Source organism: Hyperolius riggenbachi, chromosome 6 (genome assembly GCF_040937935.1).
Source record: "Hyperolius riggenbachi isolate aHypRig1 chromosome 6, aHypRig1.pri, whole genome shotgun sequence".
NCBI lineage: Eukaryota > Metazoa > Chordata > Amphibia > Anura > Hyperoliidae > Hyperolius > Hyperolius riggenbachi.
The window spans coordinates 123,068,773-123,212,951 of record NC_090651.1 but is presented as its reverse complement, the minus strand read 5'-3'; the positions used below and the strand labels follow the sequence as shown (position 1 = coordinate 123,212,951).

The following is a 144,179-nucleotide window of genomic DNA, read 5'->3' as shown; positions in this document are numbered from 1 at the left end:
AGACTCCGGTAGGCCTCTGATTCGCAGATTATTACGCCTATGACGATTCTCTTGGTCGTCCATTTTCATGAGTATGTTGTGGATCTGCGTAGTGTGCTGCGCTATTACAGTGGTCTCCAGATTCTCTATATCCTTCTCAATCTTCTCCACTCTATTGCCTATGTGGCGAATTTCTTGTTTCACCACCTCCAGCTCCCTCTTTAGGTTTCTTCTATACGGCTCACGTACCTCTCAAGATCATCTTTAGTGGGGAGTGTACGGATGTACTCATGGAGATCCACTTCTATATAGGATTCTGCATCCTCCTATCGGGCCGGAGATGAGTGGGTGCTAGCCGGTCTCTGCGGGGATGGAACCACCGGGTCATCCGGCCGAGCCACAGAGGAGTGGCTACTGAGGGCTCTCGGAGGAGAGGATGCAGTCGAGGTCGGAGATGTGGCCTTATCGCGGAGCTCGGTGTCGGACGCCATCTTAGGTATGTCTGATGTGCTGGCCGCGCGGGTTAACGGCTTCAGGAATCGCTGTATGTGGTCTTTAGAAGCCGTAGATCCTTTAGCCGGGGTCTTGCCTTCTTTCTCCTTCTTTTTATTCCCCATTTGGCAGGTTGTGGGTTGCTAATGCAGGCTAATTATTAAGTCCGAAGGGAGATGGAGCTGGAGCTCAGAGAAGAAACGTCTTCAGTGCGCCATGAGCAAGTCACGCCCCCCCCGTCATTTTTTTTTAATTACAAAAAAAAATAAAAAATTGGGGAGTGTGGAAGGTAATGAGTTAATTTTTAATGTAAAACGAATGTATTTGTATATGAAAAATGCTTTAGGGTGTAATTTTACTATTTGGCCACAAGATGGCCACAGTAACTTTATGTTTATGCGACCTGTAAGCTTAGGAAGTACGCTTGCAGGAAGTGTTATGAGGCTGGAATTTTTTTTTTCCACAATGATTGTGCTGCTTCTCATAGAAGCAACCGATCATTGCGGGGGCTTAGATCAACGAATGGGAACGTTTTTCCCGTTTATTGTTCTCCGGACGAGCAGGCGGCGGCGTGCACGAGCGCGCGGGAGTGCGGAGAGCGGCAGTAGGTGCGGATATCTCCGTCCCTGGTGTTGACAGGGTGGAAAAAGGGACGGAGATATCCACACCTGTGGGGGTAAAGTGGTTAATCACCTTTACCCAGCTGGAGACCTACCTACTCTAGTTAAAGGGGTTCTTTCGCGAAAAAAGTAGGCAGTTAAAAAATGTGACAGATGACAGGTTTTGGGCCAGTCCATCTCCTCATGGGGGATTCTCGGGGCTCTCTTTGTTTTCAACAGCATTTCCTGAACAACAGTTTAACTGCCAAAATAGCAAGATACCAGCCGGCCTCCCTAATCACTTGCACACTATTATGTCAGTTAAATTTTGCAACTGTTGTTCAGGAAATGCTGTTGAAAACAAAGAAAGCCCTGAGAATCCCCCTTAAAAAGATGGACTGGCCCAAAACCTGACATCTGTCACATTTTTCAACTGCCTACTTTTTTCACGAAAGAACTCCTTTAATGCATTTGCATCCTCCCACCTGGAATACTGCAAAGCCCTATTCACAGTACTCCCAGGTAAAGTTCTGCACCCCTTACAACTAGTACAGAATGCAGCTGGCTGCCTGCCTCCTAGCCAATGCTTTTTAAAGGGAACCAGAGGCCCCAGCAAAAAAGATTCTAAACATACATGGGGCTTCCTCCAGCCCCATACACACAGATCGCTCCCACGCCGCTGTCCTTTGCTGCCTAGATCCGCCGGTACCGGGTCCCGTCATGGCCGCCAGTCGGCCAGTCGGCCGGCAGACGCGGCCAATTGTCCGCATCACACGGGGCTCCCTCCATATACGTACGCGTGAGGCTGCTTACTGCGCAGCCGCATGCGTACGGGTATAGAGGGAGCCCCTGTGATGCGGACAATTGGCCGCGTCCACTGGAAGTGACGGGACCCGGTACCACCGATCCAGGAAGCGGAGGATGGCGGCGTGGGAGCGATCCAGGCTTATGGGGCTGGAAGAAGCCCCAGGTATGTATAAAAGCTTTTTCTTTTTTTTTTTTACGTTCCTCTCTGGTTCCCTTTAAGATCTGCTTGCTGACATTCAAGGCTCTAAATCACAAGGGACCCAAGTACATAGCAGATCTATTGGAACTATATGCCCCTCCATGCACCCTCCCACTCTGCAATCAAGATGGATTTGGTTATTCCCAGGATCCACTTTTGGTGGCACACTGGCCTTTTGCCATGCAGCTATAAAACTCACTTCCACAATTAATGTGAGAGAACCCATCTCTGGACAGCTTTAAAGAGACTCTGTAACAAATTTTTCAGCCTTAGTTCTTCTATCCTATAAGTTCCTATGCCTGTTCTAATGTGCTCTGGCTTACTGCAGCCTTTCCTAATTGCACTGTCTCTGTAATAAATCTTATCTCCTTTCCTCTGTCGTGTCTGTCGGGCTAAGGCTTGAATGTGTGGAATGTGCAGGGCTGCTTGTGATTGGATAGAAGCGATACACACCCTCTGCAGGCCCCCTGCACACTCTGTATTACTCACACACTCTGTTTATGTGAGCCTATCACAAGCTGTTTAGTTTGTTTGTAAACACTGCCTAAAACTGTTAATTACAAGCCAGGATTGCAGCAGAGAGTGGCAGAAACAGCACAGAGTGGCACAGGAGAAAATAAGGAATAGAATGGTATGCTTTTTAGTGTTAGAATATTAGAGTACAGATTCTCTTGAAGAAAAGGCTAAAAACACACCTCTTTTCATGAGCCTTGAAGACTGCAGAATGCAGGATTACAGTGCTTTGAGTCCCCAGGGAGTAAAGTGCTATTAAAAAACAATAATTACAGTATAACTATCAGTCATATGCTCATGTGCTAGCCTGCATTAGTGTCACGTACCTGGGATGCATGAATCCTCTGTGTGGCCTGATGGGCGCAGCCCTGGAGTCCAGGTGGGTGCGCCCGAAGGCAACTGCTGGATAATCCGATGTGAGGTACAGGTACAACAGACAGTAAACGTAGTCAGGGTTTAAAGCCAGGAGTCCGTTAACAGGAAATCAGTCCGAAACAGGTGCGGTACAGGAAGATGAAGTTAAACGGGTAGTCAAAGGAATGCCAAGGATGAAAAGCCACGATATCGGTACATAAGGGAAAGTCTCTTAGGACACAGGAACACAGGGAACAGGGACTCAGGAAACCTGATGCTCAGGCTACCAGCCTGAGACCAGGAAGTACTTATAAAACATCATGGCCTCAATTCTGGTAGGGTTATCAAACAAATTACCTCATGTGAGGTAATTTACCTCATGAGGTAAGGACATTTAGCAATTCTGGTAAGTTTTAGTCATGTTTTACCTCATGAGGTAAATTGTGAGGTAATTCATGAGGTAATTTACCGATAATAGCTATTCTCATGGAAATTAGAGGGCATGTTAGCACATAATTTACCGATCAGTTTAAGACCTGCCTATACCTGGAGGTAAAGTCAATTTGTATGCATTTTGCAGTTTATAGTGGAGTTCCTATTGCTGTTTTAGTGTCGCTCCTATTCAGGCTGTGTAATATAAAAGAATAACAACAACAACAACAACAAATAACATTTTTAAAGCGCTTTTCTCATGTAGGACTCAAAGCGCATAAGCATGGCTCAGACCATCGTGGTACAGAGGAAGATGCCAGGCTAGACAGGTGGCTTTTCAGTCTGGATTTGAATAGCTCCAGGGATGGTGCTGTCTTTACTGGGTGTGGCAGGGAGTTCCAAAGAGTACGGGCAGCATGACAGAAGGCTCTATCTCCAGATTGCTTTGAGGTGCACTCTGGGAGTGACCAAGTTTATAGAACTTGCTGATCTGAAGCTGTGAGAGGTGTGGTGCAGCTTCAGCAAGTCCTTCATGTATCCAGGGCCCAGATTGTGCAGGGATTTGAATGTCAGCAGTCCAATCTTGAAGAGTATTCTCCATTCTACTGGTAGCCAGTGCAGTGAGCGAAGGATCGGTGTAATGTGACAGTGGCGAGGCTGGTTTATTAGCAATCTGGCAGTAGCATTCTGCACTAATTGCAGGCGACGCAATTTTTTTGGGGGGAGGCAAGCATAAAGGGCATTGCAGTAGTCCAGCCGTGATGTGATGAAGGCGTGAACTAGGGTTGGAAGATCCTCTGGGGGAATCAGATGTTTAATCTTTGCAATGTTCTTCAGATGAAAGTAGGAAGATTTAACTACAGATGAAATTTGGTTTCTGAAACTCAATTCCCCATCGATTAGTATGCCAAGGCTGCGCACAAGGTTGGAGCTGTTTATGTCTGAATTCCCAATCCTGATTGGTGTTGCTTTAGGATAGAGCTGTTTTGATGGCGAGTGCTGGCTTTGGACAAAAAGGACCTCAGTTTTGTCAGCATTCAGTTTCAACCAGTTATCATTCATCCATGCCTGTAGCTCAGCTAAGCAAGAGTTTATTTTTGGGACTAGGATCTGTTCCACCAGGTTTGAAGGACAGGTATAGCAGTGTGTCATCGGCGTAGCAGTGGTACGTCAGGCCATGTCGTTGGATAAGTGTACCAAGTGGCAACATGTAGAATGCAAACAACAGAGGGGATAGGATTGATCTTTGTGGCACTCCGAATTGTAGAGGTTCAGGTTTGGACATTATAGGTCCTAGGGATACTCTGTGTTCTGTCAGTCAGGAATGATCTGAACCACTGGGGGACTGATCCACACTGATGCCACAGTACTCCTGCAGTCTGTTAAGCAGGATTTCATGGTCAACTGTATCAAAAGCCGCTGAGAGATCCAACAGGATTAGGATGGAGCATTCCCAACTGTCCCTTGCCATGAGCAGATCGTTGCAGACTTGGATGAGGGCTGTTTCACAGCTGTGGTGTTTCTTAAAGCCAGATTGTAGAGGGTTCAGGATGTTGTTTACTGACAGCCTGGTTTCAAGTTGCAGATAGACAACCTTTTCAATAACTTTACCTGAGAAGGGGAGGTTGGAGACAGGTCTGTAGCTGCTCATTGCATCTGGATCCATGGAAGGTTTTTTAAGAACAATAGTAGAAATAAAACTCCAAATATTTACTGTATTTTTTTTTATAAGGGATGCCTATAATTATACTTTTCATAGGTTGCTACATAATCAAATAACCCCCCCCCCCCCTAAAAAAAAAACATCTTCCAAAGACTATCCTAACTTATGAAAGACAATTAAATACTACTATTATTTATTTACTGCATGCTTACTGCTGAAATACCTCATGATTTACCTCACTTTATGCATTTACCTCATGTCTTACCTCATGTTTTATCTCATGTTCGGAAATGGAGAAAAATCTTTCAGAATTGCTAAAAAAAGAGAAAAATACCTCATGAGGTATTTTACCTACAAAAAAATATTTACCTCACATAGCTACCAGAATTGAGGCCAATGCAGGAAGTGAGCTCACCTGCTCACACGCAAACAGGGATACATAGTAAATTCCAGCCACTAGATGGCGCGGGAATGTCTAAAGGTCCTGGAAGGGAAAACATTTCTGTAGTCAAAGTCCTGGGTGGGTGGGTTGCCATGGGCAACCACTTGCTGAGGCGTGACAATTAGGATGGTAGGTGCTAATGATACCAGCAAAAAAAAAAATCCCTGAAGTTCCCTAGGTCCCTGCTTAAGGCTTAATATGTCTGTGGAGTACTTGGGTATTAATCTTCTTTATTGTGACAGTACTAGCAATAGGGGAGGTTGCAACTGCACTGGGTCTTTGGACCAGATGGGCCCACCAGGGGCCCCTCTTCAACTGCTATATTAGCTCTTTATGGGCGAGGATCTTCCATGAGGTCAGCTGGCAAGTATGGATTGAGCTCACCACAGCAAACGCATTTCAGAACACATTCATGTCCGTAAACAATGTTTTGTGAATGCCGCTGACGTCAGTTCAGAGGTCATACTAGGCATTAAGGGATGGAAGTTTGCTGCTAATTCCATCCATATTGATAATAGTTTTGGTAACATCTTCCAAGACATCATAGTTTTTGCAGTGATATATTTATGTTCCATTGTTCAATGTGGATTCAGAAGCATCTAGTATTAGTCCACTGTCCAACAGGTTAGGAAGGTTATTGTGGCAGTGATATTAATGATAGTGTTAAGTTAATGCAGTATACAATTGCTTCAGTATGTTTTTTTTTTGTTAATTATCATTATTTTATTTATTTACTTTCTGGTTGGACTTGATGGACAGACGTATTTTTCCAACCAAACTAATTATGTAACTATCTCTAAGGATTCAAAGTTTACTGCAAAGTTAAGAGTGGAGGTTAGAGGGCTCTTGATGGAAACTTTCAACCCAAGTTTCCTAAAATTATCATTTGTGAATGTTTCACTTGCCTTTCCAAAGTGTGTACAGGAACTGGGCATATTTTCACTTTGAGTGGAATGGTTGCTTTGGTACAATAATGAAAACCACTCCAAATATATACGGGCAGGGCCGAGGCATAGGCTGGAGAGGCTCCAGCCTCAGGGCGCAGTGTAGGAGGGGGCGCACAATTCATTCAGCTGTCATCACTAATTGTGTATTAAGCAGAAAGAAATAAGAAAAGGGGATACATAGCAGTGACTGCAAGCCAGATAACTAGATATTAACCACTTAAGGACCGCCCCCAGCCGATGGGCGGCGGCAAAGTCCGGGCCCAAACGACCGCAATACGCCCATCGGCGGGGGCGGCTGCGGGAGTGGCTATGCGGCGATTGCGTCATTTGTGACGCGATCAGCCGCCGGGGACTGGCTCCGCCCACCGCTCGCTGTAACCCGCCGGCCGTTCGGAAGCGCCGGCGGGTTACTAGCTGCCCGATCGCCGCACGGAAAGTGTATAATAGGCTTTGTAATGTATACAAAGCCTATTATACTGGCTGCCTCCTGCCCTGGTGGTCCCAGTGTCCGAGGGACCACCAGGGCAGGCTGCAGCCACCCTAGTCTGCACCCAAGCACACTGATTCCCCCCCCCTGCCCCCTGATCGCCCACAGCACCCCTCAGACCCCCCCCCTGCCCACCCCCCAGACCACTGTTTGCACCCAATCACCCCCCTAATCACCCATCAATCACTCCCTGTCACTATCTGTCAACGCTATTTTTTTTTTTAGTCCCTAATCTGCCCCCTACTCCCTCCTGATCACCCCCCCACCCCTCAGATTCTCCCCAGACCCCCACCCAGACCCCCCCCCCCCCGTGTACTGTATGCATCTATCCCCCCTGATCACCTGTCAATCACCTGTCAATCACCTGTCAATCACCCGTCAATCACCCGTCAATCACCCGTCAATCACCCCCTGTCACTGCCACCCATCAATCAGCCCCTAACCTGCCCCTTGCGGGCAATCTGATCACCCACCCACACCAATAGATCGCCCGCAGATCCGACATCAGATCACCTCCCAAATGCAGTGTTTACATCTCTTCTCTCCTCTAAACACCCACTAATTACCCATCAATCACCCATCAATCACCCCCTATCACCACCTGTCACTGTTACCCATCAGATTAGACCCTAATCTGCCCCTTGCGGGCACCCAATCACCCGCCCACACGCTCAGATTGCCCTCAGACCCCCCCTTATCAATTCGCCAGTGCAATATTTACATCTGTTATTCCCTGTAATAACCCACTGATCACCTGTCAATCACCCATCAATCACCCCCTGTCACTGCCACCCATCAATCACCCCCTGGCACTGCCACCCATCAATCAGCCCCTAACCTGCCCCTTGCGGGCAATCTGATCACCCACCCACACCAATAGATCGCCCGCAGGTCCGACATCAGATCACCTCCCAAGTGCAGTGTTTACATCTCTTCTCTCCTCTAAACACCCACTAATCACCCATCAATCACCCCCTATCACCACCTGTCACTGTTACCCATCAGATTAGACCCTAATCTGCCCCTAGGGCACCCAATCACCCGCCCACACCTCAGAACGCCCTCAGACCCCAGCCCTGATCACCTCGCCAGTGCATTGCTTGCATCTATTTCCCCCCTCTAATCACACCTTGAGACACCCATCAATCACCTCCTGTCACCCCCTAGCACACCTACCCATCAGATCAGGCCCTAATTTGCCCCGTGTGGGCTCCTGATCACTCGGCCAAACCCTCAGATCCCCCTCAGACCCCCTTCCGATCACCTCCCCAGTGCATTGATTGCATCTATTTTCCCCTCTAACCGCCCCCTGAGACACCCATCAATCACCTCCTGTCACCCCCCTAGCACTCCTATCCATCAGAACAGGCCCAATACATCCTGTCATCTAAGAGGCCACCCTGCTTATGACCGGTTCCACAAAATTTGCCCCCTCATAGACCATCTGTCATCAAAATTTGCAGATGCTTATACCCCTGAACAGTCATTTTGAGGCATTTGTTTTCTAGACTACTCCTCGCGGTTTAGGGCCCCTAAAATGCCAGGGCAGTATAGGAACTCCACAAGTGACCCCATTTTAGAAAGAAGACACCCCAAGGTATTTTGTTAGGTGTATGATGAGTTCATAGAAGATTTTATTTTTTGTCAAAAGTTAGCGGAAATTGGATTTTTATTGTTTTTTTCACAAAGTGTCATTTTTCACTAACTTGTGACAAAAAATAAAATCTTCTACGAACTCACCATACCCCTAACGGAATACCTTGGGGTGTCTACTTTCTAAAATGGGGTCACTTGTGGGGTTCCTATACTGCCCTGGCATTTTAGGGGCCCTAAACCGTGAGAAGTAGTCTAGAAAACAAATGCCTCAAAATGACCTGTGAATAGGACGTTGGGCCCCTTAGCGCACCTAGGCTGCAAAAAAGTGTCACACATGTGGTATCGCCGTACTCAGAAGAAGTAGTATAATGTGTTTTGGGGTGTATTTTTATACATACCCATGCTGGGTGGGAGAAATCTCTCTGTAAATGGACAATTGTGTGTAAAAAAAATCAAATAATTGTCATTTACAGAGATATTTCTCCCACCCAGCATGGGTATGTGTAAAAATACACCCCAAAACACATTATAATACTTCTCCCGAGTACGGCGATACCACATGTGTGGCACTTTTTTGCACCCTAACTGCGCTAAGGGGCCCAAAGTCCAATGAGTACCTTTAGGATTTCACAGGTCATTTTGCGACATTTGGTTTCAAGACTACTCCTCACGGTTTAGGGCCCCTAAAATGCCAGGGCAGTATAGGAATCCCACAAATGACCCCATTTTAGAAAGAAGACACCCCAAGGTATTCCGTTAGGAGTACGGTGAGTTCATAGAAGATTTTATTTTTTGTCACAAGTTAGCGGAAAATGACACTTTGTGAAAAAAAAAATTAAAATCAATTTCTGCTAACTTGTGACAAAAAAAAAATCTTCTATGAACTCACCATACTCCTAACGGAATACCTTGGGGTGTCTTCTTTCTAAAATTGGGTCATTTGTGGGGTTCCTATACTGTCCTGGCATTTTAGGGGCCCTAAACCGTGAGAAGTAGTCTTGAAACCAAATTTCTCAAAATGACCTGTGAAATCCTAAAGGTACTCATTGGACTTTGGGCCCCTTAGCGCAGTTAGGGTGCAAAAAAGTGCCACACATGTGGTATCGCCGTACTCAGGAGAAGTAGTATAATGTGTTTTGGGGTGTATTTTTCCACATACCCATGCTGAGTGGGAGAAATATCTCTATAAATAGACAATTGTGTGTAAAAAAAAATAAAAAAATTGTCATTTACAGAGAAATTTCTCCCACCCAGCATGGGTATGTGTAAAAATACACCCCAAAAAACATTATACTACTTCTCCTGAGTACGGCAATACCACATGTGTGGCAATTTTTTGAAGCCTAACTGCGCTAAGGGGCCCAAAGTCCAATGAGCATCTTTAGGCTTTACAGGGGTGCTTACAATTAGGCACCCCCCAAAATGCCAGGACAGTGAACACACCCCACAAATGACCCCATTTTGGAAAGTAGACACTTCAAGGTATTCAGAGAGGAGCATAGTGAGTCCGTGGCAGATTTCATTTTTTTTTGTCGCAAGTTAGAAGAAATGGAAACTTTTTTTTTTTTTCTTTTTCGTCAGAAAGTGTCATTTTCCGCTAACTTGTGACAAAAAATAAAATCTTCTATGAACGCACCATGCCTCTCACTGAATACTTTGGGATGTCTTCTTTCCAAAATGGGGTCATTTGGGGGGTATTTGTACTTTCCTGGAATTTTAGCCCCTCATGAAACCTGACAGGTGCGCAGAAAAGTCAGAGATGCTTGAAAATGGGAAAATTCACTTTTGGCACCATAGTGTGTAAACGCTATAACTTTTACCCAATCCAATAAATATACACTGAATGGTTTTTTTTTTATCAAAGACATGTAGCAGAATAACTTTCGCGCTCAAATGTATAGGAAATTTTACTTTATTTGAAAAATGTCAGCACAGAAAGTAAAAAAAAAACATTTTTTTGCCAAAATTCATGTCTTTTTTGCTGAATATAATAAAAAGTAAAAATCGCAGGAGCAATCAAATAGCACCAAAAGAAAGCTGTATTAGTGACAAGAAAAGGAGGTAAAATTCATTTAGGTGGTAGGTTGTATGAGCGAGCAATAAACCGTGAAAGCTGCAGTGGTCTGAATGGAGAAAAAGGCTCTGGTCCTTAAAGAGGAACTCCAGTGAAAATAATGTAATAAAAAAAGTGCTTCATTTTTACAATAATTATGTATAAATGATTTAGTCAGTGTTTGTTCATTGTAAAATCTTTCCTCTCCCAGATTCACATTCTGACATGTATTACATGGTGACATTGTTACTGTGGGCAGGTTATTTAGCTGTTTCTAGCTGTTAGACAGCTGTAAACAGCCATTTCCTGTCTGTGAACATTGTTACATTGTGGCAGTTTGCCAGGAGTACCGCGGTATTCAGAGCCTCTTGTAGGAGGGGTTTCAGCACAAAATTAGTCACACAGCGCCCCCTGATGGTCTGTTTGTGAAAATCATTCTATTTCTCATGTAAAAGGGGGTATCAGCTACTGATTGGGATAAAGTTCAATTCTTGGTTGGAGTTTCTCTTTAAGGGGCGAAAAGACTGTGGTCCTGAAGTGGTTAAGGTGTTGGGGAGGTTGTGGGCCCTGTGGCCCTCTTAGTCTAATAGCAATCAGTGTGTAACAGCTGGGGTGGGAGGGATGGAGGGGCGCACTTTGGTGTCTCAGCCTTGGGTGCTGGAGGACCTTGTCCCTGCTCTGTATACGGGAACCATCAAGTTATATACCCCATCTCTGTTTCACTCTTGAATGAATGTTACAGCCCTAGTTCAGTTACCCTGATTTTTCTTTGTTACTGAATGGTGAATATGGGTCTATATCATTATTTAATACAGTTCTCTTATTTGATGCAGTCGTTCCAAAGAAAACAACTTTGGAAAAATCAGTCCTGTGACCCAGGATCCACTGAGAAAAATGGCATCTTCCAGAAGAGTGAGCATTCTCCAACCGTGGAACATTCTTCAGTACACAGTTGATCCCCAAATTCCACCCACCTATTCCCCCTGCTGCTTAGAGATGAACACGTTGTAGACAGTGTTGCAGCTCGGTATTCTTATCACTAACCATCCCAGCACTTTCCTGCCCAGTATGTAATAAAGCATGTATCCCTTCCAACTCCTTCTACAGTAAAAACTTTATTACACACTGACAGTGAGCATGAAGGAACTAGACAGGAACTGATAAGACTCTGCAGAGCTGTAGCCAGCCTGTAGCTGTAGTGCTGACTACAAAGAATTATTATCTCAGTAGCATAGGGCAGAGATTGGAGGGGGCAGGTCAGCTCTGTTTTTACAGTAAAAGACTAACTCACTAGAGATGGCCCGAACCTCCAATTTTCGGTTCGCAAACTTCTGCGGAAGGCGAACCGCAATAGACTTCAATGGGGAGGTGAACTTTGAAAACTAGAAAAAGTTATGCTGCCCACAAAAGTGATGGAAAAGATGTTTGAAGGGGTCTAACACCTGGAGGGGGGCATGGATGAATGAGATACACGCCAAAAGTCCCGGGGAAAAAAATCTGGATTTGACGCAAAGCAGCGTTTTAAGGGCAGAAATCACATTGAATGCTAAATTGCAGGCCTAAAGTGCTTTAAAACATCTTATATGTGTATACATCAATCAGGGAGTGTAATTAGAGTACTGCTTCACACTGACACACCAAACTCACTGTGTAATGCACCGCAAACAGCTGTTTGCATAGTGATCACCATGGCGAGATTGCTCTTCCTCACTCAGTGATGTCAGGTAATGCCTGACTGCCTTATCAACTTTCAATAGTTATTTCTCTACCATTGTTAAAGCTTACATCAATTTTTTTAAATACTTGTTCTGCTTGCTGTTCAGTACCTGCAACGAGAATCTTATGGAGGGCAAGTCTGCCTTTGCGAGTGACCACGGGTAATGGCCTGGTTTGATTCTGGTCCGGAGTGGGAGCCTAAGTAATGACTATCACCCCCGCACATCCAAGGAAGGCAGCAGGCATGGCATGCACGTCCCGAGGTAGTGACCAAAAATAACAATACAGGAGGACTTTCGAGGCCCTGCTGTATATGTGAAATGAATCAACTTTAAATCCTTTAACGAGAATCTGTTATGGAGGGCAAGTCTGATGGTGCCTTCACTGCGACTCACCAGGTTGGTCACCTCCTCAAGGAGGCAAGAATCTGTTATGGAGGGCAAGTCTGCCATTGTGAGTGACCACGGGTAATGGCCGGGGAATCCTGGTTTGATTCCGGTCCAGAGTGGGAGCCTAAGAAACGGCTACCACCCCCGCACATCCAAGGAAGGCAGCAGGCATGACGTGCACGAACAAAAATAACAATAGAGGAGGACTTTCGAGGCCCTGCTGTATATGTGAAATGAATCAGCTTTAAATCCTTTAACGAGAATCTGTTATGGAGGGCAAGTCTGATGGTGCCTTCACTGCAACTCACCAGGTTGGTCACCTCCTCAAACGGCCACATGAGCCTGCATGCATTTCGCATCAGTGTCCAGTTGTTGGGCCACAACATCCCCATCTCCCCAGATTGTGTCCTTCTACTTTAATTATACAGGTACTGGGTGACAGCTTTCTCCTGTTCTAGCAGGTGAGAGAACATGACCAGGGTCGAATTCCAGCGAGTCGGGCTATCACATATCAAGCGTCTCACCGGCAAGTTGTTTCTCCACTGAATGTCCGCAAAGCGTGCCACTGAACACAACAGGTAGGTATATGCAGTGATGAGGTGGGTGCACTGAACACAACAGGTAGGTATATCCAGTGATGAGGTGGGTGCACTGAACACAACAGGTAGGTATATGCAGTGATGAGGTGGGTTCACTGAACACAACAGGTAGGCATATGCAGAGATGAGGTGGATGCACTGAACACAACAGGTAGGTATATGCAGTGATGAGGTGGGTTCACTGAACACAACAGGTAGGTATATGCAGTGACAGGGTGGGTTCACTGAACACAACATGTAGGTATATGCAGTGATGGGGTGGGTTCACTGAACACAACAGGTAGGTATATGCAGTGATGAGGTGGGTTTACTGAACACAACAGGTAGGTATATGCAGTGATGAGGTGGGTTTACTGAACACAACAGGTAGGTATATGCAGTGATGAGGTGGGTTTACTGAACACAACAGGTAGGTATATGCAGTGATGAGGTGGGTGCACTGAACACAACAGGTAGGTATATGCAGTGATGAGGTGGGTTCACTGAACACAACAGGTAGGTATATGCAGTGATGAGGTGGGTGCACTGAACAAAACAGGTAGGTATATGCAGTGATGAGGTGGGTGCACTGAACACAACAGGTAGGTATATGCAGTGATGAGGTGGGTGCACTGAACACAACAGGTAGGTATATGCAGTGATGAGGTGGGTTCACTGAACAAAACAAGTAGGTATATGCAGTACTGGGTATTACAATGTGCACATGTCACACACACAGGTAGTCACTGAATGTGCTGGGCCTGGCTGGCAGTGGCACACACACAGTATGAATTAGCTAGGCTGTCTATGCAACACAAGTGTCAGTGGGACACACAGAAAAAAAAAAGATCACAAGAACAATATTAACTCTCAAAATAGCTGTTGTGGGTGCTATTTTAGCAATAAGAATCAGCAAGGAGCAAGCTAAACAAGCCTACAACAGCCTAACTAATCTTTCCCTATGAGAGAGTCTGATGCAGCTGTCCCTTCTCTAATTAATGCAGGCACACGAGTGAGTGTAATGGCTGGTGGAGCCTGCCTTTTATAAGGGGGGGGGGGGGAGGGGGAGTGGCTCCACGAGGAAGAGTAGCCTGATTGGCTACAATGTGCCTGCTGACTGTGATGTAGAGGGTCAAAGTTGACCCTAATGGTGCACTATGGGGGCGAACCGAACTTCCGGGAAAGTTCGCCTTACATGGAGAACGCGAACCACCGGAAGTTCGACTGGAACCGTTCGAGCCATCTCTATTGCCCACTTCCAGGCCACTCTCAGCTCCTCCTTGACTGCCTCGTGCCAAAAATGATGGGATGGGGAGCAGTTTGGTTGAAATACAGACTCTGAGTATCAGGTGCTGCTAGCCTTTTTTATTTTTTTGTATTGCAAATTAGGATCTATTCTATACAATATATATCATAGAAAACACCTCACAAATCTGAACTTTTACTTTAAATGACACTATACATGCATATTTGATGCTATGTAACAGGGCCATCACACTGCTACGCTGATGCTTTTACAGAAGGTGTATGCACACATTTTAGACTTGCACTTAGTGGTACTAATCATTTCTGAAAAGGCCACATAGGCAAGGATCTAAGTAGCTGGCTACACAAAAGGGGGAGAACCGAGAGCCCAATATATTGTAGTAAGTGGGTACTGATGTATAGTTTTATTGACATTTATGAAGAGTGATACTCACAAAAGTGGGTTACTTAAAAGGTAAACATTGTCCACAATTTGCTAAGCTCTCGTCCTCTCTTTAATAATGATTCTGTACTGTTTTTATTGTTATCACCATAGTGATAAAGCATTTAGTATTTACTAAGCAATTTACATCCAGCAAACCTTAAAATAAGGATTCTGTCTTTAAGTTAAGGAGTGATTTTTAAAGTAAAGGGTTCAATCCTTAAATTAACCACAACATTCAAAGTTAAAGTCAGGATGTTAATTCACAGAGAGGAATGTAAGTGATAATAACTGTTAAGGAATTATCACCTGGCCTGAGCTGTGGAGTGTTACTACAGAATGCACTGTAAAGTGAAGTATTCTAAACTGTCTGCTTTATTTTTTACTAGTTTATGCAGAAGGGGGCTCTGTATAGAGAGAAATATACACAGCAGGCACACAGAGAGGAAGGGAAAGAGATACAACACACACACACACACACACACACACACACACACACACACACACACACACACACACACACACACACACACACACACACACACACACACACACACACACACACACACACACACACACACACACACACACACACACACTCTCTCTCTCTCTCTCTCTCTCTCTCTCTCTCTCTCTCTCTCTCTTCTCTTCTCTTCCTTGGCTGCCCTATACAGGCTAGCTGTAACCATCCTGGCAGCAGGAGAGTGGAGCTACATCCTGCCTGTGTGTGCACCTCCCCTCCCTATCTACTGCATGTGAGAATAACTACAGAGGTGCTAAGGACTTGAGTGATGAGACAACACTCTCACTGAGAAAACGTATCACTACATGCTATTAAAGTGGATCCGAGATAAACTTTTACTCATTACATAATTGTGTTCCTTTCATATAGTTTATAGGGCATTCCTCAAGCCAAATACTGTTTTTGTTTTGTTTTAATACTCTAATCCCCTATAAACTAAACAAGCCTCGCCCACAGCTTTTTCACAGTGCCTTGGCACTCAGTCCCATGTAGCAAGGGCTTATGGGAGCTCAGTCTGGGCAGGAGGAGAAGGAGGTTACTAGCCAGAGATTTCAGAGGCAGAGAGGAGGAGGGAGGAGGAGAGGGGAGTGAAATTGTCACAGGCTGAAGGCTGGAGATGCAGATCAGCTTGCCTGTGTAATGTGACAAACAGAACATGGCTGCCCTCATTGTATCACAGGAATAAATAATCATAAACTGTTGAAGCTTTTTGCAGCTAGATTTGCTGTGTAAACTATCTAAACTTTAGAAAAGATATATAGACAAGTTATTTGTTATAGTTAGTTTTTCATCTCGGATCCGTTTTAAGTAAGCTTCTTTAGTGACTTAACACTTAAAATACCGATCGATGTGTGGTGATAACTTTTCACCTGCCTTATTATAACTATTATGATCTTAGTGAATTGTGGCCATTGTATAGGCAGGTAAGGAGTACAACCCAACTTCATTTGGGTTAAGAAGTTGCTCTCTGCAGGATCAGGAAAAAGGGGTAACGCCCCACTACTAAGAGTGGAAGAAATACAATGCAATGCAATGATATGTAGTTCAACAGAAGCAGCAACAAAATAAAATACACTAAAATCCATTTAAAAGAAAGGTAGTGGTGGAATTGCCTCCAGGTATAACACACAAATATTCTATTTCAAGAATAGCAGTGCACAAATACCCCCACAATTGTATGCCTGAAGAGGCAGAAGATTCCTGTGAAGTGCAAGTGGAGGTGTTGATGTCTGATTTAAGCAGTTTTAGAAATAGACTATTTGTGTCTTTTACCTGGAGGTAAGTCCACGACTACCTCCCTTTTAAATTGATTTTAGTGCATTTTATCTAGTTGGCAACTCTGTTGTCCTACGTAACATTGCATTGCTACACAAAAGGGGTCGATAGCTATACATGAAACAGGAAAACTACAAATGGAATATGAAGAGTGCATATGGGGGTACTGCGCATGGAAGAGAGCAACTGCTAAGGGGCAAAGGGAGGTACTGCTAGATATAAAATGGTGGCTACACATGTCATCCACTAAAAATGGGAGGAGCTGTACATGGAAGTGTCTGTGGGCCCTGACCTGGAAGGGGGGGGGGGGGTCGTTATGATTATATTAAATCTATCCTTGTTATGAACAGGATTTAATTATGGCATACTTTGAAGCTGAACATTTTTTATAAATAACATATAAGAGTTCCGTTGTAAGAAATTGCTTTAAATAAAGCTTGCCTTGTATTCTTTCATGCCAGAAATGATCCAACAGAAAGGCTCTTATAGCCCAGTTTCTGTAAAACACTGTAGTCAGGGGCGTAGCAATAGGGGGTGCAGAGGTAGCCACCGCATCGGGACCCTTGGGCCAGAAGGGCCCTCCCTTAACTACAGTATTAGCTTCCTATTGGTCCTGTGCTCATAATAATCACTTCTATAGATACTTTGAATAGTGGTAATCATTAACAAACTGTTCCCCATCACCTGCTTGCACCTCTGACACTGTAGTTGCCATTGGCAGGTTTTGATGCGCCGTATCAATTGTTATGTATAGAGTGCTTGGGGGGCCCCATTGTAAAACTTGCATCGGGGCCCACAGATCCTTAGCTACGCCACTGACTGTAGTCTTATAATTGATTGCCAGGCACATGTATGAATGTGTGTGTGTGTGGGGGGGGGGGGTCTGGGTGCCCAAGCACCCCCTCTTTATTTAAATTCCCATTAAAAGGCCCCTTTGGCTGTAAAAACGAAGCTCCACCTTCGGTTGCAACAAGCCCTGCCCTTTCCGGCAAGAAGCCCCGCCCACACCCGCAAGAAACTCCTCCCCATCTGGGACACTTTGGAGTAAAGAGGTGCCATACATGAATCCTAGTGTAACCATCCCCACAGCTGTGTGGGTGCAGGTAAGATAGTGTCTCTCTGACAACAGTGACCTCTCCTTCCCCCAGCATCTACAGTGTCCTCTCCCTCAACCTTGCACCCACAGGGACATCTCCCTCCACCTAGGACCCATACTGACTTTTCCCTCCCCAGCATTAGCACTGCAGTGATCCTGCCTCCCCCAGCACCCACACTGACCCCTCCCTCCCCCAGCACCCACACTGACCCCTCCCTCCCCCAGCACCTACATTGACTTTTCCCTCCCCCAGCAGCACCCTTCCTGTCCCCAGCAGCACCCATAGTGACCTCCTCCAGCACCTAAACTGACCTCTCCCTCCCCCAGCACCCCCAAGGACTTCCCCTTCCTGCAGCACCCACACTGACCTCTACTTCTCCCAACATCCACCCCTTCCCCCGATAGCTGGCACCCAGTACTTACGCTCACATAACCTCAAGTACCTGCACCCAGGCCTGACATTGCACCCAGTACTCACACCTGCACACAGCCTCCTCCACATGGCCCCCACTATCTGCACCAAACACCCACGTCACCAATACCTGCACCCAAAGTATCTGCATTCAAAACCCATGTGATGCCCAAAGCCCACCCATAGCCAGCACCCAGTACAGGCATGGGGCCAAGTATTCGCACCCATGTCGCACCCAATACCTGCACCCAGCACCCACATGACATCCAGTACATGCACGCAGATCTCACATGGCACTAAGTACTTGCAATCAACCTCCGCATGACACTCGATACCCACCCATAGCCAGAACCCACATGACACTCTGTACTCACACCCTGAACCCACATAGCACCCAGCATCTGCATTCAAAACCCACATGACAACCAATACCCCCTAGCCAGAAACAAGAAGGGTGGGGGGGGGGGGCAGTATTGTGATACATTTGAGCACCCCCCACTTAAAGAGACACTGAAACGAAAAAAAAAATGATGATATAATGAATTGGTTGTGTAGTATGGATAATTTCTAGAACATCAGTAGCAAAGAAAATATTTTCATAATTATTTTCGGTTATACAGTGTTTTTTTTTATAACATTGCATCATTCTCTAATATTTGCAGTTTACACACTACTCAGCATTCTAAATTGTTTTTTTTACAAAGCAGGCAAGTGAACAATTGACCTGTCCTCTGGAGAGAAAAAGAAAACACAGTGACTGACAGTTAAGATAACAAACTTCAGAAGACAGAGCTCTCTGCGACTTTGAAAGTCGTGGAGCTCAATGGCTCTTTTACATACCGTATATACTCGGATATAAGTCGACCCCGTATATAAGTCGACCCCAATATTTGACCTTCTTAAGCTGGAATTTGTTGATTTCTCAAGTATAAGTCATCCCACTGTTCAACTCCCCACACATATAGTAGTCGTCCTTTTCTTCAATATATTTTATATATTTTTTAAATATATTTTATAATAATCCTTTAAGGAAATTACTGTACATTTTTATATGTTGTTTTTACATATATGAAGCAAGATACCTGGAGCAAATGACCCTGCATGATCTCCATGCATCTTCCCCACACTGTGCTGCTGTTAATGTGTTAATACATAACATTAACAGCAGCTCAGTGTTATATGCTTGTAGATGATAAGGGTTACTTGTTCCAGGTATCTTGCCTCAGATCTGGCTGGGATGGATACCTGCTGACTGTAGGGTCAATAACGCTGCTCTCTCCCTGGCGCTGCACAGTGACGCTATAATCACTGTATCAGCAGCGCTGACACTTCAGGGGGGAGCAGCAATTAGACGGGCTGGGTATGGGACAGTGATGCGGTGGGCGGAGCTTAAATCGCCGGTGTCCTGCTGAGAATGTTACCTAGGCTGCGGGGGTAGGAGCTGCTCACTGTGCCTCATCTAGCTGGCTAAGAGGACTAACGCAGCTCTCTCCCCGGCACTTGCTGTATAAACAGCGCTGACACTTCAGGGGGGGAAGCAGCAATTAGACAGGCTGGGCATGGGAAAGTGATGTGGCTGGCGGGGGGCGGAGCTTAAATCGCCGCTGTCCTGTCAAGAAAAGCTGCTTGTATCAGGGACAGGCAGGCGAGGACAGTGATCGGTGGGTGGATCAGAGGGATTTAGAGCAGCTCCTACCCCTGCAGCGGTTATAGGAGCAGCTTTAAATCCCTCCGTTCCAGCCACCGATCACTGTCCTCGCCTGCCTGTCCCTGATACAAGCAGCTTTTCTTGACAGGACACCGGCGATTTAAGCTCTGCCCCCCGCCAGCCACATCACTTTCCCATGCCCAGCCTGTCTAATTGCTGCTCCCCCCCCCCCCCCCTGAAGTGTCAGCGCTGTTTATACAGCGAGTGCCGGGGAGAGAGCTGCGTTAGTCCTCTTAGCCAGCTAGATGAGGCACAGTGAGCAGCTCCTACCCCCGCAGCCTAGGTAACATTCTCAGCTGCCGCTCAAGGGCATAAGTAATGAGCGGGGGTTAGTCCATTCTCCTGCTTGCAGGGGGAGCAGCATTGTGGCACCTAGGAATCAGCAGAGCAGGGGGGCACAATCTGGCTAGCTGGCAGCACTACAGTGGCAGAATTCAGCAAATGCAGATCAGAGGGGTGGCTTGATACTCGGCTACAAGTCAGAAATTTAGGTCTGATGCGAGTATAAGTCGACCCCCCTACTTTACAAAAGTAGATCAGACCTAAATTTCTCGACTTGTAGTCGAGTATATACGGTAGATAACAACTAGAGTTTCTTACCTCTTCCTGTACTGGAAACAATATTAGACTTATGTCTCTGCTCCTAATGTTTCATTTCTTAGCTGTACTACACATACAAATCATTATATCATCATTTTTTTTATCGCTACAGTGTCTCTTTTTAAAGACCCTCTGCATGGCCCTGTTGATTGTTATTGTGTTTTCCACTAGAGTGAGTACTCTTTTGCCTATTTATTACATAAGCTGTTCTGTAAGGTTACAGTATTCTTATTTGCCTCTTGTATCTCCAAACATACCAAGTTTTCTCATGTTTGCCAAAAAAAATAGAACTTTTTGCAGCAGAAAAGAAAGTACAGTATGTGAAAAATTTAGAATCAGTGGCAGCCAATGAGCACAGAGCTGCCTTGCTGAGTAAACAGTGATGGCTTGTTCACTCTAGTCCTGCTGGTATTGGTGGGTAGACAATACGGGGTGCATGTGCAGCACAGTGGCATAGTGGTTAGCATGCTTGCCTTGCAGCACTGGGTCCCCGGCTCAAATCCCAGCCAGGGCACTATCTGCATGGAGTTTGTATGTTCTCCCCGTGTCTGTCTGGGTTTCCTCCGGGTACTCCGGTTTCCTCCCACATCCCAAAAACATACAGATAAGTTAATTGGCTTCCCCCTAAATTGGCCCTAGACTATGATACATACACTGCATGATACATACATAGACGTATGAGCCCCTCTGAGGGACAGTTAGTGACAAGTCTATATACTCTGTACAGCGCTGCAGAAGATGTTGGCGCTATATAAATCCTAAATAATAAAAAAAATGATAATATCAATACATAGAATGAAACACAGACTTCTCTTTTAATAAACTGAAAAAATATATTTATTTTACTATTTTGCAACAGTGATTTTGGGAGGGAAAAACATGACAGTCGAAGCAAAATAAAACAAATTACCCAATCATTCCATATACAGAATAGTATGTCTAGCTGCCCAGCGCATACATGGACATTACATTCATATAATACGTTTTTTTATTGCCCATTATTTATCACATTTACTTCCTTCTGTATTGCACTTCAGGGATAGACATGTATGGCTTCTGGTGACAAAATTGACTATTTTGACATTTTGTGGTAGTAGTGAACTTGTTACTTTGTATCCACTTACCACTAACTAAACCCAGGTGCGTTTTACATTTGTCTGATGCATGGGATTCATGTTATGGAGAGCCAAAAACCCCTAGCATCATCTGCAAGCCTTAAAGCCCTCTGCTGGAAAAGCACAGAAAGGCATTTGCAAATAATAACTATCACTTCATGATAGTTATAACTCAATGGAGTTATTGATATCATTGTGTGGCAAATTCTTTTAAGAACCTAGCTGCAAAAACAACTCTAAGTACATTATTTATGATTAGCTGAAGTTTAATATTCCTTTTTCTTCCCTAAGGCTGCTTTTACACTACATCCGCTGCGTTTCAAAACAGCCGACAATATAATTATATCACAATGCAATGCAATTATATTTCTATGGTATGTTCACATTGGCACATCAGTGAAGTGGTGGTTTCCTTCAAAATAATACGCAGCAGGATGTGTGTTTAGCGGACATTGTGTGCATTTACCAGTATTTTACCAATAATCTACTAGCGACTATCAGAGGAACAGTTTTTACTGGGCACCTTTTTTTTACATGTACGGATACAATGAGGTGGGGGATCAGCTTTGCATATGGGCTACATGATTAAGTGTAAACAAAGTCACAGTGGGCCCAATCCAATTACATTTTTCTCTTAAGTTTTTTTCCTAGGAGATCATTTTTCATCTTCTCTTTAAAGCGGAATATAACCCTGCATTTCAACTTTGCTCTAAAACATTATTTACAGCATATTATATGCAACCAGCATTTTTTTTTACTAGGCCAGCATTGGAAGGGTTACACACAGAGCTTTAAAGTTCCGTGGAGAGAACTGCTCCCCGCAGCCGAAGTTTAGATAGATACATTTAAGTCAACAGAATGTAACAAGTGAGGAATGTTCCACACTCTTTGGCTGTCCTCCAGCTCCTGCACAGTCAGAGAGAGAGTGAGTCACATTTCCACACTTGTTGCATTTAAGTAAACAGAATGTATCTATATCTAAACTTCGGATGCGTCTGCAGTTCTCTCCAGGAACTTTAAAGCTCTGTGTGTAACCCTTCCAATGCTAGTCTAGTAAAAAAAAAATGCTGGTTGCATATAATATGCTGAAAATAATGTTTTAGAGCAAAGTTGAAATGCAGGGTTATATTCCGCTTTACAAGGGACCCCTAGTGGTGCTTAAAAATCTTTAAGTCTTTTGAGAAATGCGCAGGAAGCTCACATCGATGGACATGTGATTGAGGTGGGTGCGCGGACAGGCTGTGCATGCACATTTGCTCACGACTGGGCTAACGGAGCGCCAGCGGGGCCACAGAGGGGACCCAGAGGACGCAGAGGGACCTTGCGGGCTACGGGGGGCTGGAGGAAACCCCAGGTAAGGGCAGATTTTCATTTTTAAGCTCTGCTCAGGGTCCCTTTAAATAACTTTTCAGCACTCTGCAATTTAAAAAGTACCAACAAGTAGGTAAAAAAGTAACGTCAAAATTATTCTGAGTTTATTCTGGCTTGCTGATGTCTTAAAATGCATTTTATTGATAAAGTGTGAAAATATCACTCGGAGAAAACTTAGGAGAAAAAATGAATTGCATCAGGCAATTCCTTGATGTATGTAAACTATTCATGCAAGAATTCAGGGTCACTGGAAGACTCCAGTATAAGGGCCTGTTTACACGAGCTGTGGTACAGAAAGGTACATGTTGCTATGCAGTGCTCTTCTGCACCAGTGCACAGGTTTCTCCCTTCACTGAGACTGTACCATTCACACTGCAGGTCATGCAACGCAGTCGGGCCACCCTCATGCGGTGGCTTTGGGCCACGCCATTTTCTTCTGCTGAATGCTGTATGCCATGCTGTACTCTACTGAAGCCAGCAATAGTGTCATGTGTACAACACATGGCTCCACTGCAAGTACAAATAGGTCGTAAGAACTCCCTATTTTGATATGTTTTACTGATTATTGGTGCTAGTGATTAAATAAAATGTTATTGTTAGGGTTAGGTGAAAGATAGGAGTTAGTGTTAAGGCTTCGGTAGGGTATGGTGGGGTGGAAGCATGGTTACAGATGTTAAGGAGAAATGGGACACCCAGGGGCGTAGCAATAGGGGGTGCAGAGGTAGCGACCGCATCGGGGCCCTTGGGCCAGAGGGGCCCCGAAGGGCCCTCCCTCAACTACAGTATTAGCTCTCTATTGGTCCTATGCTCAGAATAATCACTTCTATAGATACTTTGAATAGTGGTAATCATTAACAAGCTGCTCCCCATCCCCTTCTTGTACCTCTGACACTGTAGTTGTCATTGGCAGGGTTTGGTGCGCCGTATCATTTGTTATGTATAGAGTGTTTGGGGGGCCTCACTGTAAAACTTGCATCGGGGCCCACAGCTCCTTAGCTACGCCACTGGGGACACCCCACTATCCGGTGCCAAATGGATGGGAAAGCAGTGCAAGGCAGCTATGCCCCAGCACACAGACTGCCACAGTAAAAGTGTTCAGTGCTGACACAAGACACATATGCATGACATTGTGTCTGCAACTGTCAAAGGTATTAAAAGCTGCAACAGGAAGTCACAACAGCCACCAACAGTGAAGTATCTGAAAAATTCCAAGACAAGACATCATGGCATGCTTCCAGTCACAAACATTGCCCAGTGAGAAGTTCAGTAGTATGTCAGAGCCCACCTACTCTGACAGACGAGACTAGCACTGGATATCTCAGTACCACCTCATACCTGTAGGGAAGTAGGTGGAACAGCAGGTAAAACATGACCAGGTTTATTTGTGTTTATGTGTCTATGACTCCTGCAACGTTGGTGAACTGTTAGCTGTACTTGACTGGAAAGATCTGGCACTTTCATACATGGAGCTGGGTGTAATGTAATCTCTCACCAATGTTCCCAAAATGTGGAGCAATATAGTATTTAAGTAGCATAGCATTTTCTATTTTTTGTCTAGCGCCAACACCCTTACAAATATGCAATGATAGCCACATTTTAGAACAGTAGTAACAATCTAGAGATATATGTTTAGCCTTAGAAAGTTTTAAAGTATGTACATGTTCCATCTCATGAAATGGGGAGGGGGGGGGGTAGGATGTGCATTTTACTGACATTACATTTACTTCCACCATTGTCTTTTGTTCACATTAAGAACTCACAAACTACTTGTTATGTATTCTGTATGGTTACACTGCTAATTTCAGCACAAGCAGATACGAGAGGCACAATTTACAACAAAGGAGAAGGAAAGGGAGATGGACATATTATTCAAACAGGCATCAGCTGACATTACAGTAAAATGTTATTTTGTGCTGTGCCTAAAACATATACATAATTTGCTTCACATACTGGACATGACATGCCAGTGTTATAAAGTGGATTTAAATTGAATGATGCCAGTATATTGCATGGCTGAAAAAGATCTTAAAATGATTCATGTGTCGCAATGTCACATGATTCTCAATAGGTTCTCCTTTAGATTTAGAGAATTTCTGTTGGTGGAGAAACAAATCATCTCTAGGAATGTGTTAAACTAAAGAGGACTGAATTTGTATGCATCAGCCATGTACAGCAATTCTCTCTGCTCATCTGTACATGGTATTAAAGCTTAATTCTAGTTAAAACTTTTGTTAGCATTGGAAAGAGTTTGAATGTTAGAACCTCTGCAGGTCATAACTGCTGCCTGTCCCTTACTGGGGAGAACTGTCCTTACTTCTTGTCCTAGACTCCTAGTGATGACTAGAGACCTAATGTGAAACCTGCTGGTGATGGGAACAGAAACTTTAGCAGAGCAATAAATACCTGACCAAAGCTGTAACTTCCCCACTTTCTGTCTTTGTCTCTGCTGGAGAGAGTTATTGATAACTGACACCACCAAGACAGGAAGTAAGAAAAATGCTCAAATGAACAATACAAACCTAACAGAAGCTTTAACCATTTCGCAAGTTAAAATACAATACAAAATGTGGCTGAAGTTCTAAAGTACAGTGCAGAAGACTTACAAAAATCTATTGAAACTACCATCAAAAAACATTTCCCCCCCCCCCCCCAATGAATTACAATGGCACATTTTCTCTGTACTGGTGCTCTATTTAGTCATTGTATGCACAAGAGAATCCAAGAGACATTTTTGGCCATTTAGTAAAAAATTGAGCAGGCCAAAGTTATCCAAATAACTTAATAAAGGTGATATGTGAGAAGAGTCTTCATTCAGGTCATACTACAGAATATAATTTTATATTTTATATATATATTTGGAAAGTGTATGGGGTGGTTGCCTTAAAAAGTCTTGTAAACTGCAAATGTATAGGTTATTTATTGTCCATTGGAGATTTCCTTCCAAGACGTTATAGAGCAGATAATGGTTGGCGAAGGCTGCAGGTGTTTATATCCTTGTTGTGCCAACCCACTGCCTATAATGTGTCACTTTGGCAGCGGCTGAGATCCGGTTTGATAAATCTATGTAGATGACAGTAACATAGCAATGGAAGGACTGGTTGGCTTTGCTGTATCATATTTTTTCAGGGAGTATTGGAAAGTTAGTTTGCCATGACTAATCCATCATCTGAATGTTCAGGGATCCGTAGAACAAACATTCCAGCAGATTCTCAGTCTTGTCATTTCATTCATATCTATTGTTTCTTTTACGCAGTGTAGCTTGACTAGGTCCCCCCCCCCCCCCCCCCCTCCTGAGGCAGATTCACATTAGTGAGCTAATTAAAGGAAAACTAAAGTCCTTTAAAGAAGCATATAATAAAAATGCAACAGTAGCAGTTCCAAATCTTTGAGTTCCAGAGTTCCAAAGCTTTTAACGGACATTATTTCTATAAAACATCTGTGTAGCAATCGTACTGTAATCATCATTTCCTGCTGTTGCACTCTCTATGTATCCTTTGGTATGCTCCTTTATAGCCTGAGGAATGTGGTCCCTGGGAGAATCCTCAACCATGGACAGAGTACCTGTTGTCTTCTTTGGAGTGTATGCGCAACCGTTGCTTACATAGTCCCCTGTTCTACTTCCCCCCACAACCATCTTTTATTGAAGTTTCATGTAAGAGAAACTAAAGTGAGAGGACTATATAAACAATCATTGCTATTCCCTTTTTAAAAAGTCACTTTCCTGTCATAATGATCTTTGGGCTTAAATAGTGTCCACGTCACCCTCCTGCATGAAACAAAGAGCCCAGTGTATCCTGGGTGAATCAGAAATTCAAAACAGCTGATCTATATACCTGTTCTGACTTAGGGACTCAGAATGTATCATAGACAGAGCTGTATAACAGGTGGGTCAGATGCATTTTTAAAGGGGAACTGAAGTGAGAATAATATGGAGGCTGCCATATTGATTTCCTTTTAAACAATACACATTACCTGGCAGCCCTGCTGATCTATTTGGCTGCTGAAGTGTCTGAATCACACCATAAACAAGCATGCAGCTAATCGTCACATCTGACAATAATGTCAGAAACACCTGATCTGCTGCATAGTTGTTCAGGGTCTATGGCTAAAAGTATTAGAGGCAGAGGATCAGCGAGAAGCCAGGCAATGTGTATTGTTAAAAAGGAAATAAATATGTCAGCCTCCATATCCCTCTTGCTTCAGTTGCCCTTTAAGAGCTGCCCAGAAATGGCACCTTCCGTATTCCTCTCCCATCGGGTATCTTTATTATAAATGGGCAATGGAAAGTTCTGGATGTAGTATTTTGGCTGCAAAGCTTCTGACTAGAATCTATTTTTACATTCTGTCTTTCAAAGGTACCCAAAAGAACATGCTACTGCAATAAAGCAGTGGGGAATATGGATACATATAAGCTCTCTCACTAATTATTTTCATTAGAGATTATAGTAAAGTACGTCAAATAGAGGCATCATTCATGCTCTCTCAAAAAGAGGGACCATGAATGGAGAAGACCAGCGGTCACAGAACCCGCTATGTCCACTAATAAAAATAAACCTTTTATGATAAAAGTAAAAAAACACAAACCTGCTGTGCAAAAAAATAGCACAGTACATTTTTGGAGTCTTTTTTTACATGCATAATTAAAGTTAGATTTATATTACCGATTAGATCTGTGACTAGTTCTCTGCCCCATTAACCTCTATTGTCTCAATTTACAAATACATGTACGGGTGTGTGGGAAAACAAGGACTTTAAATGTTGTCAGTCTTTGAGGCTGCATGTAAGTCACATTTCCCCCATTCCTTTGTTGCATAATTCTGAAAAGCAAAAGAGTAAAAAAAAAAAATTATAGTGTAACCCTTTGCTCATTTGACTTTTTATTTAAGTGGACTGACTGGAGCCTTTAAAGCACGTAAACTAAAAACTACTTCAAATTTGGATTAACTTATTCCCCAATGACCACACCATGGCACATCCTGCATAGTATAATGCTGGTTGTGCACTTATAGAGTTCATGTACAGTTTATGAAGACATTTCCTGCTTGTTGTATGCAGGCTCCATCAATGTGGCGCTTGGTGCCTGATTTTCCAATAGCCAGTAGAAATGTCTGAGTGTTATTACATGGACCCAGGAACCGCATACACGTAATTAAGGCACCTGGAAAATTGGGCAAAGGGCAAAGTAAAAAAACGTCTCCCCCTGCTCCTGGATAAGTCTCAGCGGTGTTAATTATTATTCCCCCTCCAAGCCTCCATGGACTCAGGAGTAAGATGTAATTTGGCTGACATCTATTGGTGGCAACCAAATTATGCTGTTTTATAGTAATATGGGCTCCGTCTTTTCACAGCGCCCAAATTACTATCTGAACAGCGCTATAGCCATCATTCACATTATGGCCTATGTTGGCACATTTTGCAGCCAGTTTTCCTGCACTATTTCTGCCTGTCTTGCCAGGAACCATATGGCATACCATGCCATATGCAGTTAAAGTGTATTGCCACCTGTAGTGCATAATACACTGATAAAATAATAAAGGTCCTAAAATTATTACCTCCTTTGGTTGCTGTCACACAATGGAGTACTTGGGAATAAGGTGCTCCCCACTTCCTGCCCTCAAATCTGTGCTGAATGCGCTGGAATATGTCACTCCCCCTGCGACTACATCTAGATGCATAAATATTAAGCTCCAGAAGTTGGGTATGGGCATATATACGCTGCCCACATTGCTGCTGGAGGCTGGGATTCCCAGGCATTCCATAGGCTGCACAGGTCCACTTGGGTCAAAACCAGGAAAGACGGTAACCAATTCAGGACATTTATGACAACATTTGAGAAGGGGAATTTAATAGTATTTTTCGACTATAAGAGAAGCAGCAGTAAGGGCATGTATCACAGCAGTACCTCTAAGTACCAGCTGTCTGATGATAAAGTTGGATTAAAAAAAAAATCAGATACACTTACAAATTCAAATTGAAGGAATTTGCACTGACTAATGTATTTTCTGCCGCATTTGGGTGCCTGAACCTTTGTGAAATAGAGGAGTATGTCTGACGTGGGTTCTTGGATAAAAGTTCAGCCATTCTCAGGCTTTGAGTGCACAAAAGTCCTTCTTGAAAATCGCTAGTTTGTACCCTTTACTGATTGACATCAGCAGCAGGGTGAATGCAATATTTGTTCAGAATGATTTCCCAAGTAATTCAGTACATGCAACATTCAGTGCCTCCTTTCATATGTGGTGCAGTTTCATATCTGTAGAGCAGCCATCTTTGCCACAAGGGTGAAAATCACCAGACTTACAGCTCCTGTAACCCCTGCTGCAGAATTTCCCGGTGGTTTGGTTGGTGGCGGTAGGAAAAAAGCTGCTTTTGCTATATTAGATGGATCGGATCTTTGATTTGCCTTGTCAATAGCAACTATCCTGAAGTAAAGTACAGTCCCGTTTCTTATAGTAACATTTTGAGGGGTAAAACTGAAATACTCAATAGAGCCGGCTGGCTTTGGCATCAGACTGATGTTTACAGCTGTGCCATTTTCAAAGTTGATTGACAATTCCTCAGTGCTGAAACTCATTCGTAAATCATAGCTGGTAGCTGAAACAGAAAGAAAAGTAATGATGAGAAAATGCAATTCAAAATAAGTATTTTTCTAATGTTCTTGTGGCTTAACACATAACTTTAAGCCCTATTTCAGATATGTAGTCATAGGCAAGTTTGGGGGGGTGGGATTACTGGTGCCCCAAACCTCCCTCTCAGACTGGGGCTAGTGCAGTGTCTGAGGATAGGCACAGGTTGAGACACCAGAATGTCTGCAGGCATCCTACAGGTTACGGTGTCATACTGCTGCCTGCACTATGTTATGCCCTGCCCCCTTTCTTTCCTGGCTACAGTTGACTTTAGCTGTTGTAGCAGCATGTGTATAGGGGCATCTCTAGGGAACTTAATGCACTACAGTGCCAAGTATGAGCACAGCCCTGTGCCCCTGCTGTGTGCTAGTAAATAAGGAAGTAAGGACTTTGTAGAAGGCTTCACTTCTTTCTTCATTACAGATGTCGGCTGTCCTTATTATTATCAGCATTCATTGGCTCCTGTAACCACAAACTGAATATGCTGCAGAGGCTAGTGGATACAGATAAAAATGCTTACAAACAGCTAACTTCCGTAGTGATAGGCAAAGAAGCACCGAGAGAGGTCTGGATGGATAATGCAGGTGACTACTTCCTGGTCTCGAGCTGCTCATGTGATAGCCCTCTTTAATCCAATTACTTCTCTTTCTCACTGCAGTGTGCCTCAATCTCCGCATGTCTTTCTCACCCTTTCTCCCTGTTATATCCTCTCTCCCCTTTACCTCTCTCCTCCACAGTGTGACTGTGTATTATCTCAGAATGGCCATGCAAAATAGAATATTGCAATCCTGGTCAGGTATTTTAATCTTGTTTTTGTGTTGCCCCCCATTCCCTTTCTACTGTGCCTCTCTTTCTCTTACTCTCCTGTGTGTGTGTCTCAGTCTCCCCCATTCCTGTGTCTCACTTTTCCCTTCTCCCCACTCAACCTTTCACCCACTCTCTTCAATCTCTTTCTCCCATTCTCCTGTCTCTGGCTCCTCATTTCTCTCCCACCTAACCCCCCCTCCCCCCTAAAAAATACAAAATTCAATACTGTCTCATTCTAACTACTAATTACATGTCTATATAGTACTGACATCTTCTGAATCACTGTACAGGATACATAGTCATGTCACTGACTGTCCTCACAGGACCTCACAAACAAATCCCTACCATAATCATACTCTAATGCCCTACCATATTATTATATTGTGCGTGGCTGAGAGAGACCTTTCAGGAATCCCCTCTTGAAAATACTGGATTTGCCCCTGACGGTGATAGTTTGGTTAACTAAGTATCCAGCGCTACCCATTTCTGTCAAACCGTACTTCTGCAGCGAACAATCCAGTTTTAAAGGTGGTGATTACGTGACCTGATGCAGGTCCTCCGAAGGACTACAGAGCAGGATCTGACTACTGCTTGGCCAGGGGCGTAACTAGAAATCCCTGGGCCCTCTGCAAAAGAAAAGTGCCCGCTCAGGGACTTTTGGGGGGCAGGAGGGGTCGCAACATAAGAGAAGAGCATGGCCGCAGATCGGTGGGGAGGCCCCGGGCCTCCGCGTGGGCAGGGGTCGCATCCCCTATTGTTACGCCGGTGTGCTTGGCTCAGCATCAGGCTGTTCAGCGTGAAAGGGGGAGGAGCACAGAAAACTTTGAGAAGATTAGGATAAACCTACAGAGCTGCACGTTGCATATTAAATGGCTTGACAATGGGACCCTAACCAGGAATTGTAAATGTGATTTGATATAAATCCAGAATGTTATAAGCAAGGAAAAAGAGTGCTTAATCAGGTCTAAATAGTTTGAACCTGGAGTTGATCTTTTAAGTAAAATCTATAACAATAAGGTCATGATGCACAATAAAGAAAGTTATAGTTAAGAAGAACATACCGTTTCCTTTATCCAAGTCATCACCAGTAGCTGTCCATGTCAGATTGACCATTTGGGCTTCAATTCTTGCTGATAGGTCAAAGATTTTGCTTGGTTTGTATACATCAGGAAGTGGACCTGATGGCACATTTGTTACCACAAAAGCTCCACCTGAAGACGTTCGGATGAAATTTTGTACGGTCACATTTGCATCCGTATTATTAGGCTTTTTGGGATTGACAATCAGGGTTCCTGTCAAATACAAAAAGTGACAAAGCATTTGATGAATCCTGGTCTTAATTTTGCAGAAAATTGACAGTACCCTAAAGTAACTTTTGCTGTGAGACAGACAATTAGGGGTGGATTCATGAATTCACTCTCTGTATTGCCCTATAAAGGCAACATAGTGGCTGCCTGGCTCACACGCAGCAGAAGCAGTGGAAATGACTTCTATTTTGTGCTGCTTGGCCCGATTCCTATATGAATACTAGGGATAATTAATGCGATGCAAATAATTTATCCTTGCATTCAAATTATTGCAATTCATATGCAGCCTGAGATTGAACCAATCAGAATAACTTCCTGTCAATTTTTATTGGTCCAAGTTTAAAGACACCCTGAGCACAGGCTAAAATTGCAATTTGCTTACCTGGGGCTTCCTTCAGCCCCCAGTAGCCCACAAGGGCCCCCGGCGTCCTCCTGACTCTTCTCCTGGTCCCGTTGGTGATTAATAGAGCCTATTAATCGGCGACTTCGGCCTGAAGTCACCCATGCGCACCCCTACTGTGTACGCTATGCGTCATCACGCTGGCCGGTGTGAGAGCCCTGTGCATGCCCGGTTCAGTCTTAGAGAACCTCAGGCGTGATGACGTGTAGCGTGCATGGTGGTGGCATGCATGGACGACTTCAGGCCGAAGTTGCTGATTAACAGAGCCGCCAGAGGGACCGGGAGAGGAGCCGGGAGGACGGCGGAGGACCTTGTGGGCTACTGGGGGCTGAAGGAAGCCCCAGGTAAGTCCAAATTGCGGTTTTAGCCTGAGCTCAGGGTCCTTTTAAACTGCATAAAATGTATATGAAATTTGATTGCAAGGAGATATTATTTGTACCTCATTGATCATCCCTAATAAAAACTGTTTATTTTTAAAAGTCAGATACTCACCTAAGGAGAGGGAAGGCTCTGAGTCCTAATCTTCCCCCGCGGCGGGGGATTGGAACGGGGGAGCCAGCGCAGCACGGAGGACACCGGGAGAGGAGAGGGAAGGCTCATTAGGACCAGAGCCTTCCCTCTCCTTAGGTGAGTATCTGACTTTTGTTTTTTTAGATCGGGTAACAATGGCTTTAAAGGGCCAGAGACTGCTGGTATGCAAGTGGTTAATAAACATAAACACTTACTGGAAACAAAGTTTACTACTGGTTTCTAGTAAGTGTTTATGTTTAATGTGTGTTAATTCACTAAAACTTTGTTACACTATGGATCGCTCCTCTTTTGCTTTGTTTTCCTCTCTCAGGTAGCAAATCAACTGGAAAAAAAATACTTATATGTTTGCCTGTTTACAGGTGTAAGACTATTGGCAATATGAACAATGTTGTACTGTGTATCTACACCCCTGTGGACTTCACTTCAGCAATGAGGGCATAGATACACATATGTTTACAGCAGCGCTCGCCTGTGCTCATGCCCATGACCCCCTCCCGTGGCACGGAGTACTGATCGGGGTACAGGAACATGTGTTTCCAATTACCGAGCGAGTGGGTACTCAGAGTGCCCGTAGTGAATGATCATCAATCATGAATGAGATGCCGATGCTCATTCACTAAACGAAAGTAAATACAGTTTTACTTTTACTCCACTACCTGTGTACTGTTCAGTACACTGGATTCGTACATTCGCTTTCGGCCTCCTTTTTATTTGGCGCAGGGTGAGTTGAATGACAGCTCACTCTGCTGACGCTGAAATTCCAGGCGGCGTTAATTACTATTCCCCCTCTGATTCGTAGCAACTCAGAGGGAGAAGTATTTTGGGGTCCACCAAACGCCAGATCCCCGAATTACCCGTATGCAGGGCATGGACTGTAGCATTGCTACTATAGGTGCGCCAAACTCAGGCGCTAGGCAGCGCGCTGTGCGTGCCAAGAAGCTCTGCCTCGCACAGGATATTTTGGGGACATCTAGTGGCCAAAAAATAAAATTACACACACATACACATGCTAAAATAAATAAAAATGTTTCCCATTATTTTAACCCCTTATTTCCCCCTCTGCTATAGTTACCAAAATAAAACACTTGTTATAAAAAAAAAGTGAAGGCAAAAAAAAAAAAAATCCTATACAATAAAACCTAACTGTTCCTGCTTCATCCACTTTCCCTGTCTGTCCGTCAGTGGTTTTATTGTACTGCGCATGTGCGCAGTACAGACAGAAGTTGGGCCCAGAGGTTGGGCCAGGCAGCAGGGCAGCCGTGCGCACGCGCGTGGTGGGTGCACGCGCGCACTGACTGGCAGCGGTGGCGTGGTAATTTCACTACCTAGAGCCTATTTTTAAATGGGCTTAGGTAGACTGGTCATAAATAATTCCCTTAGAGACTTAGCTTTTTTAATATGTATGTCATAAGGGTATAATGTAATTATTGATATACGATAAAGAAACACAAAACGGAAAAGTATATCTTTATTTCCAAATAAAATGTAGTCGCCATACATTGTACTAGGGACATAATTTAAATGTTGTAATAACCAGGACAAATGGGCAAATAAAATGTGTGGGTTTTATCTATCGTAGCACATTTTATTTTAAAACTATAATAGCTGAAAACAGAAATAACGATTTTCATTTTTTTTTCTTATTCCCTTTAAAATGTGTATGAAATAAAATAATTCTTAGCAAAAAGTACCTCCCAAAGAAAGCCTAATTTGTGGTGAAAAAAATGTATAGATAATTTTGGTGTGATAAGTAGCGATAAAGTTATTGGCGAATGAATGGGAGGAGTTTGATGTGTGAAAGTTGCTCTGGTTTTTAAGGGCAAATAACCTGTGGTGGGGAAGAGGTGTGGTGCAAGTTTTAGGCTTCTTTCCCACTAAGACATTGCGTTAGATGCCACGTTAAGGTCGCATAACGTGCCCCTAACGCAACGCATAGTGGGGTTGAAGTTGGATGTCAGATTGAGCTGCATTATGCGGCTCTTCATGCATCCGTGATGCCGGGATGCGTACTTTTAGACGCATGTGGCATCACGTGGTCCCGCCAGCCAATCGCCGCACAAAGCGGCCGCTCCAGGAAGTAAACACTGCACGCCACACAGTGCAGTGAATATTAATTAGCCATGTGGCTGGCCACGGAGGAGGAGGTGAGACCTCCTCCAACATTATTGAGCATGTGCAAACAGTCTAACGCGGCTTAGCCGCGGATAACGTACAGCATGCAGCACTTTGTTTAAACGTGCTGCGTTACAATGTAACGCAACGTGGGCACTGTGAACAGCCCATTTAGTTTTCATTGCTGTGAGTAAGGCTGCGTTACAGGCTGCACTAACGTGCGCCTGTAACGTCTTACTGTGAAAGCAGCCTTAAAGAGAATCTGTATTGTTAAAATCGCACAAAAGTAAACATACCAGTGCGTTAGGGGACATCTCCTATTACCCTCTGTCACAATTTCGCCGCTCCCCGCCGCATTAAACGTAGGCAAAAACAGTTTTAAAAAGTTTGTTTATAAACAAACAAAATGGCCACCAAAACAGGAAGTAGGTTGATGTACAGTATGTCCACACATAGAAAATACATCCATACACAAGCAGGCTGTATACAGCCTTCCTTTTGAATCTCAAGAGATCATTTGTGTGTTTACCTTCTGTCCCCTGCAGCTCTCATGCACTGAATACTAGTGACAGGCTGTGAGGCTGATCAGTTCTTCCTGCAGAGTGCAGACAGCTCTGCCCGTGTCTGTGTAATTCCTCAGTATGTGTCAGCCAGCTCCTTTCACAGCCTAACAGAGGACTATTTTTAACCAGCTCTCTTTTACTGATAAGCTTATGTAAATAACACACACACACTGGAGTGTGCATGGAGGGGCCTGGAGAGGGGTGTGCTGATTAACAGATCAGCACGGAAGAGTTGGCAGCCTTCCAGACACAGGGCGACAAGTCCGATAGGGGAAAGATACATTGATTTATTACAGAGAGGGTAATAGTAGAAAGTGTTGCAGTAAGCCAGAGCACATTAGAATAGGTTTAGGAACTTGTAGGAAGGTAAAAAAAAGGTTGACATTTTTGTTACAGAGTCTCTTTAAAGTACCCCTGAACTCAGTGGCGTATCTGGGTAAAATAGCGCCTATGGCAAACACTTAAATTGCGCCCCCCTCACATCCCCAGCCCCGCCCCCAAAAAGAGTCTCATTCATTCCCCCATAATAAAAGCAGCCAGGTGCCTCAAGATAAGAAATTAAATAGCCAGGTGCGTCAAGATATTTCAGTAGCAGTGTCCCCTATATACATAGAGTAGATATGTTCCACAGACAATAGAATTAAGAAGACTCGTGCTTCTAGATATCAGTATAAGGTAGTTATATGTGCACCCCACATTTGAAAAGTGCTCATCTAAGGACAGTTATTGGCATGACTATGTATTCTGTACAGTGCTGCAGAAGATGTCAGAGCTATATAAATACATACTAATAATAATATGATTGGACATTAGACTATGAGTATGGTAGGATTAGATTGTGAGCTCTAAAGACAGTTATTGACATGACCATGTACTCTGTAAAGTGCTGCAGAAGATGTCAGAGCTATATGAATTCATACTAATAATAATATCATTGGACATTAGACTGTGACTATGGTAGGATTAGAGTGTGAGCTCCTCTCTGAGGACAGTCAGTGACATGACTATGTACTCTGTAATGTGCTGCAGGAGATGTCAGTGCTATATAAATACATAATAATAATATGGGAGGTCATTAGGCTATGACTATGGTAGGATTAGAGTGTGAGCTCCTCTGAGGACAGTCAGTGACCTGACTATGTACTCCGTAAAGTGCTGCAGACGATGTCAGTGCTATATAAATACATAATAATATTATGGTAGGACATTAGACTATGGCTATGGTAGGATTAGATTGTGAGCTTCTCTGAGGACAGTGAGTGACATGACTATGTACTCTGTAAAGTGCTGCAGAAGATGTCAATGCTATATAAATACATAATAATAATATGGTAGGACATTAGACTATGACTATGGCGGGATTAGATTGTGAGCTCCTTGGAGGACATTCAGTGGCATGCCTAGGTGCTCTATAAAGTGCTGCAGAAGCAGTGTGTGCCTGTCCGTCTCCTGAATCGGACGTTCCTCCATTAGCAGTATACACGCCGCCAGCACATGACGTCACACTCACGCCAGCGTGCTATAGAACTAATGGAAGAGTGGCAGATTCAGGAGATGGACAGGCACAGCGACACAGGACAGGTAATGTATAAATGCACACATCATGTACATTTATATACTGGGGGGGAACAGCGCAGGGAGTTTCAACACATTTGTCCCAATATTGCTCGCCGTTTCCATCATGCACCTGATCGTGAAAGTCGGTCCTACTGACTCCTACATCTTACAGTATATCCATCTTATACATGCAGCCAATTTTAGCCTGAAATTGGTTGCTTGATCGATCGGACGTGCACTTGGTGTCACCAATTTTCATCCGATTCGATTATAATAATCAAATCAGATGGTCATTGGCCGCCAAGTCACCTGATGTATGGCAACCTTAAGACCTTCTTAACAGAAAATGATAAACAGCAACTATACTTTATAAAATTAGGATGCAGAGAGCTCAAGAAGTTAGGACCAGCAGTGAAAGGGTTATTGAAAGAAAAATGCAGGCTAGAGTGAAGAGCAGACCATAGTACAGGTCAGGTCAGTGAGAGTGAATAGTGAAAGGAAGGGGGGATGAGCAGCTTACACAGTGTGTCTGGTTGTTGTCTGTAGACTGTCCCTCCTACCTGAACCAGTGTTAGAAAAGCTGCAGATAAGAGCTAGGGAATAAAGAGAAAGAAGCACAGCCTGCCCACCAATTATCACAGTAAAGTGGATGCAAGTGCATCAGGTCACTAGGAGAGGTCAGGTGACTCGTACTCTACACTGAACAGTCCGTCCATCCATAGCTGTAAGCTGCATCAGTACACAGGCACAGTCTGACGTAGGCTGAGTCCTGTGTGTGCAAGAAGCAAAGCTGGGCTGCTGGCACTGGAGACAGGTAGTAACTTGCCTCTTTCTTACTTTGCACATGTCTCCTCAGCACCCATCTTTGCTCTAGTAGTCTCACCCTGCCCAGTACCTTTAGGAGCAGCAACGTTCTATCCCCGCATACAGTCAAAAGCGGCGCCGGGGAAAAAATGGCGCATGGTCACGAACGATAAACTTATTAAAACGTTATTTTTCGTTTTAACCCTCAGAAACGTAATGTATTTAAAACGATGTTTATCGTTTTAACTGTATTGTGTTTATCTTCAAACGCCATTCCCTGTTCTGTTTTTGATCGTAAAATGAATGTTATCTTTGATCTTTTTTTTCTAAAAAACTTTAGTTTAGAAGTCCTTCCCGAATTCTCGTTCTGTCCTGAGCAAAACATCAGCTGTCACAAGCACTCACGCCGCAGGCACACTTGCGATGACACTGCTTTTCTGTCATTAAGTAATCAATTACTAAATGTGTAATCCTTTTTTTATGTATAAATAAATAATTGTAAGTGTATTTTTAAAAACGTATAAAAATTTCGGCAAAGTTATGTATTCCCAAAAATTGTGTAGCATAAGCGAAATCGAACCCACGACCCGTAATATGTTAAACCGAATCCTTACCATTACTCTATCTGTGCACTACCGCTGGAGATGATGAGTTGTTAATTGTATTATTTTGTCGGAAGCCAAGTTATGACGAAATACATGTATATGTGTGTGTGTGTGTGAAAATTCGAGTGCCATCTAGTGGTCATTTTTGTAACTTCTGTTAAGATGCAAATTTTGTAATGTTTTGCTCATGTAAAATAGTTTAGGACTGTATATTTTTGTATTAGTTGTTGTAGATTGAGGGATTGGATGGGAGAGAGTTTCAGGGAGTGGTTGGTACAGCGGTAGGCAGTGGTGAGGAAGAGTGTTTGTGAGTGAGTGGTGGAGGAGAGTGTGAGGCAGTGTTGGGGACAGTGTTAGCGATAGGTGGTGGAGAGTGTGAGGGAGTGGTGGGGGAGAGTGTGAGGGAGTGGTGGGGGAGAGTGGGAGGGAGTGGTGGGGGAGAGTGTGAGGGAGTGGTGGGGGAGAGTGGGAGGGAGTGGTGGTGGAAAGTGTGAGGGAGTGGGGGTGGAGAGAGTGAGGAAGTGGGGGTGGAGAGAGTGAGGGAGTGGGGGTGGAGAGAGTGAGGGAGTGGGGGTGGAGTGTGTGAGGGAGTGGTGGAGGAGTGTGTGAGGGAGTGGTGGAGGAGACTGTGAGGGAGTGGTGGGGGAGACTGTGAGGGAGTGGTGGTGGTGGAGAGTGTGAGGGAGTGGTGGTGGTGGAGAGTGTGAGGGAGTGGTGGTGGTGGAGAGTGTGAGGGAGTGGTGGTGGTGGAGAGTTTGAGGGAGTGGTGTGGGAGACTGTCAGGGAGTGGTGGTGGAGTGAGGGTGGAGAGAGTGAGGGAGTGGTGGTGGAGAGTGTGAGGGTGTGGTGGTGGAGAGTGTGAGACTAGTTGTGTGGGAAGACTGTGATGGAGTGGTGGGGGAGAGTGTGAGGGAGTGCTGGGGGAGTGGTGGTGGAGAGTGTGAGGGAGTGGTGGTGGAGAGTGTGAGGGAGTGGTGGTGGAGAGTGTGAGGGAGTGGTGGTGGAGAGTGTGAGGGAGTGGTGGTGGAGAGTGTGAGGGAGTGGTGGTGGAGAGTGTGAGGGAGTGGTGGTGGAGAGTGTGAGGGTGTGGTGGTGGAGAGTGTGAGGCTAGTGGTGTGGCAAGACTGTGAGGGAGTGGTGGTGGAGAGTGTGAGGGAGTGGTGGTGGAGAGTGTGAGGGAGTGGTGGTGGAAAGTGTGAGGGAGTGTTGGAGGAGAATGTGAGGGAGTGGTGTGGTAGACTGTGAGGGAGTTGTGGGGGATAGTGTAATGGATTTATGGAGAGACTGTGATAGATTGATGGGTAGAGTGTAAGGGATTGATGGGGAGAGTGGTGGTGGAGAGTGTGAGGTTGTGTTGCGGGAGAGCGTGTGAGGAAGTGGCGTAGGAGAGCGTGAGGGAGTGGTGTGGTAAAGTGTGAGGGAGTGGTGGGTAGAGTGTAAGGGATTGATGGGGAGAGTGTAAGGGAGTATTGAGGGGGAGAGTGTGAGGCTGTGGTGTGGGAGAGTGTGAGTGAGTAGTGTGGGAGAGTGTGAGGGACTGTTTTGGTAGAGAATGTGATATTGTGGTGTGGGAGATTGTTAGTGAGTGGTGTGGGAGAGTTTGAGGGATTGATGGGGTAGAGGTTAGGGTAGTGTTGGGGTAGAGTTTGATGGAGTGTTGTTTGAGAGTGTGATGGAGTGTTGTGGTAGAGAGTATAAGGTAGTGGTCTTGTCGACTTTTATGGAGTGTTGGGGGAGTAGTGTCGTAGAGTGTGATCGATTTGGGCGGTGGTTGTAGTTTGATGGAGTGTTGGTGTGTAGTGTTAGGGAGTGGTTGGTGATAGAGAGAGTGCTGGGAGATAGTGTCAGGGAGTGGTGGGGAGAGTGTGATGTAGTGTTGTGTGAGAGTGAGAGGAAGTGTTGTTGTATAATTTGAGCGTGTGGTGTGGAGAGTGTGATGGAGTGTTGTGGGTGAGTGTGAGGAAGTCTTGTTGTATAATTTGAGGTAGTGGTGGGGTAGAGTGTGAGGTAGTTGTGGTGGAGATTGTAATGGAGTGTTGTTGTAGAGTTTGAAGTACCTCAGAGAGTGTGAGGGATCGGTGGGGGATAGAGATGGGCCGAATGGTTCCCAGCGAACTTCGGTGGTTCGCGTTCGCCTCCCGCAGGCGAACGTTTCCGGAAGTTCGGTTCGCCCCACAATGCACTATGAGGGTCAACTTTGACCCTCTACATCACAGTCAGCAGGCCCAGTGTAGCCAATTAGGCTACACTAGCCCCTGGAGCCCCAACCCCCCCTTATATAAGGCAGGCAGCGGCGGCCATTACGGTCACTCGTGTGCCTGCATTAGTGAGAGTAGGGCGAGCTGCTGCAGACTCTCTCTCATAGGGAAAGATTAGTTAGGCTTAGCTTGTCTCCCTGGCTGCATACATGTTCTGTGAACCCAAAACTGCATACCTGTTCAGTGAACCCACCACTGCATACCTGTTCAGTGAACCCACCACTGCATACCTGTTCAGTGAACCCACCACTGCATACCTGTTCTGTGAACCCACCACTGCATACCTGTTCTGTGAACCCACCACTGCATACCTGTTCTGTGAACCCACCACTGCATACCTGTTCAGTGAACCCACCACTGCATACCTGTTGTGTTCAGTGAACCCGCCACTGTATACCTGTTCTGTTCAGTGAACCCGCCACTGTATACCTGTTCTGTTCAGTGAACCCGCCACTGCATACCTGTACTGTTCAGTGAACCTGCCACTGCATACCTGTTGTGTTCAGTGAACCCAACACTGCATACCTGTACTGTTCAGTGAACCTGCCACTGCATACCTGTTGTGTTCAGTGAACCCGCCACTGTATACCTGTACTGTTCAGTGAACCCGCCACTGCATACCTGTACTGTTCAGTGAACCCGCCACTGCATCCCTGTTGTGTTCAGTGAGTAGTGTTCAGTGAGTAGTGTGTTCAGTGTGTAGCAGCGGCCGCTGTAATAATTTTTCTGGTGCGTGTACATGACTGCCTAATTTTTCTGGCTGCACTGCGGGCAGCTGCAACAACAAAAGAAAAGGCATGTACATGCGCCCATTCCCCTTCGTGATCATTACCTTGCCGTGGTGAAGGGGCTTGCGTATCACAATGAAGCAATGACCGGCGCCTAGATGAGTGTCTCGGGGGGCACACAAAAGATAATAAGGTCGTTGCTTCATTGTGGTCAGACCAAATTTGATCAGCTGGACAGTCACTGTTGTGTCATTCAGCTACATCAGCCAGGCGACCATATGGGCTGTAAAGCCACCAAAACCTGCACTCTCGCCATGGTGCGCACCAGTCCAGCACGGCCGTCACTACACAAACAGCTGTTTGCGGTGCGTTACACGGTGAGTTTGGTGTGTCAGTGTGAAGCAGTACCTTAATTACACTACCTGATTGATGTATACACATGCAAGATGTTTTAAAGCACTTTAGGCCTGTCATTTAGCATTCAATGTAATTTCTGCCCTTAAAACGCTGCTTTGCGTCAAATCCAGATTTTTCCTGGGGACTTTTGGCGTGTATCCCACTCCGCCATGCCCCCCTCCAGGTGTTAGACCCCTTGAAACATCTTTTCCATCACTTTTGTGGCCAGCATAATTTTTTTTTTTCTTCAAAGTTCGCATCCCCATTGAAGTCTATTGCGGTTCGCGAACTTTACCGCGAACCGAACCTTCCGCGGAAGTTCGCGAACCCGGTTCGCGAACCTAAAATCGGAGGTTTGGCCCATCTCTAGTGGGGGAGAATGTGGGGGAGTTGGATGGAGTGGCGTGTGAGAGGAGAGTGTGTGGGTGTTGTGTGTAGAAGTGTCATGGTGTTGTGTGCGAGAAGACAGTGTGAGTGTGTGGTTTGTTGTAGAGGCGAGTGGGATGTTGTGGTTTGTCTGACAGTGTAAGTGGTGTGTTGGCTGAAATGTTTGTGTATTTAATCTATATATACACACACACACACACACACACACACACACACACACACACACACACACACACACACACACACACACACACACACACTCCCCACCACTCCCTCTCGTTCACAACCGACACTCACCCACAAATCCCTCACACTCTCCCCGCCACTCCCTCACACTCACAACCAACACTCTCGCCCACCAATCCCTCACACTGTCCCCACCACTGCCGCACACTCTTTGCCACCAATCCCTCACAATGTACCCACCACTGACGCACACTCACAGCCACCAATCCCTCACACTGTCCCCACCACTCCCTCACACTAACAACCAACACTCTCGCCCACCAATCCCTCACACTCTCCCCACCACTGCCGCACACTCTTTGCCACCAATCCCTCACAATGTACCCACCACTGACGCACACTCACAGCCACCAATCCCTCACACTGTCCCCACCACTCCCTCACACTAACAACCAACACTCTCACCCATCAATCCCTCACACTCTCCCCACCACTGCCGCACACTCACAGCCACCAATCCCTCACAATGTACCCACCACTGACGCACACTCACAGCCACCAATCCCTCACACTGTCCCCACCACTCCCTCACACTAACAACCAACACTCTCGCCCATCAATCCCTCACACTCTCCCCACCACTGCCGCACACTCACAGCCACCAATCCCTCACAATGTACCCACCACTGACGCATACTCACAGCCACCAATCCCTCACACTGTCCCCACCACTCCCTTACACTAACAACCAACACTCTCGCCCACCAATCCCTCACACTGTCCCCACCACTCCCTCACACTAACAACCAACACTCTCGCCCACCAATCCCTCACACTCTCCCCACCACTGCCGCACACTCACAGCCACCAATCCCTCACACTGTACCCACCACTGCCGCACACTCACAGCCACCAATCCCTCACACTGTCTCCACCACTGCCGCACACTCTTAGACACCAATCCCTCACAATCCATCACACTCTAAAAACAACACTGTCAATCATTTCAATCATCTTAACATTCTGACCCTCAATAACAACAGGTAAAAGAATATCACCCTGACAAATGAAAATAATTCAAATAAATATATAACAGATATATATAACATATATTACAAAATTAATTCACAAATTCATTATTAATACGATCATATGAGGAAAAGTTAAAACAAATGAACACTAGATGGCGGTGGAGGTCGACTCCTGCATACAGAAAATAAATACAAGGAAGAAAACACAGAAAATTGCAGTGAAGTAATGGAGCAACGGCAAGGAATCGGTTTGGTGAGCAATAGGTCGTGAGTTCGAATCCGTTGATGGTTTCTATTTTGGTAAATAAATAGAGTACAATTAAATTCCGTCCATTATTACTTATTGGGAAAAAATATAAAATTAATATAAATATTACATAATTAAATACATTACATTACATTCAAAGATTATGACTTAATAATGGACCGGCAGTATAAGTGCTTGTGTGCACGCGTGAGTGGATGCAGAACTTCTGTAATTATTTTGAACGGGAGTGAAAAGCAGTTTATCAGGAAACAAGAAACTGGTAAATAGCGTTTTATTTAAAAAAATATGAAGCATACACTTACAACGATAACTAAAGTTTTAATAACTAAAGGTTAAAAGTTTGAAACGATAAATACCGTTCTATGCACACCGATTTTGATTCTCTACGCGGCGCCAGAAAGTTACTGTAACAAACGGTAAATATCGATGTACGTTGTTCTCAATGTGCGCCGGAAAGTTCGGCAGGCGCTGTGCGCCATTTTTTCCTGCTCCCATACTGTCTGGCACTACACGTGTTAGAGATACACAGTCGCACTCCTGCCTGGCCGGGATCACATGGGGCCGGGCAGCCAGTGAGAGAGGAGTGAGTTACAATCCTCTCTCTCACTGGCTGCCCAGCCCCATGTGATCCCCATGCATGCAGGCTACAAGCGTGTGTATCTCTGCAGTCACAGACCGCAGCCAGGGAAACAGTCGGGGCGCTGCCGGTTGTATTACATATTAGCCCCGGTTCTCAGCCTCTAGCAATGCTGGCTCCTGCCTGCCTGTCTGTGTGTCACTCGGCTGCAGTGCAGCTACTCAGGGATGTTTTTAATTATGCGCCCCTTTGGAGGTGAATAACAAGGGCGCCTATAGCAGGTGCCCCATGTGCACGCCTCCAGATCCGCCTCTGCCTGAACTAATGAATAATGTTTTGTGTGTGGTGCTGTGACATATGTCACAGCATAGTTCTCACCATCCACTGATCCCAGGGGTCCCTGCAAGCCTGAAATCTTTGACTGGGACGCACGTCAATTATGGGCAGGGAAGAAGTGGCAGTTCTCCTCCTCTGAACGCACCCATTCCATCAATAAGAATGTCCCTTCACCACCTGGACACGGCCCCTTGCAGTATAGTTACTGTCTATTCCCAATATAACTTAGTCACAACTCACAGTGCGCAGGAGAATTGCAACATGTATGCATTGTGGTAGCTGAATAAATAAAATATACAGTATGTGCATAATCCTGATTGCAGTTTAACTGATTTTGGTTAATTTTAGATTATACTTACCATTTTCGACAAAACCTGGTAGATACAATGCCCGGCTTTTTGGCACACCTGAATTGGCATCCTTCCCTGTATTTTCAACACGTGTTTTCACACTGTATCTACCATTTGCATTGTAATCAGTGAAATATCTGCAGTACGTTCCGTCATCCTTTCTAATATCAGCACCTTCAGGAAAGCACAAGCAACATTTAGTAACCATATCTATGAAAAATAGTGACAAGACATTAAATTCAGGGTGACGTAACAAAAGCCCCGGACACCGCAGGAGGAGCTTGAGGGGTTGCGACAATTCAGCTGTAAGTGAGTATGAGCAACTACGGTTTCCCATGATGCATTACTCCTGAATATGCAAATTATCGATGTTTGCCGCTGAAAGCCTGGCACACATCTAGAACCATTGGTGTATAATAAGCCTACACTAAAAGAGATCATTTGCAGATTCAGTAGTGATGCATCATGGGAAACCACAGTTGCTCGCTTAAAGCTGAAGTATCGCAAATACCTTCTGAAGGCAAATTACACTGAACATTGCTTTTTTAGTAGGAGGGCTTTTCAGTCTGTTTTAGAAGCAGCGCAGCTTACTGAATCAAGCCCATTGTGTCCTTTAAAAAACATTTGTGACAACACCCCTTTTCTGGTCACTGTGTGATTAGTGTGCAGTGTTACAGTGTCACACCAACACACCCATATAACATTACTGTGTGCTGCTGTCAGTGATATCAGTCAGTGTGTCCTTAAAAAAATAAAGTGTCACAAATGTAAATTGTAAAAATAAATGAATAAAATTGTAAAACTTTGATATACACTGCCGGGAATTTTTGGCCTCTGCTACAGTGGATGCAACAACTTATGTCAAAAATGATAAATTGTAGAAATAAATTAATAACAATGTAAAACTTTGGAGTACAAGGAAGAGGAATTTAGACCTTTCATACAGTGGAGGAAATTAAAATGATTAGGCTGCCACCTTCTCCAGGCCTATGCCATCTTCTCCAGGCCTATGCTATAGTGCCTTAAAAGCAGGGCCGGATTTACCATAAGGCGCTGTAGGCATGTGCCTATAGACACCTGATGATAGAAAGGTGGCTCACACTGCTCCTCCAGTGCCTCCCTCCCTCCTTCCCTTTGCAGAGTTTTGAGTGGAGTGGAGTGTAAATGAGAGGTTACTCATCTGGCTCTCTGCATTCCACTGACCATATCTCCCTTAAGTCAGGGGCAATTTAATACTGAGGGTACCTCTGGCTACCTAATGCTAAGAGGCACCTGTAGTTACCTATGACAGGTAAGAGAAGTAAGGGAGAAGTGACAGCTGGTACAGCCAGCACACTTGTTGTGGTGTTTGGTGGGGGTTTGTATTTTGGAAGGCAAAGTCTATTGTTCCAGGGTATCTGCGCCTGTAGGCTCCTGCAATGTAAATTCGGGCCTGCTAAAAAGGCCAAACATTCTTACTGTAAAAATAAATTAAATTTTGGTATACAATGCCAGATATTTCAGGCCTCTCATACAGGAAATTAAAATGTTTAGGCTGCCACCTGCCTCAGGCGCAGATGGCTCGCACCTGCACAGTAGAGCAAAGCCGATCAGACTTGGCTATTTCCACCGGAGCCCGAGCGGAAAGCTGGTAGTGGGCATGCATGCAGCGTCAAAAAATGGACTTTCGGGGGTCCAATACTGGATTGCCTCTGCTGAGCAGGACATGGGAAGCCTCCCAAGATAAAGGCTCCCGGGGGGCACTTTGTTTCCTTCCGGTTCACTTTAAAACTTTTGCAGGAAATAAATCTTTGTGAGAAAGATATACTTTCATTCCTTAAAAACAAGGACCCTTCATGAAATTCTCCATTGAGGACAGTTGGCTCAATAATATTAAGTAGGAAGGGATGAATTGATGAATTTTTCCTCATATTTTTTTTGTAATAGTGCAAATTACGTGAATAAGTGGTTACCTGCGCCATTGTCCAGAAGCTGTAATGTTGTGATTTTTCCATTCTGTGACTCGATATAGGCAGTAACTTTGGCTCCCAGAACAGGTGCAAAGCCCTGGGTCACGGTGCAGTACACAATCATTGGTGTGGGGAAAGCGCTGGTGTCGGCATTCAGAAAGGTTTCCACAATAATAGGGGGTAGGTTTGGATCGGCAGCTTTGGAATTCACAGTTATACCGATGACTTGGTTTCCAGCGAAAGTGTTACATATCTTGTATTGCCAGTCTCCTTGCTGTTATACAATAAACATATTGTGGGTGAATAAGACTCATGAAGCACAAAATAGGTTGGTAAAAATATGATCTGCTCTGCAAGATTCAAATACACTAAAATGTACTTATAATAATAGTAATTAATAATAAAAACACCCCAGTCAAGCATCTATAACTGTGCTGCTGACATTTCAGGTAGAAAGACTTTATACTCCAAGTGACCCTAGTGTGTGAGAGTTCAGGCAAGTAATACATTTGCAAAAATAAAACTGTAAAATGGTGCAGCATAAAGCCCTACACCGGTTAATTTTTTAACAGATATCGGGCTAGAACAGGCATGGGCAAACTTGGCCCTCCAGCTGTTAAAGAACTACAAGTCCCACAATGCATTGCAGGAGTCTGACAGCGACAGTCAAATGCATTGTGGGACTTGTAGTTCCGTAACAGCTGGAGGGCCGAGTTTGCCCATGCATGGGCTAGAATCTGCTAGAAATTGATACTGTAAACCATTCCCGAAAGATTTTTGGCTGAAATAGGTTGATTGTCAATTGTGCCGGGTTGGGAGTGCATTGCTAGCAGTGTCCGATTTCACGACAAGCAACGCAGTAGCAGAGGCCTCTAGTGGCCAAAAAAGGTTTGTGCCACAGTGTCCCCAGTGTTTGGCCTCTAGGGTTTAGTCTTTAGTACACTTAGTAAAGAGAAAGGGAGAGGCTTAAGGGCTCTTTCACATCAGAGCTCATTTCCTGCGTTTTGATGCAATGTTGGTACTTTGCGTTAACCAAGTATAAGGAACCTGCCTGTTAATGTTAATGTTGCCGCAGAGCGCTTGTTCCCCGCTGCTGACGTGCAGGCTGGGACACAGGCCGCACTTCCTGATACTTCCTGATACGCGGAAGACACGGTCTCAGTACTCCCTCCGCAAAGGTAAACATTAGTCAGCTGACTGCGGTCAGCTGACAGTCCTAGTGCTAGCTGACTGCGCGGCTGATACTTGGCAGGTGTGTCTGCTGTGATTGGATGTGCGGAGTGTGGCCGGGCCACTGATTGGATGAAAGTTGTATTTAAACGCGCAGAGTGCTCCCAGTCATCGCCTGTGATAAGCATACTGTATTTGGCTGCAGTAGTGAATAACACAAAACACAAGCATGCAGCTAATCTTGTCAGATCTGACAATCATGCAAGAAACAGCTGATCTGCTGCATGCTTGTTCAGGGTTTATGGCTAAAAGCAATAGAAACAGAGGATCAGCAGGATAGCAAGGCAACTGGTATTGATTAATAAGAAATAAATATAGCAGCCCCCATATCCCTCTCGTTACCGTTGTCCTTTAAAGCACACCTGAAGTGAGTAAAATAAAAAGTTACTTACCTCAGACGTTGGAAGCCTCTGCATAGTCCAAAGGCTTCCCACATCCTTATAGAGGCCACCATTCCAGCACAGAGTCCTTCATCTTCTTGCCAATTAATTATGAAAAATTATGAAATTGAAAGTACAAATATATAAAATGTCCCGAGAGTAAATTGCACTATAATTTCCTTCTCTTCTATGTTGCTGTCAATCACAGTAGGTATTAACCTGACAGGTTTTTGACTGGTCCATCTTCTAATGCAGTATTATCAGTATTTTCTTTACAAAATCTCTTCCAGGAAGGAAGATGTTGGCCAGCCTCCCTACTCATTTGCCTATTAATTTTGCAGTTGGACTAAGCAACTTCCTTTCAGTGTTTTTGAAAATAAAGAAAACCATGAGAATCCCCCATTAGCAGATTGACTAGTCCAAAATCTGTCAGGTTTCTACTACCTGCTGTATGGGACAGTGCCATAAGAAAAAAGTCATTAAGGGCTTGTTCACACTATGAGCCCTTTCAATTTTTTTTAAGCACTGGAGATTTTAGAAATCGCCCCAAAAGAGATTGTGCAATGATTTCCTATGAAAGCGTTGACATGTGTGCATTTTGATTTTATTAAAATCCCAAACTCGCTACATGTACCATTTTCTGAGCATTTTGGCTCGGAAGGTATAGGATAATTACAAAGCGCTTGAAAATTCCTGATCACTTTTATGAATAAATACATTGTATTTATTAATTTCCGGCTACAAGAGTTCACTTCCTGACTGACGTCAATAAGTGTCAACATTAATCGCTGAGCAAAAGTGCATAGAAAAGTGCTTTTTGAAGCACAAAGCACAGGGAAAATCGCTTTAAAAAAAGCACAATAAATCGCTTAGCACTTGCGATAGCGCTGGCGATTTATAATGGGAACAAAGCCTAATAGTGTATTTTACTCTGGAGCAAAATTATATTATATATAAATGTATTTTGAATTTTAATTTTTTTTTGTGATAGTGGTCCTTTAAGCCAGCGTTTTTCAACCACTGTTCCGCGGCACACTAGTGTGCCGCGGAACGTTGCCTGGTGTGCCGTGCTCTTATCCCCCCTCCCGCCCGTCCCCGCGGCCGCTGCTGTTATTACCTTAGCAGCGGCCGCTCTCCCCTCTCCAGCGCATGTATATTCTAGCAGCGTATCTCCGGCTGCTCTGTGTGATGCACTGATGCGCAGGAGGCAGGGCTCGGTTACCATAGTAACGGCGATACATATCGCCGTTACAGGAAGCCGCTGCCCTCCTTCCTTCCGCATCAGTGCATCACACAGAGCAGCCGGAGATACGCTGCTTGAATATACACGCGCCGGAGAGGGGAGAGCGGCCGCTGTTAAGGTAATAACAGCGGCGGCCGCGGGGACGGGCGGGAGGGCACTAAACTGGCTATACTGGGGCACTATTCTGGGGTACTATACTGGCTATCCTGGGGCACTATTCTAGCTATACTGGGGCACTATTCTAGCTATACTGGGGCACTATTCTGGCTATACTGGGGCACTATTCTGGCTATACTGGGGCGCTATACTGGGGGGCTATACTGGGGCACTATACTGGGGCGCTATACTGGGGCACTATCCTGGGGCACTAAACTGGCTATACTGGGGCACTATTCTGGGGCACTATACTAGCTATACTGGGGCACAATACTGGCTATACTGGGGCACTATACTGGCTATACTGGGGGGCTATACTGGGGTACTATACTGGCTATACTGGGGCACTATACTGGCTATGCTGGGGCACTATAGTGGGGCACTATACTGGCTATACTGGCTATGCTGAGGCACTATACTGGGGCACTATACTGGCTATACTGGGGCACTATACTAGCTATACTGGGGCACTATTCTGGCTATACTGGGGCACTATTCTGGCTATACTGGGGCACTATACTGGGGCACTATTCTGGCTATACTGGTGCACTATTCTGGCTATACTGGGGCACTATACTGGGGCACTATACTAGCTATACTGAGGCAACTAAACTCCCTACACTGGGGCAACTATGCCAGCTATGCAGCCGCACCCCAGCCCCCCCCCCCATAGCCTGCTGCGCACGGCACTGTCCACTAGGTCGCGCAAACAACCGGGGGCCGCACCCGCGCGCGCGCGCGCCCCGTTCCCTGGAGAAAAATTTGGCCAGACAGTGTTCCCCGGGCCGGAAAAGGTTGGGAAACACTGCTTTAAGCGACAACCAGCAGCCGTGTCTATTGTTCTCCTCCTGCGATAAGCTGCTCCATCATGCAATGCGCATCATCCATTCCCGCCCCCCCTTTCATAGCATACACAGAACGCAGAAATGCACACATGGATATACACAACACGATAAACACATCAAATAAACTCCTGCTATACCTCTGCGGTGCCTGGAATTGTAAGCCGAGCAGATTTCGAAGTGGCATCAACTGTAAACTTGTCATTCTGAAAGTCTGTTCCCTTTGGACTTGTTAATTGGATATTTGGGGTTGAAATGCTCCAAGTCACCAAAAAGAAGGTGTCATTACCCACAGTGCTGTCAATCGTTACAGTGCCAGTCATGCATTCATTTTGAAGGGCTGTTTTTGCAGTACTTTCAATCTATTAAAAGATAGCAGCAAAGAATGTTGAAAAGTGCAAAATATACAGGAATGATTAACAATTGCAAATATTTTGTCTATCCTACAAATGCATACATTTATATGCATTGTAAATTGCATTTTTTGAATTCTGTTTTTGCTAGCCTTTTTATTGAGGGGATACTGAAGAAGCTCAAAGAGACCACATTTATGTAATTTTAAGGCAAAGTAAACAGATTTCATTTGTAATGTGGGCTTAATGTGCATTGTAGGCAGTACAGTGCGAAGGCACCCATGGTGAGATCATATCATTGCATTGCATTGCAATTAAATGAGAACTTCCATTATAATGCACCGCAGCAAACATTGGGCCTGGTGCTATACGAGGTGATAAGTAGCTTGCACATGCACATCACCTGGCCACCACACGAGGATTACCCACAAATCCTACTGCTGGTTTCACCTGTGTGATGGCCGATCATTAGGGAGCATTACTTAGGCGAAAGCCTGGGTGACGCTCCCATATTCAGGACGATGTCCTTCAGCACCACAGCACTGCTGCCTCGCCACCCCAGGAAATGCGCGCATACCCATCGCGAGAGGCAGCACTTACCGCCAAACATCCGCCACCCCACACTAAAACTCCTGTCGCTGTCATTGACCTTGTGCCCCTGCAGCCCCCACAAAGCCTGGACCAATGAAAATCCTCAATGGTCCAGACCATGGATCGATGGGGAGCCGAGGCAGGAGCTTCAAAGATGCTTTGCTGGGACTCACAGTCATTTACAGCGATGGGCTAGGGGTGCCCGGCTCCGTTACGAGGGGTTCGGCGCTGTGCGGGTGGACTGATGGGGAGCTCTGGGGGTCTCCACAGTGGCAGCGTCTTCTCTCTGACTCCTCCGGTGGTGCAGTAATGAGAGGCGCCACTAGAGGGAGTCATAGAGAGGCGACTGAGGTACTGTGCGACAGCGTGAAGACACCGATGGCATGGAGAGAGGTAACTATTGCAGTCTGCTTTTCTTACCACTTACAATACACATGTCTGGGCAAGAGGAGGCACTCGGGGGGCAACATCTTGCTGTGTGCCCAAAGGCTACTGCCTCCTAAACCCCGGCAAATCTGTGCCCTGATGGGAAACCACAGTTGCTCACTTAAAGCTGAATAATCACAAATACCTTCTATTTTTAGAAGGCAAAATTATATTCATCAAGTTTGGTGACTCAAAAGATGTTATTTAGACAATTTACCTCAAGGACTGCTGATAACCTTACACTATGTGGTTTCTCTTCACATTAACTGTGTATGTGCAGCGCTACACAGAATAGCTGATTTGAAGGATGATGGAAGGACTCTACCAAAGATTCCTGATCACAGCTGAGTACATTTCATTTTCTAGAACATATTATTATTGTAAGCCTTTGTCAGCAGGTGTTCCTATAACTTTCTCTATCTAATACCATTTTGACAATAAATTTAATAAATTCTGCTCAAAACACCTCTGCCTAAGTGATTAAGTATTGGTTACGCCAAGATTTGCAGAACCCATATTCCAGGTAGAACGAATGTGATGTTATTTTCCCCAATGGAGAGGAGATGCCATGTTACAGAAAGAGACAACTGACTTAAAATTAATTTCTGTCATTGATCAGTAGTCATCAGGCACCTGCTACATTGTATGAAAAAAACTAGGGCTCATTAGGGATGCTCATTCAGATTTTGTGGAATTTCAATTTTGGAGTTCGGAACGAAAACGGACTTTTGCTGAAACACTGGATTACTGCAACACAGAAGTATTTGGCTAATCACGCAATGCAAAAAAAAAAAAAAAGAAGACTCCTCGGAAATCGGAAAAATTGCATTACTGTAATCTGGTAATTATAGCTCAATCACAGAACTCAGAAGCATTGGACCATTCAGAAAACGCAGAGTCAACCTGTATTTGGCTAATCAGAGAAGGCAAAAAAAGGACCAAAAATAAGACTTCTCAGAAATCGGAACTTGGAAATCGGAAAACAGAAATTGGAAATCTACAAAGGAATACATTGGTCCATATGAAATTCACTTTTTCTCCTTAGTTGTCTCCTAGGAGATATTTTTTCATCTTTGATTTAAAATTACTTTTCAACACTTTGCAACGGAAAAAGTAACAAAAAGGACTGGAGAAAGTACTATCAAAATTATTTTGCGTATTTTCTTGCTTGCTGGTGGTTTAAAAGGCATTTTATTGCCATTTTTGAAAATATCAAGAGAAAACTAAGGCGAAAAAGTGAGTTGCATATGGACCATTCTCACAGAAGGCATTATTAAAAGTTTCCTACTAAGAAATACCATTGTATTTGATACATATACAGTGGGTTGCAAAAGTATTCAGCCCCCTGAACTGCCACAAACATGAATCAGTTTTATTGGAATTCCACATGAAAGACCAACACAAAGTGGTGTACACATGAGAAGTGGAACGAAAATCATACATGATTCCAAACATTTTTTACAAATAAATAACTGCAAAGTGGTGTGTGCATAATTATTCGGCCCCCTTTGATCTGAGTGCAGTCAGTTGCCTATAGACATTGCCTGATGAGTGCTAATGACTAAATAGAGTGCACCTGTGTGTAATCTAATGTCAGTACAAATACAGCTGCTCTGTGACGACCTCAGAGGTTGTCTAAGAGAATAGTGGGAGCAACAACACCGTGAAGTCCAAAGAACACACAAGACAGGTCAGAGATCAAGTTATTGAGAAATTTAAAGCAGGCTTAGGCTACAAAAAGATTTCCAAAGCCTTGAACATCCCATGGAGCACTGTTCAAGCGATCATTCAGAAATGGAAGGAGTATGTCACAACTGTAACCCTACCAAGATACAGCCATCCACCTAAACTCACAGGCCGAACAAGGAGAGCGCTGATCAGAAATGCAGTCAAGAGGCCCATGGTGACTCTGGACGAGCTGCAGAGATCTACAGATCAGGTGGGAGACTCTGTCCATAGGACAACTATTAGTCATGCACTGTACAAAGTTGGCCTTTATGGAAGAGTGGCAAGAAGAAAGGCATTGTTAACAGAAAACATAAGAAGTCCCATTTGCAGTTTGCCACAAGCCATGTGGGGGACACAGCAACCATGTGAAAGAAGGTGCTCTGGTCAGATGAGACTAAAATGGAACTTTTTGGCCAAAATGCAAAACGCTATGTGTGGCGGAAAACTAACACTGCACATCACTCTGAACACACCATCCCCACTGTCAAATATGGTGGTGGCAGCATCATGCTCTGGGGGTGCATCTCTTCTGCAGGGACAGGGAAGCTGGTCAGAGTTGATGGGAAGATGGATGGAGCCAAATACAGGGCAAACTTGGAAGAAAACCTCTTGGAGACTGCAAAAGACTTAGACTGGGGCAGAGGTTCAGCTTCCAGCAGGACAATGACCCTAAACATAAAGCCAGGGCAACAATGGAATGGTTTAAAACAAAACATATCTATGTGTTAGAATGGCCCAGTCAAAGTCCAGATCTAAATCCAATCGAGAATCTGTGGCAAGATCTGAAAACTGCTGTTCACAAACGCTGTCCATCTAATCTGACTGAGCTGGAGCTGTTTTGCAAAGAAGAATGTGCAAGGATTTCAGTCTCTAGATGTGCAAAGCTGGTAGAGACATACCCTAAAAGACTGGCAGCTGTAATTGCAGCAAAAGGTGGTTCTACAAAGTATTGACTCAGGGGGCCGAATAATTACACACACCCCACTTTGCAGTTATTTATTTGTAAAAAATGTTTGGAATGATGTATGATTTTTGATCCACCTCTCACATGTACACCACTTTGTATTGGTCTTTCACGTGGAATTGCAATAAAATTGATGCATGTTTGTGGCAATAATGTGACAAAATGTGGAAATGTGATAAAACGCGGAAAAGCCGCCGCGTGTACTGGCGGCAAGGCGGCTGATTCCGCGTCTAGCGCGGCGGTTTGCACGCAGCAGCGTGCGTCTGGTGTGGCTGGGCCTGTTAGTTTACACAGGCTGAGGAATACGCGCGCGCGCGCTGAGAGGCAGAACCTTTATGACAAATAAGGAGGGATCAGCTGACCAGATTGGTCAGCTGACCTCAAAGCAAGTGGCTATTGGTTGATCGCTGATAGGTGGCGCCGGAGAGCGCCGCGCTATATATAGTCACTGCTGGTCAGTCTCAAGTTGTCTGCCGTTGCGAACACTTACGTGGAAGCACTCAGACCTTAGTCAGATCCTACAGTGTGTTAGAACCAGGAGGACCTGGGAATTCACACTGAGCCAGATTACTTCTGTGTATTATTGTGTTATACTTCAGACTAGTTCCAGGGTGTCGAGACCACGGACCTCACACCCAAGATTAGGGACTCTGTGTTATCATTCTGTTATACTCCAGACTAGTTCCAGGGTGTCGAGACCACGGACCTCACACCCAAGACTAGGGACTCTGTGTTATCATTCTGTTATACTCCAGACTAGTTCCAGGGTGTCGAGACCACGGACCTCACACCCGAGACTAGGGACTCTGTGTTATCATTCTGTTATACTCCAGACTAGTTCCAGGGTGTCGAGACCACGGACCTCACACCCAAGTCTAGGAATACGCTGTACCATCATATTATACTTCAGACTAGTTCCAGGGTGTAGAGACCACCTACGCAACCTAACGGTAACCTTCGGTACCTACGCAAACCTGATTATCTGTTGCCAAACACTGCCTGCCTTTGGATACCGAATCAGCCTTCTGTCTATGTACTTTGTCTGTCTGTGTGTTGCCGACCTGGCTTGCCCGACCTCGATAGCTATCTCTCTCCTTAAGAGATAGTCTCCAGACCTGCTAGTGACATCCACCTTTCAGGTGTCACTCATTCACAGGTCCTTCCTATTTTCAGCCCTGGGACTCCACCCCTTTGGAGGTCTCAGGCTGCTGGAAGGTTTTTGCACTTCCCAAAAGGCGGTATCGTCCATACTGCCAAAGACCACCTGCTCCTCGGGTGGTCTTACTCAAAGTCATTACTGTTGCACCAAACACTCACACTATAAAGGTGTCCAGAGGTTAGTTATACTTGGATTATCGGTGATTCTGCAGATCATCAATAATCAGGTATAATCTGTATTCTTGGTGATACTGCAGATAACCAATAATCAGATTCTCTCTGTGTGCTGACACAGATCGTTACAGGAAAACTTCAAGGGGGCCGAATACTTTTGTAACCCACTGTATGTTATATTTTGAGCTTCCATTATAGTCAATGTGAGCACATAACTGCATTAAAACTCGTGTAAGTGTTTTCTCATATATTTCTGATATATTTACACATAATCACCTGAGATTTTACAGTACAACAAAGTTCAAAAACAAGTGCATATGCTATCAAAATATATGTACCTGTATGGATTGAGCAGTAACATCTCCACTACTGGATTTGATGCCACTAAAGGAGTCAATCAAGCCATTGGCATCAACTTTATCTGACGCAAACAATTTCAAGCCACCTAAGGAAAAAAAAAATATGTTAAGTCTAACATTGGGAAATCAAATGTTTATAGCAGTTCTACACCCACCACCAGGGGTGCAGCTAAGGTTTTTGTGGCCCCAAGCGGACTGTAGCAAGAGACCCTATCCGCGGCGAAAAATGGGTGTGGCTATCCCGCATAAGTGGGCGTGGCCATGACATGTGGGTGGAGCAGGAGGGCGAATTGGGGCGGGGCTGTTTGCGGGGAAAAAATGGATGTTGGGGTGATTGAGGCGCGCGTAGCGCGCCGAAAGATTGGCGCGGCCATGACATTGTATGGGCGAAGCTTAACCGTAGCACAGCAAATATAGCCAACTATGACCATTAAATAATAAATGCAGCAACAGTTACCCCAGACACCAGAAAATAAAAACGCAATTTGGGCCACATTTCAGCAGAAATCAAACGCAATTAGGGCACATTTTCAGCAGAAATCAAACGCAATTAGGGCACATTTTCAGCCGAAATCAAACGCAATTAGGGCACATTTTCAGCAGAAATCAAACGCAATTAGGGCAGAGTTCAGCAGAAATCAAACGCAATTAGAGCCACATTTTCAGCAGATATCAAACGCAATTAGGGCACAGTTCAGCAGAAATCAATCGCAATTAGGGCACAGTTCAGCAGAAATCAATCGCAACTAGGGCCACATTTTCAGCAGATATCAAACGCATTTAGGGCACAGTTCAGCTGAAATCAATCGCAATTAGGGCCACATTTTCAGCAGATATCAAACGCATTTAGGGCACAGTTCAGCAGAAATCAATCGCAATTAGGGCCACATTTTCAGCAGATATCAAACGCAATTAGGGCACAGTTCAGCAGAAATCAATCGCAATTAGGGCCACATTTTCAGCAGATATCAAATGCAATTAGGGCACAGTTCAGCAGAAATCAATCGCAATTAGGGCCACATTTTCAGCAGATATCAAACGCAATTAGGGCACAGTTCAGCAGAAATCAATCGCAATTAGGGCCACATTTTCAGCAGATATCAAACGCATTTAGGGCACAGTTCAGCAGAAATCAATCGCAATTAGGGCCACATTTTCAGCAGATATCAAACGCATTTAGGGCACAGTTCAGCAGAAATCAATCGCAATTAGGGCCACATTTTCAGCAGATATCAAACGCAATTAGGGCACAGTTCAGCAGAAATCAATCGCAATTAGGGCCACATTTTCAGCAGATATCAAATGCAATTAGGGCACAGTTCAGCAGAAATCAATCGCAATTAGGGCTGCGGCTGCAAAAAGAAAAGAATTTACTCACCTGGCAGGCTGGCACTGGCAGAAGTCTTCTCTCCCTGGTCTCCTCTCCCGGCCGGCTCCTCAGGCGCGCAGTTCCCACGGAGCTCCCTCCCTGGCTTCCTCCTCCAATCTCCCGCGCTGATTCATGCAGGGCTACGGGTCGGGAAGATGGCCACCCGAAGCCCTGTACTGGAGACATAGTCTCCAGAGCAGGGCTTCGGCGGCGGCCATCTTCCTGTAGCCCTGCTCTGCTCTGCCAGTGCCAGCCCGGTGTAATGTCAGCGGCGGGGCTGCGGGGAAAAAGTGACGTCACGCCGACGTCACGGAGCCGCCGAGGCCCCTAAGATTGTGAGGCCCCAAGCGACCGCTTGGTTCGCTTTATGCCTCGCGGCGCCCCTGCCCACCACTAGCCAGCCCAGAATGAACAGTGATAATGACCCCCAACAATGTTTATTAGATGCTAAAAGAGAACCCAATAAAGTTAAAACAAACAACCCAAATTAACCCCCAAAACACAAAACTAAACATTGTAAAAAACCCACCTGTCTTATCAGACAGTTGCTCTAATGCTTTGTCGGCACTATTGCCCAGAGCAACAGTGTGAATGATAGCTCCACTGGCCTCGACTTCACCAAAACAGCTACTGATGCCACCATCCTCTCCATCTGTTAACAAGACAATCTCTGTGCCATATGTACTTCCATCCCTCTGTTTATTTACCTGCATGTATAAGAGAGAAACAAGATTAGCCCTATTTCACCACGATGTATGTGAATAGATATACATGTCAAATTGAATGCCAGGCTCTAACTGGCCCATTTAAAGCTTCACTAAAGCAAAAAGAGTAAGCAATTAAAATCTGACAAAACTGACAGACCATTCCATCTCCTCACAGGGGATTCTCAGGTTTTTAAAAGCATTTCCTGAACGGCAGTCTAACTGCCCACATAGTAAGGTACCAGCCAGCCTCCCTACTCACTTGCACACTATTTTGGCAGTTAGACTTAGCAACTGCAATTCTGGGAATGCTTTTGAAAACAAAGAGAACCCTGAGAATCCCTCATGAGGGGGTGGACTGGTCCGAAACCTGTTGGTTCTGTCAGATTTGAACTGCTTATTTTTTTTTTCATTGTAGTGGTCCTTTAAGAAAGTGTTGATTAATAAATTGCCACCTTCCTGTTCTATATTTTCCAAAATCAGATCAATTCCATTATAGAGCTTGATTGATAAAAATGGCAACCAGATGATGTCCACCACTTCAGTGTTTGGAATGCCATACTGCAATAACATTTATCACTAGGAAGGTGCTGCTCCATTCACTTGAATAAAATAATAAATCACCAGCTACGGTCATATAAGCATGTAATGATTAAAGTCTAAATTGTTCAAATATATATACAAAAAAATCAGTGTGACAGTAACAGGTGTGATTTGCAGTTTGGATAGTGGTTAGGAGTGAAAGGAAAATGTCAGCAAATATGCAATCCAGGGTTGGTTCTAGACTTTTTGCTGCCTGAGGCAAACTTGTGAGGATGCCCCCCCTTCCGATTTGGAATGATCACACAGCATCTGGCAATTTACTCTGCATCATTTAATGTTCTCACATGACATGCTGCAGCTCAACATTATAGCACACTGCTTGGCTGTGAGTCTCCTGCCTTCTTCACTCACTTTCAGACTCCTCACACAGCACAACAAGCTGCTTTTGAAAGATCATCAAAAAAAATTGTACCGTTAATGGCACCTTAAAAGAGATACTCTACAGGGTGGGCCATTTATATGGATACACCTTAATAAAATGGGAATGGTTGGTGATATTAACTTCCTGTTTGTGGCACATTAGTATATGTGAGGGGGGGAACTTTTCAAGATGGGTGGTGACCATGGTGGCCATTTTGAAGTCAGCCATTTTAAATTCAACTTTTGTTTTTTCAATAGGAAGAGGGTCATATGATAACTCAAACTTATTGGGAATTTCACAAGAAAAACAATGGCGTGCTTGGTTTTAACTTAACTTTATTCTTTCATGAGTTATTTACACGTTTCTGACTACTTATAAAATGTACACGTTTCTGACTACTTATAAAAAGTGTTCAATGTGCTGCCCATTGTGTTGGATTGTCAATGCAACCCTCTTCTCCCACTCTTCACACACTGATAGAAACACCCTAGGAGAAATGCTAGCACAGGCTTCCAGTATCCATAGTTTCAGGTGCTGCACATCTCCCATCTTCGAGAAAAAGTTGGATTCAAAATATTCAACTTGAAGATGGTCACCACTCATCTTGAAAAGTTTCCCCCCTCACATATACCAATGTGCTACAAACAGGAAGTTAATATCACCAACCATTCTCATTTTATTAAGGTGTATCCATATAAATGGCCCCCCCTGTACTATTGGTGATAGGAAAAAAATAAACAACAGATTCAGTTTAGCTCAGTATTGTCTATGCTGTAAGTATTTATGACAATCTGTTTTTGTGTGAGTAAGGCTAGGTTCACAGTGGTCAGTTGCATAACGCACGCGTCATAATGTGTGGGAACTGCAATGGGGACTGGACATAGACTTTGATACACAACTTGCATTTAGCGAGTTAAAGAAAGTAATGTGAATGCGATTAGGGATGCTCATTCGGATTCCCCAGAAATGCAATTTCCGAAATTCCGATCGGAAATTGCATTTCCGCATCGGAATGCGGAAATCGGGAATGCAAGTGCCGTAGGCGGATTTCCGCCGGAAATCGCGGTAATTTCCGCCGGAAATCACGGAAATTCCACCCGACGTTAACATCGTTTTTCTCAAAAACTATAAGGTCTTTTTGAAAACTTTTTTTTGCATCTTGTTCACAAGATTCAGTTTAATAAATCCTGAAAATTTGGTGTGTCTAGGACTTAAGGGGGCTTTGATATTAACCGCTAAAGTCGGCAGATTTTTACTGTAATGTAAAATGCAGAAAATCTGCATCTGCCTGTTTTCTGCATTTTACATTACAGTAAAAATCCGCCGACTTTAGCGGTTAATAGCAAAGCCCCCTTAAGTCCTAGACACACCAAATTTTCAGGGTTTATTAAACTGAATCTTGTGAACAAGATGCAAAAAAAAGTTTTCAAAAAGACTTTATAGTTTTTGAGAAAATCGATGTTAAAGTCGGGCAGAATTTCTGCGATTTCCGGCGGAAATTCCGCATTGGAATGCGGAAATTGGTAGCGGAAAGCGGAATCGGTAATCGGTACATGACGGAATGCGGATTTACCGCGGAATCGGAAATTGGCATTCCGACCATCCCTAAATGCGATCCATTACTGTAAACAGGCCAATAGAATTGGATGGGCAGTGAGTTAACATGCAGAATAATTCTGCAGTGCAACTTACCACTGTGAACAAGGCCTAAAACAAATTGCAGGGACAACTTATTCCTAACTACCTGTATGTTTTGGGCCTGGACTACTTATTCATTTTATAATTAATGAAAACTCTGACTTGAATGCATTTGCAAATAATTACTAGCTATGCCTAAATACATGGTTAAACCAGGGTCCATGTACTGTGTGTTCTGTATGTTAAAATACTGTATAAGGCAGGGAACACACACTGAAAACACAGGAGTTTTTTTCTGCTTTTCAGAAAACTGCCAGTAGGTGGTGCTGTAAAACTAAGTACAGACTCATAAAAAGTATGGAGGAGCTGCATGCATAGGAATACCATTTATCAGTACTGTACTTTTTTTTTGTTTTAATATTGTGTGTAGTATATAGCAATCTATATACTGCAATGCATGGCTATGAAAAGTTGTAATATTGAAACTGCACTGTCTGCTGTAAAGAAGGAGAGTATACAACTGCACTAAATATGTGCAACAAAAAATATTTAAGCCACTTCTAAATCTTGGAATTCATAAAAAAAAAAAAACAGGTAAGTAAGTAAAAGTATCATTCTGGGAAGCGGGAAAAAAGGGCGCAGGCAGCTAGTGGACAAAAAGGGCGCCGCCATTCACTCTCATAATAAATAACGTTTAATGGGCGCCGAGCAGGAAAAAAGGGCGCCGGAGATAAATAACGTTTACAAACGGCGCCCGGAGATTTTTAATGATTTATAACTGTGTTTGTGGTGATTTACGTTTATAAAATGCACCCGTGCCGAATAACGTTTATAAAAATACTAAACATATTTATGTTATTTAACTAATTAAAACATTACTTAAAGTATTATCCCTTACTGTTTGTAAAACATTATTATTCACAAAATAAAGCGATCAGTACGTAACGTAAATTGCAATATATTTTTTGCAGCCACAATTAGTAAAACATTATTATCCACATAATTAAGCAATCAGTAAGGGGGGTCTTAGGTTTAGGCACCACCAGGGGGAGTCTTAGGTTTAGGCACCACCAGGGGGTCTTAGGTTTAGGCACCACCAGGGGGGTCTTAGGTTTAGGCACCACCAGGGGGGTCTTAGGTTTAGGCACCACCAGGGGGGTCTTAGGTTTAGGCACCACCAGGGGGGTCTAGGGGTTAGGGATAGGTACAGGGAGGGTTCTGTGTGAGAGTAGGCTTAGGTATAGTTTTAGTAAAATTTTAGTAATACTTACTAATGTTTTACAACACTTATTACGAACGTAGTTATATTTATATCATCGTTATAAAGAATATTTTCAGATTTTATTATAAGAACAAACCATAAATGAAGGTTATTCACAATAATATACAATTATAACAATTAAACATATATTATCGTTTTTTTAATAAACTTAATTATAAGTTTCACTTTTGAAACAGGGAAGATTAACGTTTTCACAATTGCCGATTTCATAAACATTATTTAATGATTTATAATTTTGTAAAACATTATTTGTAAACGAAATATAGCACACTATTTTTATAAACGCTATTAATGATTAATTATTAATTAGCGTTTACACCCCGCGCCCTTTTTCTCCGGGCGCCCTTTTTGTACGTACGCATCATTCTGTACCATCTTCACTGTCGCTGTGCTAGAATAAGGCATAATGTATATGTACAGTATATTAGACCTGGGCAGCATGTTGGCATAGATGATAGCACTCACACTTATCAGTGCTGGGTCCCTGGTATTAATAACAGACAGGGCACTATTTGTATGTTCTCTCCTTGTCTTCGTGGCTTCCCTCCGGGCACTCTGGTTTCCCCCCACATCCCAAAAACATACAGAAAATTGAAGTGGCCCTAGACTAAGATGGACATATGAATATGGTAGGAGCAAGATTATGAGCCCCTCTGAGGGGAAATTAAAGGACTACTGTAGGGGGGGTCGGAGGAAAATGAGTTGAACTTACCCAGGGCTTCTAATGGTCCCCCGCAGACATCCTGTGCCCATGCAGCCACTCACCGATGCTCCGGCCCCACCTCCGGTTCACTTTTAGAATTTCTGACTTTAGAGCGCGCCACGTCGAAGAATAGGGGGTGTGGCGCGCCCATTTTTCGCGCCACGCCGAAAAATTTGGTGTCTGCAGCGCGCGCGAAAAATGGGCGTGGTCATGACATTCTATGGGCGGAGCTAACAGAATGATGCAACAGCGAGGCATAAGAAAGCAGTGTTTACGCCGTGATGTGGTCAAACGTGGATTCACATCATAGGTGTGCAGAAACTGTGTGATGCTATTTAATAGTATGCCATAACCCCAAAGCAGCAAACACAGCCAACTATGACCATTAAATAATAAATGCAGCAACAGTTACCCCAGACACCACAAAATAAATGCAATGGGCAACATTTCAGCTCAAAATAAACACATTGCGGGGAACATTTCAGCACAAAATAATCGCATTGCGGGCAACATGTCAGCATAAAATAAACGCAATGGGGGCAAACATGTCAGTACAAAATAAACGCAATGGGGGCAAACATGTCAGTACAAAATGAACGCACTGCGGGCAAACATGTCAGTACAAAATAAACGCACTGCGGGCAAACATGTCAGTACAAAATAAACGCACTGCGGGCAAACATGTCAGTACAAGAGAAACGCACTGCGGGCAAACATGTCAGTACAAGATAAACGCACTGCGGGCAAACATGTCAGTACAAGATAAACGCACTGCGGGCAAACATGTCAGTACAAGATAAACGCACTGCGGGCAAACATGTCAGTACAAGATAAACGCACTGCGGGCAAACATGTCAGTACAAGATAAACGCACTGCGGGCAAACATGTCAGTACAAGATAAACGCACTGCGGGCAAACATGTCAGTACAAGATAAACGCACTGCGGGCAAACATGTCAGTACAAGATAAACGCACTGCGGGCAAACATGTCAGTACAAGATAAACGCACTGCGGGCAAACATGTCAGTACAAGATAAACGCACTGCGGACAAACATGTCAGTACAAGATAAACGCACTGCGGGCAAACATGTCAGTACAAGATAAACGCACTGCGGGCAAACATGTCAGTACAAAATACACGCAATGCGGCCAAACATGTCAGTACAAGATAAACGCACTGCGGGCAAACATGTCAGTACAAAATACACGCAATGCGGCCAAACATGTCAGTACAAGATAAATGCACTGCGGGCAAACATGTCAGTACAAAATGAACACAATGTGGGCAAACACTTCACCTGCAAGAAAAAGCATTTACTCACCTGGCAGAAGACGTCCCCTCACGCAGCCGGCCTCTGGTGCCTCAGGTGCAGCTCCCCCTGGCCTGGACGATCTTCAATCTCCCGCTCAGCCTCTCACAGGCAGAGCAGGGCTACGGCAAGATGGCGTCCGGAGGCGGAGCCCTGTACTGGAGACAAATAGTCTCCAATACAGGGTTTTCGCCTCCGGACGCCATCTTCCCGTAGCCCTGCTCTGCCTGTGCCTGCCGGAGGAGAACATTGCAGGCTGGAGCAGGGCTGCGGGGAATGAACTAGCGCAGCGTCTAGTAGACGCTGCGGCTAGTTCATTGTACGGTGGCCAGAGTCCCGAGGCCGGGACGTCCCGCTGCTAAAAGCGGGACGTTTCCCGGGACCTCATGCAGCCTGGGACAGCGCCCCCCGAAGGCGGGACGCGTCCCGGGTAAAGCAGGACGTATGGTCACCGTACCATATCCCTCTCAGTTAAGGTTCCCTTTAGAGAGCCTGGAAAATCCTCCAGCTAAAAAAACACTGAATATAATTTTGCCTTCTTAAAGCAAAGATATTCTACCTAATAAACTCCCTGGGAGCTGTGTCCATGGGCTGTGTCTGGGTGCGGAGGTGCAGAGCCACAGCCATTGCCAAGCATGGGCTGACATCGGTGTGCATGTGCGGGCAAACAAGGGTGCATGCACACAGGTGGACACGGCTGTGCATGAGGCGTTTGAAACTTCTAGCACACGTTTTTAAAACTGGCCCCAATGCCTAGTTTGCAATAATTCAGCTTTAAAGAGAACCTGAGGTGGGTTCTAATAATCCTATTAGCACACAGAGGCTGGGTCTGCACATAATGCCCAACCTCTGTTGCTATACTATCTTCCCCCAGGACCCCCCTGCGCTCTGCTGTCCCCATAAATCACAGCCCCTCTCTCGCACACTCGCGCATGTGCAGTATGGAGCCACCTGTCTTCGGGAGGACTCGGCTCCCGAACACTTCCGAAGCCCCCCGCGACTGAGGGTTTAAGCAAGGGAGTCATCGCTGCACCGAGGACACCGGTAGAGGAGAGGGAAGGCTCATTAGGACCAAAAGCCTTACCTCTCCTTAGGTAAGTATCTTTTTTTTTTTTTTTTACAGTGGTTCTCATTGGGTTTAAGAAGGCAAAATTATATTCAGTTAAGATATTTTTTAATGGCACTACAAAATTGCTTAAACTGTATAAAATTGGTATAAGACATACAAGTCTTCATATAAAAAGTAAAAGCCCATTTAAAATGCTTCTATTGCAATTTGCCCGTTTATAATCCTACCAAACACGTCCTAGAAAGAAGCCAATCATAAACGAATTACCTGAAATCCTTGCCGAACTCCAGAACATATGTTAGTACCGCCATCTGCCGCTTTAGGAAGAAGAGATTTCAGCTGTTCACGCTGGAAGGTATCCGTTATTTTCACCAATTCAGATTTAGTTTGTGCATCATTGTTGAAAATAACAATTCCAACATAGGACCCGGATTCAACAATCTGCATGATATAGACTTCAGAGGCCTGATACAGGCGGCCAATGCGATCGCTCTAGAGGGAACAGAATAGCCTGTGTTATAAAGTAGCTACACATACTGTACATGCCCTATTATGCACTTTGTATCCACATTTTACCAGTTCTAGACAGCTTAAAGGGGAACTGAAGTAAGAGGTATACGGAGGCTGCCATATTTATTTCCTTTTAATCAATACCAGTTGCCTGGCAGCCCTGCTGGTCTATTTCTCTGCAGTAGTATCTGAATAACACCAGAAACAAGCATGCAGCTAGTCTTGTCAGATCTGACAATAATGTCAGAAACACCTGATCTGCATGCTTGTTCAGGGGCTATGACTAATAATATTAGAGGCAGAGGATCAGCAGGGCTGCCAGGCAACTGGTATTGCTTAAAAGGAAATAAACATGGCAGTCTCCATATACCTCTCTCTTCAGTTCCCCTTTAAAGGAAGCTAGAGACGCGGTTAAAACTAAAGATTTGATACTTACCCGGGGCTTTCTTCTGCCCCATAAGCACGTGTGACTCCCTCGCCGTCCTCCCTAGTGCCTCCATTCAGCTGCAATCAGCCCTGGAAATCTGGCTCAGTGCGCCAGTCGTGGTCTTCTGCGTATGCATAACCATATTTTAACCATATTATAACCATCGGTAGGTATAGTTCTGAACCAGTTCTGAAACATGCCTGAAGAAGAAACTTAAAGAGAGTCTGAAGCGAGAATAAATCTCGCTTCAGACCTCATAGTTAGCAGGGGCATGTGTGCCCCTGCTAAAACACCGCTATCCCGCGGCTTAACGGGGGTCCCTTCACCCCCAAATCCCCTCCGTACATCGCGGAATCTCTTCCGCATTGGGGCAGGGCTAACCGCCGCAGCCCTGCCTCCCCGCGTCTATCAGACGCGTACCTCCGCCTCTCCCCCGCCCTTCTCAGTCTTCTTTCGCGGCGATGCGCGTCTGATAGACGCGCTGAGAGGCAGGGCTGCAGCCCTGCCTTCAGGAAGAGCAAAATTTACGACCAATTTGGTCGTTGATTTTGCAGGGGGGGGGGGGGGGGGTTTGGGGGTGAAGGGACCCCCGTTTAGCCGCGTGATAGCGGCGTTTTAGCAGGGGCACACGTGCCCCTGCTAACTATGAGCTCTGAAGCGAGAATTATTCTCGCTTCAGTGTCTCTGTAAAGTTTTGAACGCTTTCAGGCAAATATTGTACATTTAGTCATTAAAGTTATCACCTAAACAACTTTTGTTGTTATGTCTTCTGCACTATCACACTGCTGCATGCACTTTTTGGCCAATCGCATCACTGACCCATTCATTTTAGCGGTGCAGATAGCATACGATCCTGCGCGTTGCGTTCTTATCGCACAGCCATTCTACATTAACAATGTGAACGAGGCCTTAATGTATGGCAGTAAACCTGAACGCTGTGCAGCCTTAATACCCTCAGTAGCTCTGGCTGTTTTTAGAAGCAAGGTTCTGTTAAATCCAAGTAAAACCTCACAGTTCGATAAGAATTCATCCATCTTTTTCTGCTTCACCAATTGACAATACCTGGTCTTCATACTGATGTAGATTCCAGAGGAGGACATCACCAAGGAGGCTGGCAAGGGAAAATATGGCATAGCATAAAGGGGCCCATACACTGGCTCGATTCGCAGCCGTTTCGACAGCAGATTCGATCCTGGGATCGAATCTTCTGCCAATCGTTCGCGGTAAACGCAGCCGCCGATCCGATTTCCTCCCGAAATCGGATCGGTCCGTCGATCGCGCCGTGCGGGAAATTACCCTCGATCGCCCGGCGGTAAGAGCGCGTCGCTTGCGGCGTACGATTCGGGCCCGATGCGACGCATGTATACATTACCTGAAGCTGGCTCCGGGGTCCTCTTCTCCTCGCTGCACCGCATTTCCGCATGTCCCAGTTATACTTCCTGTGTCACTGCAGTGACCAGGAAGTTGAAATAGAGGGCGCTCTATTTGAACTTCCTGGTCACGGAGTAACACAGGAAGCGCCGGGATGGAGCAAGAACAGCGGTGCTGTGCAGCGCGGAGAAGACGCCCGGGAGCCAGCCTCAGGTAATGTATACGGGGGGGGGGGGGGGACAGGCGGAACAGCTCAGCAGATGGTGAATCGGTTTCAGGCTGAAATCGATTCACAATCTGTTTGCAGTAAAGGTGGCCATACGATCCCTCTCTGATCAGATTCGATCAGATAGGGATCTGTCAGCTAGTCGATCTAATGGCACATCGACCAGTGTATGGTCACCTTAAGGAAGGGTGGCTGGACTTTTGAGTCAGAACCCCCAGTCAATTGCCAGGACTCATTTTTTCTTGCTTGCTGGTGGTTTAAAAGATATTTTATGTCAAGGTGTGAAAATATCACTAAGGAGAAAAAGTGAATCGCATATGGCCCATTTTCCTCCCATAACATTTCAGCAATCTACGGGCCATATGATTTTTCTCCTAGGAGATCATTTTTCATTTTCAATTAAAAATAACTTTCCAGCACTTTTCAACTATAAAAGTACCAAAAAGTAGGTGAAAAAGTACTATCAAAATTATTTTGAGTATTTTCTTGGTTTCTGGTGACTTAACCTCCTTGGCGGTAACCCCGTGTGTGACACGGGGTAAGCCGCCGGAGGGTGCCGCTCAGGCCCTGCTGGGCCGATTTTAATAATTTTTTTTTTGCTGGACGCAGCTAGCACTTTGCTAGCTGCGCCAGCACTCTGATCGCCGCCGGCCCCTGCCCGATCGCCGCTATCTGCTGCGGCGCGGGCCCCCCCCCCCTCCAGACCCCAGCGCTGCCTGGCCAATCAGTGCCAGGCAGCGCCGAGGGGTGGCCCGGGACTCCCAATGACGTCCCGACGTCAGTGACGTCGGTGACGTCATCCCGCCCCGTCGCCATGGCGACGGGGGAAGCCCTCCAGGAAATCCCGTTCTATGAACGGGATTTCCTGATCGGAGATCGCCGAAGGCGATCGAAGCGGGCGGGGGGGGGGTGCCGCTCAGCAGCGGCTATCATGTAGCGAGCCCTCGGCTCGCTACATGATTAAAAAAAAAAAAATTTTTTTTAAAACTGCTGCGCTCCCTCCTGGCGGTATTTTTCATACCGCCAAGGAGGTTAAAATGAATTTTATTGACAAGTTTAAAAATATTACCTAGGAAAAAACTCAGGAGAAAAAGTTAATTGCCTATTGGCCTACAATTGAAATAGTACCGAAAAGTAGGTGAAAAAGTACCATCAAAAGTATTCTGGTAGCTTAAAATGCATTTTATTGAAAAGGTGTAAAAATATAGACTAAGAGAAAACTTATGTACCCAATGCTTGTTTCTTACTTTGTACAGTGCAACGGAATATGTTGGTGCCAGGGTTGATCGTAAACTACGCCAGTGCGAATCTATGCGTCGTAGTTCATAGACGAAGTTTAAAAATCCTGCGTGCCTATTTCCGCGTAGTCGCAGTACCGCCATTCGAAGCTTCGCCCGCTATGCGTAGTTGGACGTATGTATTGCGAAGTCAACTACGCGTGCGGTAACTGCGTCTATAGGGATTATTGCGCATGCGCAGAAATATTATTGCCCTTCTACACGTATACAATTCCGCATTGGAAGGTGGAATGTACGCATATATTAGTTCACCCATGCGCATATTTAGCGGATTATTGCATACATCTTTCCGCATAAGGGCATAAGCGTCCGCATACACTACGCTTCACACTACGCAAAGCTTCCGTATTTTAACGCGTAGTCTATGAAATACAAACGTAGCAAAGTTTCTGATTTCAAAACCGTAGTTTAGGAAGCGTAATTGCGTAGAACTACGTGTTGTTCCAGCGTAGCGAAGTTGGCTGACTACGACCATCCCTAGTTGGTGCTTTATAAATTTATAAAATGAATAATGTAGCTTTTCAGGACTTTACAATGGTGCACACACAGCTCCTTACAGATGGTTCATGTACAAATTAGGGTCTGCTGGTTTTGAAAATACGTACACAAATTGTACATAAGCCTACTTTCTGTGTTCCCAGAGTTGAGATCAGTTTTTCAGTGTTGGACAGAATGTGAATCTTTGGAGGAATACGAGTGAAATCGCCGCCGGGAGACTTGGGCGCAGGATACAGCCGATATATGGGTTACCCCAGGTGGTGTTAATTACTATTACCCCTACAGGTCCACGTGGATGGTAGGGAATGATGTAATTCGGCTGCCAGCTGTTGCTGGCGGCCAAATTACAGTGTTTTTAAAAGTAACTTCAGTACCGTCTTCTGACGGCACCAAAGTTACTCACTGTGTGCCGCTATAGCCGTAATTCCTATTACGGTCTATGGTGGCACCGGCTGTGCCCAAATCTCCTGTGCTGGATACAACGTGTTCGCTTTGGAGTACCACAAGGTTCATTTTCTGGCTGTTAATTATTTTTGTTTTTCTTAATTGTTACATATTTTGAAATTAAAAGCACAGTCTTTGCAGTGTAATGTATACAAGGTATCCTGTTCTGAAGATGATGTAAACAGATTAAATGATTGGGCAATTACATGGCAAATAAGGTTGAGTGTGGATAAATGCATGTTGCCTTAACTTGCCTATAATTTGAGGGAGGTAGACAAAAAACAACTACCATCGTTTTTTTAGATTATAGTACTATGATATGCTAATGCATAGCTTCTAAAGCTAGCAAAAGTCTAGCATCTACACAAAGGAGTATAAACGAATGTAAAGTGATCATTTTCTTAGTAAGACCACAACTTGAATCCACACCAAATGTCACTTTTCGGCACTTAAAGGGGAACTGAAGTAAGAGGTATGCGAAGGCTGCAATATTTATTTCCTTTTAATCAATACCAGTTGCCTGGCAGCTCTGCTGGTCTATTTCTCTGCAGTAGTATCTGAATAACAGAAACAAGCATGCAGCTTGTCTTGTCAGATCTGACTTTAAAGTCTGAAACACCTGATCTGCTGCATGCTTGTTCAGGGGCTTTGGCTAATAGTATTAGAGGCAGAGGATCAGCAGGGCTGCCAGGCAACTAGTATTGCTTAAAAGGAAATAAACATGGCAGCCTCCATATACATCTCTCTTCAGTTCCCCTTTAAATGCAAAAATATACCAGTATTCTTAATCTTAAATTCTTAAAGGAAACCTGAGATGAATCAATATAAAAGTTTTATACATACCTGGGGCTTCCTCCAGGCCCCTAAGCAACGATTGCTCCCATGACGTCTTCCTCCACCTCATCCTCCTGGTAGAAATACCATAAGTTTGTCCAGTCGGGGCACACTGCGCATGAACGGCCACGTGCACACACCCCGCCACGCTCCCATCACTGGGAGCACTCTGCACCTGCGCAGTACTACAGCGCAGGTGCAGAACGCTCCCAGCTGTAGGAGCAGAATGGGGGGCTTGGGCAGCCGCACTGTGCATGCGAAGACTGGCCAAACTTACGGGGCTTCTACTAAGAGAAGGTGGAGGCGGAGGAAGATGGCGCAGGAGTGATAGGTGCAGATGGGACTAAAGGAAGCCCAAGTATGTATAAAACTTTTGTATTGATTCATCTCAGGTACACTTTAAGGGGCACTGAGGGTATCAGTTTTGAGAAAATGCTAACTGAAAACGACACATGGTTCAAGAAGCTACAGAAGATATACTTAGAAGAGGAAAAAACAAACAAACCACAAATACTTACTCCACTCATGCTTCCAGAAACATCAAGTACCAAGGTGACCACCCGGTCTTTGTACTGCAACAGAGAGAAAGTGGGAGCAGGGATGTTTGGGTCAGCTACAGGAGCAGAAGACGTCATATCTGGTGATTTCATAATGACCTCCCATGAGCTCATCTGGTTACATAGTCTGTTTTGATCATTCGGTGCTTCTTTGTTGTGGCTGTCCTTTTTGCAGAATTCATGCACCTTAAAAATAAAATCACAATCAAATAGCTAAATATTGGCTAATTACGGTATATCTATCAACTATTGATATCACCCAAATTATTATTATTTTTTGATCAGGGAAATATCAATTAAATAATTGTTTTTGCCAAGAAAAAAAGCTTTCGAGTTTTTGGGACAACCGATAGTTTTTATTGAATTGCCATAAAATTGGATAACTTTATTGTATCATGTGTGGCAACCTTAAGAGTAGTTGGCAATTAGCCGGTGATCATTTTCCATAGCAAAATATAGGCATTCAAACTGGGTGCAAAATAGCAAAAAAAGTATCATAACCCTAAATATCCCATTTTCTGTTTCCATCATTAACTCCAGCCCTAACGGGAACTACGCCAGCTTCCATACAAGTAATATTAAAGCAGATCTCCAGTAGAGATGTCCCGAATGGTTCGTCGGCGAAAGGTTCCAGTTGAACTACGGGTGGTTCGCGTTCGCCTGCGAAGGCGAACTTTCCCAGAAGTTCGATTTGCCCCATAATGCTCTATTGAGCAGAACTTTGACCCTCTACATCACAGTCAGCAGGCACATTGTTGCCAATCAGACTGCACCCACTCCTAGAGGTCCTTGTGCCGTTTTACTCATTAGTCTGCCTACACTAATTAGTTAAGGGACAGCTGCTGACAGACTCTGCTAGGGAGAGTTTAGTTAGGCTCCTATAGGCTTGTTTCTAGCTAATTGTTGTTCCTTATATTACTTCACTCCCTCCTCCCGGAGGGAGGTGGGTCTCATCTTCCAGGGAATTGTAAAATTTCAAAAGCCAGCTTATATACCTTGGTCGGGAATTGAACCCAGGCCTGAGTGCATGGTAGATAGCTCTCTTAACCGCTATACCACCACCAACACTACATTCTGAAACCAGCCTAGCATGTACCATTATGATATATCCAAGAGAAAAATGAGCTTGCTTAAAGATTTGTAGGCTTTCAAAAGCCAGCTTACATACCTTGGCCGGGAATTGAACCTAGGTCTGAGTGTGTGGTAGATAGCTCTCTTAACCGCTCTACCACCACCAACACTACATTCTGAAACCAGCCTAGCATGTACCATTATGATATATCCTAGAGAAAAATGAGCTTGCTTAAAGATTTGTAGGCTTTCAAAAGCCAGCTTTCATACCTTGGCCGGGAATTGAACCCAGGTCTGAGTGCGTGGTAGATAGCTCTCTTAACCGCTATACCACCACCAACACTACATTCTGAAACCAACCTAGCATGTACTATTATGATATGGTATAAGGTTCAAGAACATTTGGGAAATAGTGATCACAACATGATAACATTTGATCTGGTGACTGATAGGCCACGGGGCAGCGGGACCACTAAAACTATGAATTTTAGAAAAGCTAAGTTCAATCAAATTAGGCAGGCACTAAGTTTGGTGAACTGGGATAATGTACTACAAGAGGAGGAAACTGAAGGGAAATGGCAAGCTTTTAAACTTATTCTCAATCTATATTGTAGTATGTATATCCCATATGGAAACAAAATGTCTAGGAATAAAAAAAGGCCTCTATGGATGAATAGAAAGGTTAGGGATAAAATGAAAAGGAAAAAGAATGCCTATAAGGTCCTAAAACAGGAGGGGACCGAGGCTGCACTAAGCAATTATAAGGAGTGCAATAAAAATTGTAAAAAAGAAATTAGGCTGGCAAAGATCGAAGCTGAAAATCAAATCGCTAGGGATATCAAATCTAACCCAAAAAAGTTTTACAAGTACATCAACTCTAAAAAAAGAAAGGTTGACTGTATAGGACTCCTAAAGGATGAGGGTGGGAACTCAATGGTGGATGACCAAGGTAAGGCAGAGTTATTAAATGCTTTCTTTGCTTCTGTCTTCACAAAGGAAACAGCACTGTTGCAAATTACAGAGGCAGAAGAGTCTCAATCTTCTAACTGTAATATTAAATACTTAATGCAGGAAGAAGTGAAGGCAAGACTAAATAAATTAAAAATAGACAAGGCACCTGGCCCGGATGGCATGCATCCTCGGGTCCTAAGGGAATTAAGTTCAGTTATAGATAAACCCCTTTATCTTATCTTTTGTGACTCTCTTTCAACTGGCAGAGTCCCAGTGGATTGGTCCACGTTTTCCCATTATTTAAGAAGGGCAAAAAATCAGATCCAGGAAATTATAGACTTGTAAGCTTAACATCAATTGTATGCAAACTATTTGAGGGGTTACTAAGAGATACTATACATGACTTCATAGTAGAAAATAATCTTATTTCTCAGCATCAACATGGGTTTACTAAAGACAGGTCCTGTTTGACTAACATGCTCAGCTTTTATGAGGTAGTGAATGCTAATATGGATATTGGGAATGCTGTAGATGTGATATACTTGGATTTTGCAAAGGTCTTCGACACTGTTCCCCACAAAAGTCTGGTGAAAAAGTTGAGGATGCAAGGACTGGGGAAGAGTCTGTGTGCATGGATAGGGAACTGGCTAATGGACAGAAAACAAAGAGTTGTGGTCAATGGATCGTACTCAAAATGGGAGACTGTCAGCAGTGGGGTCCCACAGGGGTCTGTTACTGGGTCCAGTGCTCTTCAATTTATTTATTAATGACCTAGTAGATGCAGTAGTGAGCAATGTTGCTATTTTTGCAGTAGATACAAAATTGTGCAGAATCATCAACTCTCAGGAAGATAGTGTCATATTGCAACAGGATCTGGATAGGATGGCTATATGGGCACATAAATGGCAGATGAAATTCAATGTTGGAAAATGTAAAGTCATGCATTTTGGTCGTACCAATGGTCTAGCACCATACAAAATAAATGGGATACAGTTGGGGACATCAAACTTGGAGAAGGACTTAGGAGTATTCATCGACAACAAGTTAAATAATCGTACTCAATGCCAAGCCGCTGCAGCTAAAGCTAACAAAATTTTTAGATGCATTAAAAGGGAAATAAAAACTTGAGATGCTAGCATAATATTGCCCCTGTTTAACTCTCTAGTAAGGCCACATCTGGAATATAGAATTCAGTTCTGGGCACCACATTACAAAAAAGATATTGCAGTTTTAGAGCAGGTGCAGAGACGAGCAACAAAATTGATACGCGGGATGGAAGGTCTCGCTTACCAAGAAAGGTTAGATAAACTGGGTTTATTTAGTCTAGAGAAAAGACGCCTTAGAGGAGATCTAATTACCGGTAACATGTATAAATACATCAGAGGGCAATATAATAGCTTGGTGGATGAGCTTTTTGTCCCTAGGCATTCTCAAAGGACTATAGGACATGATCTGCGCATGGAGGAAAAACGGTTTAGCCATTTATTTAGGAAAGGGTTCTTTACAGTAAGAGTGATTAAGATGTGGAATGCATTGCCACAGGAAGTCGTTATGGCAAACTCTATACCTGCATTTAAAGGGGGCTTAGATGCTTTCCTTGCGTTGAAAGACATCCATGGCTACAATTACTAGGTAATGCCTAATGATGTTGATCCAGGGATTTTATCTGATTGCCATCTGGAGTCGGGAAGGAATTTTTCCCTTTTGGGGCTAATTGGACCATGCCTTGTAGGGGTTTTTTCGCCTTCCTCTGGATCAACAGGGATATGTGAGGGAGCAGGCTGGAGTTGTGCTTTGTACTGGTTGAACTCGATGGACGTATGTCTTTTTTCAACCAAAATAACTATGTAACTATGTAACTATGTAACTATGATATATCCTAGAGAAAAATGAGCTTGCTTAAAGATTTGTAGGCTTTCAAAAGCCAGCTTACATACCTTGGCCGGGAATTGAACCCAGGTCTGAGTGCGTGGTAGATAGCTCTCTTAACCGCTATACCACCACCAACACTACATTCTGAAAACAGCCTAGCATGTACCATTATGATATATCCTAGAGAAAAATGAGCTTGCTTAAAGATTTGTAGGCTTTCAAAAGCCAGCTTACATACCTTGGCCGGGAGTTGAACCCAGGTCTGAGTGCGTGGTAGATAGCTCTCTTAACCGCTATACCACCACCAACACTACATTCTGAAACCAGCCTAGCATGTACCATTATGATATATCCTAGAGAAAAATGAGCTTGCTTAAAGGACTTACGAGCTAAAATGAAAAAAAAAAGTTAATTACCTTAGTGCACTGTTAGACCTCTGTGTAGACGATCAGTGCCTCCCTTGTACTTTTCAGACCCCCTGTTATCTTAATCCTCTTATCATTATATGGCCCCGACCCAGCCCAGGGTCGCCTTATCTCTGTGTAATACAATCGCCGCTTTAAAATCCCTCTGCCTGCTTAGTTCAAATAGACTTGGCTGCGTAGGATTACAGCCCTGCCCGCAGCTCATCGCCACTCTGTACACTGAGTCATAAGTCATGTGGGCGTCACCACATGACCTCCCACATGACTGACTTCACTTCAAGCCAGCCGTGCCTCAGCAACTTCAGAATAGAACAGAAGCGCTGAGAGAGGGAGAAGGTAACCTAGTAACAGCATTTGTTTACAGGAGATTTGCAGTGTAAGTAATTGAATTCAAAATCATTTATAACTGATGGGGGACACTTTTATTATCATGTAAAATAGCGTGGCAACATTTATTTATGGAAAAAAAAATGCAAAAAATGGGAAGGGAAGCCCAAAGGGGTTATGTTCATCCCACTGCCATTTCGCCTTCAGATTTTGCAGATGTTCCATTCACACAGGAATGCGGGACACCCTGGGGCCTCCAGAACACAGGATCTGGTAGCCAGATGCGCTTGGTGGCCGTCTCTAGCAGCCGATTGCAAAGAGTTTGTTAGAGAGTGTGCGGTATGTGCGAGGAGTAAGCCCTCCCGACTGGCATCTGTGGGAAAATTACAGCCCTTGCCCACCCCGAGTGAGCCATGGACCCACTTGTCCATGGATTTTGTGGGTGAACTCCCCAAGTCTGAGGGCATGTCGGTCATTTGGGTGGTAGTCGACCGTTTTAGTAAAATGGCCCATTTTGTGCCCTTGAAAGGACTCCCCTCGGCCCAGGAATTGGCCGATTTGTTCATCATCCACGTTTTCCGATTGCATGGCATTCCGGAAAACATCGTGTCAGATAGGGGAGTCCAATTTGTTTCCAGATTTTGGAGGGCATTCTGTCACCAAATGGGCATGGAACTGTCATTTTCATCGGGCTACCACCCACAGACCAATGGTCAGACGGAAAGAGTCAAACAATCATTGGAACAGTTTTTAAGGTGTTACGTTGCAGAAGCGCAAAATGATTGTGTTAAGTTTTTACCCTTCGCAGAATTTGCGCACAATAATTTAAAAAGTTCCTCTTCAGGATTTTGTCCATTCCAGGTAGTGACCGGGAAATTGCCTAAATTCTCCCCATTGCCAGTCGCCTCCACTCCGTTTCCAGCTCTGGAGGCCTGGCAAAGGTCATTTAAAGATACATGGTGGATTGGGAAAAATAATTTGGAGAAGGCGTTTCAAAGTCAAAAAGGTCAAGCTGACAAGAGATGTTCATTGGAGTGGAGGTTTTTGCCAGGAGATTTAGTCTGGGTGTCCACACGTCACTTGACCTTGAAACAGCCCTCAGCTAAGTTGGGGCCCAGGTACGTGGGTCCATTCCCAGTGACCAGAAAGATCAATGATGTCACTTATGCCATTGACCTCCCTGCCAGTATGCGCGGCGTGAGATCTTTTCACGTGTCCCTGCTTAAGCCAGCAGTTCATGTGGGTCCCACTCCTCCTCCTCCGGTGATGATAGATGACTAACCTGAGTACGAAGTAGAGAAGATTTTAGACTCTCGCATAGTTCAGAACTCAGTACAATATCTGGTTCATTGGAAAGGGTATGGCGTCGAGGAGAGATCATGGGTACCTGAGTGTCGCATGCATGCTGACAAATTGAGAAGGGAGTTCCATGCGTTGCATCCTGAGAAGCCAGGTAGGAGCTGTCCGGAGTCCACTCCTCGGGGGGGGGGGGGAGGGTACTGTGAGGAAACGCGGAAAAGCCGCCGCAAGGGCTCAGAGTGAGGCGGCTGTTTCCGCGTCCAACATGGCGGCACAACGCGGAGAAACCCCTGCATGCCGCATGGACAGAGCGGCGGATTCCGCGTTGGAGGCGGCAGATTGCACAGATAGCAGAGCGACTGACATTGCAGCCGGACGCGGGGAAACCGCCGCTCCCTTGGAGAGCGGGACGGCGGTCCCCGCGCTTGAATCAGGGATTACATTGCAAGACATGTCTGGTGTGGCTGGGGCTGCTAGTCCACACAGATTCAGAGGGACGCGCGCGCGCGCTGAGAGGCAGAGCTTATATGGCAGCCAGAAAAGGGTCAGCTGACCAGGCTGGTCAGCTGACAATTTCACCACTTGCCATTGGTCCAGCACTTAGAGGAGGCGCCGGAGAGCACCTTGCTATATATACTGGGTGCTGGGCATTCTCTGGTTGTCTGCCATTGCTATCACAACGTGGTAGCACTCAGACCTTGTTTGTATCTGTGTTCTAGCATAGTTTCCAAAGGTGTTGACATCAAGGCGTTCACACCTTAGCATTAGGAACATTGCATTGTATTATTTGTTATGACCTTCCACCTGTCTGCCGATCCCTCTGAACTCTGATCTTGTACCTTGCTATTTCTGATATCCTGTTGCCAAACTCTGCTCGTTCCTGACTCTGTATTTTGCATCCTGATTCTGTACTTTATCTGTCTGTGTGTTAACGACCTGGCTTGCCGACCTCGAGAACTGGCCTTACTGTTAGAGGCAGTTCCTAGACCTGTTAGTGACACCCTCCCTCTTGGGTGTCACTCACGCTCTGACCTTCCTACCCACAGCCTAGCCCCTTCCTCCTGGAGAGTCTAGGCCATAGGAAGGAACACACTTCTGGAGAAGTGCTCAAAGTATACTGTTGCATAAACACTCACTTGTTCTCCCTGGTGTCCAGAGGTTAGTAGATATATCTGATTATCGGTGATACTGCAGATCACCAATAATCGGGTATATTCTGTATTCCTGGTGAGACTGCAGTTCACCGGTAATCAGACCCTCTCTGTGTTACACCGATCGTTACAGTACCATTATGATATATCCTAGAGAAAAATTAGCTTGCTTAAAGATTTGTAGGCTTTCAAAAGCCAGCTTACACATACCTTGGCCGGGAATTGAACCCAGGTCTGAGATAACTGCAGATAACTATACGTTTTAATTACAGGAAGGCTGATGGATGTTAATTGCAATCTGGAGATCTGCTTTAACAGTTGCTTCTTTCCACTATTCCCTTTTCAAAGGACTAAGGACAGTACAGGCTACTTGACTAAGCAAGCATAATTTGCCAACAGCTAAAGGGTTGAAGGGTGGCTGAAACTATCATAAATTATTTCATTCATATGTCAGACATAAAATTAAAGGGAACCTAAACTGAGAAGGATATGGATTTTTCCTTTTAAAATAATACCAGTTGCCTGACTCTCCTGCTGATCCTCTGTCTCTAATACTTTCAGCCCCAGCCCCTCAACAAGCATGCAGATCAGGTGCTCTGACTGAAGTCAGATTGGATTAGCTGTATGCTTGTTTCAGGTATGTGATTCAGCCACTACTCCAGCCAAAGTGATAAGCAGGACTGCCAGAGAACTGGTCTTGTTTAAAAGGAAACCTCCATATCCCTCTCAGTTAATGTTCCCTTTAAGTACAGGTTTCAAGCATATCTTAAGGGCTTAAAAACTACCTATCATCCACATCCTAATCTGTTATTAACCTAAAAGCAACTCAATGTTTTCACTTAACCCTATAAATGTAGCCAATCCTTATCCCAACTCTAAGCTGGCCTAGAGTCAAACCTTCTATTACCTGAAATACTAGCAATACTGATGTATCAAAGAGGTAGTAATAATTGCTAAGGCAACCAGAGCTGTGGAGTCGGTACAAAAATCTTCCGACTCCAACTCCGACTCCTCAGTTTATGAAACCATGACTCCAACTCCGACTCTGGGTACCCAAAATGGCCCTGACTCCGACTCCTCGACTCTGACTCCTTAGTCTAATACATAACTGGGCTTTGGATTTTGTACAAAATCATCCGACTCCGACTCCCGACTCCGACTCCTCAGTTTATGAAATCAATGACTCTGACTCCGGGTGCCCAAAATTGCCCCGACTCCGACTCCTCGACTCCGTCTAACAGAAAAAATTGTTGGCAGTATCTTGGTGTGTGACACCAGACTGCCCACTGACAACCAGAGCTGTGTACACTACTGCTATTGTTGTCGCCACATTCAGTTGCAGGCATAGTAGCACATCCACTGCACCACTGCATTATTTTTCACTTGTTGCAGACACAGCACCGCAATTAAAGTAGTGGTAAAACTGTGTTTGTGTGTTATGTGGTACATAATTCAATATCACTACAAGTGGGCACAAGTGTGGGTCGGTGCCAGTGGACTCAGTCTGTGGACTATCAGACAGATACTGAGGTACGCAACAGGTGAGGTCAAACACAATACAGTGATAATAACAGATGCCCTGGAGCAGTAGTGGTAAAACTGTGCTTGTGTTGTGTGCTTTTATGTGGCATACAATTCAATATCACTACAAGTGGGCATAGGTGTGGATCAGTGCCAGTGGGCTCTGTCTGGATCAGACAGACACTGAGAATGCACTTCTAGTGCAATAAAACTTTTTACTAAAAATTGACACGCATTAAAAGTTACACTCACAGTGTATCAGTAGGTACATGCGCCTGTCAGGCCTGCCGGCAGTCCTCTCCTCTCACCCGCGCTTGGGCAAAGCAGCGGGGACCGATGACACTGGTGGGGAGCTGGAAGCAGTGGGCGGAGCCAGGACACGGAAATGCCGTCTGACGTCACGACGCGTTTCCATTGTTGAAATCCGCTATGCCAGAAGCACCAAAAGTGATCTTTAAGAAGGCACGTTCCCTAAAAAATCAAATTGCACCGAGTAATAGGAAGCAAGAACCCCCTCAAACATGGTTGAAATCCAGTATTGTGGGCAACTTCAGGTGTGGGAACTCACGTTGTGGTTGTTGTCCTTTTATGCCACATGGCATGAAGTGTTTACAACATCCGGAAGGATGGACCCTACCGCTTAAACACTTCATTAACTGTGCAACAGATTTTGTCATTTATGTTCTAATATGTAGCTGTAAGAAACTCTAAGTTGGAAGAACAACCAGGCCCTTAAGGAAAAGGCTTGGTGAACATAAATGCAACATATTGTCTAAATCCGAGAAGCACAGTGTGCCCAGGCATTTCACAAAATACCATCAGTCAGATCCTAGTTGCCTCAAAATTCTGGGCCTTGAAAGCATTCCATCCACCTTATCCAGAGGCTTGCGGTACAAGAGACTTTGTGAACAAGAGGTGTTCTGGATCTTCAAGCTGAATAGTTTGTTGCCAAATGGCCTGAACGAGCATCTGGAAGTTCGAAGTTTCCTGCAATGAGATATTGGACTGCCATACTGTCTGTGTTTTTCCCCCTACTTCACACTCCCCTTTCCCTTTCCCAATTTCTACCCACCAACTATCTTTCCCCTCACCCATCTCTCCTTCCCTTTGTCTGCCCTTCCCTTCTCTCCTTTCCCATCTCTCTTTCCTCCCTTACCCTTCTCCACCCCCCCCCCCCACTTTTATTCCTCCCCCCCTCCCCCCCCATCCCCCCGCACTGTCCTGTAAGTGGAACCAACCATGTTCTGTCAGTTAAATTACTCCTCTACACTTACGTTTTATTTTGTAAGCTGAGCCGGCAGTAGGGCCACAAGGGAATGGTCACTTGTGGCCCGTCCCTCCCATTTTGCTAAATTCACAACCCCCCCCCCTCACCCCCATCCAGAGGGTAGCCTCCAATCCGAATTATAGGCGGGGGCCATATCCATATTAATCATAGAACTAGGGCCACGAATATGGCTATGATTTAGTTGTTCCGTCCTTGGCTAGCTGAGTAAAATTCCCCGCGGGACTTTGTCAATTAACCAGGGGGGTATCTGAGGAGTTGCCCCCGTAATTCAAGCCATGGCGTAGGTATCTACTGAAGCCTCCTGTGGCTAGAAATGCCATTGTCATGAACGTGATTATGATTATAACTAGGGTGTATAATTCCTAGCCAGGCATCTCTGTTCTCGATATAGCTAGTGATATCTATGGACACTCCGGCGGCAATTCTCGTCCCTCTAATCACATAGTGGGGGACCATTGACACTACTTGCCGCCGGTGCGACCATAATGTCGCATGGTGCCGATTAATCCGGGCATGCCGGTCCCCCCACGATAGTCTGAGTTTGATGTCTTATCCGCTCCTGCATCCCCCTTCCCCTTGCCATCAAAGGGATCTGCGGCCAGATGTCTCGCCATGACTGCCCAGATCGTGGGCACTCACAATTCTCAAGTCTTATAGTGCCCACTGTGTAATCCTGTAGTTTTTTATGTCCACCTGCCAGTATTATAACCGTGCACTGGCTCTATATAAGTTACCTATTAATGGCATAGGTTTGTACTCTAATGGGGGCATGCTAGCCCTCATCTCTTCTAGAGTCCAGCTGAAACAGTTCTCTAGTACTAGCCCATAAGTACTGAGACATATACTATCTATTTTTAATAATAGTTTTTCTTTTTAATGTATAATCCAATTGTTGTTATATTAAAACATTTATGTATCAAATAGCGAGCCCCGAGAGGTGGCCCTATCTACGCATTGGAAACATCTACGCATTGGAAACACCTCCTGTTTCCTCCCCTTTCCCCTCCCATACGAGGGTAGATAAAAGACTGCTGTCCCCGCCGTTGTGTCACCTGACGAAGGCGTGGTTAACGCTGAAACGAGTCGTGACGTCAGACGGTATTTCCGCGTCCTGGCTCCGCCCACCGCTTCCAGCTCCCTACCAGTGTCATCGGTCCCCGCTGCTCTGGCCAAGCGCGGGTGAGAGGAGAGGACTGCCGGCAGGCCTGACAGGCGCATGTACCTACTGATACACTGTGAGTGTCAATTTTTAGTAAAATTTTTTATTGCACTAGGGGTGCGCTCCTGTTCCTTTTGTATTTTTGTAGATTCACTAACACCACCCAGCATTTGGAGCAGCACCCTTTTGAGCACCCCTCCATCAGTGTGTGAAGATAGCGCAGGACTGTTTCTTTTGGTGCTAGACACTGAGAATGCAACAGTTCAAACACAATACAGTGATAATAACAGATGCCCTGGAGCACTATTGTGCTTGTGTCTAATGTGACACACAATTATAGTGGGCACAGCTCTGGATGGCTGCCTGTGGGCTGTGGAGTGTTGCGTGCGCACACACACACAACGCACGCACACGCACACACACAAACACACACACACACACACACACACACACACACACACACACACACACACACACACACACACACACACGTGCTTCCTCTCACTATTCCACCTGAAGACAGACTGGAACATGGCACGCGCTGCAGCGTTTTTATAGGGGGCGGGGGGGGGGGGGGGGGGGAAGAGGTCCGTGAGGGAGTGCAGGGTGATTGGCTGCCATGTGCCTGCGGACTGACTGTGATGTAAGCGGTCAAAGTTTAGCCCAATGATGATGTATGGGGGCGGGTTGAATAGTACCATGTGCGAATACACGATCTTCGCCTAATAGTACTCACCGGCTAGGGTTTGGGCCATCTCTACAGAACAGGAGGCATTTCTGTATAGTTGGGAATTTGCATTGTTTCCTTGAGAACTGATAAGTACAACCATCAAGTTGCATCATAATGATAATTCCAGACAGACAGTAAAAAAGGCAATTAAGAACCAATTTAAAGGACCACTATGTCAAAAATTTGTAGATTTTAAAATACATGCATGTAAAATGTATTTTGCTCCCAGAGTAAAATGCACCACAAGTTACCTTTTTGCCTGTGTTACCGTCACTTACAGTAAGCAGTACAACTTTGAAAGATCTGACAGATTTTGGACTAGTCCATCTCCTCATAGGGGATTATTACCGGAATCCCGGAAAATAATCTAAACAACGATGATGAAAAGACTATTTTTACTCTTTTTTTTAGCTATAATTAGCACACTACAGCAGGAGCAAACTTAGGGCCTCCAAGTCCGTGCGTACAGCTGTATAAGACATTGTAATCATTAATCTGAAGAAGCGGGTAGATCCCGTGAAATGTGTCATCCTTTTCTGTGTCCACTAAATTATGTCTTCTTAATCTCCAGTTTGAGGTAAGACTGTTATTTGCATAACATTTGGGGTCCCTCCCCACCTTGTATCCCTACTCCTTTGCACACAATATTGGTAGTTGGCCTAAGCAATTATCATTCAGTAAGTTCTTTTGTAACTAAGAATCCCCCATGAGGAGATAGACTAGTCCAAACCCTGTCAAAATAGGTGTAAAAAACATAAGGTTTGTTTTTCATGCTTACCGGGTCCAGGGCCTGTGCATACATAACAGATTCACGAACATTCGGGTCCACATTTGGGAAGAACTCACAGCCCTCCTCATAGATTCCTGTTTCGTCAATTTCACAATCTACTTTCTGCTTGTTTGTTCCAACATAAATGTCAATTTTAGCTACGCCTTTCAGGCTCAGGGGACACCTGAAACAAGATTTATATTTTAAATATAATATTTAATTTTTTATAAAGCAGATAATAGTTACATTTCATATGTTCTTTTTTACATTTTTACAAAGTAAATGATTTCATGTGCACCAATCAACACTATGTATAAAGAATTAATTTATTACACTTGACATGCAAAATCTTTATTAATGCAGGAAACAGAAACATTTTCAACAAATGTGCAAGAAAACATGTAAATATTTGCATGCTTCAGACCAACTTGCTAAATCAAGAAGGAACATGAACATCTTTCTGCAACTTAGTAGCATATAAAAAAAAAAAAGGGGGGGGGGGATAGCTGTAATTGGTCAGAGAAAGTGTAAGAGAGAGATTGGAAAAAAAATCCTCTATCATAAAACCCCTTTGTCTCTGTGTCCCATGTCCGTGTGTGTGTCCCTGCGTGCTACTGCGCATGTGCTGCAGGGACAGCTGTTGGACGGGAGCAGGACAGGCAGGGGGCTGGGAAGGGCGCGCATGCGCGATGACTGTGCGGCGGTGGCGGCGGTCACGGGAGAATGAGAGGGGAGGGCAGGGAGGCGGGGTTTAAACACAGACCTAGAGCCCATTTTTAAACATTTTTAAACGGACTTAGGTCTACTAGTATAATATAATACAGTAAGCTTAAAGAGAATCTGTATTGTTAAAATCGCACAAAAGTAAACATACCAGTGCGTTAGGGGACATCTCCTATTACCCTCTGTCACAATTTCGCCGCTCCCTGCCGCATTAAAAGTAGTCAAAAACAGTTTTAAAAAGTTTGTTTATAAACAAACAAAATGGCCACCAAAACAGGAAGTAGATTGATGTACAATATGTCCACACATAGAAAATACATCCATACACAAGCAGGCTGTATACAGCTTTCCTTTTGAATCTCAAAAGATCATTTGTGTGTTTACCTTCTGTCCCCTTCTTCTCTCATGCACTGAACATTACAGGCTTCCTGCAGACAGCTCTGCCTGTGCCTGTGTTTGTAATTCCTCAGTATGTGTCAGCCAGCTACTTTCACAGCCTAAAGGTGCCCATACACTCGTCAGATTGGCAGCAGATAGATAAGAAATGCATCTGATGATCTATCTGATGCGTTTTTAGAACATTTTTTACCAGGATAGAATTCCAATAGATTTCAGTTTGAAATCTATTGAAATTCGATCTGATGGCATTTTTTTGCCATCAGATTTCCATTAAGGCCAATGCAAACTGATAAGCAATCTCATCAGATCGACCTAAATTTTCCACCCTGCAAGTTCGATGGAAATCCATCGAAATCGGCCGTCGATCGGTCGATTGGCCAACTGATTTGCAATCGATCGATCGGCCAGAAAATCGGCTGAGTGTATGGGCTGCTTTACAGAGGAGGGTTTTTATCTTCTATCACTGATAAGATAGCAGAGAAGCTGTTGGCTTATGTAAATAAAACACACACTGAAGTGTGCATAGAGGAACAGACCAGCACGGAAGAGTTGGCAGCCTTCCAGACACAGGCTGACAAGTCTGACAGGGGAAAGATACATTGATTTATTACAGAGACCGTGATAGTACAAAGTACTGCAGTGAGCCAGAACAGATCAGAATAGGTTTAGGAACTTGTAGGATGGTAGAAAAAACGTTGTAATTTTTGTTACAGAGTCACTTTAAAACAATTCTAAAATTGTAATAATTCAAACACTTATTAAGCAACTGAGTGGTGAGGAGAGAAAATATTTGCTAAAATTAATAATCTATTGCTTGCTGAAAATGTAATATGTATATATTTTGAAAAAATAATCAGTGAGAAAACTTAAGATAAATGTTTATTGAACTCTAGACCAATCACTCAATGAAAACAATTAGTGCAGTATTAAAAAAAATCAAAAAAATCCTGGTTTCTAGAGTTGCTTTGTTGTCCTTTTCAGAGGACTATTGGGTTTTATACGATTAGCAAATCATTGCATTCTGTTTATTTCCTTTTTATTTATTTGGACATTGAGTCTTTTTAAAAATGTTTACTTTTGAGGAAGCTTTATTTATCAGTTCTACTAAGATGGACACTGAAAATAGAATAATGTGGCTTTTAATTGTTAGTTGCAAAGTTAAGGGAACCTGAAGTGAGAGGGATATGGAGGCTGCCATATTTATTTCCTTTTAAACAGTACCAGTTGCCTGGAAATCCTGCTGATCTCTTTGGCTGCAATAGTGTCTGAATCGCAGGCCTGAAACAAGCATGCAGCTAATATTGTCAGATTTATTTTAGAAACCTCTGATTTGCATGCTTGTTCAGGGGCTTTGTCTAAAGGTGGCCACACACCATACAATTTTTAAAAATCTGTTCAATTCAAAAATTGCGATCAATTTTTCTGATTGATTGTAACATTTAAAAAATCTGACCAATGCACCACACACCTATGTTCAATTTTTCCTCAGTTATGATAAAAATAATTGGAAACTCTGAGAAAATTGCTTGGGTGTATATAGTAATACATTGACAATCTACCACACAGCATTCAATTTTTTATAAAAATTGATCAGAAAAATCCACCATTCCCGATTAACTTTTATCGAATAAAAACAGGAAATCCAGTCGGATGTCTTACTCGAATAAAAAAAACGTACGATTTTTTGGGAAATCCAATTGTAACGATCTGTGTCAGCAAGAGGCAGAATTCTGATTATCAGGTGATCTGCAGTATCACCTATAATGCAGATATATACCTGATTATAAGATGATCTGCAGAATCACCTATAATGCTGGTATATCAGAAGCTGCCGTGACAACAAATACAGATGGTGTAACAGGTGTAACTACACACAGAAAGATATACAATGTATAGTGCTTGGTGCAACAGTGGTACTTGATAGATAGCTATACCTCACCAGAGGAGCTGGTGGGTACTATCAGTACAGTGGTCCTCACCAGAGGTCAGGGCTCTCTGGTGGGGAGGCGAGGTCAGACAGGCAAGGTCGGCAACAGACAGGTAATCACAGTACAGAATCAGAAAGCAATAGGAAGGTGGTAATTCAGGCTGAGTCGGCAACAGGATCAGATGGGCAGAAGTACAGAGACAGTAAACGAGAGAGAGGTCAGAATCAAGCCAGAGTCATACACAGATATCAATAAAGAGCAATGCAAACAATAATATTCTTATCTAGTGTGAAATCCCCGGTTTCCTCCCGGATCAAAGCACACCGGATCTATCTAAGGTCTGAGCGCTAACACGTAGTATTCGCAACAGCAGACAGTTTGCGAGTGAAGCCGAGAGGCTTAAGAAGCAGAGGAGACCCAATTGGCACGCCCACTCCTCTGAGCCAATGAGGAGCGGCGAACGTCTCCTCTGACGTCAGCCGACCATCTGGTCAGCTGACGCGCCTCCTCCCCCGCATAAAGGTCCTGTCTGTGTGCGCGCGCACGCGACAATGCAACCCTATGTGCAGCTGACAAACCCGTCCTCGGCGTGCTAGACGCCGGAGGCACGGGTGACACACTAGGCAGAGGAATGGAGGCAGCTGTGGAGGACGCCAGACTGCCCGCAGCTGCTTCCTCCATGTTTCTTACACCAATCTTTTTTTATTGAATTGCCGTAAAATTGTATCATTTTATTGTATCATGTGTAGCCACCTTTAAAATATGAGAGGCAGAGGATCAGCAGAAGAGCCATCACTGAAGCAGATAAGTCATGTGCAGCAGGAGCAGCGCTATATAGAGTCATAACTCAACAGTAGGGAATAACTTATTTTTATAGTTTCACTTTCAATTTAATTTTCTTATTGTTTGTGTGTGTTTTGTTAGTGTTTTTATTAGGCCTGATTACTTATTACTGAAATTTTCCATCATAAACCAGCAATTGGCAATTAACTCTCGCTGGACCTGAAGTCTGACAAAACACAAACCTCAACAAACAAAGTGTACCTGAGATGGTAAAAATAAAAAAATTATACAAACCTGGGGCTTCCTCCAGCCCCTTCAGGCTAATCGGTCCCTCGTCCTCCTCCCCTGGATCCTTTGTTAGAAGCCCCAGAAATTCAGCCAGTCGGGTCCATGCACAGAATGCTACAGACAATGGGAGCTTAACGGGGCGCATACTGCCGAACTGCACATGCCCAGTACAGCCTGTTTTGCGGAATTACCGGAACTTAAAACAGAGGATTCAGGAGGCGGATAGTTCAGAAACAGCCTTATCAATCTGCCGACAGCGCGTACACACGTGCTACTGTCGGCTGAACGTCTGCCCAGCGAGATGGTCTGACGGACCCCTCGTTGCCGGCGGTATGGTGTGTGTATGCACCTTCAGACTACTATTTTTTTCCGTCTTAACCTCTTGAGGACTGCAGGGCTAAACCCCCTAGTGACCAGGCCATTTTGAGTAAAATTGGCCACTGCAGCTTTAAGGCCAAGCTGCAGGGCCGCACAACACTGCACACAAGTGATCCCCCCCCTTTTCTCCCCACCAACAGAGCTCCCTGTTGGTGGGGTCTGATCGCTCCCACCATGTTTATTTTTTTTTACATCAATATTTTTGTTTGTGTTTTTGTTAAAAAAAGGCTGTTTCTTTAAACCCCATCCCTCCCTCCCTCCCCACAGCCAGCCAATTACGGCGATCGGCTGTCATAGGCTTCTGCCTATGAGAGCCGATCGCTCTCTTGTCCCCCAGGGGGACAGCCGTGTCACACAGCTGTCCCCAGTGCAGCGCTGCTGCTGATCGCAGCGCTGCACAGGCTAAATAGACGGCGATCACGCCGTCTAACAGTCTCCCGAGCGGCGATAGCCGCTCGGAGACTGAAGGCGGGGAGGAACTCCGCCCCCCAAGCAGGAGATGCGCGCGCAGCCTGCGCGCGATCTCCTGCAAAACAGAGCTCCAGGACTTTACGCCAATCAGCGTTAGGCGGTCCTGGGGCTACCGCCGCGGCCACGCCCATTGACGTGATGCGGGCTGCAAGAGGTTAAGGGGCCGATTCACTGGTCGATTTCAGCCATCGATTGATTCTATTGAATCGATCGGAAATCAGTTCTATCGAATCAGCCGATCGATCGATTTGCAGCCGATTTCGATCGATTTAATCTACCTGACTGGATGGAAAATATAGACCGATCTGCAGCTGGCAGCAGATCGATGGTCCATAGAGTTTCATTTGATCTAATGGTCCAATAATGCATTTAGATCTATTTCCAATAGATTTCATTCTGAAATCTATTGGAAATCTGTTCCTAGTGTGTGGCACACATCAGATAGATTCCAGTCAGATTCGACTTGACAGGCATCTGACAGAAATCTATCTGATGGTCGAATCTGCTGCAAATCTATAAGTGTATGGCCACGTTAACTGTAATGAAACTGGCCCATGGAGTGCTTTACAGCATTGCGCAATATACTAAACCCTATCTGACCTTACCCATCCTTTAAATGTTACCCTGAACTGGACACGTGTATTTGTAGTGAAAGAGGTAGAGTAAAAAAAAGTCTTAGGCTTCTAGGTCCCTTTGGATGACTTAAATTGTAATTGTATCTGTACTTGACTTAAAAGGTACATTACCCTCTCAGACTTATAAAATGTATGCAAAGCAATATAGGGAAATGTTACATTAGTTGTCAAATACTGCTATAGTAAATAAAGAGTAGTTCAGCTTAAATATAACAAATAATAATTCAAGATGTACCTGGTTGCTTCCACCGCACCTTGTCCGCTTAAGTAGAATGGTTCATCATTGTTGTATTCATCAAAAACTCCCCATCTCAGGTGAGCCCATTCATGGACAAATACTCTTCCTGCAGACAGAACAGATGGATAAGTGAGGCAGATTACCATTATTTTCAAAGCAGTTTGGTGTCAAGTCTTGGTCTTTCATCCTGTAAACTAAACATGCTGTACCTATGCAGAGGCATCTCATAAGTAAACAGACACCTCGACTTTCAGTCGGCCTGATCCAATTCACATTTTTGTTTTCCCCTAGGAGTTAATTTTTCATCTTCTGTTCAAATGTACTTTTGCACAAAGTAGGTAAAAAAGTACTGTCAATATTATTCTGAGCATTGTGTTGCTTGCTTGTGGCTTAAATTTTATTTACAATCTCAAAATATCACCTAAGAGAAAACTCGAAGAGATAGTGGACCATATGCAAATCACTTTTTCACCTAAGTTTTCTCCTAGGAGATAATTTTTCATCTTCAATTTATAATATCTTTCCAGCACTTTCCAACTAAAAAAGTACCAAAAGGTAGTTAGTAAAGTACTATCAAATGTATTTGAGCATTCTCTTGCTTTCTGGTGGCTTAAAATACATTTTATTGACAAGTTTAAAAATATCACCTAGGAAAACTCAGGTGAAAAAGTGAATTGCATATGGGCCCGTGAGTGGGATCGGACCTACTCATCTATCTACACATATCTCATGGTATCTACTGATACAAATGCCACATAAGCATAATAGAACGAACTTAACAGTCTCAGTGCTTGCTGCCTGCAAAACCTTATCCCAGGTAGGCATGGAATCAATGATTTTTGCAACCTTGAGCTGAGGACCTTTGGCCCACTCTTCTCATAAATACACCAGAAGCTCTAAACAAGCAGGTTTCTGTATACTCAAGTATGGCCCGCATGTGTTCAATAAGATTATTGTTCAGAGGAGACTAGCAGGCCCAAAAAAGCATCCAGAAGCTTTCAAGGACCAGTCAATCTTGGGTATTTTGGTCACTTTGTGGACCGTCCATGAACAGATTCTTTTTTTTTTATTTTACCTGCCCATCTGTGAATATTGACAGAAGAACATTCTCCAATATGGCAGTGTATGCTTTAGCATTGATTATGCCCATGCATTCCACCAGCTGTGATCACTCCATGCTCTAAATGCACCCTAAAACATAATGGAAAGACCATCAAGTCAGACGGTTGGCTGCAGCTGTTCATGCTGAATTCTTGGCTGTCATATCTTCAAGCCTAAATGCATTTGCTAAACGAAAACTGGGAAAAGAACTTCTAATTGAAGAAGACTGCACAATGGCAAAAGCTCAATGGAGGTCTCACCATTTCTTGTTCCCAGCATTGTGTTTTTTCAGTTTAGGCTGCAGCGAGGCATGCTTTGCATATGGCGGCTCTCCTATAATAGCCTAACTGGTGAATATAACTGACATCTATGGTACAACTCTTGCCCATCTTCTGCCACATCTAAGCCTGTGCAAAAATGATTTTTTTTATACAGTATATGACTGGCATGATGAAGAATGCATAGCACCCATGCGGCCAATTATAGTTCACATCATTACTTTATCCCAAAAAAGTAAGTGGCTGATCTGTGATTACAAAATTATTAAGGATCAAGACATTCAAGGAATTTGTCTTCTAAATATCACTGTATGGTGTCTTTTTGCAGAACACACACAATCTGTAAGTAAATCATTCAATACTAGGTTCCTATCCAAGGCTAAACCTGTTTAGGAAGCAGGATTTTGAAAGCTGGTTCCTGTTATTCTTCTGAACTTATTTATGAAGTACGTAACTGATGGGGAAAAAAAAGTGTTCACTAGCCCCTGGTTAAATGGAACAAGTATGCAGCTGAATGCTTGCTTCCTGTCAGTGACTCACTGAGAACAAGGTTTAGATGATGGCCCCACAAGCATGAAGGATGCAATATTGACCATTTTATTAATGAAAGCATATTTTGAACTTGGTCAGTTCACTGCAACATGACAGAACATTAATTTCGTTTCCACTCCTACTTACAGGTGTGAGAAAAAAATAACTCTCTTTAATTTCTAAAGGTTCCCTTATATCATTATGATATGAAAACAAAACCATCTGGCCCTTATCAGGTTCTAAAATTATTCAAATCTAGCCTCAGGTGTAAAAACACACAGATTCTGATCAGTCATTAATCAAGGGTGATGTCAACCTGGAGAAAACGTGTGAGAAACTAAGCACAACTCATGATTCAATGCTTGTATATTTTTGAAAGTGTACATATTTAGAGAGAAGAGCCTCTCTCCTGCCAGATCTTCCAAACAAACCTTACTTCAGTCTTTCTAACTGTATTGTTAAAACATTTCTAAAGCCCGTAGAGATATAGCTCTTTGGTTAATTTTTTGAGCATTGCATGTTCTGATCTTGGGGTGAACGTGCAGGGCATTTAGTACTTGGAAGATTGGCAACAGTCTTGAATTTTTTTCACTGTAGGATGGTGAACTTGAAAATGGTCTCATATCATTTCCCAGATTAGCCTATACAGACAACTAGAGCTCCAATCTTCTTTTTATGTTTTTTATTGCATTGCAGTGACAGTGAGTACATAGGGGATGCCAGCAGGACATTTCAGACAGATTCCCTTTATGAACTGCCTTACTTTAAGCATGTTACAAACACCCCTTTACAGAAATGTGTCATTAGAAGCTGAAAAGAGTTCATGATTTAAAGTTTCAGAGATCCAGCATTCAGAACTAGAGATGGTCAATGAGATGCAAATAATTTTGGCTTCATGTAAATTGTATAAAACTTAGAACCGGGCAAATGAAAATATACTTCCTGTCAATTTTGATTGGTCAAAATCCAAGCTGCATACAATTAGCAAGCAAGACAGAGTTATTTGCATGTCATCGACCAACTCAAGTCACTACATAAAACAGCTTACAGTGGACCTGAAGTCCATGAATTTCAAGGGATGTTTACAGCAAAGCTGAAGTGAGAAAACTCACATAGTAGAGGGAAAGCTCTGCATCACATAGAGTCTTACCGTTCCTTCGTCTGGCCTGTGGTTCGATCGGGTATTTGACCTGCTAACACTTCAGTACTCTACGGCAGAGTTCCCCAACCCTGTCCTTAGGGCCCTCCAACAGTGCATGTTTTGCAGAAATCCACAGAGGTAGTTAACCAGCTCTGCTGAGACACCAATTACCCCAAATGTGAATGATTGTGGTTTTCTGCAAAACATGTACTGTTGGTGGGCCTTGAGGACAGGATTGGGGAGCTCTGCTCTACGGTACTACTAAGTAGTTCCGAGGATGAGCGCATCTCTTCTAGAGCCTCTCGCATCTTCGCACCTACTTAGGAACATGAGTAGTTCTGAAGAGCTCTTTAAACCAGCTGGTCATGTAACTACACTAGAGGACAGTGCTGAGACGATGGGCCAGATAAAAGCAATGGAAAGGCTCTATGCTATCCAAAGCATCCCCTATAATAAGAATAGTATCAAACCTGATAGGTTTCCTCACCTCAGGTTTGATTTAAATTCAATACCAATGTTTTATTCTTTTGTCATCAAGTAAATATAAAATATGTATTAGAGATAAGACCAGTAGATAGAAAAAGGTCTTCTCTTTCTCTTTTTGTATCATCTCTGGCGTAAATCTATAAAGCTGTTCCAGGAATTAAAGGACACTTGTGTACTATTTTTCCAGAGAAGTCTCTATACATAATTATTCCTGAAGACCTATTTTCTAAGCAACAACAGATACTAGGCGCCAGCTTAATGCTGCGATTGAGTTAACAGTACTTTTATGTCTTTTTTCTGTTATGTATAAAACCATTTGCATGGTAATTTAATACGTGTGATGTAGTATACTGGTCTGCTTGTTTTCAATATTTTAATATGGATAAGCTCCAGTAAGTTAAGTTTTTCCAAATGCCCTACTTGTGATTCAAAGGCAATATTTCTGTGAGAATACAAAGACTTTGTGGAAGAATCTGAAAAACTAACAAGCTACATTTAGAATCACATTTTAGGTTTACAGTCCATATTTAGATTACTGTAGACTAATGTTTAATAAATTAGATGCCACTAGTCTCCCACTGCTCTATTGTGTTGCAATCTAGATGACTTTATAACCTAAAGCTTAATTAAAAAATGTTCACCAATGCTATTTTTAACAATGGCAAATCACACTTTCAAGCCAGAAACATAACCAGAATTTTACTGTAAATGTGACGTGATATACCGTAACAGCACAAAAAAAAAACACACACACACACCACACAGCATGAGTTACCTCCGTGGGAATATCCTAATTTGGCACCTACATAAAGCTCAATAAGACAGATTCTTATGGCTAGTACCCACCGGGCGATACTTGCGGTGATGTTACCCGACGTAGGGCGACATCATTTAACAATGTTGCCCCCTACTGTGATTGTGCATTGTTAAGCGACGGACATGGCGGTTCAGATCAGGTGACTACCGCACTAAATACCACGATTGCTTGAAGTCCCATTGCTCCCGTTGTGTAACATTGCGCATACCCTGCCATTGGAAGATGGAGGAAGATGGATTGCAGAGCGCTCGTCATCAGGCAGACGTCTCTGGATCCATCTCCTTGCATAGTGAGGTGGGTACATAGGTGTCTACACATCAGTCAATCATTAGGGCAACACAGAGGGGTCTACACAGACTCTTGTACAAGCACATCTGCAGCCAAACAGCCCGTACTGTTTGTTCAATGGGGGAGGAATAGGGATGACAGGCAATGTACATAAAGCAGCTTCTGGTGGGTGCTTTAAGCGTACCTATAAAAATGATGCATGGTAAAATGAGCACTAAAGACTGCTGCTGAAAGAATATTGGTAAAATTACTGATATTCTACTACTTAATTTCTCTAGTAAAATATCAGTAAACTTTACATACGGTATATTTTACTATGACCTAACCTTATCCTACTCTCACACTGAACCCTCCCTAACCCTAAGACTGCCCCTGGTGCTGCCAAACCCTTAACCAACCCCCCTGGTGCATAACTTTAACTGCTCCCCCCTGCTGCTCCCCCCCATTGCCTAATAACTAACTAACTAACCCCCGATGCCTAAACGAAACCCCCCTCCCCCTGCCTAAGCGAAACCCCCTAAACTACCCTGCTATTTATCAGGCACCATAATACATGTTCATCACTGCTAATTGTGGCTTTTACTATGGTGGCACCGGGGTAGTTTAGGGAGTTACATTTAGGCTGGGCGGGGGTTAAGGTTAGGCATGGGGGTAGTTAGGTTTAGGCAGGGGTGGTTAAGGGTTAGGCAGCAGGGGGGAGTGGTTAGTAGCAATGGACAATTATAACACTCGACAATTATAACACTATCGAGTAATTATAAGACTCAGGTGCCATAATTACTGTTAACTATAATATGTGTTCAGTGTGTATTGTGCTAAACATGCTGAAGTGCGAATCTGCTGTATTTTCTGTGATGGAGTTTTCCTATTGTGCGAGATGGAGTTTTTCTATTTCTTGAAATGGAATAAATGAGTTCTCATCTGAACAGTCAGTCTGCTCGTGGTGTATGAACTAGAGCAGTGTTTCTCAACATTTTATTGGTATGTACCCCTTTTAAAACCCTGTGCTCACCAGGTACCCCCTAGAATAGTCAAAATTATCACAAGTACCCCTTGACAAATATATATTTAATGGTAGCACATGATAATTGGTCCTAAACAATTTCCAAGCATTTACTATTGCTTTGAATTAGATAAAATACTGATTTGGTGTTGTTTAAGTTAGATTTATCATTTTCTAAAACTCAAAATTTGTTAATCTTGGTTAAGTATGTCAAGCCTGAGTACCCCCTGGAACCATCAGAAGTACCCCCTGGGGTACGCGTACCACACGTTGAGAGGTACTAGAGGCTTGCATCGGTTCAGTAACCTACAGGTTACCCGAAATGCTGGCTGGGTTCAGGTACCGTTTTGATTTTTATCGGGTTGCGGATCAGCTGGTGTAGCTAGCCTGTGGGTGTGGGTACCAGATTCACCAGAAAGCGGGTTGTAGAGTGGGTGCGGGTCTGAAATATTAGACTCGCACAGGCCTCTAGTATGAACCCTCATCTCATCACAGTTACAAATTTGGCCTATAGACATGGGAGTAATGACTAAAGTTCTGGCTCAGATACACATATTATATAGGTGTAAATAAACAAGCCATGACTTATTCACCCTCCCCCCCAAACCTCCAGTAGTTTGCCCCAGAACTGGTGGACATTGTCAGTAACCAGGCTGACAACTGAGAGCCAAGCCATAGCCACACCTTCTCTAGTGACTGAAAAGACAAACTCTTGAATTGAAAATAAAGCATAATATTCGGCCAAGGCTGCCAATAACAGCTGCCTCTGCTGAGAATCTAGAGTGTGTACAGTAACCCCGATCCACCTCGGCATGTTAGCAAGCAGTACACCTAGTAGATCGACTTGGCTTAAGGACATTGTTCTGCCCACTCACCCCGCCCACTTTGTGAAGCGCCTAATGCACCACTCCATTGGTCTTGCTTTCCCCCACATAGCAACAGATCGTGCTGCCTGTACAACCTCGGCCCCACTAGTAACATGCCTCGTACCCAGGTACAAGGCTTTTCCCTTGGCAGTGGATGATATGACAGTAGAGGAGAGTTGTCTACAAGGGATGTTTAGTGTCCATAAAACAAGTAAATTGTATTAAAATTTTTACACTCCAGTTTTTACACTCCAGTAAAAATAAATTCATGCCTCAAGAATTTGAATACTCCTAAATGTTACCTCTTGAGCCATACATCCGCAGTAATCTGTCATTCAGCATAAAATTAGGTGTAAGGTGAATATATTTTCCTTGTTCTCCACAGCCGCCATATTGCAAGGTATATGGGTCATCTCCCTTTATAAATGGATCAGCTACGATGATATCAGCCTAAGGAATAATAATAAAACAAACAAAGAAAGCAAATTAGTACAACTTTAGAATACCCATGTGAGACATACCATTATACTTCATTAGACTAGCATGTAAGTGTGTGTGCACTGTCATAAGATATCATTATTCACTGCTACTTTGACTTATGTGTAACCAGCACTATCCATCTCATTTTTACAAATTAACTTTACTGCATATGAAACTTAATGAATACAATTGCGTATTTTACTCAATATTCATTTAAAAATTATTGAATTAGCCAGCAACTTTACTGCTGCCAATGTGAATCACTGTGGACAGTGATTTCCTCTCTGTAGTGAGCAGGAACATCACACGATCTCCCAGAGAGCTCTGGGTAAGAGAAGGATGCATGACACCACAGCCTAGGCTAAACAATGCTGGGAGGGCGGATTACATATCAAAATATAGCCAAATGTGGATAAAAGTGGTGTTTGTGATGCCATAACCAGGAAAATTAAAGTAAAAGTAGGTATTCGAAAATAATTACATTCTAGTGAAATCATTACAGCTCCTCTTTAGGTTATCTTCATTGTCTGGGTCATCTATGTTTGATAGGAGTTCTGCTCAACCAAGAAGTTTGGTAATGGATAATTAGCAGCTACTGCTGAGGGTTAGTGTTAGTAGGTGGGGGAGGTAAGTGATAGGCATAGGTATGGGCAGTTAGTTTTAGGCATCATAGGGGGGATAGTATTAGGCATAGGTATGAGGGTTAGCGTTTGGCATAGGTAGGGGAGGATTTGTGTGAGGGTTAGGTAACCGTTAAGAATATCTGTACATTTTCAGATAATCTACCAATGGTAAAATGACATTGTAAAATATCAGTAAATTTGCTGATATTTGGTAATGAGAGAAAATGCAGATATTCTTTCCGCATTAATCTTTGCGAAAATGAAGAATTCGGCTTGCCAGCGAAAATGCCTGCGAGATTCATGTAATACATTTGCGCTTTTTCACTCAGTGCTGGGCGTAATGGAAAAAGCTACGCTTACGGATCATTACGCGTAATTTTACGCTATTACGCATTACAGAATTACGCTAATGGCGTAGACATTCAATTTCGGTACATGTCTGTAATTACGCATAGCCCTTACGCAATTACGCGTAAGAATACCGTAATTCGGGTTGTTATGTTATTGGCTTACGCGTAAAATCCTACTAGCAATTAATGCGTAAGGCCATGCTGCCAAGCGGAAAAGTTGACGCATGGATCAATGTTAGGTAGCCGCCGACTTTAAGGGTTAATAGCAAAGCCCCCTTAAGTGCTAAGAGCCTCAAATTTGGAGAATATATTAAGGAGATCAGAAGGAATAAGAGGAAAAATTTTTTTTTCAAAAAGACCTTATAGTTTTTGAGAAAATCAATGTTAAAGTTTCCTTTTTTCCTTTGAAACTTTAACATCGATTTTCTCAAAAACTATAAGGTCTTTTTGAAAAAAATTTTTTCCCCTTATTCCTTCTGATCTCCTTAATATATTCTCCAAATTTGAGGCTCTTAGCACTTAAGGGGGCTTTGCTATTAACCCTTAAAGTCGGCGGCTTTTTTATATTATACGGGAGCGTAATATTACGCGATTACGGCAGACTGTGTAATTTCAATGGGAGTTTACTGTCTTACGCGTAATTTGTTACGCGTAATAACGTAACCTATGGTCTTCGCGTAATTAATTACGCGTAAGACAGTAACCTTACACATAACGCTTACGGTGCATTTGTAGTGAATTACGATGCGTAATTACGCTAATGCGTAATTTCGGCCCAGCACTGTTTTCACTTAAAAAAAGCATAATTCACTGTATACTCAAACGGCACAGAACAGAGCATGCTCTTGTATGACACACACAGGGCAACGCATCGTGGATCGTGATTGGCTGCCTGCAAAAGTGGAAGTAGAGAGCAAACTGTTCATCTGCAGCCAGCCAGCAGGTCTACTGTACTTTCTTATATTCGTTTTTAGTGTGATGAATATATTTTTGAAATTGTTCATTATTAATGTGAAAATTACTTTGGCGAATATTGGTGAGCAGCACTGCCAATATTCTACCCACTGGTAAATGTTCATTTCAATGTACTGCTTTTTTAAATGTACCCTTCTGGCGTGTCTGCCTGTGTATGGTTGGTTGCACTACAATGTGACCAGAGAAACATTCCATATACTCTAAATGCCTTACGTACTGAAGATAATTGAGAATTCTCTACTGCTTGGTCTAACTTACCTTGTCATAAGATTCGATTTTAGGCCTGCCAAAAGTGCTGTTGGATGCCCAAGTAGTTGGAATTAAAATCTTACAACTTCTAATGTATACCCTGTTCTGTGTAGCTTGTAACATGTAGGTTGAGGCTTCGGTCATCATTTTCTGTGAAACACACAAGTCATGATGTTACATATACAAAGAAAGCATACCATTAAAAAATTCACAATCCTCCCGCATCATCAATCAGGGCCCCAATTAGCTCCCATTAGTCTGAACAGACAGAAGGTCACATCAAAGTTTCAGAAGGGATTCAGCGATTTCCCAAATTATCCCCAATGCTCTCCCATACTGGTCAATTGTAAAAATACATATTCTATACTGACATATTTAGAGAACACCTGATGTGATGATAGCGGTATGGAGGCTTACATATTTATTTCCTTCAGCAATTCCAGTTGCCTGGCATCCTGCTGATCTTTTGTGCATCAGTAGTGTCTGAATCACACACCTGAAACAAACATGCAGCTAATCCTGAGAGACTTCAGGCAAAAACACCTGATCTGCATGCTTGTTTAGGGTCTAAGGCCCATATGCAATTCACTTTTTCACCTAAGTTTTCTCCAAGGAGATAATTTTTCATCTTCGATTTAAAATAACTTTCCTGCACTTTTTAACTAAAAAAGTACCAAAAAGTAGGTGAAAAAGTACTATCAAAATTATTTTGAGTATGTTCTTGCTTCTGGTGGCTTAAAAAGCATTTTACTGACAAGTTTAAAAGTATCACCTAGGAGAAAATTCAGGTGAAAAGGTGAATTGCATATGGCCCTCAACAGAGGCGCTCACACGCTTTATGGACCTGAACCAGTTTTATATGCTCCTGTACTGCCTGATGAAGCGGGACTGTTGACCGCGAACCGCGTTGCGATTTTATGGAGCTGTGAATAAATTGTATATTTTTTACTCTGCATTTGAGTATATGTCCACTACCAGAGGGAGGTAAGTCCACCTCGACTTCCCTCTTTTTATCATTTATAGAACATTGTTTTACTCTGCTTGGCGCCTCTGTTCGTACATATTACAGCACATATGGCCCTATGTATGGGTAAAAGTAGGAGAAGTAGATGATCAGCAGGACAGCCAGGCAATTTGCCTTGTTTAAAAGGAAATAAATATGTCAGCTTTCATACCCCACTCACTTCAGGTTCCCTTTAAAGAGAAACTCCGACCAAGAATTGAACTTTATCCCAATCAGTAGCTGATACCCCCTTTTACATGAGAAATCTATTCCTTTTCACAAACAGACCATCAGGGGGCGCTGTATGGCTGATATTGTGGTGAAACCCCTCCCACAAGAAGCTCTGAGTACCGAGTTACTTCTGGCAGTTTTACTGTCTGTGAACCCTGTTAAATTGTGGGAAATAACTGTTTACAGCTGTCTCCAACTGCCAAAACAGCAAGCAGCAGCTACATCACCTGCCAGCAGTAACAATGTCACCATGTAATAAATGTCAGAATATAAATCAGGGATTTAAAAGATTTTACAATGGGCAAACACTGACTAAATCATTTATACATAATTATTGTAAAAATAAAGCACTTTTTTTGATTACATTATTTTCTCTGGAGTTCCTCTTTAAATTTGAACCAGATACTTTGCCACATTCTCTTGGAAGGTACCCTTCATTCTACCCACCCAGCCCAATGTTGGAAGGTATGTGGCTTGCTATGGTGTAAGAAGCACCCACCACAACTCACACCACAACCACTGCACTTAGATGCCCACCCTAAGCCAGGGGGGGGTCATGGGGGTTTCATCTGCACTGGTAGGAGGGTGGGGTTTATGATTCTTTCGAGAATCTGAGCTTTCCCGGTAAGCAATAACAGACAGTAGAGGTTTTAGCACATATGGATAGGTGCAAAGCTATAGCGAGCACAGCTATACCAAGGATATATTTTAGTAGCTTGAGTAAAAGGAAAAAAGTACAGAAAGAGAGATACATACTTTTATATTTGTAATCAGTTTTCCATTCTCAGGAATCTTTGGGTGTATTGCAATAACAATGTCTTCATAACCGTTATTTTTCAGGGTCACCAGCGAGTCCTTTGCTGTATATGCTATTGCTGAATGAAGTACACAAGCCAAAAGGATAATCCCAGCAATCTTCATTGTTGCCTCTGCAGGGTCACCAGACTCCTATGCTTGTTCTGTCTGTACTCCGTGTCCAAGCTTCAATCACGTATCCTCAAACTTCCTTTCCCCTGTTACACAACATATGACAGTTAACATATGTGCACATTCTTATTTGGTTATGCAGAAGTACATACTATATAGGATAACAGATTTCTCAACTAATGTTAAAGTGAAACTCAACTTAACCACCCTGGCGTTCTGATTAAATCGCCAGGGTGGCTGCGGGAGGGTTTTTTTTAAATAAAAAAAAAACTATTTCATGCAGCCAACTGAAAGTTGGCTGCATGAAAGCCCACTAGAGGGCGCTCCGGAGGCGATCTTCCGATCGCCTCCGGCGCCCAGAATAAACAAGGAAGGCCGCAATGAGCGGCCTTCCTTGTTTTGCTTATATCGTCGCCATAGCGACGAGCGGAGTGACGTCATCGACGTCAGCCGACGTCCTGACGTCAGCCGCCTCCGATCCAGCCCTTAGCGCTGGCCGGAACTTTTTGTTCCGGCTGCGCAGGGCTCAGGCGGCTAGGGGGGCCCTCTTTCGCCGCTGCTCGCGGCGAATCGCCGCAGAGCGGCGGCGATCAGGCAGCACACGCGGCTGGCAAAGTGCCGGCTGCGTGTGCTGCTTTTTATTTCATCAAAATCGGCCCAGCAGGGCCTGAGCGGCAGCCGCTGGCGGTGTTGGACGAGCTGAGCTCGTCCAGACCGCTCAGCTGGTTAAACCTGAACAGAAAATAAACTTATAAGATAATGAATTAATGAATTGTATGTGTAGTACAGCAAAGAAAGTGAACATTAGTAGAAAAGAAAAGAGTCTCATATTGTTTTCCAATACAGGAAGAGTTAAGGCGTACATGCAAAAAGGGCGTCGGGAAAAAAGGGTGCGTGGTGTAAATGATAAGCGGTAATAGTTTATAAAAATATTGTGTTGTATTTTGTTTACAAATAATATTCTACAAATTAAAACAACATTTAATTATGTGTATGAACTCGTAAATTGTGAAAACGATAATCCTCCCTGTGAAACATAATTACGTTTGTTAAAAAACAATAATATGTGTTTAATCGTTATAATTGTATATTATTGTGAATAACCTTCATTTATTGTTTCTTCATATAATAGAATCTGAAAATGTTGTTTATAACGATGAAAAAAATATATAACTACGTTCGTAATAACTGTTGTAAAACATTAGTAAACTTTTAATACAACTAAACCTAACCCTACTCTCACACAGAACCCTCCCTGTACCCATCCCTAACCCTTAGACCCCCTGGTGGTGCCTAACCCTAAGACCCTCCTGGTGGTGCCTAACCCTAAATCTCCTCTGGTGGTGGCTAACCCAAAATCTCCCCTGGTGGTGCCTAACCCTAAGACCTCTCAGGTGGTACCTAACCCTAAGTCCCCCCTGGTGGTGCCTAGCCCTAAGACCCCCCTGGTGGTGCCTAACCCTAAATCTCCCCAGGTGGTGCCTAACCATAAGGACCCCCCTGTTGGTGCCTAACTCTAAGACCCCCCTAATGGTGCCTAACCCTAAGACCCCCCTTAGTGATCGCTTTATTGTGTGGATAATAATGTTTTACAAATAGTGACTGTAAAAAATCTATTACAATTTACGTACTGATCGCTTTATTATGTGAATAATAATGTTTTACAAACAGTAAGGGATATTTTAAATAACGTTTTAGTTAAATACGATAAATGTGTTTGTAAACGTTATTTGTCACGGGCACATTAGGTAAACGTAAATTTAATGTTTGAAAACATTAAAAATCTTAGGGCGCCGTTTGAAAACCTTAATAATCTCCGGCGCCCTTTTTTCCTGTTCGGCGCCCATCAAACCATATTTATTATGGGAGTGAATGGCGGCGCCCTTTTTGTCCACTTGCCTAATGCACCCAAATTTCCTGCTTCCAGAGTTAAGATTCATTGGTTGTTATCTATGCAAAAGAGCTTCTATGAGCTCTTTGACCCACTGGGTCGAATACAGTACTATTTTCTGAAGCACTTAAACAACCTAGAAACAGTGAGAGACAACTTGAGATAGGGTTTTACTGCAGGAAAGTTCAAAGGTTCATTAGCTCTGTTTTATATGACTACTATCTGCATATATGACAGAATCATGCAATGTTATAAAAAAGCTATATAACTGAAAATAAAAATAAGAGGCTTTGCTACTAATGTTTTATTTCTTAGCTGTACTGTGTCGTAAATGTGTCACAGCTATGAATCTCCATACCTAACTGAAGCTGAAATATGGGGACTAGAGAGTGATCAAGTCCCGATCCCTACTGGGTGACATTCAGCGCACGTGTGTACCCAGCTTTAGGCTTGGTTCCCACTACAGCAGAAAAGGGACATTTTTGAATTTATTTATTTATTCCACATTAGAACAGTAAACAGTGATCCTATTTTTCCTGAAAGAGCGGATGCCTTTCTTATATAACCTGTGCTAGAAACGCATCTTCTCCCACCCAGACCAACACAGACCATCGGAACGAACACTACACTATCCGCTTCTGTTGGCTGTTCGTGATCTGGCTTAAGTGGCAACCCAGCCTTATCCATGACTTGCAGCAAACTTAGATACTCCAATATCACAGCCTCTGTTACCAAGCTGAGATAAGGTTCACCATTAATTCCTCCACAGATTGGAGTTGGAGTATATACGCGTACGTTAAAAAGGGGCGCTGGGAAAAAAGGGCGCCGGGTTTTTAACGATAAGCATGGATAACGTTTAAAAATGTATTGTACTGTATTTCGTTTAAAATTAATGTTTTTTAAAGTTATAAATCATTAAATAATGTGCATTAAATCGGCAATTGTAAAAACGTTAATCTTTCGTTTAAATAGTGAAACGTATAATAACGTTTAAAAAAAAAAAATTACTAAGTAACCCCCCCTGTACCTACCCCTAACCCCTAGACCCCCCTGTTGATGCCTAAACCTAAGACCCCCCCCTGTTGGTGCCTAAGTAACCCTCCCTGTACCTACCCCTAACCCCTAGACCCCCCTGTTAGTGCCTAAACCTAAGACCCCCCTGTTGGTGCCTAAACCTAAGACCCCCCTGTTAGTGCCTAAACCTAAGACCCCCCTGTTGGTGCCTAAACCTAAGACCCCCCTGTTGGTGCCTAAACCTAAGACCCCCCTGTTGGTGCCTAAACCTAAGACCCCCCTGTTGGTGCCTAAACCTAAGACCCCCCTGTTTGTTTTTTCGTTTAAAAATAATGTAAAAAAAAAAAAAAAAAAAAAAGTACTGTTTTTCGTTTAAAAATAATGTTTGAAAAAAAATATTGTACTGGTTTTTCGTTTAAAAATAATATTTAAAAATGTATAAATCATTAAATAATGTGTAATCATGAGAAACAGTAATAAAACATTAAGTCTCCGGGCGCCGCTTTTAAAACGTTAGTTTTCTCCGGCGCCCTTTTTTCCTATCGGGCGCCCATTAAACGATATTTATTATAGGAGTGAATGGCGGCGCCCGATTTGTCCACTAGCCTCAGGCGCCCGAATTTACTGTTACCGTATATACACCCACAAACAGAATTAACTATGAGCTGTCAATGTATGGCGATCCTATTGGCAGAAGTGTCACTTAGTGATTTAGTAATACTGTGTTCCGCATTAAGGAACCCCCCAGAAGTGTATTTGGAAGGATTTGCCTGTGTTCAACTGGTGCCCTAAAAGCCATATTAAATCTCTACCCCCCCCCACCACCACCACTGTAAACATTTTTCCGCTAATTCTTTCAATGCCTCTGAGGCCCTCTAAACCCTAAAGGTCTGACCACATGTCAGAATCTGTCCCCACTGACGTAAGTGATGCGGGGGTTTGGATCCGTGTGAAACCTGAACACTTTCAGTTGTTCCATAATATACTGACAAGTTCAAACAGCACTATGCATTGTTTGATGTTATAGAATGACACATAGATTTTACTGTTGACAATAATTTCTATAGATTGTGCAATGATGAAGTAAAACGTGGGTATAGATTGCATGTTCTACTCAGTTTTTCTTCATTCTCTAAGTACAGCTTGTGAAATTGCCATTGGCAATACATAAGCATCTTCATGTTATCCTGATAAGAAATGCTGCCTTCATATACTAGTTTGGAATGCAGGTATTTCTCTAATGGCCCTGAAGACATGACTTTACAGACATCCTGTTTTCTCCGAATTATTTGCTGTGAAGTCAAAGTATAAAGGGTCATTACAACACAGTAGTGTAATGCTAGGTACACCCAATGCAATTTTCTGACATATTTACTGTCAGATTCATTATTTCCAACATGTCTGATCTGAGTTTAAATCAATTCAATCAATTTTTTGATCGATTTTCCTTTCACTTCAGATTGGACATGTTGAAAAATAAATGATCTGACAGTAAATCTGTCATAAAATTGCATTGTGTGTATCTAGCATTATAGACATAGGCCCATATGCAAGTCACTTTTTCTCAGTTTTCTTTTTTTCTTTTCTAGATGATATTTTCACACCTTGTCTTAAAATGCCTTCTAAACCACCAGCAAGCAAGTACGGTGGCATAGTGGTTAGCGCTCTCGCCCTGCAGCACTGGGTCCCCAGTTCGTATCCCAGCCAGGTCAACATTTGCAAGGAGTTTGTATGTTCTCCCCGTGTCTGTGTGGGTTTCCGCAGGGCAGAGGCGAGAGGCTCTAGCCTCAGGGTGCAGTGTAGGAGGGGGCGTACAACTCACTCAGCTATCATTCTCCTATTGTTTTTGAAGCAGAGAAAATAAAGAAAATGGAATACATGGCAGTGACTGCAAGCCAGATAACTAGAGATTAGGGGGTTGGGGGCTCTGCAGCGCCTCTAGTAATAGTAAACAGTGTGTGATGGGGTGGGAGTGATGGAGGGGCGCACTTTGGTATCTAAGCCTTGGGTGCTGGAGGACCTTGTCCCGGCTCTGCCTCCGGGTACTCCGGTTTCCTCCCACATCCCCCAAAAAAACATACAGATAAGTTAATTGGCTTCCCCCTAAATTGGCCCTAGACTACGATGCGTACACTACACAATACATACATAGACATATGACTATGGTAGTGATTAGATTGTGAGCCCCGCTGAGGGACAGTTAAGTGACTATATATATATATACAGTGTATGTACAGCGCTGCTTAAGATGTCGGTGCTATATAAATACTAAATAATATATAAATAATAATAATAAATACTTAAAGGGATACTGTAGGGGGGTCAGGGGAAAATGAGTTAAACTTACCCGGGGCTTCTAATGGTCCCCCGCAGGCATCCTGTGCCCATGCAGCCGCTCACTGATGCTCCGGCCCCGCCTCCGGTTCACTTCTGTAATTTCTGACTTTAAAGTCAGAAAACCCCTGCGCCTGCGTTGCCGTGTCCTCGCTACCCCTGATGTCACCAGGAGCGTACTGCGCAGGCACAGACCATACTGGGCTTGTGCTATACACTCCTGGTGACATCAGCGGGAACGAGGACACGGCAACGCAGGCGCAGGGGTTTTCTGACTTTAAAGTCGGAAATTCCAGAAGTGAGCCAGAGGCGGGGCCGGAGCATCGGTGAGTGGCTGCGCGGGCACAGGATGCCTGCGGGGGACCATTACAAGCCACGGGTAAGTTCAACTCATTTTCCCCCGACCCCCCTACAGTATTCCTTTAAAATAGTTTTGCACTTTCTCACCAACTTTTTGGTACTTTTTAAATTGCAAAATGCTTAACGTTATTTTAAAGAGAATATGAAGATTATCTCCTGGGAGATAACTCAGGAGAAAGTTAATTGCATATGGGCCATGGCCTCTATTTTGGTGCCACAGACCAAAAAAACACAAGGAGGTTAAAGTGCATCACTAAAATCATTTGGCTCTTAAATCCCATTTTTATTCAATGAAGGAAGATCGGGAGTGTTGGATTTTTCTGATCATTTTTTATCAAAATTGTATGGTGTGTTGATTGCCAGTTACTTGATGTACAGACCCGAGGAATTTTTTCTGAGTTTTCAATCATTTTTTTCGTAATTGGACAAAAATTGAACATAGGTGTGTGGTACATTGGTCAGACTTTTGAAATGTTACAATCAGTCAGAAAAATGTATTGCAATTCTTGAATTGAAAAGAGATTTAAAAAATGATATGGTGTGTGGCTACCTTAAGTCCAACACTTCAATCTGAAACACCTGATGCTGTGCTGGACTAGATCCAGCAGCACTGCAAGCAATGGGGAGCCCAAATGCGCCACATAATATTTATTTTACATTGTGCAGAGTGGGGTTGGCGGTGATCAAAGTTTCTAAATTAGTCCCTTGATCTGAAGGGGCTGAAGCCATGGTGAATTATATCCGACAACAGCACCCATTATGCTTCTTTTTGGACTATGTCCAACACCAGGAGCTGAGGGGGAATTATTGTATTGGATTTAAAAGAGTTAAACATAAAATAGAACTGTGGGATATCTAAAAAGGTCATTTTAGGAGTAGGAAGGATAGATACAATTGTTTATCTCACTAGTTTATTTTCACCTCAGGTTCACTTCAATGCAAAGTACTAAGTTAATTCTTTTGTAAACCTTATCAACCTGGCGTATGTTTAAACACCCAATATTTCTGTGAGGTCCTTTTCTCCATCATCCACATTCTTCATACAAAAATCTATTTCAGAATTCAGAGGGTTTAGAAAAGAAAAAAACACTACTACAGTGCAACAGCAATCCTGTCTGATTTAGGTCATGTACAGACCACTGTTTGGGGGGTCACCAAGTGTAGCCCAAATGCTGCACATAAACTGCAATCACATAACATGATCATAAAGCACTAAGCAGGCATTGGTCATGAACTTGTCATACACATTCTATAGAGATCTTAGCCTGGCATGTGGGTCATTTGTTAATGTAAATTAACTTTTAATGGACTTTATTACTGCTTGGGTACGATGATACTAATGTTTTATGATTTTACAGTTTCAATTTGATTGATTAAAATGGTTTTTGCTAACCCCCTAAATGTAAACCCCAATAAAAAGCATCGGCTATTATTTTGTCTCAGTGGTGACATCTTCAATATGGTGTGACAGCTTACCTAAACAACCTGTTCAGAGTATTCTCAATGTACGATTGTACAATGCAATGGCCAGCTTAGAGGAAACCTGAAGTAAAAAAAAAAAAGGGCTTCTGCCAGCCCCCTGCAGCTGCCCTGTGCTCACACCTTTATCATACGATCTTCCGTGGCCCCACTGCGGCTCACTTCACTTTTGCATATTCTTCTCACTTCAGTCGTCCTTTACTCAAAACTATGACTATTGCTATTAAAGATGAACTGTGTGTCTTTATAGTATAAATTTAGAGTATTGATAAACTATTATATTAGCTGTTATAAAGGTTACTATTATACTAACTGTTATTAAGGTTAAGTGTGCTTTCATGCCTTCCTATGCGTTTGTTGTGCAATGAATATAGTGTGAAAATATAAGGACAACTTCACTTCTTGCTAACCTTGAGAATCAGCAAGTTCAATCACCATTAAGTACCGTACTTCAGAATGGGAAGTGTCCCTCTGAGGACATAGCAGGGCTGGTTCAACAGTCAACTCCTCGTGCAGGCGTAAGAGAAACCACAGCAGGCAGGTCATTTGACCCGTAGTAGGAAATTCCACAGTTTGTCAAAGCATGAGCACAAAGGAATTTTGTTTGGCTGCCCAGAAGTGAGTAGTGTTTCTGAATCACTTTAACCCAGTGAGGCAAACAATAACACTTGCATAATTACCATGTGAAAAGCTGACTGCGCAGGGGACCCCAAAAAAAAAACTTGATTGCTTTCAAATTGCAGAGTTTTAGGGCTCGTTTCCACCATAGCGAATCCGCATGCGGCGCCGACATGCGGATTCGCTTGGTACATTGAAGTGGCCGGGGCTGTTTCCATATGTGCGGCGTGCGGGAGCGATTTGGCGGCGGGCCAAATCTGCACGACGGGACCCACAGAAATCGCCTGCATCGGGAATCCATGCGAATCGCCGCTAATGTATTTAATAGGAAAAACGCATGCGTTTTTACATGCGTTTTTACCCGCGATTCGCGTGCGATTTCGCACCTTTTTCAATGTTATTTTGCCCTGGCAGAGTCATGGTTAATTTCGCATGGCACCCTGCCATGCGAAAGAAATCGCACGCGAAATCGCGGGTAAAAACGCAAGCGGAAACGCATCGGCATGCGTTTTTACAAGCGTCGGGATGCCGACGAAATCGCGTCGCAACAGTGGAAACGGGCCCTAAAGGACAACTGAAGCGTGCGAATGGAGGCTGACATATTTATTTCCTTTTAAAGAGAACCCGAGGTGTGTTTAAAGAATGTTATCTGCATACAGAGGCTGGATCTGCCTTTACAGCCCAGCCTCTGTTGCTATCCCAAACCCCACTAAGGTCCCCCTGCACTCTGCAATCCCTCATAAATCACAGCCATGCTGTGAGGCTGTGTTTACATCTGTAGTGTCAGTCTCAGCTGCTCCCCCGCCTCCTGCATACCTCCGGTCCCTGCCCCCGTCCCTTCCCTCCAATCAGCAGGGAGGGAAGGGATGCAGGCGGGGACTGGAGTTCTGCAGGAGGCGGGGAGAGCAGCAGACTGACACTATAGAGATAAACACAGCCAGCTCTGACAAGCTGTTTGTCAGCAGCGTGGCTGTGATTTATGAGGGATTGCAGAGTGCAGGGGGACCTTAGGGGGGTTTGGGATAGCAACAGAGGCTGGGCTGTATAGGCAGATCCAGCCTCTGTATGCAGATAATATTCTTCAAACCCACCTCGGGTTCTCTTTTAAAGACCAACTGTAATGAATAAAAAATCCTCAGTGGGTACTTACCTCGGGAGGGGGAAGGACAATGTCAAAAACACCTAATCTGCTGCATGCTTGTTTAGAGTCTATGACTAAAAGTATTAGAGGCAGAGGATCAATCAGCAGGATGGCCAGGCAACTGGTATTAAAGTGAACCTATAATAAAAAAAAGTGTCCCTATGGGGTACATACCTCGAGAGGGGGAAGCCTCTGGATCCTCTGCCTCTAATACTTTTAGCCCTAAACCCTAAACAAGCATGCAGCAGATCAGGTGTTTCTGACATTGTCGGATGTGACAATATTAGCTGCATGCTTGCTTCTGGTGTGATTCAGAAACTACTGCAGCCAAATAGATCAGCAAGGCTGCCAGGCAACTGGTATTGTTTAAACGGATATAACTATGACAGTCTCCATATTCTTCTCACTTCAGTCGTCCTTTAAATAAAAGGTTTACTCAAAACTATAGAAACAAGAAAAGTTGTGACCGGGCACACCATCTAAGGTAGGGTGCTTGGTATTGTGGTATAGGCAAACCACCTTATACTTTGACTTATACTCAAAACTATGACTATTGCTATTAAAGAGGAACTGTAATGAAAATAACACAATTAATAAAACTGCTTATTTTTTTACAATATTCATTTATAAATGATTTAGTCAGTGTTTGCCCATTGTAAAATCTTTCCTCTCCCTGATTTTTTCTACCTACATGATATACATTCTAAAATTTGTCTCAGTTGGTGACATCTTCAATATGGTGTAACAGCTTACCTAAACAACCTGCTCAGAGTATTCTCAATGTACGATTGTACAATTCAGATTGTATGGGCAGTGGCCAGCTTAAAGGAAACCTGAAGTACAAAAAAAAGGGGGGGGGGCTTCTGCCAGCCTACTACAGCTGCCCTGGGCCCACACCGTTATCATATGATCTTCCGGGCCACATCCGCGGCTCACTGCTCACTTCACTTTTGCAATCACAAAAGGCCCTGGCCACGCGTGTCTTCGTACGCACTCCCGTCACCAGGAGCATCCTGCAGAGTAGAGATCTTCTTGTACTGCGAGCGAGGATGTGCGCGACCAGTGGACGTCGATTCGTAAGTTGACAGTGAAGAAACTGAGCCGTGGCGGGGGAATGGAGAATGTCTGCTAACGTCCCAGGCACAGGGCGGCTGCAGGGGGCTGCCAAAAGCCCCAGGCAGGGCTGAGGCAGAGGCGAGAGAGGCTCCAGCCTCAGGGCGCAGTGTAGGAGGGGGCGCACAACTCACTCAGCTATCATTCCCCTATTGTGTTTGAATCAGAGAGAAATAAGAAAAGGGGATACATGGCAGTGACTGCAAGCCAGATAACTAGAGATTAAAGTGTTGTGGGGGTTAGGGGCCCTGGGGCGCCTGTTAGTCTAATAGCAATCAGTGTGTGACGGCTGGGGTGGGAGGAATGGAGGGGCGCACTTTGCTGTCTCAGCCTTGGGTGCTGGAGGACCTTGTCCCGGCTCTGGCCCCAGGTAAGTGAATTTTTTTTTCTTCAGTTCCGCTTTAAGTTCCTATGCACAAATTGCAGAAATATGCCATATTGTGTTGAGTTTGTACTGCGTCTGTGTCCAGATTTTCAGAATTTTTGAATCTGCTTTTTCTTAACGATAAAAAACATACTGCTTTTGGAAAATGCAAACTCAATGCAACGGCAGCTTAAAACATATTAAAACCAAATATGTGTACATGTTCTAATGGTGCCCATACACGATACAATAAAAATGTTCGATTTTCCTGTTTATTTGATGTAAATTAACAAATCGAATGAAAATTGAAAATATTTTTTTTTCGATCAAAGAATTTGAACGATTGTCCAGTTTTTTAAGAAAAATCTGATCGGACATGCTGGAAAAATCTTTATATTCGATCTAATGGAATAATCAAGCTAAATTATCTAATTGAGAAAAAATGAAAAATTGTACCATGTATGGCCACCTTAAAGACAATCTGTACTCTAAAATTCTTACAATAAAAAGCATACCATTCTATTCATTATCTTCTCTTGGGCCCCTCTGTGCTGTTTCTGCCACTCCCTGCTGCAATCCTAGCTTGTAATTGCCAGTTTTAGGCAATGTTTACAAACAAAAGACATGGCATGTGATAGGCTGAGAGGCGCTCAGTCTGTGACTCATACAGAGCCTGCAGGGGGCCTGGAGAGGGTGTGTATAGCTTCCATCCTATTACAAGCAGAGCAGCAGATTCCTGCCTGAGTGCCTGAGCCCGACAAAGCCGTCAAAGGAAAGAAGATTATATTATATATCAGAGATAATACAGCCACTGTGCAACTAGGAAAGGCTGCAGTAAGACAGACCACATTAGAACAGGTATAGGAACTTATAGGATAGAAGAAATAAGGCTGAAAATGTTGTTACAGAGTCTCTTTAAGGATCAGGGCAAAAGCAGTTTCCTTATTTGCAATGTATTGATATGAGAAATGCGTGTATTGCTGGCAATGACAGATCAGCTCAGTTTATTTTGGCAGCAGGAGCAGCACAAACACTGCAAAGTAGCTATGGGTGAAGTAGCTGCAAAAGCTGACACTGAAAGCCTGTCCTGATAATAAAGCTAAACTCCTCCTATATACTCCTAAATGTCTGCCTAACCCAGAGCCAGATGTACATCTCAGGAGTGTATACTGTAGGCACAGAAGTTCTCGTGCCCTAAGTTAAACTCCTCCCTCCAATAAACCCCCAAAATCCTGAAGCAAACAGATTTGCCTGTCAAAATGAACCGTAAATGTGCTGGCTGCTCTCTTTGCCTGGCCAGCCTGGCTCATCATGTCTGCACTGACCATACTGGAGCCGCACTGACACCACAGCCCATCCATCCCACACTATGCTCCAGGAGTGATGATATCAGTGCGGGTCTAGGATGGCGAATATCAGTACACTAGAGCCTCTAGACTCATGCCTCAAGCCACAGTAGCTCAAAACATGTCAGCTTCTGTTTTGCTGTCACTTTTATAAATTTGGATGTATAATTATTTATTGGATTAATATAGCACCAACATTTTACACAGCACTGGACAATAAATAAAGTCACAGAAAATGACAATAGGAGTATAGATAAATAGATAACATAATACATGTAGTAATGCCAGATCGTTCATTGGAGTAGTAGTCCCAATAATTCAAGTTACCATTATTCAATGGGCACTGGGCAGATCAAGTAGCCAAAACCTTACAATCTAAAGATAAGCGTTTGTTGCGATATGATAGGAAGGGGGCTGCACCGAGAAGTTCTCAGCAGAGAGAAGTCATCAGCGAGGTGGGATAGGCCTTCTTAAAGAGGTGAATTTGAGGGCTTGTTTGAAGCTGCTGAAGGAAGAGCAATGCCTGATGGGCAGTGGGAAAGAGTTCCACAGAATGTGGGCAGCTCTAGTTAAGTCCTGTAGTCGCGCATGGGAGTGCAAGATGCATGGGGTGATTAGGAGGAGGTTGTTGGAGGAGCAGAGTGGGCAGCCAGTTGTGTATCAGCTGATCAGGTCAGAGATGTAGTTGGGCAGGACTTGGGTATAACTTTGTAAGCTAGATATAGGATCTTGAAGGATATATCATAGCATATACAATAAAGTAGCACTTTTAGGCATTGTGCAGACCACTCCTGATCTCATCTACAGAGGCCCTTTCATGTGTAGCACCCTTTCATGTACAGCCTCCATGTATAGCAGGCCAGGTCATCTTATCTTTTATATACAGACCTCATTTGCAAACGCCCTACCCTATCCCTTAGCCTCCCATGTCCAACCTCCCTCACTGCGGAGCAGCTCTCTAGGCCACATCTTATGTAGCAATTTTTTTTTTTTTTTTGCAGAAATCCAGCATTCAACAGCCTGGTTACAAACAGGGGCGTAACTAGGCCCCACCGGGCCCCCCTGCAGATTTTCTGAGCGGGCCCCCCCCCCCCCCCCCCCGGGGCCCGCTCGCGGCCGTTTTGTGGGTGCTGGAGGGGTGGCAGCATGAGGGGAAAGCCTTGCCCACAGTCGGCGGGGAGAGGGGTAGTTCCCCCCTCTCCCTCACCTCGGGGCTCTCCCCTCTGCGCTCCCCTCCAGCTCGTAAGTGTCTGTGGGGCTGTGGTGGGCAGCGAGCGGCGGGCAGATACATACCTGCTTCCGTGCGTTCCATCGGAGACTTCTCCCTCTAGCGGCTGACGTCACTTCCGGAAGTGACGTCAGCCGCTAGAGAGAGAAGTCTCCGATGGAACCAGCCGCTAGAGAGAGAAGTCTCCGATGGAACGCACGGAAGCAGGTATGTATCTGCACGCCGCTCGCTGCCCACCACAGCCCCACAGACACTTACGAGCTGGAGGGGAGCGCAGAGGGGAGAGCCCCGAGGTGAGGGAGAGGGGGGAACTACCCCTCTACCCGCCGACTGTGGGCAAGGCTTTCCCCTCATGCTGCCACCCCTCCAGCACCCACAAAACGGCCCCGAGCGGGCCACAGCTAGACGACACTGTATAAGTAAAACAATCTTATCTCAGTATGTACAATATGGCAGAGAGATGAGATTAAAGAGATTCCTTTCCCTCCATTGTTACAGGAAGGCCAGCAGAACTACAGTATTAGCTGACACTAGACTTCAGGGTTCAACATTGTCACCTTATTATAAGCAGTTTAAGTGGACCTTAAAGGCAGCCATACACTGGTCGATGTGCCATCAGATCGACCAGCTGACAGATCCCTATCTGATCGAATCTGATCAGATAGGGATCGTATGGCTTGATGGCTGCCTTTACTGCAAACAGATTGTGAATCGATTTCAGCCTGAAACCGATCACAATCTGTTCAGCTGCTCCTGCCGCCTGTCCTCCCCCCGCGCATACATTACCTGACGCTGGCTCCCGGGCATCTTCTCCACGCTGCACCGCTCTGTTCTTGCTCCATCTCGGCACTTCCTGTGTCACTCCGTGACCAGGAAGTTCAAATAGAGCGCCCTCTATTTGAACTTCCTGGGTCACTGCAGTGACCCAGGAAGCGCCGGGATGGAGCGGGTGCAGCGCTGAGAAGATGCGGAGAAGACGCCCGGGAGCCCGCATCAGGTAATGTATTTTTCATCGGATCGGCCGGCGCTAGCGACGCGCACTTTACCCGCGGGCGATCGAGGGTAATTTCCCGCACGGCGCGATTGACGGACCGATCCGATTTCGGGAGGAAATTGGATCGTCGGCGGCGTTTACCGCGAACGATTGGCAGCAGATTCGATCCCAGGATCGAATCTGCTGTCGAAACGGCCGGGAATCGGGCCAGTGTATGGCCACCTTAACTCTTCCACAGGACAGAAGAAAAATAGAGAGGAACGCACCCTGTAGGTATTTAGAGAGATTAGCCCAGGCATGGGCAAACTTGGTCCTCCAGCTGATAACCATTTAAGGACCGCAGTGATTGAGATCTACGCCCTGTATTGGTGGGCTCCTGGCTGGCAGGGCGTAGATCTCAATCACTGTCCGCAGCGCGCATCCGCCGTTTCCGCCGCTACCCGCCGATCGCGCCGCTCAAACCCGACAATTTTCGCAGCATCTCACAGGCTCTGCCTGTCTCTATGACGGCATAGTCATGTGAGCCGGTCAGGAGCCGATTTCATTGGCTCCTGGCCCAGTCTTTCAATGTAAGCCGTTCCCATTGGCTTACATTGATAGACACGGTCAGGAGCCAATGAAGCGGCTCCTGACCGTCTCACATGACTCTGCCGTCATAGAGGCAGGCAGAGTCTATGTCCTGAGGGTCTCGGCGAGCGGCGATGATGGCGGTTGCGGCGGGTATGTGCGGCGATTCGTCGGGATTCTGTCGGGATTGGACCAGCGGTCCTTAAGTGCCCAGAGACCGCTGGTCCTTAAGTGGTTAAGGAACTACAAGTCCCACAATGCATTGCAGGAGTCTGACAGCCACAGTCATGACTCATAAAGGTAAATGCATTGTGGGACTTGTAGTTCCGTAACAGCTGGAGGGCCAAGTTTGCCCATGCCTGGATTAGTCTGTCTAATTCCCCCTCTTCTGTGACTATTTACAAGTATAATTTGATCTGTCAGCAGCTGCCACGGCAGAGAACTAATTGGTAAAGCCAGGATGTTGACAATATTTATGCTTCCATGAAAGCAGAAAGTAGACCTACTGCATATTTATTGCAGGATTTGTATTAGCTGTAACAAAGAAATATTTTTCTGTAAAGGTTAGTATGTTGTTCCTATTAGAAGTTCTGAGTTCATGTCCACTTTAACACCCACTGCTAGGAATCATGGGAAGTGTTGTCCTGTATCCATTGGGCATTGGAAAGTTGATTCAGAAGGCAGCATTGACCACCAGCCCTACTGCCTGAATACTGTAGTGAAAAGGGCCTTCAGAAACGATAACAGCAGGATATTAATTTTAAGGTATCCACATGTTATATTTTAAGGCATTTAAAGAAGAATGTTAATGGAAGATTTTTCTAAGATCTTTGAGCTTATGTTATTTATTTACTTTGTTAAATCTTCCTACAAGCAGTTTAAGCGGTGTGTGCTGCTCTTTACCAGGTTGTGCCCTGTGTTATCTGTCCATCTGAAGCTGGACGAGAAATGTGAGTTGTGAATGGGGGGATTGATTCCGATGGTGTAAGAGAGCGGTCAGTAATGTTTTACTGTTTACACTCTCATGCAATACTATCAATATAAGCTTTTACTTACTATTCTTACATAAAAATTTATGCCGCTTATTAACAGTGTGTCTGATTATTAGCAGTGGCACCAGTATAGCCATCTGTTATTCGCTGGTAGAAACTGAAGGTCATAACTTTAAAGGCCAGGTAATCATGCAAGTCTGAGCATGTATGTGCCGTAAATAGTTGAAGCAATTTACCACAGTATTTATAGGCAGTGCAGTGTTTTAACATGTAGGTGTAAAAAAAACATCACCATGTCAATTAGATGCAGAATTGGAGCTGACTATATATGGTTAGATCTTTCTGGTCATTACAGAAGTTCTAGGGAGGGTTCACACTTGTATAAATGGAAACTGTCCATGTGCGGTTTCTAGACACTGCACGCTTTTGTATGCAAAACATCTGTTTGCATTTTTCCATAGCCGCTAATGTCAAAAATAGTGAGAATGCATAGCTCTCAACTGTCCCTCTTTCGGAGGGACAGTCCTTTTTTGGGAGCCTTGTCCTTCTGTCCCTCTTTCCTCCTTATTTGTCCCTCTTTCAGAACTTCGTCCCTCTTTCTATGTAAATATATATATTTATCTACAAAAAATTGTGTTTGACTCTAAACTTTATTCCCTTCCTTTAAATTGTTATATTACTAATTTAATTTTAAATGTTAAAATTAACCAGGACAGAAAGGACCAGTGTGGTTTGAATTATAAAACAAGATATTTTTCTCATAAAATCTTTATGGTATGCGTGACTAAGGGTGTGATGGGGGGAAACTGCTTATAATAAGGTGACAATGTTGAACCCTGAAGTCTAGTGTCAGCTAATACTGTAGTTCTGCTGGCCTTCCTGTAACAATGGAGGGAAAGGAATCTCTTTAATCTCATCTCTCTGCCATATTGTACATACTGAGATAAGATTGTTTTACGTAAGGCCCATACACACGTCGGATTTTAGCGAACGACCCTTGATCAGGGGTGTGGCAGGGGCATGGCTTAAAGGGAACCTTAACTGTGGGCCCCCAAAAAAATTCACGTACCTGCGGCTTTCCAAGCCTCCTGCAGCCGTCCTGTGCCTGTGCCGTTCCTTCGGTGCCCTCCGGTCTCCCTCCGCGGCTAAGTTTAGTTTTCGGCCGACTGCCAGTCGTCCTCCGGCAAAGCGTCCTCTTCTTCCGCATTCCCCGTCGTAAAGAGCCGTAAAGCGCGTCTGCATGACGCAAGACGCCCTCTTTCTCTTTCTAATCTCAAAAAGTTGCGAGGTATGAGAATGTGTGCGGTGTCTAAAACTCTGCAACAGGCTGTCCAAATTATTTCTGCAGAATTGCATGCAATGTAAACATAACATTTCAATACTGAAAAATGCCTTTGGCAAGTGTGAACCCTGCCTTAAAGGACAACCGAAATTAGAGGTATATGGAGGCCGCCATATTTATTTCCTTTTAGGGCTCTTACACAGTGGGACGTTGCATTGCATAACGTTCCCCTAACGCAACGCATGGTGGTGCTAAAGGTGGACGCTACATAGAGCCGTGCTATGCGGCTCTTGGTGCGCCATTTTCGTTCGATAGAACCGGCAATGATTCATATGAAGCATTGCTAGCAGGCAGAGAACCGGGAATGATTCATATGAATCATTGCTAGCAGGAAGAGAACCGAGAATGATTCATATGAATCATTGCTAGCAGGAAGAGAACCGAGAATGATTTCTATGAATCAATGCTAGCAAGCAGAAACCGAGAATGATTCATATGAATCATTGCTAGCAGGCAGAAACCGAGAATGATTCATATGAATCATTGCTAGCAGGCAGAAACCGAGAATGATTCATATGAATCATTGCTAGCAGGCAGAAACCGAGAATGATTTATATGAATGATTGCTAGCAGGCAGAGAACTGAGAATTCATATGAATCATTGCTAGCAGGAAGAGAACCGGCATTGCAGTGCAGTGAATATTAATTAGCCATGTGGCTAGGCAAAAAAGCGACTCTCCCCGCCTGCACACAAAAAACAATAAAACAACATTACTGAGCATGTGCAAACAGTCTAACACGGCTAAAACCGCATATAACGCACAGCATGCTGCACTTTCATAGAACGTGCAGCGTTACAATGTAACGCAACGTGGGCACTGTGAACATCCCATTGATTTTTCATTACTGTGAGTTGGGCTGCATTACAGGCTGCTCTAACGTGCGCCTGTAACGTCCCACTGTGAAAGCAGCCTTAAGCAATACCAGTTGCCTGGCTAGCCTGCTGTTCCTCTGCCTCTAACCTTTAAGCCATAGACCCTGAACAAGTATACAGTTGTTCAGGTGTTTCTGAAGTTACCTGCATGCTTGTTTCTGGTGTGATTCAGACACTACTGCAGCCAAATAGACCAGCAGGGTTGCCAGGCAACTGGTATTATTTAACCACTGGGCGACCACCCCACACCAATGGGCGTGGCCGCGGCGGCAGCCCCAGGTCTGCTTAACGCCAATTGGCGTTAAGTACTGGGGCTGCAGTTTGCAGGAGATCGCGCGCATCTCCTGCCTGGGGGAGCAGAGCTCCGCCCCGCCTTCAGTCTCCGAGTGGCAATCGCTGCTCGGGAGACTGTTTGATGGCGAAACCGCCATCTTTACAGTTAGTACAGCACTGCGATCAGCAGCAGCGCTGTACTGGGGACAGCTGTGTGACACGACTGTCACCCTGGGGCACCAGAGAGCGATTGGCTCTCATAGGCGGAAGGCTATGACAGCCGATCGCCAGGATTGGCTGGCTGGAGGGGAGGGAGGGGTTTAGAAAAAAATATATAAATAGTAAATAATATTTAAAAAAAAACATAAATATTTATTAAAAATTTTTTTTACACGGGGGGGCTTGGGGGGTAGGGGGCGATCAGACCCCACCAACAGAGAGCTCTGTTGGTGGAAAAAAGGGGGGGGAATCACTTGTGTGCTGTGTTGTGCGGCCCTGCAGCTTGGCCTTAAAGCTGCAGTGGCCAATTAGCAGAAAAAAAGGCCTGGTCTTTAGGGGGGTTTACCATTGCGGTCCTCAAGAGGTTAAAAGGAAATAAATATGGCAACCTCCAAATCCCTCTCCTTACAGTTTTCCTTTATGCTGGGAATACACGATGAGATTTTTCAGTCGATTTACTGTCCAATCTTATTTTCGATCAATTTTCCGATTGATTTTCGTATCTTTTCTTATCAATTTCCATTCACTTCTATGAGAAATCGATCAGAAAAACAATCGAAAATAAGATCTGACATGTCGGAAATTATCGAACCATCTATCAGCTGAAAAAACGTATGGTGTATTCCCAGCATAATTCTTCACATTATCATGGAGTCCCAAGTCAAGCATCTGCTTTTTATTAATCTTTCCAAAAACACTTAATTGAACCACTAAATTTTCTTATCACATTGGTATTTTTCCACACAGATTTATCGTGGAATTACGTCAGTATTTTGGCAAACTTGACAGTTTCTTTGGGAGACATAATATTTTCTACATTATTTCTATTGATAGTGCATCATTATTTCTAGATCTGATCATCAGCACTTGGCCTGAAGGAATGTTTAACCTCCTTGGCAGCATTCCTGACCTGATGCTGGGAGTGGTAATCCTGAGCCTGGGTTGGGGGTAGCCGCTGGGAGGTATATGCAGAGCACGCAGTGGTGCAGCGTCTATAGCTCTCCTCCCCTGGGATCTGGACGCTCGCTGCCTGTCTTTTTCCGGTCACCGGAGGCTCTTGAGCCCTTGGGTGAGATCGCTGTTTGTCAAACGACGACAGTGACCTCGCCATGGCCGAGATTGCCAGCGGTGCACAGGAGAAAGACTTGCAGTGCTGGTGGCGTCTCATTCGGGCGCTTTCCTGCAGCGATCATCGGCGTCCATCGTGATTGGTGCTTTTTGTCTCCGCAAGGGGACATGAAGACACAGTACGGAATCAACCGTAGACGCTGCATGAGGCTTCTAGCGTCAGTTGAAATGACTGGGAAAATCGGGATTGGAACGCCGTGTTTGTGAAATAGACGGTAATCGCACTATGTTGAACGCTCCCATTCACTTGAATGGGAACATTTAACTGAAGAATCCCAGACGCTTGGTGGTAAATGCCGTCAAGCATCCGTGTGAACCAGCCCTAATTTGCAGGGGCTTGTGCAGATCTCTCTGTGGTATGATTTTTTTCTTCAGAATTTTAGGGTGTAAAAGCTTATGAATAAATTGTACCACTCTTAAGAGCCCAAAATCCAAAATAATCATACCTCCAGGGAGGTTAAAGATGCCTATTAATGTTACAATATTTTTCTCAGATGCTATCTTTTGCAATCGATGTAAAACGATTCTTTGGTCAATTGGAATAGAAAATTTTGTATATCGGAATGCTGGATTTTGCAATCATATCTGAAGAGAGAAAGTGCCATAATTGTCTGTTTTTTTGCGAACAATTGATAAATACCTTCTGATTGCTTTTGATCCCGCAAATCTATTTGAATGATCACATCTGATGAAAATATTGTACTGTTATTGGGCACCTTTAAGCTGACTATACATACATACATTTCTAGCCAATTTGATCACATTGATTAAATCTGACAGTCATGTTTTGCTCTAAAGGCTCCACTAATGACACCATCTTGATTGTACAATCTTGCCAAATCCATGTAGTAAAAGGGTAAAGTAAGTAATAGTACTTGCCCTTAAAGGTGACCATACACTGGTCGATGTGCCATTAGATCGACCAGCTGACAGATCCCTATCTGATCGAATCTGATCAGAGAGGGATCGTATGGCCACCTTTACTGCAAACAGATTGTGAATCGATTTCAGCCTGAAACCGATTCACCATCTGCTGAGCTGTTCTGCCGCCTGTCCCCCAACCCCCGTATACATTACCTGAGGCTGGCTCCCGGGCGTCTTCTCCGCGCTTCACCGCACCGCTGTTCTTGCTCCATCCCGGCGCTTCCTGTGTTACTCCGTGACCAGGAAGTTCAAATAGAGCGCCCTCTATTTCAACTTCCTGGTCACCGGAGTGACACAGGAAGTATAGCGTACACTGGGACATGCGGAAATGCGGTGCAGCGAGGAGAAGAGGACCCCGGAGCCAGCTTCAGGTAATGTATACATGCGTCGCATCGGGCCCGAATCGTACGCCGCAAGCGACGCGCTCCTACCGCCGGGCGATCGAGGGTAATTTCCCGCACGGCGCGATCGACGGACCGATCCGATTTTGGGAGGAAATCGGATCGGCGGGTGCGTTTAGCGCAAGCGATTGGCAGCAGATTCGATCCCAGGATCGAATCTGCTGTCGAAACGGACGGGAATCGGCCCAGTGTATGGGGGCCTTAAGTATCCAAATGTACACTTTAGGCAGTCCCCTTTATTACTTAGTAAAATTGTGCAGTTGAGATTGGATCATTTATGAGCACCCTAACAAATCTGATCAACTAATCTCCATCAATTTTGTGCAGTTCAATGATTGGACATGTGGTAGAATCTGTGCATGAGGGGGCAGGGCAACAATGATGGGGGCAGGGAAACAATAACCAATAACACATAGTTTTGCACTGCATAAAGCAGTAGAATACTTGTGTTTTGATAGATACTTGGAATTTGCCTTGTAGGGTTGTAATCAATCACTATGCAATAAGATAGGGATCTATAAGCTTGGTTTACCGGGCAATAATCAACCTGCATATGACACCTTCAAAGCTAATCCATACTAGTTGAGAAAATAGCCTAAAAGAACCTTTCAGAAAAATAAAACCAGTCTCCAATATAGTGAAGAGGTCTGTGCTTTTTTGGCCAGTTGGTCAAGCAACCAAAAAACACACGTAACCGGCATCAGGCAATCCCCGCCTGTTTTGGATACAGGGGACTGCGTTGTAGTTGCTTGTGGCCCAGTCATGTATGAGACATAATGAATAGGTGGACAATGGGCCATGTGCAATTACCTTTTTCTCCTGGGTTTTCTCCCAGGAGATAATTTTTCATCTTCAATTTATATTAACTTTTTAGCACTTTGCAATGTGCTTAGCACTTCCAAAAAAGTAGGTGAATAGCATTTCCAAAAAGTAGGTGAAAAATTACCATCAAAATTATTTTGAGTATTTGTTTGCTTGTTGGTGGTTTAAAAGGCATTTTATGGACAAGTTTAAAATTTCACCTAGGAGTAAACTTAGGTGAAAAAGTAAATTTCAAATGGGCCAATATGTGCTACATTAATAGAGTGCCTACAGAATGCAACCTAGGTTTGCATACTTTTATGCTATTGACAATTTTTGGATCCGCCCATTATCTTTTGTGTCCACCTCCATTTGCATGGGGCCCACTTAGTTAATTCTGCAAAGGGACCCACTGTTGGTTTTGTCCGCCACTGGATACAATAATACAAAGAACCAAGAAATGCCATGGTGACCCAGAAACACCAGGAAAGCTTAAGGGGCTTAAAGAGACCAAACACCCTTTTACTAAAGGAAATAAAAACTATGCTAAATACCAATTTGCCTTCGTAAAGGTATTTGCAATAATTTTGTTTTTAGTGAGGAAGAAAGACCTCCCATGCTGCATCACTGCTGAATATGCAAGTCATCTCTTTATGTCCCTAACAGTGATGAGCAAAAATGCCAATATTCTCTTCGCATTAATTTTCACGAAAATAATGTTAAATTGGATTTTCAAGAAAAAATGCCATTGAAAATAAGTTTTATTTTTCACATTTTTTTTAAAATGTATTTATTTATTTATTTTGCTTTTATTTTACAGAAACAGACTTGCAGGGACTGAACAGCAATGTTAGTCTGCACAGAGCTTGTCCATAGCTCCCAACTTTTTGAGATGAGAAAGAGGAACACTTAAGCCAAGCCCCTGCCACACCCCTGATCACGCCCCATTCACACCCCTAGTCATGCATACCATAAAGATCTCATAAGAAAAATATGTTGTTTTATAATTCAAACTACACTGGTCCTTTCTATCCTGGATCATTTTCCTTCATATTAACATTTTAAAATTAGTAATATATCAATTTAAAGGATGGGAATAAAGTTTAGAGTAAATCAAACATATTTTTAGTAGAGAAATATATATATATTTACATAGAAAGAGGGACAAAGTCCTGAAAGAGAGACAAATGAGGAGGAAAGAGGGACAGACGGACAGGGCTCCCAAAGAGGGACTGTCCCTCCAAAAGAGGGACAGTTGGGAGCTATGCTTGTCATACTGAAAAGGAAAAGCAAATACCCAACAACTTAACAAACTGCCAAGTAACTAAATCAAAACATTAGGTTTCCAAATTTGATCAGCAATGTACAAAGTCTACCCGTCTCCAAAAGTGTATAAATTATATCTAAATACCAATGCCAGCAAAACATCTGGGAGTTCAAAACTTTATTAGTACTATGACTTTGCTATAGGCTGAGCAGTTTTTCACTTTTTTTTATTAACTTTATTTCAAAGGACCATGCCCATCTATTGTCTATTAATGCTTAGTTATCAATCAAACAACTGCTCTAAAAGTCAGATCATGTAAAAATGTAATGCCCCGGTTAAAAGCTGAATAATATTAATTGTAATTGAGACTATGCAATTCCTATAGAAGCTTACCTGGGGTCCTCTCCTGTATGTATAAGTACAGTCCAGTTTCCCTGTTGGAATGAGCGATGGTGTTGAAGTGTATCAGGCATGATATATATAAGCCTTGCAGGCAGCAGCATTCCTAGCTGTACACTCCCCTTTCTGTATCTCCATCCTGTCTGTGGGGTGAGGGCTACTCCCTCTGGCTATGTCTAAACATCATCGTTTCAGGGAATTGCTGGACTGTGAATGGATTTGTGTTATAGCCTCAAACCACTGGGGCAAACAGAAGGAAACTATAAAAGAATCTCTCACTCTGCTGACACTTGATTTTTTTATAACCTTTTTATTGCTGATGAAAATAAGAGAAAATGCACACAAATGAAACACAGTTTCTATTATCAAAAGCAGTCTATTGAATTGTGTAAATAGTATGGGCTAGTAGTACAATGAGGGGATTAACAACTACATCTTAAAGTATCGAATTTCCCAAGACCAGAGCATAGTCCGGAGCCAGTGTTGGAAAGTCACATTTAGTGCAAAAAAGAAAATATTTACTTGTCAAAAAGAGATGAGCTTAAATTTTGATTTAGCTATACAAGAATCAGAATTATTGGGGGGCAAATCAGAGGCGTCTCACAGGGCTAACCAGATTCAGCAAACTAATAATTGACTTACATGTGATTGATTAATGAAGCTGTAATTTATCACTCGAGCTCAGAACCTGATCTGTGCAAGCTTCCAGTTCAGCTCGTGGTAATTCTGGGTACTTTGGAGAGAAAAACTACAGTAGTCAGAATTCAGATCACGTCTTGGCTTGTGGGCGTACGTATAAATATTACAGCTGGCAAATTTCCCTCAATAAAAGAAAACATGAAGAGGACATTTTGCACCTTTTTCCGCACAAAGCTTTAGAAAAAAATGTTTATTTCGGGGTTAGAACTGAACTTAAAATACAACTTTTTGTGATTTTTTTTTGCTCTGCACAAACACGAATTAGGAAGGGCTTAACCAGAATTTTTCATGTGGTTGAACACATTCAGAAAGTGAGTGATATTAATAATAACAAAACTTGGAATAGAGAAAGAGAGGTCTCAGCACCTGAAGATGTGTCTTTGTTTTTCTCAGTGGGTAAAAAGGGGGGGGGGGGAGGGGTGTTTCAGGAAGTCAAAGCTGCTCCATGCCTGCACAAACTTCCTATCAACTTCTGGACCCTGCAAGATGTGATTCATTATAGAAAGTAGGGAAGTGAATTGCGTACGAGAGATATCGGCGCGGTATATGGCTGATTCTGCTGCTGCACAAGTTCCCGGCCGTTTTAAATACTATTCCCCCTCCAGGCCGCCATGGATGGTGGGGAATGAAATAATTCAGCTTCCAGAGATTGCTGGAAGCCGAATTATTGTGTTTTAAAAGTAACTTCAGCTCCATCTTCTGATGGCGCCGAAGATACTCCCTGTGCGCTGCTATAGCCGTAATTCCTATTACGGCCTAAGGTGGTGGCGGCTGCACCCAAGTCTCCAGCGCTGGAATCACTGTGTTCCAGTGAATTGCCCAAAGCACTGGCGTAACAATAGGGCCTGCTGCCCCTGCTCCCGCGGGGGAGCCCGGCTGGAGGGGTGGCAGCATGAGGGGAAAGCCTTGGCCACAGTCGGAAGTGCCCCCCTCTCTCTCACCTCGGGGCTCTCCCCTCTGCGCTCCCCTCCAGCTTAAGTTACAGTGTGGGCAGCGGGCAGCAGCGTGCAGATATATACCTTCCGTGCGTTCCACCGCATACTCCTCGCTCTAGCGTCTGTTGTCACTTCCGGGAGTGGCGTCAGACACTAGAGCGAGGAGTATGCGGTGGAACGCATGGAAGGTATATATCTGCACGCCGCTGCCCGCTGCCCACACTGTAACTTAAGCTGGAGGGGAGCGCAGAGGGGAGAGCCCCGAGGTGAGGGAGAGGGGGGGAACTTCCCCTTTCCCCGCCGACTGTGGCCAAGGCTTTCCCCTCATGCTGCCACCCCTCCAGCCCCCACAAAATGGCCCCGAGCGGGCCCCAGGGAGGGCCTGCAGGGGGGCCCGGTGGGGCCTAGTTACGCCCCTGGCCCGAAGGTTCAAAAAGTCATGATGTCCAGTACATTTATTGAAGATGAACAAAAACAGACGTATTTGGCAGAGCCTGTTTAAGCGGCACAAGGGCCCCGCCCCCGAGGCAAAGGTAGCCTACCCCAACAACACCAAAGTCAGCCCCCTGGGGCCCAGAAGCTAGCAGTTTCCCTATGGGGGTCAGTGTAGAGTGGAGCTGTGAGTAGTTCCCTATAGAGGATCTGTGTGGAGCCACAGCACAACAACAGGCAGAGATGAGTCTGGCACCTGCCTGTACGCCCATCCTGCCTGCCCACAAACCGTCCCCACCACTATCAGTGTGTCCAGCAGACTAAAGTCACTCCACTGTCTGTCTCTACTGTGCATCGCCAACACTGTCAGATGGCATTAGGGGCAGGGACAAGGTGCATCACAGTCAGCTGGGAGGTGGCATCTACGAGATCAGAGGCTAAGCAGTTCAGGGGGGAGACTACCCAGGGGGGTCCAGCAGCCATTAAGGCAAAGGGACAAGGCAAATAAGGCAAAGGGACAATAGCTCCCTTTGCCTTAATGGCCTTGTCTTTGGCTGTAAGCAAGCGTTTTTGTATGCAAAGTGTCAGCTGTTCGGTTGGTGCTGGTCTGGATATCATTCGTTTCAGGTGCGTATAATCCCTCCCTTAAAGATGCTCATTCAGATCTTGTGGAATTGAAATTTCCACATTTGCGATTGGAAATCGGCATTTCTGATAGGAACTCGGAAGACAGAAAGCGGATTTCTGCGGAGATAACGCATTATTGCAATTTAGTAATTTTTGGCCAATCCCAGAGTGCTGGACTAATCAGAGGATGCAGAGTCAACTAGGAAGTATTTGGCCAATCAGAGATTGCAAAAAATTACCAAAAAATTGACTTTTCGGAAATCAAAAATAGGAAATCTGTGAAATCTGTTATCTGTGGAATTTGGAATTTCTGCGGAATCGCAAATCGGCCTTTCCTACCTTCCCTTCCCTTTTAGGGGGGTCTGGAGCTAAGGGGACCCTCTTTTGTGCATGGCAGTGGAAGTGGAATACATTACCTGTAATGTATGCCGCTCCTGTCAAGCTTTGCTCCTGAGGAAAGGTAACAGGGTTTGGCAGGGGGCCCGGCCAGCTCAGTTTTATTGTGTGTGCGTGTGTGTGTGTGTGTGCGCACTGGGTTCTAATTACACCCCTGATTAGTCTCAACCTTAATAATAATAAATGTGACTGAATAACTGTGGCGTAGAAATGGAGTATGCAGAAAGGTTGTGCCTGTGCCTGTGCCAGGGCCCCAGCTGCTGTATTAGCTTTTAAGTGGTGCCATAGCCGTAAAGATCACTTTCATATTAGTGGTGATCAAACTGTGTCCGTCCCCCGCACCTCTCTGACACTGTTGTTGGCAGGTTTTGGTACTTCATATCAGATGTGACATATGGAGTGCTTTGAGGGGGCCAATTTAAAATTGCCCATAGCCCCTTGGCTATGCCACTGCTGATTACCTACATGATCACTTCATTTATTAATCGGGAGGTCAGATTATTGATTAATTAGCAGTTGATGAGATCAATGAGAAGCTTTTTATTTGCGTGATGCAAATGATGTATTAGTTTGTATGCAGTTTGAAACTCAAAACACCAAATGCAGTTGCTGGCTGCTGGTTTGGACTCCCTCAATTCCAAGCTGCACTCAAAGTGAGCAAAATTTGTATGAAGTTGGAAAAAATGCACAGTTCGTTGATCAACACAAAATCATTTGCTTTCTGATCATGATTTGGTCAGTGCTAAGGTCCGGTTCAGATAACACTAATTTCAGTTCGTGCGGCACAAAAATACTACCAAGTCCACAGTTAATAGGGAATGTGTAAAAGATTGTGCATTTATCCAAGCAATTTATTTTTACAAACTTTTAATGTGTTCCAGAGTAATAATAATGGATAACCTGCAACAGTAACATATATGTAAAAGCACTCTTTGCTTTACAGTCCAACACCTAACACAGTTCCAACATCTGTGGCATCTGGAGGGTTGAGGGCAGAAAATATATCTAATACTACTATTGGAGGAGACAAGGGTTACCTAATACTGCTGTCTGTGATGATAGGGACACAAAGGCTCCCTAATATTGCTAACTTGGGGTGTGGGGGGTGTGCAAAGGCAGCCTAAAAACCACTATTTGCGGTAGGAGGGGTCAAAAGCAACCTAATACTTCTATCTGGGAAGAGGAGAGCACCAAGGCTACTGAATACTACCACCCGGGGCAGGGGTGCACAAATGTTAGCAAGCAATGCTATTGTTAGTAATCAATTCCTTTATCAATGGACAAATTTTATAATGGGTCAACTGGCTTCTTAACCACTTGAGGACCGTAGGCTTTACCCCCCTTAAGGACCAGACCCTTTCTTTCCATTCAGACCACTGCAGCTTTCACGGTTTATTGCTCGCTCATACAACCTACCACCTAACTGAATTTTGGCTCCTTTTCTTGTCACTAATAAAGCTTTCTTTTGGTGCTATCTGATTGCTGCTGCAATTTTTACTTTTTATTATATTCATCAAAAAAGACATGAATTTTGTCAAAAAAAATGATTTTTTTTTAACTTTCTGTGCTGACATTTTTCAAATAAAGTAAAATGTCTGTATACATGCAGCACGAAAAATGTGGACAAACATGTTTTTGATAATAAACATGTGATCTTTACGGCTATGGCACCACTTAAAAGCCTATATTTATTGGTTTGGGTAAAATTTATAGCGTTTACAAACTATGGTGCAAAAAGTGAATTTTCCCATTTTCAAGCATCTCTGACTTTTCTGACCACCTGTCATGTTTCATGAGGGACTAGAATTCCAGGATAGTATAAATACCCCCCAAATGACCCCATTTTGGAAAGAAGACATCCCAAATTATTCAGTCAGAGGCATAGTGAGTTCATAGAAGATATTATTTTTTGTCACAAGATAGCGGAAAATGACAGTTTGTGACAAGAAAAAAAACAAAAAAGTTTCCATTTCTGCTAACTTGTGACAAAAAAAAAATGAAATCTGCCACGGACTCACTATGCCCCTCTCTGAATACCTTGAAGTGTCTACTTTCCAAAATAGGGTCATTTGTGGGGGGTGTTTACTGTCCTCGCATTTTGGGGGTGCTAATTTGTAAGCACCCCTGTAAAGCCTAAAGGTGCTCATTGGACTTTGGGCCCCTTAACGCAGTTAGGCTGCAAAAAAGTGCCACACGTGGTATTGCCGTACTCAGGAGAAGTAGTATAATGTGTTTTGAGGTGTATTTTTACACATACCCATGCTGGGTGGGAGAAATATCTCTGTAAATGACAATTGTTTGATTTTTTTTTACATACAATTGTCCATTTACAGAAATATTTCTCCCACTCAGCATGGGTATGTGTAAAAATACACTCCAAAACACATTATACTACTTCTCCTGAGTACGGCGATACCACATGTGTGACACTTTTTTGCACTCTAACTGCGCTAAGGGGCCCAAAGTCCAATGAGTACCTTTAGGATTTCACAGGTCATTTTTGTTTCAAGACTACTCCTCACGGTTTAGGGCCCCTAAAATGCCAGGGCAGTATAGGAACCCCAAAAAATGACCATATTTTAGAAAGAAGACACCCCAAGGTATTCTGTTAGGAGTATGGTGAGTTCATAGAAGATTTTATTTTTTGTCACAAGTTAGCGGAAATTGATTTTAATTGTTTTTTTTTCACAAAGTGTCATTTTCCGCTAATTTGTGACAAAAAATAAAATCTTCTATGAACTCACCATACTCCTAACGGAATACCTTTGGGTGTCTTCTTTCTAGAATGGGGTCATTTGTGGGGTTCCTATACTGCCCTGGCATTTTAGGGGCCCTAAACCGTGAGGAGTAGTCTTGAAACCAAATGTCGCAAAATGACCTGTGAAATCCTAAAGGTACTCATTGGACTTTGGGCCCCTTAGCGCACTTAGGGTGTAAAAAAGTGCCACACATGTGGTACCGCCGTACTCAGGAGAAGTAGTATAATGTGTTTTGGGGTGTATTTTTACCCACCCCATGCTGGGTGGGAGAAATATCTCTGTCAATGACAATTGTTTGATTTTTTTAACACACAATTGTCCATTTACAGAGATATTTCTCCCACTCAGCATGGGTATGTGTAAAAATACACCCCAAAACACATTATACTACTTCTCCTGAGTATGGCGATACCACATGTGTGGCACTTTTTTGCACTCTAACTGCGCTAAGGGGCCCAAAGTCCAATGAGTACCTTTAGGATTTCACAGGTCATTTTTGTTTCAAGACTACTCCTCACGGTTTAGGGCCCCTAAAATGCCAGGGCAGTATAGGAACCCCACTAATGACCCCATTTTAGAAAGAAGACACCCTAAGGTATTCCGTTAGGAGTATGGTGAGTTCATAGAAGATTTTATTTTTTGTCACAAGTTAGCGGAAATTGATTTTAATTGTTTTTTTTCACAAAGTGTCATTTTCCGCTAACTTGTGACAAAAAATAAAATCTTCTATGAACTCACCATACTCCTAACGGAATACCTTTGGGTGTCTTCTTTCTAGAATGGGGTAATTTGTGGGGTTTTTATACTGCCCTGGCATTTTAGGGGCCCTAAACCGTGAGGAGTAGTCTTGAAACCAAATGTCGCAAAATGACCTGTGAAATCCTAAAGGTACTCATGGGACTTTGGGCCCCTTAGCGTACTTAGGGTGTAAAAAAGTGCCACACATGTGGTATTGCAATACTCAGGAGAAGTAGTATAATGTGTTTTGTGGTGTATTTTTACACATACCCATGCTGGGTGGGAGAAATATCTCTGTAAATGACAATTGTTTGATTTTTTTTACACACAATTGTCTATTTACAGAGAGATTTCTCCCACCCAGCATGGGTATGTGTAAAAATACACCCCAAAACACATTATACTACTTCTCCTGAGTACGGCGATACCACATGTGTGACACTTTTTTGCAGCCTAGGTGCGCTAAGGGGCCCAACGTCCTATTCACAGGTCATTTTGAGGCATTTGTTTTCTAGACTACTCCTCACGGTTTAGGGCCCCTAAAATGCCAGGGCAGTATAGGAACCCCACAAGTGACCCCATTTTAGAAAGAAGACACCCCAAGGTATTCCGTTAGGTGTATGGCGAGTTCATAGAAGATTTTATTTTTTGTCACAAGTTAGTGAAAAATGACACTTTGTGAAAAAAAACCCCAATAAAACAATAAAAATCAATTGCCGCTAACTTTTGACAAAAATAAAATCTTCTATGAACTCGTCATACACCTAACAGAATACCTTGGGGTGTCTTTTTTCTAAAATGGGGTCACTTGTGGGGTTCCTATACCGCCCAGGCATTTTACGGGCCCCAAACCGTGAGTAGTCTGGAAACCAAATGTCTCAAAATGACTGTTCAGGGGTATAAGCATCTGCAAATTTTGATGACAGGTGGTCTATGAGGGGGCGAATTTTGTGGAACCGGTCATAATCAGGGTGGCCTTTTAGATGACAGGTTATATTGGGCCTGATCTGATGGATAGGAAGGAGTGCTAGGGGGGTGACAGGAGGTGATTGATGGGTGTCTCAGGGGGTGGTTAGAGGGGAAAATAGATGCAATCAATGCACTTTGGAGGTGATTGGAAGTGGGCCTGAGGGGGATCTGAGGGTTTGGCCGAGTGATCAGGAGCCCACACGGGGCAAATTAGGGCCTGATCTGATGGGTAGGTGTGCTAGGGGGTGACAGGAGGTGATTGATGGGTGTCTCAAGGTGTGATTAGAGGGGGGAATAGATGCAAGCAATGCACTGCCGAGGTGATCAGGGCTGAGGTCTGAGGGCGTTCTGAGGGTGTGGGCGGGTGATTGAGTGCCCTGGGGGCAAATAGGGGTCTAATCTGATGGGTAGCAGTGACAGGGGGTGATTGATGGGTAATTAGTGGGTGTTTAGGGTAGAGAACAGATGTAAACAATGCACTTGGGAGGTGATATGACGTCAGATCTGCGGGCAATCTATTGGTGTGGGTGATCAGATTGTCCGCAAGGGGCAGGTTAGGGTCTGATTGATGGGTGGCAGTGACAGGGGGTGATTGATGGGTGGCAGTGACAGGGGGTGATTGATGGGTGATTGACAGGTGATCAGTGGGTTATTACAGGGAAGAACAGATGTAAATAATGCACTGGCGAATTGATAAGGAGGGGTCTGAGGGCAATCTGAGCGTGTAGGCGGGTGATTGGGTGCCCGCAAGGGGCAGATTAGGGTCTGATCTGATGGGTAACAGTGACAGGTGGTGATAGGGGGTGATTGATGGGTGATTGATGGGTAATTAGTGGGTGTTTAGGGTAGAGAACAGATGTAAACAATGCACTTGGGAGGTGATCTGACATCGGATCTGCGGGCGATCTATTGGTGTGGGTGGGTGATCAGATTGCCCGCAAGGTTAGGGGTTGATTGATGGGTGGCAGTGACAGAAAGGTGATTGATGGGTGATTGACAGGTGATTGACAGGTGATCAGGGGGATATATGCATACAGTACACAGGGGAGGGGGGGGGGTCTGGGGAGAATCTGAGGGGTGGGGGGCGTGATCAGGAGGGAGCAGGGGGCAGTTTAGGGCATAAAAAAATAGCGTTTACAGATAGTGACAGGGAGTGATTGATGGGTGATTAGGGGGGTGATTGGGTGCAAACAGTGGTCTGGGGGGTGGGCAGGGGGGGGTCTGAGGGGTGCTGTGGGCGATCAGGGGGCAGGGGGGGTGGAATCAGTGTGCTTGGGTGCAGACTAGGGTGGCTGCAGCCTGCCCTGGTGGTCCCTCTGACACTGGGACCACCAGGGCAGGAGGCAGCCTGTATAATACACTTTGTATACATTACAAAGTGTATTATACACTTTGTATGCGGCGATCCGGGTGCTAGTAACCCGCCAGCGCTTCCGAACGGCCGGTGGGTTACAGCGCGAGGGGGCGGAGCCAGTCGTCGGTGGCTGATCGCGTCACGAATGATGCGATCGCTCCGCCCATGCCCGTACAAGGAACGCCGCCAATTGTACATGCGGCGGTCCTTGCGGGATCCACTTTCCGGTCGCCCCTGTGCAGTGGGCGGTCGGTAAGTGGTTAAAGGGTCACTTAAGTCAAGCAAAAAAAATGAGTTTTACTCACCTGGGGCTTCCACCAGCCCCCTGCAGCTGTCCAGTGCCCACGCAGTCTCGCTTCGATCCTCCTGTCCCCGCCGGCGGCGACTTCTGGTTTTGGCAACAGGCGGGAACAGGTGGGAATGCGAGTGATTCTTCGCATTCCTGGTTGCAATAGCAGTATAGAGGGTGCTATTGTTACCAGGTATGCGAAGAATCACTCGCCTTCCCAGCCAGTCGCTGAAACCAGAAGTAGCCGCCGGCGGGAACAGGAGGATCGGAGCGAGACTGCGTGGGCACTGGACAGCTGCAGGGGGCTAGTGGAGGCCCCAGGTGAGTAAAACTCATTTTATTTGCTTCACTCAACCACTTAACGACCGCCTAACGCCCATAGGCGTCGGCGGGTCGTTAATGGTATAGCATGGAAACGGCCGCTCGGTCGAGCGGCCTTTCCATGCTAGTTCACGGAGACTGTCTCCGTGAACAGCGTGCGAGCCGGCAATCGCGGCTCGCACGCATAATGTAAACATCCGGGGAAGAAATCCCCACTGTTTACATCACACGGCGCTGCTGCGCAGCAGCGCCGTGACATAGATCGGCGATCCCCGGCCTCTGATTGGCCCAGATCGCCGGCATCTGATAGGCAGAAGCCTGTCCTATCCGGCGCAGGACGGAACTCCGTCCTGCGCCACTCACAGGGGGAGGGAGAGGGAGGGAAAGCCGGGGAGGGCGGAAAGCGCTGCGGAGGGGGGCTTTGAAGAGCACCCCGGAAAGTGCAGGCAGCCGGCGGCGATCAGACCCCCCCCAGCAGGACATCCCCCTAGTGGGGAAAAAAGGGGGGAAGTCTGATCGCCCTGGCTATTTCCTGATCGGTGCTGCGGGCTGGAGAGTCCACGCAGCACCGATCAGAAGAAAACCCCGTGGTCCTTAAGTGGTTAAGTGTCCCTTTAAGGTGGCCATACACTTATAGATTTGCAGCAGATTCGACCATCAGCTAGATTTTTGTCAGATGCCTGTCAAGTCGAATCTGACAGGAATCTATCTGATATGTGCCACACACATTAGAAACAGATTTCCAATAGATTTTACAATGAAATCTATTGGAAATCAATCTAATTGCATTATTGGACTATTAGATCCAATGCAGCTGTATTGTATTGGCCACCGATCTGCTGCCAACAGCAGATCGACCTAGATTTTCCATCCAGTCAGAGAGATCAAATCGATCGAAATCGGCTTCAAATCGATCAATCGGCTGATTTGATAGAATCTATTTCTGATCAATTGATCTATTCGATAGAATCGATCGATCGGTGGCTGAAATCCACCAGTGTATGGGTCCCTTTACTTGTTTTATCTGGTGGGTAAAGTTCCTCTTTAAGTTACTTGTCCAGTTTTTCCGCAATAGAAGGAAATAATTTTCCCTTATTCTTTTGCAACCTTGTTCATCCTCTAACAACCTCATAGTTTCAGTTTCATATATAGGCAAAGAATTAGAACAATACTTACCTTGTCAATCATCTTAATGATAGGTTTTATTCATTATTAGGCATTGAATGCTGTGAGGTTATCCATTTCCCGACTCTTCCATTCCAGCCTTTCTAGATCATCATAGAAAATACAATGGCTTGTATTTGTTAATTCTTAAGGGTGGCATACATTTAGATTATGGCTTTAGAGAGGTATGTGGATTGACACATAGCTTTCTTTCAGTGATGATTAGGTCTGTAGCATTTAAAAAGGTATTGCAATCTCCATTGGAGCCAAAGGTCCATCAGTAGGTCTTCCTCTTTTTCTCATAAATCTTTGTAAGGAAAACCTACCTGAAGAACAGATGTTTGTCTTCAAAGCCATTGCCCTCACCACTATAGAAGAATGAATGAACCCTTTTCAAAAGGTGGTCGTGATCCCCACAAGTTCAATATTGGTCAAGTTATTAAAAAAGACACTGAAGCGAAAAAAAATATATGATATAATGAATTGGTTGTGTAGTACGGATTATTACTAGAATATTAGAAGCAAAGAAAATACTCTCATATTTTTATTTTCAGTTATATAGTTTTGCTTCATTCTCTAATATTTGCAGTTTACACACTACTCAGCATTTCTGAGGGCTTGTTTCCACTGTTGCGACGCGATTTCGGCCGCAATCCGACGCTTGTAAAAACGCATGCGGATGCGTTTCCGCATGCGTTTTTACCCGCGATTTCGCATGCGATTTCGCATGGCAGGGTGCCATGCGAAATTAACCATGACACTGCCAGGGCTAAATAAAATTGAAAAAGGTGCAAAATCGCACGCGAAATCGCGGGTAAAAACGCATGTAACAAACGCATGCGTTTTTACTATTAAATACATTAGCGGCGATTCGCACGGATTCCCGACGCAGGCGAAATCGTTGGCTCTTTTGTGCGTTTTTTTCACGCTGAAAAAAACGCACCTCAACAACGCTACAGTGGAAACAGGCCCATCCACTTGCATTACATGTGCGGATCTGCATGCGTTGGACGCATGCAGATTCGCGATAGTGGGAACGAGCCCTAACTGATTTTACAGAGCAGGCCAGTGAACTTTTGACCTGTCCTTTGTACAAGAAAAAACAATACATTGACAGTTGAGATAACAAGCTTCAGAAGACAGAGCTCTCTGCAACTTTGAAAGTCGTGGAGCTCAATGGCTCTTTAAAATAGATAACAACTGGAGTTTCTTAACTCTTCCTGTACTGGGAAAAATATTAGACTTATGTCTCTGCTCCTAATGTTTTATTTCTTAGCTGTACTACACATACAAATAATTATTACAAAATGTCTCTTCAAATCTCCAGTTCCCATTCCAACATTAGCTGTTGACAGGTTTGGGCTTTCCCTCTCATTTTGACCCCAGCTTTTCTCTCCCTTTTTTTCTACGCCTTTTCCAATTTTTTTTAAAATAAAAAATGCTTATTTTTTTTTCTAGCCTTGTGGACGAGGACATTCTAACTGCGCATGTGTGAGCAAGGATTGTGCATGCTCAGTAGAACAAAGCCTCTCATGCACTGCTTTTTTTCCTCTGTTTAAGAGCACTTCATTCTACCAGGCATGCATGGACCTTACTAATGCATGCCCATTTGGGATGCACTCATACACAGAGCTGGAAGGGGTGGGAGGAAGCCTCGGGAAATTCTTTTTTTTTTTTTTTTTTTACTCTGGTGTTTCCTTTAAAGGAAACCTGAAATGTGATGAATATAACTGAATTGACGTATCTATCCTATAATGGCTTCAGCAGTCTGAACAACACTACTGTAACAAAAATACCAGTACAACGAGGTTGGGCTTAAGCTAGGTACCTACTCACAAGTACTGTAATCAGGATCTTTAGTTGATGGCAGGGCACTAATGCACACACATGCTAGATTCTTGGCCAAGATGGTCCTGAACGGCCACTTTTGCTGAGCGTTATCTGCTAGATAAATACACTAGATGACACTCAGCCGAGACAGCATGTTACAATACACACCACGTACCTGGAGTTGTGGCGTTGTAGAGGACAGATACTCTTGCGGCTTACCACCGAGCCGTTCTGGAGTGGGAACAGGGATAAGGATAACTTGTGGCCAAGTGTCAGGAGCGCTAGGTGACCAACTGATGCTTGACCAGGCACTTGACCAGGATGGCACTCAGACATGCCCACAGGCTGACTTTGGAACTGCAATGACGCAACAAGCCAGTAGAGGGAGACATGATACAAGAACTTGTTCTTGCAGAGGTTGGCAACAAGGCGGGTACTTGGACAGGCAAAGGTTCAGTAACAAAGTGGGTTCTCAGACAGGCACAAGTTGGCAACAGAGCTGGAAGTTGTACAAGGCAGAGTATGGCAATGGATCAGGTAGTCATACAGGCCAGGGTCAACATTACAATACTACAGCACTGGAGAGTGGTTCTCCAAAGACTTATATAGGCTGTTTGGTGCAAATGGCATAGCGTGTTATGCAAGTGTGCGAGCGCAGCCATTTACGCAAGTGCATATGCATGTATGCACAACATACCAGCAAGTTCCAAAGTGTGCACACAGATGCCCTTTCATGAGCACACAGCACCTCCCCCAATGCCTTGCAGCACCAGGATCTACTCCGTGTTATGTAATGCTTGTGGATGCTGGCTGCCAGACCCCCACACATAGGTGACCGACAACCAATGCCAGGACTTGTGTGGACATCCGTTTGTGCCAGCTGCTGCACCTGGACAGGTAATTCACCAAGACACCAAGATCAGGGCCATCTCAGCCAAAAATTTAGCATGTGTACAAGAGTTCCCTGATGTGGCCTAAAGATTTGGCATGCCAGATCTTTGGCATGCCGGATGACAAATTGGGTGTTAGTGACACCCAATCCCATTATTCTTCTCCTCACCGTCCCTGCCACAAGCCATACCATTGTTCCCACTCCATAGCAACTGAAATTTACAGCACTCATCCCTGGACTGTTGCCTGATGGATCAAGTCAGGACCCCTGCAGTCTAAATCAATTGTACGTGTGTACCTGGTACAATCTTTCTTGCCCTATGATTTAGAAAATACACTTGCTCAACCCAACAGCCAAGCAACTAGAAATGGCACCCTGTATATTCCTTTTGCTTTAGATGTCCTTTAATCATCAGTATAATTGCATTTGTCCTTAATGTCCTTTTCCAGAATTGCCAACTAATGTTGAACTATCAGTGAACTCTTGGTGAAGCTAGTTTTTCCCTCTTTAACTTGACAAATGAACTGAGTGGTATTTACCTCATTGGACTCTCTACACAAAGACATTTAAGTTTATTAGCACTTCCTCAATTTATTGTAGCAACTGAAGTTTTATCATTATTTACACACCCTGGCTATTTTATTAGTATCGAAAAAACAGTGACACACAATAGGGTATTTATTACATGGACTGCGTGTTAAGTGCTCCTGGGCATCAGCCAAGTGACGTGGCATCTGTCACATGAAGTCACAACTGAGGGCATCCACAGCTGGCATGAGGCGGTTTTTATCAGCTGAGTAACCGCATGTCAGTGTTGAGGTTACAAATGCTGCTATTTGGCTGCATTAAACCACAGCTGGAAGGCATAGCTCACAACCGCGAAGTAGGTGGTTTCGGCTTCAGTATGCGTAAGAGTAAGTCAAGGATCTGGCGATTGCTGGACCCCGAATTACATCTCCCTCAATGATATTTAACGCTGCCGGGGATTTGAGCGGTAGCAGAAGGAGCCGTCATTCGGCTCACCCTGTGCCCAGCTCACCAGTGGTGCAGTAGCCACTGCTGTCCCTTTTAAGAGGGACAGTCCCTCTCTGAGAACTAAATGCCTTCCCCCTCATTCTGCCTGATGTGTCCCTCTTTCAGGACTGATGTACACATTTATCTAAATATATATATTTTTCTACTGAAAGAAATGATATTTATTTGGTTAAAAATGTATCCCCTTCCTTTACGTTGATATATTTCTTATTTTCAAATGTTATTATGAATGAAAAGGAATTATAACAGAATGGATCAATTATAAAGTAGATATTTTGCTTATGAATTATTTGTTTTATGCACAACAAGGGGTGTGGCAGTGGTGTGACTGGAGGTGTGGCAGGGGTGTGTCTCAAAGGTGTCCCTCTTTCTTATCTCAAAAAGTTGGGAGGTATGGGAAGACACTTGGTTGCCGACACATGGTGGACACCACACATCAACATTTAGGAAGACAACGTCAGAGGCAGCGTCATGAGGCTGAAATCCATTGGGAATCGGCCTGTGGTGCATGTGCAGCCAACAGATCTCTCTCTGATCAGATTCGATCAAAGAGATCTGTCTCTTGGTTCATCTGCCCAAACATTGCTAGATGTATGGGTACCCTAAAAGTGACCATACACTTATAGATTTGCAGCAGATTCGACCATCAGATAGATTTCTGGCAGATGCCTGTCAGGTCAAAACTGACTGGAATCCATCTGATGTGTGCCACACACTAGGAACAGATTTCCAATAGAGTTCAGGATGAAATCTATTGAAAATCGATATAAATACATTATTGCACCATTGCATGCAATGCAACTCTATGGGCTATCGGATAGATCGAACTGATCAAAATCGGCCGCAAATCGATCGATCGGCTGATTCGATAGAATCAATTTCCAATTGATCGATTCCATAGAATCGATCAATGGCTGAAATCGACCAGTTTATGGGCCCCTTAAGTGTTGATTCTACGGGACAAAAGGCGTTTAAAGGGTTACTTAAGACAAAATTAAAAATCAGTTTAGCTTACCTGGGGCTTCTTGTGTCATCCTGTGCCTGCGCCGTCCATCACAGTCCATGCATCGAGCAGCGGCGACCCCCCCCTCCCTGTAAAAGCTGGCCGGTCGCGGCCAGTCGGAGGCTATTGCGCATGCGCGGCCCTGAGGCAAATACAGCTTGATCGCGCTCCTGCTGCAGGGAGCACTCTTTGCATGCGTACTAGTGTTTTTCACATACTGCGCATGCACAGAACACTCCTGGCTGTGGTGAGGAGGCGCATGGTAGCCAGCTTTGTGGGAGTTGCCGTTGCTAGCTAGGACGGACATGGTGGGCACAGGATGACTCCTCCAAGGGGCTGTAAGAAGTCCCAGGTAAGTTAAATTGTTCTTTTATTTTGACTTTAGATTTCCTTTAACCACTTCTAGTGATGGGCGAACACCTGGATGTTCGGGTTCGGGAAAGTTCGCCGAACATGGCCGAGATGTTCGGCATGTTCGGGCCGAACCCCGAACTTCCCGAACATCCCTATTTTGGGGGCCCTATGGGGTCGCAGGCATAAGGGGGGAGCATGCCCCAAGCGGGGGGGGGTCGGAAATTCCCCCCACCCCCTCCGCTAGCGCTCCCCCCTCTGCCCGCTTCCCCATTCAAAAGTTTCAAGAAGTACCTGTATAGCGGATGGCCTGGCAGTGGCACTGTGGAGTGAGGAGGAGGAGGAGTCCGGAGAGTGACGAGTTGAGGGAGGCCGGGCAGCGGGCGTGAGGTCAGAGAAAGGGCGGAACTCGCCCTTTCTCTGACCTCACGCCCGCTGCCCGGCCTCCCTCAACTCGTCACTCTCCGGACTCCTCCTCCTCCTCACTCCACAGTGCCACTGCCAGGCCATCCGCTATACAGGTACTTCTTGAAACTTTTGAATGGGGAAGCGGGCAGAGGGGGGAGCGCTAGCGGAGGGGGTGGGGGGAATTTCCGACCCCCCCCGCGATCGGGGCATGCTCCCCCCTTATGCCTGCGACCCCATAGGGGGGCCGTATTGCGGCCTGTTCGGCCGAACAGGGCCCTGTTCGCCCGAACAGGGGCCCTGTTCGGCCCTGTTCGGGGGCATACAGAAGTTCGGGGCGAACCCGAACTTAAAAGGCCGAACACCATGAGGTGTTCGGCCGAACTCGAACATCACCCGAACAGGGTGATGTTCTGCAGAACCCGAACAGTGGCGAACACTGTTCGCCCAACACTAACCACTTCATCCCAAAGAGGTTTTTACGGACAAGAGCGATTTTTACCTTTCAGTGCTCATCCCTTTCATTTACCAATAGCTCAATCACTACTAACCACAATTAAATGATCTATATCTTATTTCTTTCGCTGCCAATTTAGCTTTTTGGGGTTGATATTTGTTTTCAGTAATTACTTTATTTTCTATGCATTTTAAAGGGGAAAAAATGAAAAATACACAATTACTCCAATTTCATCCTATATTTTTAATATAAACACTGCTACTGTATATAAAACCCACACATTTTATCTGCCTATTTGTCCTGGTTATAACAAGATTTTAATTATGTCCCTAGTACAAAGTATGATGACAATATACTGTAGTATTTGGAAATAAAGGTGTATTTTTTGGGGGGGTGGATTTTTTCACAATTTTCACGTGCGTGGGAGTGCGCACAACAGCAGAAGCAATGCATGGCATTTTAAAATGTTCTGGAGCCACTAAGAGGCTCCAGCAGGACGTTTTAATACGTCTGCATGTCACTAAGTGGTTAAAGTGGATCCGAGATGAACTTTTATTCATTGCATAATTGTGTCCCTTAGATATAGTTTATAGGGCATTCCTCAAGCCAAATACTTTTTTTTTGTTTTGTTTTAATACTCTAATTCCCTATAAACTAAACAAGCCTCCCCCACAGCTTCTCCAAAATGCCAAGGCACTCAGACCCATGTAGCAAGGGCTTATGGGAGCTCAGTCTGGGCATACCTGTGTAATGATGACAAACAGAACATGGCCGTTCTTATTGTATTACAGGAATAAATCATCATAATCTGTTGAAACTGTATGCAGCCATATTTGCTGTGTAAACTATCTAAACTTTAGATAATCTATATAGACAAGCTACTTGTTATAGTTAGTTTTTTATCTCGGATCCGCTTTAAGTTTATTTAAGTTCAGAAACATTCCTATAATTAACCAGTTCTGCTGTGTTGTGCTCTAGTAGTGTGTCTTCAGTTACATTTTCTGGTAAATTTTTACCAAATTTAAAAGTGAAGAATGTGTTTGAAAATTAAATTGCATTAACTGATGCAATGTTGATGAAAACCTAGTAAATGCAATGCAGTGTTTTATTAAGGAATGTTGTTGCTGTGAAAAGACATATGCCTAGTAGGTGTATACTGTATATACTAACTGGGAATCTCCAGCTAAGTGCAAACCTTTCATTTGTCAAGTGTGTCATATACAGACAGGTCCTAATGTTTACACACCAGGTTAACAATACAAAAAGTCAAGATGGGGCAAGTTTGTTTAGTAACTTGTATCTTCCCATTTGTCTGTTTGTCCAGTTAGAATACAGGATACAGGGCTATTTAGAAAACTGATGTTCATTTCATCAAAAGAAAACAAAGGCAAAATAAAGAAATCAAACCAACTTAAAGTCAATGGGAATTGATATTAAAAAGAAAACAAACCAGATACTTACCTAAGGATAGGAAAGGCTCTGAGTCCTATAGAGCCTTCCCACTCCTCTGCTGGTCCCCTCCGTTAAGCTGTACATGAGTGGCTCTGTGCTACTGTGCAGGTGTGGGTAGTACTTTGCACCCACGCAGTGCAGTCATGCTTGTGCACAAAGGAGAGTGTGGCTGTGAGAAATTGTCAACTTTAATTCTCAGAGGGGTCCCAGCAAAGTGCAGGAGGTGCGTTGGGAGACCGGGGAAGCCTCTGGACCATCCACAAAGTAAAATACTGTTTACTATCATAGGTTTATGGTATAGGTCAGAGCTCATATACCATCCTCTTGAATCAAACTTTTCAGGTCCAGAAATTCAGCTTGTAAAGGGGAAATCTGCATAATGAGAAAGATATTCATATTGTTGCTTAATTCCAAAATCGTAGAAAAGGTGGTCACTGTGGGGATACCATGGTCACCTGTATGACAAGGAGAGACCAGGAGCCAAATGGTGCAGTATTCTGGGGTATTAGATGTTAGATTGTAGTACAAGAGTATTTATACTCACAAAGGTGGGTTAATGTCCCTGCAACCACCGTATATCGCCAACCAGGAAATAACCATCCCCGCTCGGTATTCAAGGTCCTACTGGAACTGGATGGTCGCACTCCTGGTTGGTCCTTCTTGGTTGTAGAAAACACCACACCCGGAAGGTGACCAACTCCAAAGGAGATGTAATGTATAGTACTGGGGGTGGAGGTGCCCAAAAAAAGGTAATGTAATGAAACATGGTGAAATATGGTCGCAAGCAATTCTGGCGTCCATGATTGTGACCATAGTTTAAAGGCACTAGTATTGACCTGAAGAAGCGTGCTGAGACCCGTGAAACACGTTGTCCTATTAATTGTGCTCAATAAATAATTTAAACTTTTTACATTAACCCTGTGGTTTGGGTTCTTCCATTTGGAGTGGAAAGACACCCTCCCTCAACCATATTTTTTTTTGTTTTATTTATATTACCTATTTTTGGGTGCCTCCACTCCCAGTATTAATTCCAAAATAAACTGTTTACAAAGGTCCTCATGGCCCCTTACAAAGACAGCTCCCAATGTTGAAAGACTTTAGATGTTGGTGAAAAGAAGCATGAGTAGGACTGCATCTCTGCTTATACCCTGTCTACTTACTCTCTGCTTACCCGGGTACAAAGTGGGTTAAAAAGTAAAATCCATCCCTTTTTGCTGCTAACAGCAACCCCCACCACCAACACCACCACCAACATCACTGAGGTTGTGTGGTATCAGTGAATACAGGCTTTTTCAGATCTAAAGTTAAGGTGGTCATACATCTATCGACTTGGCGGCTGATCGATAATTATTATCGAATCTGATGAAAATCAGTGCCACCACAAGCATGCCCAATTAAGGATTTGACTGATCTTTGGCTGAATGTATCAATCGGACATGTTGGGAAATCTCGGGTCAATGTGTTCGATCGGGTGTGCGGTATTACAATGTGCAATAATCGTGAATGAGGAACACAATGAACACCCCAGCCTGCTGTCCCCATAAATATTTAAGTGCTACCCGGTGATTGTGCATTTATACTTCACCTGTCACAGTCCCCCCAGTATTCTGCACTGTATTTCCGCATTCA

The 144,179-nt window shown here is 44.2% G+C and overlaps 1 protein-coding gene across 3 annotated transcripts; it reads right to left on the bottom strand.

The window, feature by feature from the left end:
* Positions 1–26,324: 26,324 nt before the first annotated feature.
* On the bottom strand, positions 26,325–124,524 carry LOC137521074 (calcium-activated chloride channel regulator 1-like). Of its 3 annotated transcripts, none has more exons than XM_068239846.1 (15): positions 124,437–124,524; positions 101,203–101,459; positions 99,222–99,362; positions 96,838–96,985; positions 90,022–90,130; positions 84,191–84,365; positions 71,580–71,804; positions 65,721–65,945; positions 58,311–58,488; positions 56,392–56,498; positions 50,800–51,021; positions 46,812–47,082; positions 44,869–45,033; positions 31,525–31,755; positions 26,325–29,624 (listed from the first exon to the last, which is right to left on the bottom strand). In XM_068239846.1, the coding sequence occupies exons 2-15, from the start codon at positions 101,365–101,367 to the stop codon at positions 29,278–29,280; spliced, it is 2,709 nt and encodes a 902-aa protein (XP_068095947.1). In that variant the 5' UTR covers positions 101,368–101,459; positions 124,437–124,524; the 3' UTR covers positions 26,325–29,277. The 3 variants fall into 3 exon arrangements, with proteins under 3 accessions (XP_068095947.1, XP_068095949.1, XP_068095950.1); XM_068239848.1 differs by lacking the exon at positions 124,437–124,524 and adding an exon at positions 108,862–108,942; XM_068239849.1 differs by lacking the exons at positions 26,325–29,624; positions 31,525–31,755 and adding an exon at positions 43,371–43,620.
* Between the last annotated feature and the right edge of the window lie 19,655 nt (positions 124,525–144,179).

Coding starts and splice junctions, on each gene's coding strand:
- LOC137521074 (XM_068239846.1), bottom strand. CDS start 101,367: ATGAAGATTGCTGGGATTATCCTTTTGGCTTGTGTACTTCATTCAGCA. Junction 90,131..96,837: donor GCGGATGTATGGCTCAAGAG/GTAACATTTAGG, acceptor TTCTGTCTGCAG/GAAGAGTATTTGTCCATGAA. Junction 31,756..44,868: donor ACCAGGTTTTGTCGAAAATG/GTAAGTATAATC, acceptor TGTATTTGACAG/GAACCCTGATTGTCAATCCC.